The sequence below is a fragment of the Python bivittatus genome, unplaced genomic scaffold (assembly GCF_059951505.1).
Source record: "Python bivittatus isolate LINGU-HERP-01145 unplaced genomic scaffold, Pbiv_v1 ctg000610_np1212, whole genome shotgun sequence".
Taxonomy (NCBI): domain Eukaryota; kingdom Metazoa; phylum Chordata; class Lepidosauria; order Squamata; family Pythonidae; genus Python; species Python bivittatus.
The window spans coordinates 40,888,148-41,007,127 of record NW_028277088.1 but is presented as its reverse complement, the minus strand read 5'-3'; the positions used below and the strand labels follow the sequence as shown (position 1 = coordinate 41,007,127).

Sequence of the window (118,980 nt, the reverse complement as noted above, 5' to 3'; positions counted from 1 at the left end):
TTCATAAAAAATAGGTAACAATTCCCAAATACCAGGGATTTTCTTTAAAAGCAGGTAAACCGAAATTTAATTGAAAGTGATTAATGCATTCATGAATTGGTTATTGATGTTAAATCTATTCCTGAGTCAGAAGTGGTAAGTACTAGGAAAAGACATTTTGAAACCTTTCAGAGTAATTCAGATTCTCTGGTACAGATTAGGGTTTAATACCTTATCTTCATACATATCCTTGCATAGCATATCAAGGAAAAAAGAGCTCATTCTTTTTTCTCACTTTGCTTTATAGAAGAATTTCCCATCTGGCTTTTAAGTCTGGATGCAGTCTTTGTATAAATTCCTTTCAGACATGGTAAACAACCAAACCATTCTTTTCTCGGTTTTCAACATTTTATTTCCTAAATATCCTACATATTACTTGCACATTCCTTTTCAGACTGAGCCCAATATTGCAACTGTAACTATCAGAAAACTATTACCCTTTTTTCTTTCTCATACAGTTCTATACCTCATGTTATAGCCAAATACAGGGGGGCAAAAAAGTGTTTAGTCAACCACCAATTGTGCAAGTTCTCCCACTTAAAAAGATGAGAGAGGCCTGTAATTTTCATCATAGGTATACCTCAACTATGAGAGACAAAATGGGGGAAAAAATCCAGAAAATCACATTGTCTGATTTTTAAAGAATTTATTTGCAAATCATGGTGAAAAATAAGTATTTGGTCACCTACAAACAAGCAAGATGTCTGGCTCTCACAGACCTGTAACTACTTCTTTAAGAGGCTCCTCTGTCCTCCACTCGTTACCTGTAGTAATGGCACCTGTTTGACCTTGTTATCAGTATAAAAGATACCTGTCCACAACCTCAAACAGTCACACTCCAAACTCCACTATGGCCAAGACCAAAGAGCTGTCGAAGGACATCAGAAACAAAATTGTAGACCTGCACCAGGCTGGGAAGACTGAATCTGCAATAGGCAAGCAGCTTGGTGTGAAGAAATCAACTGTGGGAGCAATAATTAGAAAATGGAAGACATACAAGACCACTGATAATCTCCCCCGATCTGGGGCTCCATGCAAGATCTCACCCCGTGGGGTCAAAATGATCACAAGAATGGTGAGCAAAAATCCCAGAACCACACGGGGGGACCTAGTGAATGAGCTGCAGAGAGCTGGGACCAAAGTAACAAAGGCTACCATCAGTAACACTACGCCGCCAGGGACTCAAATCCTGCAGTGCCAGACGTGTCCCCCTGCTTAAGCCAGTACATGTCCGGGCCCGTCTGAAGTTTGCTAGAGAGCATTTGGATGATCCAGAAGAGGATTGGGAGAATGTCATATGGTCAGATGAAACCAAAGTAGAACGTTTTGGTCTAAACTCAACTCGTTGTGTTTGGAGGAGAGAGTATGCTGAGTTGCATCCAAAGAACACCATACCTACTGTGAAGCATGGGGGTGGAAACATCATGTTTTGGGGCTGTTTTTCTGCAAAGGGACCAGGACGACTGATCCGTGTAAAGGAAAGAATGAATGGGGCCATGTATCGTGAGATTTTGAGTGAACACCTCCTTCCATCAGCAAGGGCATTGAAGATGAAACGTGGCTGGGTCTTTCAGCATGACAATGACCCCAAACACACCGCCCAGGCAACGAAGGAGTGGCTTCGTAAGAAGCATTTCAAGGTCCTGGAGTGGCCTAGCCAGTCTCCAGATCTCAACCCCATGGAAAACCTTTGGAGGGAGTTGAAAGTCCATGTTGCCCAGCGACAGCCCCAAAACATCACTGCTCTAGAGGAGATCTGCATGGAGGAATGGGCCAAAATACCAGCAACAGTGTGTGAAAACCTTGTGAAGACTTACAGAAAACGTTTGACCTCTGTCATTGCCAACAAAGGATATATAACAAAGTATTGAGATGAATTTTTGATATTGACCAAATACTTATTTTCCACCATGATTTGCAAATAAATTCTTTAAAAATCAGACAATGTGATTTTCTGGATTTTTTCCCCCATTTTGTCTCTCATAGTTGAGGTATACCTATGATGAAAATTACAGGCCTCTCTCATCTTTTTAAGTGGGAGAACTTGCACAATTGGTGGCTGACTAAATACTTTTTTGCCCCACTGTATAACTCAGATTGCCTTCTGGCATATACTGAAGCATGAAACAAAATCATACTAATTGTTCAGATTCACACATTGTACAAAGTGGATTATTTTTGGCTTAGTATAATGTGTGAACAGAGCCACTGTAACCTGACAATGTGTGAACTGAAATGTTACAGCTAATTCAATAAACCATGATTTTAAAATCCCAACTTTGCACAATGTGTATTCAGACAATGTTTAAAGAGTTAGGAAGGTTTTTCCCATCACTTCTAGGGAGCGGTTATGGGGTATTAATAATAAAGCCTCTTTGTAGCATACCTTTCTTTAGCTTCAGATATGCAGATATGAAATAATCCTATGCTCTACTTAGATAAATATATTTGCCTGATAGTGAGTCACAGTAGTTCAGTGCTTTGAATGAAACCATGGAGGATAAGTCACTGGAGTACTTTCTGAAAGGCCAACAAATAAAACTCTCTGCTCAACTCGTTCCCAGTACTGTGGGGAATTTGTTCATGGAAAGTACCATTTAAAATATTAATATGACAAATTAAACATAAATTAAAGCTGTAATTTATCAAAGTGATGGGTAGTCATTTGCCAGATGCTAATGTGTGTGCAAGAGATGTTTGCCATCTGTATAGTTTTGCTAATTAGGAGATTGTTGCTACACTTCTATTCGTACTTTTAACAAAAGTAAAGCAGCAGGGATGTAATAATTACACACATGTAGAAAAGATAGTTTAGAAATAAAACTAAAATGGAAACATGAAGTTTCATATTTTAAATAAAGCACAATGGAACTATAATACTGCATGAATAATACAAATATGTTCTTGATTGCAAAAATTCCACATTGGTTAATTGAATCTGATATCCAATTTTCTCCAGCGTTAAGTACAACCACTGATTCCTCTTAAAGCAAATGCACCTTGATAATATATATTTCCTAGTCATATTCATAGTGGATATTAGACTCTTGTCTACTTTGGACTTACAACTGAGCTGCTTCTCAAAGGCTGTTTAGAACAGAGGTTTTTTGCATTTTTCCAAGGCTGTAATTCAAATCTAAACCTGTCAGTCACGTATGGATATGCAGATGTTTAAAGGGGGATGGAAAATGGAAAGCCATTTTAAGGTGCAATGTTGTATGAGCACAATAAAGAATTACTGCTTTTGTTGGCCTTTTAATGTTTGTGGATTGGTTCAGCTAGAGATTAATTTCTAACATGAGAGTGCTCACGCCCCTTTAGTTTTGCACAACGCTCCTTCACAATTGTGCAAGTTTCAAGGGCTATTCAAGAAGGAAGTTCATTAAAAAGCCAGAAAACTGCAAAATAGAGCGGGGAGAGAGAGGACAAATAAGGCTGGCGTTATTACAGGATGGACTGCTGGAACTCGTCTCGGCAGCCAGTTCCTCCTCCTCCTCCGGGCATAACCACCTTCCCAAACTCTTGCTTCAGCGCTGGGAGGGTCGTGGGAAGCATTAACCGCGAGCCGAACTGGCTGGGGCAGCCCTGCTGCTTTGATTGGCGGGAAGTTTCGTCGGCGCTCTTCGATGAGCCACTTCACCCCCTGGGAAGTTCAGGGCAATTCGCTCCGTCTGGGGACAGAGCTGCGCTGGGGACCGCGCTGTCGGACAAGCCTCCCCTCCGCTTCCTCCTCCTCCTCCTCCTCGAGGCTCGGCGCAGCGCCGCCAGGGGGCACTTGGGCTCCGCGGGGCTGAGACGGCGCCTTCTTTTCCTTTCGCTTTCGCGCGGAACTCGCTTTTGTGCGCCTGGTCCGGTCTTTCGCGGCCATGGAGAACGGAGGGCAGGTCTACGAAGAAACCACCGTCCCCGCCGAAGAGGGCAAGGCGCCCTGCTGGGGTCACCTGACCACCAGACACTTAGGCAAGTGGCGACTGTGCCTCAAGATTTCGCAGCTGGTGAGTTGGGGTTTGCGAGCGGGCGGGGGAGGGAGGGAGGAAGGAAACGAACGAGCAGGTGGCGCCGCTGGGCCCTCGTTTGGTGCCGCCTTCTCTCCCCTGTGTTTACCTTTCCTTCGCTCTCAGTGGCGCGCAGACGAGGAGGACTTCGGCAGAGAGTGAGGGATGTTGTGCCTTTTGAGCTCCATTAATCTGGACTCACTCTCTCACTACCGGGGTGTACATGGAGGACCCGGGAGGGAAGGGGGCTACTTACCCTTTCGGTATCTCAGCGAGTATCTAAAATGTGGACAGTAAACCTGTAAATTTGCGAACTCTTGTCCGCCCGCTTCCGGGTGGCTTTCTCCTGAGGAAGTGCCTTGCATTCTGGACTGGTTTTGCTGTCGCTGTCCTTGCACGTCTGAAGCCGCCCTTCGTGTGGCTTATCTGGGGCTGTTTCACATCATTCTGGGAAGCTGCGCTAACCTGTTGGTTCGTCCTAATCGCTGTCCATTGTAGGAGCGGTCGCAGCTTGGTAGAGTTTTAGAGAGGGTTGCTCCTCGGCTCGGGCAGTTTCTGCATGGAAGGCAGGAGCTCGACTACTGAGATGCAGCCTTTCCCCTGGAGGCCAGAAGAGCTGGTAACCTTCCCGCCGGAGCGGCGATGAGGTTGGGGGTGATGGATATTGTGATCCAATATAGCTGGGGCCCTTTAGTTGGTATTAGATATTAGCCTTGAAGGTTGGTGTGTGTGAGTTTAGTAGAAACCCCAAATCCACCAAAGTGAGGTACAAAAGGGCATATATTTAAGACTGAAGAATGTTGAGCCCAGAATATATGTTGAATAAGTGAGATAAGCAGAGGTTCCAGATCTGGCACTTACAATCTGATTCCTGATTACCTCCCCCTTGCATTATACATTTCAACAACCTAAATTAAGCACAGGAAGAATCATTTTGTTTCAGCTTTCATTGATCAATTGGATATTTAAAATCCCTGCAAATCACTCATAGTTCTACCAGTAGATCCAGCTTTATTCTCTCATCCTTCCTGCTTTACTGCGTGGCTAAGCCTTTTGCAACAAGACCTGCGCTCAAGAATGTTGCTAGGAAGGTGTTTTCTTCATAATCCCAAAAGGCCTTCATTGTTTAGTCAAGTGTTGGTTATATCTGTGTATTTCTTTTGATGTATTCAGTTTAAAGGAGATATGTTTGTACCTATTTCTTAAATTAAAAAATAGCAATTACCAGGCACACTAAAGTTTGGAAAACTGAAAGGCAAGTCAGACACACACACACGCAATTACTTAAGTAATTAAGTAATATTACTTAAATGTTGGAGTCCACGTTAGCAAAGAGTTTTTGGGTTTTTGGACAAGTTGTAATAGGATGCTGGGTGTTGGACGCAGCTTAGCATAGTCTAAATGTAGCCAATATGATATAGATGATCTCTCTGTTAATTCAGTCCAGTGTCACAAGGGTAGAACAATACGAGCAGACCCTTTATGTTTGAATTTGTTTTCACTGTCAAGACTTTTATAAGTTATTAGCAATTACTAACACTGTACAGTAATATTTTCAGAGAAAATTTTTAAGGCTCAAATGCAGTGTACTAGCACTATAAGCCCAAATAGTTGTTTCATAAAAGTAAGTGTCCTTCACATTGAGTTCAACTTCTGGTAACATCATGGATACAGCTGTGTAGTGTTCTTGACAATCACATGGAAGTGGTTTTCCATTGCCTTTTCTTGGTTTTTTTTTTTTAACTTTTGATACCAGTTGAGTAATAGATTACAATAAAGTTAAATAAACCAGCATAGTATTATGCAATATAATTGCTATTTTGAGGAAGTAGGAGGATGGATATAATTTCTGAAGTGTTTAAACACACAATAGATGGAAGCGGTTAGTCATAGAGTAGTGGTTATATATTGGAAATGAAGCAGGGAGATCTAGATTCAAGTTCCCACTTGATTCCAAGCTCCCTGATGGACTTTGGACCAATCAATTTATTGGCTGCAGGGATAACCTGAGTGCAGTGGCTGCCCTGTGTGCTGCCTTGAACTTTCAAAAGAAAAAGCATGATCATAGTGCAGTAATAAATTGTTGAAAGAAAAGTAATGTATTCAGTAATGTAAAAGTAATGTATCCAGGTGGATATTCTTAGTGCAAGCCCTGGCAATTTAATCATAAATACAAAGTATATATCTTTGAACACAAGGTATAAGGATAAACCTCCTTTGTTTCTTTTTTCATTATATAAATGTATCAGGTAATGTGGCCATAGTTTCTGTATATTATTTAACATACTGTTCCTGTATTTGCTTTTTGTAGTTCATGGCTCCATAATTAATTCTTTAACTTTGATATAAGGTGTTTCAAAGTCTGGTGGGAAGGTCACTTGTTAAAAAGCATTTCAATATCAAAACAGTGCTAGCAAGTGAACAAGCATATTGGCAGGATGTCACTCAAATGCCTCAAATTTTCCAGCCAGGAAATAGATTATGGAAATAATAACCCCTTGTTGGGAAGGAAGGGAATTCTTAATAGGAAAATAATTTAAGCCTGACTTGCAGTTCTCTGATTAAGCACATATAGGAAACTAAGCCTAAGCAAATAATCTTTTCACATAATGTATCTGGCTCAACACATTGCATGAGTTTTATCTGACTGGCTTAACATCTAAAATTTGTTTAGATAAAAAATGCAAGAGAGGAGCAATACTGTTTTGACCTTAAACTAGATATGCCCATGTGTGGCCCCCAGCCAGTATGGAATTCCCCTGTAATGCTGGCTTGTGATACAGTGACAGTGCAATTCTGGCTGTTATATACAGTGGCTCCTTGTAGAAAGGGGAACAACAAGATTGCTTTCTCTTTAAATAAATGCTCTCCATTATACCTTTTCTCTTGCATGATGTGTTCAACTCCTAAAAGAAGCATTAAAGGGGGAATATGTTTATGTATCATACAAACAAACAAAAACTTTATGCCTTAATATGGCCTGTGAAATTGGTAAATGTCAATTCATAGTTTGGTGTAAGGTTGCCTGCAATGCAGTTTTTTGTTCTCAATAATAGCTAGCATAATTGGCTGGCAACTCTCTTGTTCTTTGCAATTTGAGATTGTTCCTAGTTTGCCTCTCTAGGTGCAACAGAAATAAATATGTAGCAGTTTCCCAATAAGGTAATAGGTATGTATTTCAGTCTATTTTTAGCTAAGCAGTCTTTATTTAAATCTCATAGCAACCTTAAAATGTACATCTTATCTGCTTTGCTGCATAAATTTCATAGTGAAAATAACATGTACAATGAAGTAACCAAGCATGAGTAATAAACAGCAAGTCCAGTAAAATGTATCTTGAATAAGAGCATTAAATAAAGCCTTAATTCAAGTGTGGGAGAATGTTTCTTTCAGAAAGTTATGGTCAATAAATAGTTGCCAAACTTTTTTGAACCAATCCAAACTTTGGTATCTCAATTTCAGCTGCCAGTCTCCTGTGGAAGATATTGTTGGAAATTTCCAATATTTGGCATAGTCCGTTCTTGCCACAGAAATCGTATATAATGTTAATTCAGTAAATTTTATTGGCATAAGCTTTTGTGATATTTAACAAGAAAACAATTGGCTGGTAAGGAAAATGCAAGACTAAAATTCATTGTAACTTTAGATATATCACTTTCCAAAAGTTTTTAGAGCTTTTTCACATTGACACCTGAAATTATAATCAGGATAATTTAACAAAAAAACATTTTGTATCAATGCCCTGTAAACCTGCATTTTCAGGAAACTTGATATTGGTTTTCCATTGAAATCCCCCCTGCAGCATATCAGTATTTAAATCCACATTGTGCAACTTTTTTACTTGTTCAGTTTCAGAATCAAATTTTATCAGTAATTTATAAAGAAGTCCTAATGAATATCTAGACTGCTGCATCATAACATTTTTTAATTCTGTTAAAGCTCTGATATACTCCATGTTTCTGAATATTTTTACACACTACAGTACTAAACTATAAATACTGAAATCAGTAAGGAGCTTTGATCCACTCCTGAGTCATCTTTTAATAAGATTTTATATTGGTTTTATTTACCATCAAATTTTAAGATTGTAAGAGTTATGAAAGTTCCACTGATCAAACATTATCACGATCATCTTCAGAGAAATAAATATTTGATATCACAGCCAGTGGTGACTGTCCAGGACTAAATCTCCTCTTGAACTTTCCCCATATTTTTATTAAACTCTTTATAATTGCATATTCTGTTATTTTATCCCTTCTTTGCTTCAATCCTTAATAATTTATGTAGTCCAACTAGTAAATCTTCTCCTTCCATAGAGGCTATTCAGCCATAGGGAACCATTATCTGAAATCTATTAAGACATGTATGGTCTGAGTCCATACAAACATTTTCATAGCTGAGTGGAGATTTCAAATCTGGTTTTCTCACTCCTACTTTTTGGATTTTTAATCAGATTTTGACAACCTCTTCAGAACTCATCTCACAATTGCACATAATAACCCAACCCACCAATCCAATTTTTTGCTAAAATTCTCATGAAGTAATCAAATCTTGTGAGACTTTTATTATTTCATCCCCTAGTTCCCATAGGAGAATGCTACAATATTATATAATCTTTAAAGATTTGGGCCATTTTAATTTGTTTTTCATTTAAATTTGGGGATCTGTAAATGATATCTAGGGAAGTAAAAGATGCCTTGGCATCTGTATTGCCCATTCTGCTATAAACAATAGAGCTCTGCAGCACTTAGTGAATCAGGAAAAGTGCACAAGGGTGTGAATATAGCGACTGGCTGCTACTTCTTAAACCAGCCCTGCAGTCTTTGTAAAAGACACAGCTGCTTTAAAGAGTAGTCGGTAAGTGCTATGTTCAGACTCAAGCATACTCCAAAGCACCATTCCTGAAATAAACCTGAAGCATTGCAGAGTCCTGATAAGTACTGCACCATGCTGACTCTGTCATCCACTCACTTGGTGAATGTTAGGTTGTATCGCTTGTTCTCTGATACAGAGTTTTATATTTCCAGTTATTGTTGCAGAAGCTTTTCTTCAGTTTTAATTGTTTACTTCTCTTATGCCACCTAGAGTTGCTTCAGTTGCTGAGGTGGGTAATAAATTGACAAATAAAGAAACCTTTTGTTGCACTGACCTATTTTGCTGAACATTGTTTATTCCCATTTTGCATATCACCTTCAAATAATTTGTGTGTGTGCATGAAAGAGATAAGCAAACATAGTTAAGAAGTTTGCATTCTTTCTTTGCCCTTTATTCCAATAATGCCTACTGAAAGGAGAAGGTAATGGCTGTAGTTTGATAGTAATTGAAGGAATATGTGTAATTTAATAGATATATTTATAACTCAGTCATTCAAGCCTTGAGTTCAAATTTTGATGTAGTCTTGAACTGTCAATAAATATGTGCAAATTCCTCTGTTGAAGCCCAAGATCTAAAACAAAGTACTTCTTTAAAAGAGTATGTCTTCTAAGATAAGAAAGAAGGATTTGTTACTTATAGAATTGAATCATCCAATAAATGATCGAGTGGTTGATCATCTTTATTCTTTACCAACAGGTGCTATCCTTCATAACCTTTGTCCTTGAAGAAATTGTGACAAAGTGCAGCTCCTGTGTTGGACTTTACATCTTTGAGTTTGTCAGCTGCAGTGCCTTTCTTTTAAGCATCTTAATCCTGGTTGTATTCTGTACTTCTTTCTATGAAAAGGCTGGAGAAAAGAAGGTAGCACAGCTGGTAAAGAAAAGCATCTTTTCACTTTTGTAAAAAACTGGAGGCGTGAAATGTAGTCAACAGGAAAGAGTAAAGATTTCCCCCACCAAACAACCATCTTTCCTTCCATTCTTTTTATAACTTTATGACATCAAAGCTAGACTTACAGAATGATAGCATGTCTGTTTCATTTTTTTTTTTTATACAGTGCTGGTGGGTGGGGGATTTGTTGTTTGTCTCTCTGCTCACCTTATTTCACTTGCCAGTAGAAATGATACTCAGTGGAAAGTGGTCAAGAGGTAGGGAAGAGTAAGAAATTCTGGTCATTTAAATGAATGTTTTACTTTCAAAGCTACTGTGAGAAAGGGCCTACAATAATGACTTTGAGCTGGGGCAAATAATTGCATCTTATTTTGACTTTCCTATCTGTAACGTGTATGTTGGTGATTAATTTAAATTATAAAAATGTTATTTGAGTAATTAATACAGTGGGAATGAAGGATTAAAAAATGACATGTTTGATATTTTTTTTATTCATTTGTAGGATTTCATGGTTGTTATATCAGTAGGGTCAGTCTTTCTACTAGCTTCAATTATATTTTCTGCAACCAGTGACAAGACACCAATTGAAAATGCTGCAGTTGTGAGTACATGTCCATTTTATGCTCTTTACTTGCATTTTCTAACTTGTGTATTTTTTAATTAGAATCTTTATGGAGAGTTACTTTAAATTTTGAACCATGATCACCCAGGCCTGTGAAAAGTTGTGGAAAAGTCTCAGTATTACTACTGAAACCTTAAGATCCACTGAAAAATCTTGTGTGGCCTAACTTAAGAATTCATTAAAGGCAGTTGTTTTCCTTCAATACAGCTTCTACCCAAGGATGTTTTGTAATATTGGCCTACTTTTTGTGTCTTGTCCCTTTTTGTAGTCCTTTTATCTTCATTTGATGGTCATTGTTCTTTGTTCTTGCTCTCTGTACCTTTTCTGTTTCATAAAAAAAAAAATAAGGTTCAAAATATTTTTGTGCAAATTTGTTTTGGACTGGCTATTTTAAAGCTGAACCCAAATTACTTTAGAAAATCCTAAAGTCCATACTATAGAGCCAGTCTGGTATAGTGCTTAAGGCATCAGGCTAGAAACTGGGAGACCGTGATTTCTAGCCCGCCTTAGGCACAAAGCCAGCTGGGTGACCTTGGGCCAGTCACTCACTCTCAGCCCTAGGAAGTAGGCAATGGCAAACCATTTCTGAAATCTTACCAAGAAAACTGCAGAGACTAGTCCAGGCAGTTGCCAGGAGTCAAAAGCTGACATGAAGGCACCATAAAAAATAAAAAAATCCATATTGGAGCTTTTTGACACCATGGTCATTTCACAAGCTACTTGGAACCTGCATTGGCCCTTTGTATGGTCAGCTATGTGCAGCAAAGGCACTGCAGCATTTCTTCCATGCTGCAACTCTTGTAAGAAAGATGTTGAATGAGGTCAGTCACCTCAGCAAACCATCTTCCCGGCACAATTGCAGATTTTTTACCTATCTACCAGCTGTTTGATAGATTGCCAGGATTCTAATTTAAACAGGGAAGAAGGACAGGTGCTTCCATGTGGAGCAATTACCTTTTATAATTGCATGTCTTTCCCTTGCTTCAATTCATTGGTGTTGAGGTGGAAGGGCATAAAATAACTTCTGTGTTGTGAAATAGAGATTGGGGAGAGTGGCGCTTGTGTTGTTATGAGAGGAGAATATTTCTTCAGAACCTAATTCTCATCGCAGCATTCAGAATCACCACCACTTGGTATATATTCACAATACATATGCTTACGCCATCTGATTTTAGCACTTTAGCTACCTGTTTGTTTACAGTATGCACCAAACTAATGGAGGTGATCTATTATCTGTCTGTCTGTCACTAGGAGTTGAAAATGACTTCATGGCACATAATCAATGAATGCAGATGATGGTACTAAAAACTCAAAGAACAGGCATAAACTAGCCATGAAGTAACCTCAAATTATGATTTGAGCTATGATTATGCTACTCCTTTCCTCTTGATCATTTTTAAAATCTGTATTAATATTTATATTTGTTGTACTTTTAAAAGTTTTCCTTTTTTTCTTAACACTATTGTGCTCACTGATAGAGAATACAGCATCTAAACTAGTGTGAACATACCTTACTTTGTATAAAATTGGAACTATTAAAAAAAATCCCCACCTCATTTAAAACATAAATTTGCCCCCATATAATACAAAACAACTTGGTATGTACGGTAAGAAAATGGGAAATTCATTGGCCCTGCAGCAAGCAAAACTCTCTATAGGCCCTTTGCGGTGAAAACCAGTAAAGAAACCCAAACGAAAGAATGAAGCATGTTGATGCATCATAAAATGCATGTAAGGAAATGAAAAATAATTAGAGATTTTCCAGGAAAAAAGCTTCCTGAGTAACTCAAGGGGTATAAGAATTGCCTTGCAGCCAGAAGAGAAGAACAAGTCCGTATCTCAATGAATGGCATACATTTTTGTAAATGTACAGTATGTCATTAATATGGAGAGGAGACTTATCTATTCTCCAGAATTTCTGCTGTAACAGTCAGTGCTATATATGGCCTTGAAAGAAAGTTCTGGCCATAAGTCTTAAAGAGGAATAGAGGAGGATGATAGCAGTATAAAAACGAAACAAAAGGAAACCACTGGATGAACAATACTGTAATTTGATAAAACTTATTTATTGTCATTCATGTAGAATCGAGGTAGGCAGCTTCCCAGGACCAATGGCAGTGAAAAAACAAACCTGGAAAATCTCAGCCTATCTATTTTGACTCTCAGCACTGGGTAAAAAAAATAGAAAAAGGTTGGGCTTCAGCCAGGAAAATCTTGTTCACTCCCAACCTGGTGCTTTCCTCCCCTCTTGTTCCTGTAAGCTTTAATGAAGTTCTGATTTATCTCTCTCTTTTTCTAATTCCTTAAGTTGCCTGTTATCCATGGTCCAAAATTATTTTATTAGTCACAAATCATGAAATATACTTACGTTGTGTATAAGTATAATATATACTTCAGGGTTTTGCTGTTTCAAGTATGTATGTGTCTGCAAGCCAACATAAGGATATACATAGATAACTTTTTTTTAATTTAACAGGCATTTGGATACTTTGCAAGTATAGCATTCCTTGTGGATGCTGTCCTAATGATTAAGAAGCGGAGAGTCAAAAAAGAGAGACAGCCAGAAAGTACAACCAACCCATCAAATCCACCAGAAAATCAGCCATTAAATAATCAGCAGACCTAAGCTGTAAACCACAATGGCTTTTTACTACGTGCTGATCATAGTTGAAGAGATTCTGTCTTTTAAGGTGTGTCTAGATTATTAAATTTTATTTCAGTTTTGTACTTGCTCAGTCTCTGCACAATTCTTGTTCATCTACTGCATCATTTCTGAATGTGATCTTACCCCTTATTCCATGTTTTCAAATAGCACTGGATTCATACACTTGCACTCATTTTGCTTTTCATACATATACCAATAAATAAATGTGAAGCGGTCTGTTGAAGATAGAAATTTTGACTAGGCATTGTTAAATCCTCAAGTGTTGCTTCTCTCAGAACAGATGTACAGGTAATCCTCGACTTATGACCACAATTCTGATTGGAACTTCCATCGCTAAGCAATCCAGTCATTAAGTGAGTCGCACCCAATTTTACTACCTTTTTGCTGCAATAGTTAAGCACATCATGTGGGCATTAAGCAAGCCTGGCTTCCCCCATTGACTTTGCTTGTCGGAAGCCCCCTGGGAAGGTCACAGATGGTGATCATATGACCCCAGGACACTGCAAATGTCATAAATACATGCCAGTTGCCAAACGCTTGCATTTTGATCATGTGACCATGGGGGACACTGTGAAGGTCATAAGTATGAGGACTGGTTGTAAATCACTTTTTCAGTGCCTTCATAACTTCAAACGGTCGTTAAACGAATGGTCATAAGTTGAGGACTACCTGTAGAGGGTAGTGGATAACTGAAACAGTGGTTTGGCTTAGTAATTCAAATTCAAATTTAGATTTTTATTTTTTAGTAAGTCTAGCTGTGTGTACCTGTGGATGTTCCCACATTCTTTTTCCACTGAAGATTTTGTTATACCTTCTTAAATCACATCAGTCATCTTCAAATTTGAATAAATGCATGGGGTTTTATTGTCAATATTTTTAAAAATAAGGTTTTTATAATACAAATGGAACCTGCATCAAAACATTGTGGGGTATATCCTGTTCAGCATTGCAGAAACTCTATTCCATTCTACCTTCCCAACAGTTAGCATCCCATGTGTTCTGTACATGTTGTGTTGTTGCTGGGCTCTTGTCAGGGGAAGCATATTTTTGAAAAAAAATCCTTGTATACATTTGCAAATCTTGTGGCTCCCCCCAGTTCAGCAGAATGTGGGTGGATTAGGTGTTTTTGTCTACAGTAACCACCAACATTTGAAGAGGTGAGGTCAGTAATAGTACATTTAAAATAGCAAGTTAGATACTCTTCTCAGTGTGCATATTTAGAGGGTAGAATATTTTAGGACTCTGAAAAAGCCATTGAAAGATTTCAGATGTAAGAAAAATCAGCCTGCTAGAAAAAAAAGATTGAGAGACAAAAAATTAACTACAAAAAGAATTTAAATCTTTCAAGACTATCTAAAACTATAAAAGAAATTGCTATTGGTATATAAAAAATGCCAGTTGATTTTATAAAAAAGGAAATTTTTATTCCATTCAGTTTTTCATCATCTTTCTTTTATGTCATTTATATATACATTCTCTTTCTTCGGGTGAATGAAATCAGGACATTGCAGAATTTTGTCATGGAGCTTCTGATCAGAATTTCTTGTGAGTGGTTCTGAAAGCAATAAGTGGCCATGTTTCTTGGCATAACAACCTAGATTATTGTAAGGAATGCTGTTCCTGGGCCAAAAGAAACATGATTAAACTTGGTCATTGATGCTCAGAACCAAAAACTACAGTTGTATGTGGTATTGGAGAGAAATAGTATGGATAGCAGTAGTCTGCAGTAAAATATTCTTAAATATATTAGAATTGTTATTTTTTGCGAGTGGAAAAATCGGCGTGCATGAAGTGGATATTTAGGCAAAGCAAAATAGCTGTTACCTGATTTCCATGACAACCATTGAAGTAGTCAAAGCTGGAAAAGTGAAGCATCAAAGATGAAGAAGGGAAGCAGTTTCTATCCATACCTGTTCTAAAATGCAATAAATAAACTGTGATATATTTTGAGAATTTTGGATAGAAAGGGGTGGGATTTTTACAGATTATTTAACATATATAGTTGGGTATTAATATATTGGCATTGTTTTTATGTAAACCATTTCAGGGAAACAGCTTTATCTTTTATTTGCCAAATGTGTCCCAGGTGCGACTTTTTAATTTTTTTTCTGAAGTTTGTATTGCCAGAGTTACCTTAGAGGCTGAAATGCAAGAATGTGGTTACCCGGTATATTTTCAGATATGTTAGCTTTTAAACACTTAAGTCTGTTCATTACAGGTCTACAGATAATTTGGGAATGTTGGTAGGAAATTTCTTCTGTTGAGCATGTAGTAGGAAGCAGCTGCAATGCTGTACTCCTATTCTAGGCTTCAAAGTACAGGTAGTCCTCATTTAGTGACCACAGTTGGGACTGGCAATTTGGTTGTTAAGTGAAGCAGTTGCTAAGTGAAACCGCAACTCTGCTTATGATCTTACTTCAGCTTTCCTTTGCTTTACAGACCTCCGAAGGTCATAAATGTAGGTATTGGTCACAAAGTTACTTTTTCATCACTGTGTAACTGCAAACAGTTGCTAAACAAAGCAGTCGCTAAACAAGGACTACCTGTAAATTTTATTCTGCTGTTAGGATAAGCTTCAGTTAAAATATAAAATATGATACTAGGCCGAATCCATAGTCATAGTTTTTATATTTGGTTGAGTGATGTCACCTAATATTTCAATATAGAGTGCCTTGTTTATTAATTTCTCAGACAAGGAAACGTATTTGCTTATCTATTTAAATTTGTAAATATCCACTGGGCTGATTATGCATGGGGAGTAAGGACAACTTCTGAGTGACTCTTAGGGAAACTACAATAAAGTGAGAGCAAGTTGGCCATTTTCACTTTCAAGTGTTTTAGCATTTTCACATACTGTATAGACAGATGAATTTGTAAAATAAAATATAATTGCTGCAGACTATTTACATAAAGCTTAAATAATAATATGTAATGTTTATAAATTATTTAGTCATGCTGTTTTACTCCAAATTTAGAATTTTTATTCAATGTTGAGTTTGTTAACTTAACTACCTTGCAATTTACCTCGTTAAATAATCTTCTCAAATACAATGTCCTCTGGGTATCCTGGGATTACAGTTCCCAAAACTCTCAGCCATGATGGCTATTAATGGCTGGGAATTCTGAAAGTTGCATGCACAGTAATTTGGATTTCAACAACTTGAAGAAAGTTGTTCCAAAGAACTAAGATGCATTGGATCTACAGGAGTCTAGTAGGTCTTATTCCTGAGTTAACATGTTCAACTTTGCACTACCAGATGATTTACTGTATTGCTCTAAAAGTACTGTATATCAGACTTATTTCCAGAATAGTTAAAAAAACTGTTTTGAAATAAATTTGGAACTGTTGACATAGGAAATTGTCTAAAAATTCCTGGGGCACACAGAATTTGCTATGCTTTAGATTTTATTCACAGTTATAATTTTCTTAATTTCATCCATAATGTAAGGAACATTGAAGAATAAGCAAAAGAGATGATGAAAGATGCTATTTTATTTTATCTATCTGTGTCATACATATTTTAAAGTAGGGTACACGTGAATGTGTCTAGATTAATTTCTGGTAATTTATGATTGCTGTGTAGTTTTAAATATTTTTGAACTTAGGTATGTTTAACACTGTCTTCTCTTTAGAAATGTATAATGGAAAAACTAGTTCTTCCATAATTATATACTTTATAAAGCTACTTACAATTGGTATCCCTCATTCTATAGCATAACTAATCTTTTTTAGTATCTATTTTTATGCTCTTTTGGTTTCATTTGACCATTTTATAATTATACTTTGTTAAACATTGTAGAAATCATGTTGTTTTGAGTTATTTATTTCTGCTGTCACTAATTTGGTAGCTAAAACTCATTTATGCCTTTCCATAAAATTATGGAAAGAAACAATCTTATCCATCATTCTGAGGGAAGGCTGAACTTTTGACATAAGTGGTCTGCATCTGGAAGGACTTTTATCTTTTGGAGGCAGTTCAGTCTAAAATTGCAAACTGTTGACCTACCTGTAACAACCCTGCATTTTGGGGTTTTACCAAAGCTAAAGAAGTTGTCAGAAGTAAATAATTGTTATTGATTTCAAAGAGATAATTCTAGCAGCTTCTCTTGTTTTTGAGAAGAGGAGCCTAGGTAAACATTTTGTCCTGGTTATCTCTGTATATAATTTTCCTGTTGTAAAATATTGTGAGACCTTTACCTTAGCACAGAGTTCCTCAACCTTGGCAACTTGAAGATGTGTGGACTACAACTCCCAGAATTCCCCAGCCACACATCTTCAAGTCACCAAGGTTGAGGAACCCTGCCTTAGCATGTTGTAATACACTGCCTTAGTCCTCTTGGAAGATACCAAATACCCAGAGCAGCTTTGTCCCTGTCATTTGGGAGCATCGCAGTTATGGGTCATTTGTTGTTGTACTGCCATCCAATTCTAAATTTTATTTCTTCACACAGACCGTAACAATGATGTCATTTTTAAAGTTGCCAAATTCTGTTTCAGGGCTTGTATTGGTAGGAAACAGATAGGGAAATGAGACTATTATTCAACCTGGCTAGAAACAAAGGATATAATTTGACAACTTAATTTTATGTCATTTTATACCATCTTATTTTATACTATGTTTTCTTTTACACTTTTGCAAAGTAGTTTTATAATGTTGTGATAGGTTTTAGCATTGTAGTACTTGTATTTTATTGCTCCATTTTATTTTTATTTTTTTCTTCCTAATTAGAATTTTTTATGTATTTCTATTCAAGTTCTGTAAATTGCATTACCTATCTGTGCTTTTCTGGTCAGTGACTTTAATAAAGATATTTTGTTTTAATATAAGTTGGGGGAAAGCTAACTACATTTTACACTATGGAACCTGGAACAGAGGCCGTGTCTTACTGAATGGATGAAACAGTTCTTGACACAGTGAAAATAACATGGCAATAATTGTTTTTATATATTAAACTATTCCTTCAAAGTTGTTACTGTAAGGTTAAAAATGTTTGGGTTTTTTTCTAATGAAATTAAGTAAAAGGCAGAGAGCTTTGCAGAAGCAGCTTGTCATTCAGACTTCCGTGGATGATATACAACTGCTTGTGCTTTTAGCTGCCTTTCAATGTATTATTTCTTTATAATTTTTAACCCAATTTTTGCTATATCAATAATCCATTGCAGGGTACAATTCAAGATTCTAAAAATATGCAACAATAACAATAATTGCAAAATCGTAACATTACAACAGCATATTAAAATACTAAAGTTCAATACACTTACTTCTTTTCACCTAAAACATATACGATGCATTCCTATTATTTGGTGGAATATTTTTAACTTATTTGGTTTAGTTATACCACATGTGAGATTCATTTCCTTCCTCCTTTTATCATCCAGAAACCTATGGGATAAAGTACTGTAGAAAGAGCAGTGGTTACTGACTCAGAGTTCATGACTGAGCTGGAAGTGGAACTTGGGTCTGTCTGGGTCTATGCTGGATGCTTGGTGCACCAACTGTCAATAATGATTTTATTCTGTGGTTCATGGTGTCTGTTTTATCAGCTATGCATTTTGATTGCATTTATGTTGATATCCTAATAAACTATCCTGTATACAGTGGTACCTCGGGTCACGAACGCTTCTGTTCACGACCAATTTGGGTCACGAACAGCTCCATTCGCAAAATTTTGCTTCCGTTTGCGAACGCCGGATCGGGTGACGAACAGGATCCACGGCCATTTTCCCGCCCGTGACACGTGGTCGTGGCTTCCTGTAGGGAGGGGGCCTCTCCCTCCAAGCAATAACCGCCTCCCCACCCGCCTTCCTGTCCTCCACGCCAGAAGTCGCGTCAAGCAAGGTTAGCGTTCGCTCTCTTCATGCTGTACTTTGTGTCATATTTTTGTGGTTTTAAAAAAAAATACATATGGTTCAGAACGGATTAACCGTAATTACATTGAACCTTATGGGAAAATTTGATTTGGGTCGCAACCAAAATTGGTTGGCGACCAAATTCGGAGGGGTCAGAATGGATTAACCGTATTTACATTGAACCTTATGGGAAAATTTGATTCGGGTCGCGACCAGAGTCGCGGAACGAATTAAGTTCATGAACCGAGGTACCACTGTACTTTGGTGGAACAGACAGGTTAAAATTCAAATTATTTTTTTAGTAACACTAGAGTCATAGCAGCAGCTATGGAAGCCATCCCTTCTGTAGTGAGCTACTGATACAACAGATGTAAATCTGCCTCTGATAATACTGTGATAATAATACTGAATTAAATCCCAACTCAACTACTTTATCTACAACAATCCTCCCCCACCTGGTGCTATCCAGATGTGTTTAATTCAGCACCCATAATACCTTAGTTGCCATGCTGGCTAGGATATGCAAGTTGAAATTTAAGCAATCTGAATAACATTAAGATGTGGAAAACCACTACACAACATTGTACAAGTAATACATGACATATGGAGACCCGCTGATAGCTTTTTTATGTATATATTTTGTAGACAAGAACCATGGATCCTGAGTGACTGAAAGTGTGAAGCACCGGATTATTTGTGAATTCTGTCAGTATCAGTGTAACCCACTTTGTATTATAACCATAATCCATTACAGGGTACAAATCAAGATTCTAAAAATATACTACAACGATTGCAGAATCATAACATTATAACAGCATACTAAAATATTAAATTCAAGAGAACAAGAATAATGGATTTTTGCTTTATCATTGTTCAGTATACTTATTTCTTTTCACCTAAAACATATACAATGCATTCCTACTGATCAGTTTGGAATCAGATCATATCTGTGCCACAAATTAATCCAATATTGTATTTTGTTGGTTTTTTCATTCTTATGATTAAACATTTTTTGTACAGATTTTCTTATTTTGCAGCAACTTTTATTTGTGCAGTTAAGTATTAATGGTTTTAATATTATTCATTTAAACCAGGGTTTCCCAAACTGTGAGGTGTACCTCCATTGGGGAGGTGCAGACAGAGTCCAGGGGAGTTGTGAAGAACCTTTTAGTTGTACATAGTTATAATAAATTCACCTTTCCCAAAGTTCCATTGTTTTGTTTTCATTGTTCATTTGCGTTCATTTTGGTGTTTGGATTTTTAGGGGAGGTGTGTACATGAAGATTACACTAAAGGGAGGTCTGATGGCAAAACGTTTAGGAACCCCTGATTTAAACTCTGTGGAGGAGAAAGACACATTGCAGAATTTGGCTTATGAATCAGTGATCACTCAATATTCTTCGCTGTTATTCCATTTTCACCTTTAAAAATATCTCTGCAGTGGGAAAATTGGAGTATCATAGGGAATACAAAAAATACATCCTTGTGTGCATATTCTTCATTAGTTGTTTAATTAATTCATCCTTTGTATTCTGCCAGTTGGGGCTGGGGCAGTTTCTGTTTTTCTCATCACTTGCAGAATTGGAAAAGTATAGAATTTAACCTAGGATTTTTTTTTTAATTAAAATTCTTCAATTGTAGTTTTAAAGTGCCCAGTAATAGCTATTCCCTGGACAGTTTCAACCTATTGTTTTTGTTAGCTTCTTTCATGGTAGTTTTGTGGAAGACGATAACGAAAATAGAAAATATGTAAATTGAGCATGAGTTAATTCCAGCTTCCACCACAGTTTTGCCTTAGATAACTGCTACCCCAGAGCAAGAAAAGTTGGATTCCTTAAAACACTTCTTTCTACACTGTTTCGCTACCATCATTCCAGTCTACAGGGAGAACTGCTTTAAAACACTATTGAGTGTAAGCAACTAGCCACAATAGTGATGTTAATACGAACTGGAATTGACAGAATTAATTAAAAACTACTTGTTCTCAGAGTTGTTTGCAAGGCAATATCCTATTGCCATAGACAGACAATTGCACTGCAGTACGGTACCTGTCAGGGTTGTGTGTGTTTTTCCCCCATAATGACCACGTGTAAATCTTGGCCTTTAAAAAGCTAGTAACATTTATAGTCTTCCATTTAATGTGTATTGATCTATGCAGCTCTTGGATGATATTTTAAAAATTTAAACAAAATGATTTTTTCCTGTCATTCTAGATTGAATTTTCAAACCAAAGGTGCTTGTGAGAGTTGCTGGAAGGGTCTTAGGAATCTTGGGAAATGCAACTCTAGAAAAGTATGGGAGCTTCTATAATAAACAACAAAGCATGCATTCTCCCTAAATGTATGCAAGAACAAGCAAAGGTGTAGATGTGTAACTGTTCTGCACAAATTCTGCAAGTTACTCAAGGGGTGGCAATAAAATGGGAGGATTACATGCCCAGCTGCTCAGTAGAATTTTAGCCATCATGTAATCAGTTTTATGGGTTATGTAGTAGTAACTAATAACTAAGTAGTGTACCTCTTCTCTGAGAGTTTTTGGCTAGAGACTTTGTTAAGTTTGTGTAGTGGATAAGTCTTGGATGCCACATATATATGAGAAGAAGTGATTTTTTCTATGTTTTTGCATGAAACTTGTATTTTATGTAGTATTTATTTTTCTCAATAAACAACCAGATGTTTTATATTTTCTGGCTGGATTTCTTTGGAGAACAAGATAAGGACATTGCATTCTTTCAATCTCTCTAACGCTGGTGTGTATTTTTGACATGAAGTGTGTTTATAGCTGCACTCTGCATAACAGTTTAATCTTTGTACTTCATTGCTTTTAATGATGAACATACTATAGAATGTCGTGAATCAAATGACCTCTAAGACAGAGATGGGCCAGCTATAGGGAGCAGAAATTGCTGCGGCACCAACTTCCAGGATTCCTCACTGTAGGCCATGCTGATTGAGGCTGCTGGAAATTTATTATTTTGTAAAAATTGGATTTCACCTTCAACCTCTCCAGGACTACAGGTTGTCTGCTCCTGTACTCAGATATGTTTGGCAGAACATATTCAAAATTCCCCCCACTTTTGGATATCTTAAAGTATCCAGTTGTTTAGGATCATATATATTCTGCTGTAGGCAATTTGCACAGGAATTAACATAACTGAAATTCAATATGGGGTTGAAAACTTGCTAATTACACATCAGAAAGGATATACCTTGTCGACATTGCTATGAATTCCTGCCTGATTCAATTATTTTGCAATACTCTGAATTTCGATGGCCTCATCCAGTAGGCCACATTTTACATATTTGTTTACAATTTTGATAGGTTGGTAGCACTATGTAATCTTTATAGTTTCCATTAAATTTCCCATTAAATACTTTAATCCTAGGACATACTGTATACCTACTGTTATGCTATGTGGTTTTGGACTCCAGAGCAATCTGTTTACAATAATAAAAGTACTATATTCTCTTCTTTCATGGATCTCAGTTAGCTGTATGCTGGACCTTTATATCAAGGAAGGAAACGCTGTATGAGTGTGACAAGGTTTCTCCATCACTGTGAGTAGTGATTGCATCTGTGATCAGTTTCTTCCATGTCTTCTGCTTTGCTTTTCATTCTACAGATAGCATTTTTCTACCTTTCACTAGATAAGTCTGTCTGTTCTGGAAGCTTATCAGCCTTTTGAATCTTAGCTGTTGGAGGAGATGGGAAGCCACTATTTCTTGAAGGAATGTTTAATAATATGTAATAAAATGCATTATTTAAAAATGAAGAAAAATGAGATAAATGAAACCCCTTTTTGGGGGTGTTGGAGGGTCAGTACAGATAGGAACAAAGCCAGGTACACACACTCATAGCTAACAAGTGAATATAGTGCTGTTTATTACTATACAAGCTTAGTGCAAAATGTATTTACAATAATTCTCGTGTTTATGCATATCTGTCTATATCTATATATAAAATGACCAAGCACGTATATAAGTAAGTACACTAATGAAATCTAGTTATATTAACAGAATTTTTAACTAAACTGTTCTCTGCTCCTTTACCTTGTACAGGTAGTCCTCGGATAACGACCATTGGTTTAACAATGGTTCAAAATTACGATGGTCTCAGAAAGGGTGCTTTACAGCCCATAAAGCACTTATGGCCATCATAAAATGTCGCACCGCTCCCCTCATCATGTGGCCTCATTTCGGGCACTTGGCAACTGCCTCGCATTTATGACCAGTTGCCAAGCGCCTCACGATCATGTGACCGCCATTTGCAATCTTCTCTGCCAGCTTCCCCATTGGAAGCTGGCAGGGAAGGTTGCAAGTGGAGGGGCTGCAGCAGTGGGCTGTACTTTCACACTGCTAAAGGGGGAGTGGAAAACTCTCAGCGGTGTGAAGGCACGGAGCTTAAATCTTCAGGACTTGAGGTCCCTGCCTTCACACCACTGCATGGTTTCCCCTCCCCCTTCAGCGGTGTGAAGGCATGGAGCTCAAATCTTCAGGATTTTAGGTCCCTGCCTTCACATCACTACGAGATTTCAGTGGTGTTGAAGGCATGGTCCTCAAATCTTCAGGTGCTCTGTTCACCACTGAGAGAGGGGAGGGGAAAGAGGACAGAGCAAAAGAGCTCTTTTGCTCTGTCTGTCTAATGACCCAGGAGATTGCTTAGCAACCACAACTGGGAGTGCTTGGATTGTAGTCGTTGAGTGAAGCAGTCATGTGGGCATCTCGCTTAATGACTGCTTCATTCAATGACCAACATTCTGATCCCAACTGTGTTCGTTAGGTGAGGACTACCTGTATCGCAAAATACTTAGCTGCTGATTTCTTCCTCCTCTCACAAATACTTACAACTTTGCCTACCTGTAGGTGTATCAAAGTTTGCTATTCTCTCTCCTTTTGCACTCACTTTGGCCCAGTTCTCCAGGACCTAAACCACCTGGTATTTCACCACTGTCTACAGTCCAGGGCTGCGTTCTCCTTTCTGGGGACTCTTTGCAGATTCCTTCTCTGGCTCCTTCCCGGGCTCTTCTCCCTGGGCGTGGATCAGCTGATTCCTGCCTTCTCTGCTCCATGTTGCGACTGGTCACCTCCCATTCTAGCAGCATCCCCTGCCAAGCCTGGAAGAACTACCCCTTTTTCCTACCTACCTGCTCTGGCTTCTTTTATACTTCTTTCAAAACCTGTCTGTCACTTTGTAGGTGATTCCAAGTAGTTTAAACTTTTTTTATTTTCTCTGTCACTGCCAATGAGCCTCAACTGTGCATTTGACAGTCAGATCACCAAAGAGAAAAAAATGTTGACGTCTAACATTTTTCTGTTTCAGGACAATTCATCCTTCCACAGGGGGAAGGAACACTGTAGCCTTTTTTTTTTTTTTAGTGTTGTTTGTCTGCTGCTTGTATAGTCCGAATCTCCCATGAACATAATTACTTTGCTGTTCTGCTTGATATAACTGCTATATGTTCAATACTGAGCAAGTTTCCCCCCAAGGGTGTAACATTAATAATCTATATTCCTGAGCCCTGGCCTCTCATAATATCATTAACAAATTGCCTATAGTTTTGGAGCTTAGATACCTTAGAGATGATTTGAAAGGGGTACCTATCCTTTTCTTTATAAAGCTTTAAGTTTGCCTGTGAATGGTGCTTACATGACTCTTGCTTGGCAGGTACGAAGCTTAAATGGCTAGATGGTCCATAACTAAAAAATTGGAGTTAATTTTCCTAATATCTGAACTATCCCACCATCATCTTTGTAATGTTCAAAAATGTTTGTACTTAGCAGAGTAGCAATGAGAATACTTAGCAATCCAAGGTAGCATGGCCAATGGTGAAACACTTGGGGAATTGTAGTTAGTACTTTGGAATACACCTCTTCTGTATCCTTTTAATAGAGGATATTCTGGGCTAAAATGATGTTTATCCTGGACATGCTATTAGGCTGCAATTTGCATCATCCTCCATCACGATGGATTTCAGCTTCTGGAAGGTGTATCTTTCCCAGGCATAGGCATGTTGATTTTCCCTTCACACCTGTAGTTTTGTTTATGTATATAAATACATAAATACAAACCTTTGTATTTATATAAATACAAACCTTTGGCTCTACTATCAGTTTTTGGAATGCTGATCACCAGGCATCCAGTTCTTGGTAACCTTCAACTTCCATCAATCTTGGCTTAAATAATAGCAAGGAATAGTGTGACAAACTTTGCAAGCCCTTTAAAATTATTCTGAATCATGCATTACTATGATCTATAGCATGATCTGAGCTTCAGCTAAGTCACCCTAGCTTGTAAGCCATCAGGGAGGACCTGTGTAACCTGCTTTGTATAGCATCTGACTTACTGACAATATGTAACAGCACTTGGCCAGTTAGCTATGCCAATAAAGTTAGCAGCATAAAACTGGATAACCAGGTTTGGATTGTGTATTACTTATGCAGCCTCAAAAGAAAGAGATCCAATATCCAGTTAAGGCACCTGGTGCTTAGAATGGTAGAAATGTTTCTGACCCACATAAAAAATCATAATTAGGATTTTGGCTATGCAAAAATCAAGCCATTCAAAATCAAAATGATAAGTATATTGAGCAGAAGCATGGCAACGAGTCAGATATGCTGGCGCAGGCTTAAATGGATCCCCTTCCTCACCCTGAGACTCTCTAGGCAAGGTATAACTTTGGATGCAGTGCAGTTCCTTGTGTTTGGGCTAGTCCACGAGAGCCATTTTGTGCTGTACTTAGCCTTTGAAACAGCATCCCCTGGATATTCATATCCCCCCTCCCTTGCCTGCCCTTAAGCATTCTTTGAAAGCTTGGCTCTTCCCCCAAGCCTTGGAGATTGGGCAGGCCCCTTTAGGAGGGAGATGTGGAAGGATGGTTCTGTTCTCTCAGATGGGAGTCATTTTATGTATGGCTGTTGTTTTTATGTAATGTTCTCTTAATTTTGTGGAGCTAATGTCTACTGAAAAATTGCTCCCAGCATATTATGGACTGTCATTTATCCAGTTTTCCCTATATATTGCGCTGTTTTGGTCTAATGCTAAAGCATTTCATCATCATCAACATGCTGTTCTTAGAAAAAGAAAATATATACATTTATCTATCTATTCAGGAAACACCATATAGTCATTCATGCATTCATATAATACACCAGCATCCCTACTATAACTGCATTTTGCAGAAGTTACTTCCTTTAGAACAGGTGCCATAGGATTTTCCCTAAGCATTATGTGCTCATTTATAAATGCATAATAATATTGAAAACTGAGTCCATATAGCTGTTTTTCATTATCCCCACCAACATATATTGAATTCTTATTTTCACCCTTTCTAGATAATTTGATATATGCTTCTGTGGATAATAATAATTGTATTTTCCATGTATGATATTAATAAAATAAGTTTAAAATTGCTGTACTGTATCACAAAATGAAACAGGAACACTAGAATATAATGGATTTTTTTTATAAACATTCTTCATTCTCAATGGATCTTATGGCAATTTGCATATAGTTATAAAAATATAATAAAAATACATGGTAAGAGAAATAAAAACTAACCAAACAAATCAAAAATATGTAAAGTTTAAAATGTCTGGTTGAACATTTAAAATTTGGCACCAAGGAAGAAATTCATACTAACTATGGGCAGCACAATCCAAAAGTTGGGGTGTAACCATCATAAACAGTATTATTTAGCATAAAAAGCACAGTCATATTCATAGTAGACAAAACAAGATGCCTATTTTAAGAGCTAGGACCAAGAGCCAGGAAATGCAGAGGGTAAGAAAAAGATTTCTCAGATGCAACAACGGTTGTGGTTCATGGTGAATTTTTGCAACGTTTGCTAGTCATAGCTGGATTGATGCAGAATAGATTTTCCATTTTGAATCTTAATTTGGATTCTCTTAAGTGCTTTGAGTCATGAGGAACTGGTGTATAGTCCAAGAAATGTAGTCTTAGATATTGGCACTTAGAATTACAAGAAGATAGCTTCTCCTTGTTTAAAGGAATGACCCTTTTCCTCCCGCAGGATATCTTACTGCAGCCGTTCTTGTCTCGTGGGACCCAAGAAATATGAGCAGATGAAACAGGCTGCAGCAGCACGAGTCACACAAAGAAGTAGGTGAGAAGTGCCAGAAGATGGCACTCTCGTGCCCAATAAAAAAAGTTTTTCAGAGCTGCTGAGGTCAGGCTATTCTATTTCACCAGTATACAGTTCCATCTTGCGTGTTTTGGCTAGCTCTCTTCTCAATAGGTGTGCACATCTTGAAGTAGCAGAAGACTCACATGGCAGCATCTAAAAAAAGGAGAGAAGAGGAAAAACTAGGATCAACTTGCTGCAACGTTAATGTTAAATGTCTCATTAAAATGAAAGCTTTCAAAATATTTGGAATAGGAAAACTTTATAGTAGCTGAGGTGCCTTCCATCACATCCTTGGGGGGGGGGGCAAGATGATCAACCAAATATGAATTCTGTCTGCATTAAAATCTGGAGTGTGATGAGCCCCCTCCCCCATAAATATGTGATAGAAATGTTATGTGCTGCACCTGAGATGTTTATTTAAATAGCAAGGCAGATTGGGGCTTTTTGTCCAATGTTATGTAAAGACACAAGTGATGTGTCTGAAAGTTTTTAATCATTTGAGAAGTCAGTAGAAATCAAGCTTACCCACAAAGTTGTTAATCAATTTTTTGAATGAGTGTTTAGACCACCTGTCTTATGCTCAAAGCAACTGATGAGTAAACTTGCTTTCTCTAATTCATTCTTTTATATGATTTTTGTAAGGGCAAATAAATAATCATTTACTGAAGTACTGCAAATATGAAAATCAGCTATCTACATATGAGATGGGAAATGAGTTTATGCTAGTGGGCCAAGAACCTTATCCTGAAGGAGATCAGTGAAGAAACTGCAAAGGATTTGGACAACCAGCAAATGTAATATAAATTGCTTGGACAATAAAGCTAATCCTTGAATTTTGCAGCCATCAAACACAGCGTGCCTACTTCACTCTTGTTCTGTAAATTTTGTATATACCTGTAGGCTGTACAATACTGTACAGAACAGAAGGAAATACAACAGAAGGAAATAAAAACAAATTTCGTAGGGCCAAAACAGGTTACAATGTCACTGCCAGATTACAAATATAAATTGGGTAGAAAAGCCCCATCTTTCTGGCTATCCCCTACACAAGCCAAATCAGTAATGATATGTGTAAATTACTCAAAGTACTTCTTCCTCCATTGAATTTTATTTTAAGAGCAATGCTCAAATAATGGTTAGGATTCTAAGCCAGAATCTAAAAAGCCCAGATTCAAATTGCACACAGTGATGGTGGAAGCGATTGAGTGACTTTAAATCTGTCATTGTCTTTCACCCAACCTCCTCCATCAGGTTGTTGTAGGGATAAAATTGAAAGTGTTAATATTGTGTATGCCACCCTGAGCTACCTGAGTGAAAAACAGGTCACTTTCATCTGTTCTATAAATCTAACAAATATAGAAGCAACAGGTCACTTTCACTTACCCATTGTTCTCCAGGTTTAATAATATACATTAATAGGTTATAGAGTCTGAAAAAATAGCATAATGGATCTGTGGACTACAGGTTAACATAATGCAAGGAAAAAGTGCAACACAGACCAAACTAGTCGATTGGGTGCTTACCTGCTGACTGAGTGTTACAAGAGACTTTGTAAGAGAGCCATATGCTTAGGAGGCACATAAATGTAGCTAAGAAACCAAAGACCTGTTTAAAAAAAAAGCAACAGCAAAGGAGTCATACATAAAAATATCTTACATTAAGAATCCTACAGATTCTAAACAATATTGAGCAGCCTTTGAAATTCCAAAGGACATATCAATTGTGATCAGAGGTTAGGAACAGATACCCAAATAGACATTCACTGCGGGCATTGCAAACACATACCTCTTTGTCCTCCCACTCTCTAATGCTCCAACCAGCAGAAATCTGCTTGCAAATCACTGTTTTCCTACTGGGAGTAATAAATGATTTTAAGTATGGTGGTCGTCACTGGAGAGAGAGAGCTTAGCCCACTACCACCTCTCCAAGACAGATTTTCTTTTTTCTTCCATCTAGAGCATGGCAAAATGCATTTTCAGTATAATTGTAATGAAAACACAGTGATCTACTGCCTTTCAAGAGGGATGGGGGAAGAGAAGAGAGAAATTTCTTTCCATGAATCCACGCCTCTGAAAGCTAATGATTAGTAAGAAATCGAGGGCATGGGAACCTGTAACAGACTGCTCAGCAGCTAGAGCAAAACTAATCCCTGTTGTAAACTTGTTTTTAAAGCATATCCAGCACCAATAATTATTTAGCATGCATGCAGCAAGCTGATTCATTAAACATTAAGTTTAGAGTTCTAACTTATATATTTTATTAATATTGAATGTACCGTACTACTAAACAATATTTGGAGAGATAAAAGAGCAAGCCGCAAATAGTTGTTACCCTGAAATCTTCATGACCTCAGAAGCCCCATGCATTATTGCAGAATCTGGTAACAGAGTGGAATTTTTAAGAATGCCATTATTTAAATTGGCCCAAAATTATAGCCCTTGATGTATAGAATAAGGGCAGCAGTGTGAAAACAATCTATTTGGAATGCTTGTGCAGATTCCATGGAAGTTAATAAAGCTTTCCTCCCCCATAGCACATAATTGGAATAATTGCTTGCTCAGTTATTTAGTTATTAGATATACTGTAAAATAAAATAATAAAAAAGAGAGAGACATGGGTTTTGCTAGTGGAGGATTAGAGCAGTAATGGAAAAAAGCAGTGTTAAAGGCTTGTCTTTGCCAGTGTTTTTTAAGATCCAAAACACTCAAGCCTCAACCAATGCATAGACTTGAATGTGTGGACTGCTCCTCCTTTTAGCATGGTTATGGAAAAAACTTGAAATCTACCTTAAGACCTGACTGCACCAGTTACAATAAAGTTGCTTATATGTAACAAAGAAATGGCAAACATCCTCACCGCTCCAGCTACCAATCCTGCTGAATTGAAGCTTTTTGCAGCTGCCACAATGGATGCAATGAGAAGCAGAATAGTACCTATTAGGTAATGGAGAAACTCCTAAAATGAAATGAAGACCATGTAGTTTAGAAGAAAGGCTACAAAGACCCTGTAGTTTAGAACAGAAACTTATCAAAGGAATGTTTCAGTGTGACTCATCCAAAGCAACCCCAGTGCCAGCTAATGAGTTCATGTATTTTAAACCAAATATTAAAAAGGAAACTTGAAACTATTCACTCATTCTCTAGATAACATTTCCTGGATGAAAGATAAAAAAGACACGGCAGTTACTCCACTGCCCAGTTAAAAAAAATCCTTTATAGAAGCATGTGCCATGGTTCTATCTTTGGATAGTTCTTATTGATCCTCTGCCAATGGCAACTTCAAGAGATCCTTAAAAGTTATGCATTCAGCATGGCTGACTTTTCTGACTATGAAGTTGCCTTATAACTGGTCCACCTAGCTTAGCTTTGCCTATTGACCAGTGATGGTGTGTAACAGTATTTTTATAAGCAGAGAGACATTTGCATCTAAACCAGCAGGACATCCCTCCCTTATCAGTTAAGACAAGCCTCCTCACCAGTTCACACAGGAACCATGAGTAAGAGACTTTCAGCTCTTTATGCCTTAGGAACCTGGGAGATAAATGGAACTGGGGGGAGAGGCAGCAAGAAGTGAAACAATCCAGTTTTCAGATTTCTCTCCTACCCTCTTTCAACAAATCTTGCTTAAAACACGCTGGAAGAATCTTGCTTTCTATAGTGGGGGGTGGGGTGGGGGGCTGAGAACTTGACATCATTCTTTGACCGTCACGGGCAGATGCCTTTCAGGTCTTTCAACCTAGAGATGTCTGGGTCTGAAGCTGAGATATTCTGCATGCTGCACAGTAAGACATAGTGCCCCTTTTATATAGTGACCTTTCACAGCAGTGAGAGATTGTTGTCTCTTGGCTCTTGTCACTGAAGAGACATGGGGTGGGTTTGTTTGCGCAATGGATGCTGCAGAGTGGTAACAGTGGGAAAAAAATTAACTAAAATCAGGAAATACAGGCACCATTACGCATCTATGCAATTGTGTTCAGCAATCTGCGCAAATGATAACCATATCAGAGCAGATTTTGAGCAGCACAGCCAAAGCACATACATCCATTCCCACTACCTTTCTACAAATGCAGGTTGCAGAGATCTTCAACCAGATTCTCCCAAACAGCAGAGATTGATAAAAATTAATTTTAACTTTATAAGCAAAAGAAGCCATTCAGTGGTTCCTTCTTGTATGTTAACGCTTTCTTTAGTTCAGTTATAGTATTTATCATCAGGAGCTGCAACTGCTGAACAGTAACTTCTATTGGAAATGTGGAATGGAAATGTAATCCTTCTGGAAATTGGCAAAGATGATTTTAATTATGGATAGGAACTTACTGCAAGTGGCCAGCTGATGCAAGTCAGCATTCGATAAGCTCTAAAGATGTAGATAATGTAAAAGATGAAAATCATAATTAAGTCACATATGCAGACAATTTCAAAGTAGCTGTATGCACTGTACTCTGTCCACTGTGAAGATCTTATGCAAATGAATCCAATCAGCAACAATAACTGTAAGACAATAGCAAAACAAAACAAAAAAAAAGGTTGTGTGAAGAATGCATGAGAAACCACATTCCAAGAACAATAAAATGTTCAGAATCAACAATTTTGAAAAGCAAAAGAAGAAAGAACAATTCCAGCTGAAAGAAGATTAAAAACATTCAGAATTGGAGGAGAAAAACCATTCAGATATTGCCAAATCAGAATGGATTTTAAAAAGTTTAGAGAATTTATTCTATCTAATGTCTCACTCCGGACTAAAAGAGTGTGCTACAAAAGTAATTTACCAATAGGTTGTACTTATGGGACAACTGGTAGGGTAGAAGTAGTAAGCTAGAAGTAGAGAGATACATAATTAAGCATTCACCATACTGTAATGTAGATCATTGGTGAAAGGAAGGAATGGAAACCGCTTAGGGCAGAACTAAATTTCTGAGAAAAATATTCAATATAGTTTTAAACTCCTGAACAGGCATGAAAATAAGTGGGAAAAAATTCAATAGCACATCAGATAACCTCCAGTGTCTATATAGTTTGATCTCAGGTCTAATCCAGTTTGATCTCATGAAAGAATGGGGGGAAAAGTACACTAACAGGCAACTGAGACAAAAGGGAATAACTGTTCAGTGAACAAAAGGGGAAAAGTTCAAAAACATACAAGTTGCATATCTTAAGGGAAAAAATAAGCCTCTTAGAGAGATTAAAAAGCATACATAGCATAGAAGAGTAGCAAATCATTCCATTTATAGGACCTAACTAAAACCTCAGTGTAGTAAGCAGTTTTCTGAGTTTCCCAGAATGAAAATAACTGAAAATATTTTTGTGAATAAATAATAAAATAAAATAAAAATAAAAAAGCAGAACAGAGTAAAGAGGAATGAAAGGTTGCTGAAGATGGCAAAAACTCAAGTTTGCTGTTTATAAATTTCTTAAAAGAGTAGAGGTGATATTATGTACACTTTAAAATGCATCTCTTTAGCCAAGTTTTTAATTGTTTATTATTTTAGTGACTGATTTTAATTTTGGTTTTGATTTTAATTGTATGTAGAATTGTGTGTATGTCTGTTGTATGCCACCCAGAGTGTTTGTATAAAAGAAAGGCAGGGTCTACTTTTAAAAATAAATAAAAATTAATAAATCTTACCATTCTTTACCTGGGAGAAAGTCTCATTAAACTCAACGAAGTTTACTTCTAAGTAGACCAATAGCGAATTTGTCTACTTAGGTTGTGTAGCGCTTTGGATCTAAAGACAAAAAGGTGCTTCTGAGCTAATGGGGGCCGGCATGTACACGTGCAACTTTTAAATCAAATGAGTCTTATTCCATAATTGCAGGGCAGCTGCTGTTCCTACTGCAGACGGTTGCCACAAATCCTTGAAAAATATTTTCCTTAAGGAGCTGCAGACAAGTATTATGTTAGCACCCCTCTGCCCTCTGAACCCCATGTCTGCCTTTGAACTTGAGGCAATGAAGTAAACTGAAATATGTTAGATCATGCAAGGTATAGAGAGATCAGGACTACTGGAACAAAGCAGCAGTACTTGCTCCTCCTTAAAAAGAGAAAAACAGTGATTATTCAGACCTTTATTACTAGTGCAAACACTGAAATCTGAGAGGAACAACTGCATGTTTTAATGGAACATGCAACACATGAGATAAAATAAATTGGTTAAGAAATTACTTGTTTAACATGGGAAATAATTGTGTTGTTTTAAATATGAAAATGTATTCATGCATTAAAGCTTTCCCCAACCTAACACAATTTAGACATTTTGGGGGCTATAATTTCCAGTATTTCCAGTCTGGGTACTCTTGGAGTTGTGGCCCCAAACACCTCTGAAGTCCCACTTAAGAAGTCTGGTTGGGGGTAACATGAAACATAGCAAATTCAAGGTATTTCTAAATTAGATTAGAGAAATATTTGAAAGCATGATTTTAAAAAGTACTATATAACAAAAACAGAACAACATTTGTAAAAACAGGGCAAGTAACCACAGAGAAAATTTGCAATCTGGCTGCAGAGTAATTAATGCAGGTCTTTCACTGCTCAAAATAAATAATTTTGAGCTAGGGAACATGATCTTCAGGGTGCATGGTGTTGTTCTACCCTAAGGAAATTTAGATGACCAAGATGCAGGAAAGAAAAATTAAAAGATAGAAAAATGTCAACTTTAATTAAGGTGTCTAATGAGGTAGCATGGGAAGTATTTTAAAAACCCTAAGGTCAGTGTAAAATAGATAACATTAAACCAATGTAAGTTCATAAGCAGAGATAAATAATGCCAAAAAATTATTAACAGAGTGGAATACACAATAACCTGAAAGTCAAACTCATCATATATGTCTATATACACAATTTGGTATGTGATCCCATTAAAAGATGGTGTGTTCTATTTTTATATATTGTGTCACAATGGAAATATTTTTGTCCCATTGCTAGAATGTCCAAGGTTACAAAATCTATGAACATTCAGCATTTTATTTTAGTTTTTCATAGATGATACTCCCAATATGTATATGTGTGTGTGTGTTCTGTGTGAGCCCATTAAAAAAACGAAACACAGAAATATACATTGTTTAGGGATGCAGAGCATAGTTATACAATGTACATACAAGCAATATTTAAAAATAAAAGGATACTGCATTTATCTTTAAAAATTGTTGGAAACAAGTACAGAAACAACAGAACCTTGACACCTTTCCACTTAAAATAATGCGTACAGGATCAATGACCTACTAGAGTTACAAGAGACCAGTATCTCTATATTCTATAGAGAAATCTCTTATTTTTAAACATTTTTTTCAGATCCATAGTAATTTAAAAAAAAAAGGTAGAAGTAGCATATAGCTTAGAAATTTACAACACAATCTTACATACATTTGCTCAGAAGTAAGCCTCATTATGAGAGCCAGTTTGGTGTAGTGGTTAAGGTATCAGGCTAGAAACCAGGAGACTGTGAGTTCTAGTCCTGCCTTGGGCACAAAGCCTGCTGGGTGACTTTGGGCCAGTCACTCTCTCTCAGCCCTAGGAAGGAGGCAATGGCAAAGCACTTCTGAAAAACCTTGCCAAGAAAACTGCAGGGACTTGTCCAGGCAGTCGCCAGGAGTCAAAAACTGACTCAAAGGCGTGCGTGTGCGCGCGCACACACACACACACACACACACACAAAGTGTCTCATTGAGCACAACAGAATTTGTTTCCAAGTACAAGTGTTCAGAATTTCATCTTTAAGGTATTTCTTGAGAGTTAAAGATAAGAATCTTGTGGTTGAAAAAGAACAATTAAGAATAATAGAGCTATCTAATAAATACAGGCTCTGAGCAATAGCTTTTGAATAACAATATATAATTATTTTAAGTTCACCGTCCAATTTCTTATTTAGAACTTCTTTCTCTATTCTGGTGTCATTCTGACTAGGTGTGATAGAAACCAAACACATTTGGAGACTATTAAGAGTGGAGAAAAAGTTCCACTGAGCCAGCTCTAGGTCTGATCAAGCCAAGCTCAGAATAGCAGCAGTAAATGCAGAAATCTTGATCTGAGTATTTCAGACTCCAAAGATTTGCATATCTAGCCAATTTTGCCCAGCACATGACATGGTAAAGAACAATTTATCTGCATTCTGTCTGATAGAAGAACTTTGTATAATTCAAAGATGCTCATTGATATTATACAGTACAATATAATTCATGGAAATTCCTAACTTCACTGTTAAGAGCTTTATACAGGTAGTCCTTGACTTACAACCATTCGTTTAACAACTGTTTGAAGTTACAATGGTGCTGAAAAAAGTGACTTATGACTGGTCCTTGCATTTACGACTCTCACAGGGTCCCTGCGGTCACGTGATCAAATTTTGGGTGCTCGTTCACTGGCATGCATTTATGATGGTTGCAACATCCCAGGGTCACACTATCTCCATTTGTGACCTTCCGAGGGGGCTTCTGACAAGCAAAATCAATGGGGGAAGCCTGATTCACTTAACAACCACAGTGATTTGCTTAATGACTGTGGCAAAAAAGGTGGTGAAATCAGGTCCGACTCACTTAATGACCGGATCACTTAGCGATGGAAGTTCCGATCCCAATTGTGGTCGTTAGTTGAGGACTACCTGTATAAGATTTTAAGATTCATTGATCCTTCAAATTTAGCAAAATTCAACTTAGTGAAGATTGATGCTTGCACTTTCCTAGAACACAACACATGCTCCACTAATTCTCAGTTAACATATAAAATAGAGATGTAAAATATTTTTTTCCTTTTTGAACAAAGATATTCAGAAATGGTGGGGAAGTCTATTATACAAATGTAAAGATTCCCTCAAGCGTAGCTCAGATCCACATGACTCGCTGGACGTTTTCATGTATTGTGATATTGTCCTCTTCCAAGATTTTTTTCTGAATTTCTCCATCTAACTCACAACTTTAAGATTTTCTGGTGCTCTCATCCAAGGGCCACTACTGCCAATCCTGCTTAACTTTTTCAAAATCAGTCAAGGTTGGTTAGATGCAGCCACTTGCTATGCACATTTTATTAGAGGAATTATTTTTAAAAAAGTGAAGGAGATGGGAGCCTGGAGAAATTCATTTATTCATTCATTCATTCTAGGAGAAAGTGAACTTAGTTCAAGATACATAGCAATATGGATTTTCAAGAGCAAGTAATAATGTGATAACTATATATTTCAGCAGCACGTAATTTTTAGGTCTTCAAATACCAAGTATGGTGTTTCTTTAGGTTTTCCACTGATTTTTTTAAAAATTTTGTTTAGTTTAGAGGAAATAGTTGACTGTAAATTTTCTTCCTTTCCAGTCTTCTTCGGAACAGGAAATATATTTATACTTCTTCTTTTAACAACAAGATGAACTTGATAACTACCTGAGATTACCAGTAATTTTACTCTACTGGCAAGATCTTATCTTTTGGGGTAGGGATGATCTGTTAATGCAGAAACTTTCAAATGTTGTTAAACTAAGCAAGTTTTAATGCAAATTGTTTTAAGACTGATGTGTAGAACCAAACAAGGGTTCATTCCAAAGACACTCTTCATCTAGTGAGAAATTTCCCATTCACAGAAAAGATGCTGAGATTTAACCATATGAGAAAGGTAAAGATTCCCACAAGTCAATCTCAACTCCTGGTAACCACATGGACAAGTTTTCTTGGCAGCAATACAGAAGTAGCTTGCCACTGCCACCTTCCAGGATTTTTGTTTGTTTTTTGACTTCTCTGTCTAGCCTACAGCTCTGGGATTTCCAAGGTGTTTCTCATCCAAATCACTAACCAAATCCAACACTGCTAAGCTTTTTTGGGCCAAGGTATTGGCACTTGTTATGCTTTCACTTTGTCAAGTCCTTTAAATGATCCAATAGAGTAATCTTCAACCTGATGTTCTCCAAACATAGTTAAGACTATATATTCACTTATTGCCAGCAATAACTAAGGATAATTTCACCTATTTGGAGGGTGCTAGGCTCAGGAAGAATGCATTACAATGCATCCTTTTGTTCTTTTCTACTGTAATGCCACTCAAATAGATCTGGCCTGGGTGGGGAGGGAAGACATCAGGTGTGGGGTTGGCTAGCCCCTTACAGCCCTGGCGTTTGCTGTTCTGAACCATCGGCCTCCTGGACTTTTTTAGGAATTGCTTTACATAGCTTTAGATTGTATATAATTGTATTTTATTTATTGCTTTAATCAGTTGTAAGCTGCCCAGAGTCCCCCATTAGGGGGAGATGGGCGGGGATAAATTTAAAAATAAATACATAAATAAATAAATAAATAAATAAAAAATATAAGAGAGGCACATTGAAACAAAAGTTCACGAACTCTTGCAGTAGTTCACTTTACAGCAGCAACAGAACTAGTTTGTAAGACACACTGAGTTAAATTGTTGTTCACTTGTTTCATAAAAGCAGAGTATGACATACAAAGCCAGAGGTAATAAAAATCAAATCAATATGTGAAAATAAGATCAATTATAGGGCTTTGTGTTGGGACCCAGAAATTTACTATAAATAAAATTTGCTATAAATAAAATGGTGCAAAAAGCAAATATGCTTGCCCCAACACCTTTGGTCCTCAAAAGTAATGTGCTTACAGTTAGAAAGTTTTTCTGACATTCAGTGAGAATCTGCCCAGCTGCAACTTAAGTCTGTTACTCATGTCTTGCATTCTGGGACAACAGAAGTCTTGACTGTTTTCTGTGGTGATACCCCTTCAAGTATTTAAAGAATGAACTATTGGTACCTCCCTTTTATCTTCTTTTCTCATGACTACATGGGAAGTTCCCTCGATCTAGATTCTCTTGAACTAGTTCAAGTTTTCTGGAATCTTAAATTATGATATCCACAACTGGACGTAGTACTTTAAGTTGGATCTGACCAATGCAGAGTTTAGTGGAACTATTATCACAGTTTGGAAAGTAGTTTCCTGTCGATGCAGCCTATCCAACGTATCCCATTTGCTGAGCAGGGTTCAGACTAAACAGACAGTAGAGCAACTGGGTGTTGGGTGACCAGCTGAGTCCCTGCCACTGGAGGATGAGGAGGGGTTGAAGTGCCTTTTCACCCAGGCGAGAGGTGGCAGCTGTTGGAGAAACCAGTACCTGGAACAGGGCCTTTTTCTCCACAGAGTATCCAGCCCATTTCCCACCACTGAGTCATGGTGGCTGCCTTGGATGTGTAAAACAGGGGATGTGGAGGTCCCATTTAAGGTAAGAGGCAAAAGGAGGTGAGACTCAAGCTGTCCCAATGTTGTGACAGGGTGCCTGGGGTATTGCAGCCTTGCATATTTAATTGGGTGAGTTCTTTAACATCTCTAAGCATCTCTGGTGTAAGCATGGTTGGGTGATCACATGGTGCCTAGCTGAGGGAGCCTTCTGATAGCTCACCCAGGGTGTTTGTGTCTTAATTGGAACATAGAAGCTCTTTCTGTTTTTTTTTTTTAATGCAGAGAAGGCCAGTTCTTCTCATCAGGATAGGAATTTTGGTAGTTACATCCCTATAACGTTGGCCCAAGGGAGATATGGTGGGGTGTATTCGGTGGGCCAGTTAAGGGGAAGGGAGACTCCTAGTCTGATGGCAATCTCCATTTCCAACCCAGTTATCTGATCCTAGGGATCATGTGGCTGATGGCTGGTGCTACCGGCCTCAAGTTGTTGATAGTTAATGCCAGAACTGTTTGAAATAAGAGCATCTTCATTCACAATATGGTACTGGATGAAGTAGCAGATCTGGCATGTATTACCAAGACCCCGCTGTGCAAGAGCAACAATGTTGCCTCATTGGATGTCTGCCCAGGCAATTACTGGGTCTTCCAGCATCCTTAAAACCAAGATTTTGGGGGGAAGGAGGGGATGGTCTTTGGTTGTGAGAAATATCTTACCTATGACCAGGGACTCTGCTGTTGAAATATCAGGAGGTCAGTGCCCATTTGTTAGGTTGAGCTGCAGAGACAAGCCTGGGATTCTCCTGGTATACTAATTGCCTTGCCGCCCAGCAAGATCCCTCCCTAATCTCCTGCAGCTGAACTCTGGGCAGGTTAGGGAGAACCTCTGCTGTTTGGGTTGGGGGACTTCAATGGGCTGCTCTGGCATCTGGCTCCAGTAAAGCTCAGGAGTTCATGGCCTTCACAGCAACCATAGGCTTGTCTCAAGTAAGCATGGTTTGCTTCCCTTATAACCATGGTGTAGGCTCAACTCATGTAGGCAGTCACACTTTAGATCTCCTTTTTGTCTCTGAGGAGATGTGGGAGATGAAGGAATTTCCATCACCTCGTTGTCATGGTCAGATCATGCCCTGATTCAATTGCAATTAGTAGCCACGTGTCCCCTGCGGGGCTGAGGCATCCATTCAGTTGGACCACTCTAGGCACCTCATGGAACCCACTAGCTTTCAAAGGACACTTTAGGAATTTCCCAGCTCTCTGTCAGGCAGTTCTGTTCAATACTTGAACAACTGGTAATAGGAGGTGAACTGAGCTCTGGACATTGTTGCTCCTGAGCAGCTTCTTTCCAAGGGTCAAACTTGGTCATCACGTTGGTTTACTGAGGCCCTCCAGGAGAATGCCAGAAACAATGCCTGGAGGACTGGTGTAAAAACTTAAGAAAAGGCCCTCTAAAATAATTCAGATTTAAACCTTTTCCAGAACACCAGCAAGAAGGGACCCATCCTGATCTCCATTGGGAGGCTGTTCCAAAGCACCAATACTGCCACAGAAAAGCATCACCTTCTAGCCTCAGCCCCCCTGAACCTCTAGAAAATGTGGAATTATAAGTAGTTTCCATCTAAATGTTCTAGTAGGTTAAGCTGATACTAGTTGGAGTAGATGACCCTGTAGGTACCCAGGTGCCAAGCCATAAAGAATTTTATAGGTCAAAACCAGCACTTTAAATTGTACCTGGAAACCAATCTGCAGACAGCGCAGGGCCCACAGGATTGGTGTTATATGCTGTCAGTGACAGGACCCAGTGAGCATACATGCTGCTGCATTCTGGATCAGTTGCAGTTTCTGAGTAGTCTGTAATGGCAGCCCCATGGAAGGTGCATTGCAATAGTCTGCCTGGATGGTAATGAGGGCATGAGTTATTATATACACTCTAGCCAGATCCTCCTGATCCAGTTATGGCTGTAGTTGGTGCACCAGCTGAAGCTGGGCATAGGCCCCTCTGGCTGTGGCTTCTATCTGTTGTTCAAGCAGGAGCTATGGGTTCAGAAGGTCCCATACATTTTGACCTGCTCCTTCAAGGATAGGGTCTGTCCATCAAGCAACAAGCCTGGTGCCAACAGAGAACCCTGATGTACAAGCAGCAACTCCATTTTACCAGGGTTCAGCTTCAGCTTGTTCTCTCTCATCCAGTCTTCAGGCACCAGGATACAACATTGATAGCATCCGCTTTGCAGCCCAGCTATGTAGAATTATAGCAGCCTTTATATAGTGTTGACTTCAGTTTGTGATTGATTCTCTAACCCATCAAGATCATTTTGAATTTTGTCTTCTAGGGTGTTAACTCTAGAAGTAGAGTTTTACGAAATCTGCAAATTTGTTAAACATTGCTTTTACTTTTTCATCCAAATGTTTTAGAAAAACTTTGAACAGCAAAAGGCATGAAAGTGACACCTCCCATTATATCTACCCTCCAGTTTGATGCAGAACCCTAACTAGCTTTCTCTGGTGTGGTCTTCAAGCCAGCTGTAGAGCCATGACTGGGCATATAGCTTATATATAACCAACTTCCTAAGCAGATAGATCCTAGAACACTTTTTTCAGAAGCTTACCTGGGGTCAAGAGAGCTACCAGGTGACCTCACCATGCTACAGCAAACATATTGTTTGCAAACATATTAGTGGAAGCTGCACTAAAATGTTTGGGGAAATATGAAGACCACAGTGGATGGTGCAGTAATGCAAAGTAAGTGGGACTTTAATACTTGGGGGAGTTTTGAAAGGATTCTTTACATACAGTATATATGTACCCATCACAAACTGTCTTTTGGAGTAAGCAACGTTATTCAGTGTGCAGAAAAGAAAATCTTTTTCTTCCTGAACACATTATGCAATGTATTTGTCTCACCCTCATTTTTGCAGCAATCCTTCTCTTATATCCATCTTTTCTCTCAGGCAGAGCCTACTTCACTTCATCATTCTACTAAGCAATCTTTTTCATACTTCCCAATAGCATAACTCTACACATTTCTGTGGCATTCTGTAACATAATTCTTCTTGTGCTTGTCCAAGCAGCTTTCACATCCTTTTTCCAGATCCAAATGCAGAGGAAATCAGTAAATGAGAAGAATAATCAAGAAGGGGTAGCTGAATATTTTTTTAAATAGTTCCTACTCTGCATCTGAGGTTACATATCTTTGTAAAATTGTTTGCATTTCCAATTCAAACCTAGAGGTTGTATTTTCAGCTCCTAAAGGACAGTCTTTAAAGCTCAGTATAGTTCTCAAGTTGAACTTGAGAACGATATAAATTTGCTAAATGGATAAATAGAATAATAAACCTAGTCAGGTAAAAGCAGATAATATCTAAGGTTAATGAATTTATATTAGGCTACTTATTCAGAGGACTGGAGTCATAAAAAAAGTATTAATACACTGAGGTACACTGCCGCGCATTGCTGCGACGGGGTGTTTGCATCCCGTGATTTCTTTCTAGTTATTTATTCATTGTCTTTTGGTACCTTTCTTTAAAAATCTTACGCAGCCGTCTCCTCAGCTCTGTGAACTAAGTCAGGCACAGTTACCAGCAGCCTAGCGAGACTCAAGATAGAGTTGACATAGAACTTGAGTCAGTCCAAAATCTGCACGAACGGGCTGCGCTGCCTCCCTCTAAGGAGACGGAAAGCGCGCTCGCGGCGAGGGGGCGTCCCCAGATCGCCCAGCCACGCGAGGACAGCGCTGTCTTCTCTCGGAGCCGTTCTTCGCCTCTGTCTCTTCACGGGAACTTTGTCGCCGCTCAACGCCTGGCGGGAACTGGGCTAACACGTGCAGCTAGTTGCCCGCTTTGTGGGACGCCGCCAGCAGTGCCAGCTGTAGTCGGCTGGACGACGCTGGGAAAGGCGCAACAGGCAAACAAATCCTAGCAAAACTTGAACGGAGGGAAGACTTGCGGTTGCTCCCGCAGCTTGGGCAAAGCTTCCACCCGCCTCCCCGGGATCTCCTGCCCCGTCTCGTCCTTACCATTTGGGCCACTTTCAGCATGGCTGAGCAAGAGCCCGCGTAGCCTCTGTCGAGTAAACCGGCGTCCGACCCGTAGAGAACAGGCGGCGGAGCAGAACTGGGAGCGCCCCCACTGCTGGCGTCGGTGCGGACGACCCGCGTTCCGTGAAACATCCTGCGCCTTCCTGAGCAAACGGGGGAGATTTGCTTTTCCCTCAGTTCCTCCTCCTTGGGAGAGCTGCTGCGACCGCTTTGCAACTCCAGGGGCGGGGCGGGGCGGGGCGGGGCGGGGCCCGGCAGCACCCTGGCTGCGGTGCCTCTTGCACAGTTAAAGCCGGGCGAAGAGGAGACAGGGCCGGGCCAGCGCCCCACTAAAACCACCGGAGTAAGGTGGAAGGGCGGCGATGCTGCTCTGGGGAAGGGGACATGTCGGGGAGGAGGCGCCTGGAGCCTTAACAGAGCGCTGCCCCGGTGCTCGACTCGCCAAGAGGGAGAGAAGGTAAAACAGGAAGGAGGAGGTGGCAGATGGAAGAAAGATTTCCCCCTCCCCTCTCTCACACACATAGACGATAAACAGGAAGTCCATTAAATTGGTGGTGGGGGAGGAGATGGCGAAATGGTTCGGGGCCTGCTGCCGTGAAAGGTTTTCGAAAGAGGGTGGGTAACTATTCTACAAAAAGCGAGAACGTTCGTCTTAGATTATAATGGGGAAAAATAAAAACCTACATTAGGACAGTATCCTATTAGGCCAACAAGATGTTAAAACGTATTCTTTAGAACTCTTCATGCTGAGTGGAAAGCAAAACAACGGAAGAGCGGAAGAAAAAGCTGGTTGGAGTTGGGAGGGTTTATCTAGTGATCATCTGAAGCCAGACTTTCAAATTGGATTTCCTGTTAGATATTCTGCAAGTTTAAGATTGTCCCTAGAGTATCTTTGAGCCTGTGGGACAAAGAAATGACCCGTGGCTAATAGCTAGTTTAAAAGTAGATTACAGTGCAGCTGTTAAGATGATCCTTATGCTTTTGTAGAGGTTTTCTCAAGAAGTGTAAAACAGAAATCAAAAGCAAGTAGCTTTGAACACCAAAAAATCTAGAGGCGATTTCAAGTGATGCACTTCTTTAAAAAAATAAATATAAGTTAAATGAGTAGATTTATATAATTGGGAGTTGATGTTGAAGTAGATCCTTGGCCTGATCCAACAGGATGATTCTTGTGGAAGCCCTGCCCTTAACAAGTACCACTTTCTCCAGCTTTGGCTCTTCCAGTTCTGAAGAACATATTGGCTACAAATTCTGGGAATTGCAGTTCATACTTTTGGAAGAGGCTGGTATGCAGAAAGGTATGACACTGAATGTGTAGGACAAGCCGCAGGGATTCCATATCCAATGGCAATGTATCTCTTACTGAGATTCACTGCATTGTATTGGCACCTGAAACAAGCTCCAGGACTCAGTAACACAGCTCAAACTGAAGTTGAGAATTCAGGGAATGAATTTCTCAAGGTGTGCCAAAATTGCTAGATGGCAATTAATTGTGGGTTGACAGTTCTTTGTCCTGTCTCTGCATAACGTTTAAAAAAAGGCTTTCTTATAATCAAGCTTGATTACTGGTGACTTCATGGACACACCAATGCAATTTTTTTGGAAATAGCATGCCAACAGTTTGCCAGTCACCTTCCAAGGTATTTTTCAACTTCCCAGTCCAGCCAGCAGCCTTGGTGCTCTCTGGTAGTCTCCTATCCAACTGCCTACTAGCCAGGTTTGACCATGGTTAGCTTCTCTAGCCATACATGGTTAGCCAGATACTACCACCTGCTGAGCTGTATAACCTAAAGACTTCCCTTAGCCCAGATGATTTTGCTACCTAGATATAGCCAGTTTAATGTAATTAATTTCACATATATTTTAATCCTATTGTCCCTTCAAGTTGCTCAGAGATGGCATATGTGGTGCATCCTGCTTTTTTACACATAAAAATGTCATTGGGTAGGTCAAGTTGAAGATTCTGACTAATCCAAGTTCAGGCTGAATTGTGAAGTCTGTAATTCTCTACTGCCATGACTGCAACACTGGCTCTGAAAATTCTTAGGAAAAAAAAGTAGGGAAGAAATTCCAAACTCATAAGGTTCTGGATCTGTTTGGACTTGCAAACAAAATTGGTTAAATTTCTTTTTCTGCCACACTTTCAGATGGCATTGCATTAGTCCTGCACCTTAAGAATTACAGTGCTTCAGTGGGGTATCCAGGTATTATTCTACTTCTTTAAAGCTCATAAGATTAAAGGACATTTCCATTATAAAAAACAATATTTCATGTGCATGGTGAAGTTTATAGAGACTATCAATCCAGTATTCAATATATCCAATAAAGTTCCTGGCACCAAGTTTAATTTGGAAAAAAAAATGCCCTGCTGATCTTAACGTGAAAATTAAAAAAATTCTCTAATGTATATTCTGCTATTACCCTTATATAAAACAATCGGGATGAACTGGCCTGCTAACTATTTGACAAATGAAGTGAGGTGAATCAAAGAGGTCTGTGCAGTACTGGGATACATCAGGCATCAGTTTGCCAAAATCAAATCTGTCCATCCAGTCCAGACATCTAGGGAGGACTAGTTAAAGATTCCCGCATGAGAGGTACACGGGACATCAACAATGAAGCAGCCCTTCTTCGTGGTGCTCCCCCACCTTTTGGAACACTCTTCGTGCATTTTCAGAAGCAGGTAAAATCTATCCAATCCAGCAAGTGTTTGTTCCAGTCCGATAATTGGGGCATATATTGTAGGAATTTGTTTTTTGTAGTCTGCAATTACAGGTTGATTGGCTATTTTATTACATAATTTTATTGTAATATTTGTATTATTTTGCTAATATTATTGTTCATCAGCCAGAGGCTGACAGGATTGAGGCAAGTTATAAGCATTATACATTAAATAAACATGCCAAAATTATGCATTTTGTAAGAATAGTGTTTTCCCCCCATATTGCCACTTAATGTGGACCAGGACTTCAGTAATATTTTTTAAAACGTTCCTGCTGTTTCTAAAGCAAACTGTCCTATGTTCATGTTAAATCTCAAGAAAATTTTCTCTGCTTAAGATTATAATTTTTTGTTGTTCTCCCCCCCCCCCCCAGGCTTCTATTGCAGTAACTTTGGGATATTAGTACCGGCTTTTGACAGTGTTAGGTGGTCAAATTATGTTCCATAGATACAGAATTGTGTTTGTTCAGATCCCCAGAGGGTGACTATTTTGTTTCTCTAGTTTGGTTGAATAAAAAAGCTCCAAGGAGAATGACCCCTAACTCTGTAAACCTTAAAAGGTGGTTTTAAAAGAAGGTAGTTCTGCCATAGACCATGTTTATGCAACATGGTGAGGAATCTTAGGAAGTGAGAGGATGCATGATGCCCTTTTAAAACTTTCCATGCACTTTCAGATCCACATTATGTTTTTGTTTATATCATAAACTTCCTCCACAAGCTCAGTTGGCAAGTTTTTCTATAAAAGTAACCCTGAGAGATCATGTCTGAAAAAGTCAGCCTGTGAGCTTCCATGGCTGATAGTGGGCTTGATTCTGGATGTTCCAGGTGCTAGTCAAACGCTTTAAAGCCATTGCACCACATCGGTTGATCTCAGAATGGAGCCACCTTTATCCTAATGTTGTAACAGACAGCAAATCTAAGGTATAGAATCCAGACTAAAGAAACCTCAGATTATAGCAGTTTATAAACTCTTTCACTGTTGCTTCTCAGCAACTAGTTCTCAGAGGAATGCTGCCAGGAATGCAGGAAGCAGCATATGATCTCATAATGGGCAGCTCTATCCGTTCTGAATTTGTTTAATCCCCTATTCAATGGTTTAAGATGGCCATCATCACATCCAACAGGAGTAAATTCGAGAGTTATGCTCTGTGTTGTTTGGAAAAGTCCCTTCTATTTGCCCCAAATCTTCCACCATTCAGATCCATAAGATAATCCTCAGTTTTGGCAGTATGAGAAATGGAGAAGTTTCTACCCACTTTTTCAACACTTCTTATCATTTACAAAAATAATTAAAAAAGTAACACCCTAAAACATTGCAGTCTTTCCCTATATGAAGCTGTTCATGGCCCTCGTCATTTTAATTCTCTTTTCTGCAACTTTTCCAGCTCTAAAGTGAGGTGCAGTTACTAAAATGGAACACAGTATTTTAAATGTGATACTACTACAGATCTGTGCAAGGATATTACAGTAATGCATTTCTTATATTCAGTTACTTTCCTAAATATATGTACCCTAATGAATTATAAACTATTCCCATCTATATCTCACTGGTAATAAGCCTGCAGCCTTGAAAGCTTATACACATTTGCTTGGAAGAGCAAGTTCTAAGAAAAAGTGGATTTTGCTAATGAATAAATGAATGATTGGACAAGAGTATTTATGAAGAAAACAACTGAGAAGTCCACTCATTTTGTTACAGTACTGTACACTACCTAAGGAAATATGAATTGATACAAAGAGTAACATGTTCTATTTGCAGTATTTTATCTGAGAGAAGATACATTTTTTTTTCCTGTTACAATAGTTTTCACAGATTTTAAATCAGTCCATATTAATCATACAGTGGCCCTGTTAGTACAATGCTTGAATGGAAACATTTTAAGTGGGTCATGACTAAGGGCGAGGAACAGGTAAACTAAGAGGCCTGGTCTTTTTTTGGACAAAACTGATTCCCTCGAGATTAGATGAACTACTTACTTGAAGGTAAGGCTGGAAGGGAGAAGGGAACTGCTGCAAGTCTAAAGACAGGGCTGTTAGCTATAGTGATTCTGGGCCATGTGTGGTTGGCACCCAGAAGAGTGAACCTACAGAGGAGGATATGACTGGGTCATCCATGTCACATAGGCACAGCTGTTAATGCCATCAAATGTAATTAAGAATTCAGTCCTACATACACACACCAGAAAGAATTAAGTGAATTCTGTATTCAATATGAAGGAATTCAGTTGGGCTTACTTCAGCCCAAGGTCTATAGATTTACAATGCAAGGCTTCCATGTTTACTTAGATGTACACTCTATATAATCTATAGACGATCAATTATACTATAGTTTTGTCATTGAGAACATACCAGTGCTGAATTCACATAAGCATGCTTACCAATGGATGACTTAGTCATGGTTATCCCAAGCTATTGGGGGGGGGGGGGAGAAGGTTACATGGCCTAAGATTGTATAACATGCTTTACATGCATATGGTTTGTTCATTGTGGTTCAGGGCTCTTTCATGCTGTTGATTTCATTCCCCAAACCTTCAGAACCAGTTTGAAGGTGATCTGTGACCATTTCTGTCAAGTAGAAATGCTGAGAAACTCGAGTGAAAAATCACTGCTTCACCCAAGCTACTGCCATTGCTGTAACAACAAAAATCACCTCACCATTTAACACAAAAAAGGAAAGTAAAGCTCTAGTAGTCTTGGACTTCTCATGCCTTGTCCCATGTTGAAAGGAGAAATCGACAAACCCTCTGTCATTCCATCAAGATGACACTTCTCTTGCAAAGCCTGAAGATCAGGAGGAGTGAGGCAATGGTTCCCTCCAATGGAAAAAGAATCACAGTATACAAACACAAGAAAACAAAAATAAAACCCACTGCCACTGCACATCAAAGCTGAGCTGCAGATAGCACAGCTCTCTAACACTGTTGACAGGAACCCCGAGGTTTACAGCAGCTTTCAAAATGGCACAATATTGTATGGAAGTGCCCTCAGTGGAAATAACATTGAGTGGCTTCCATGCTTTCTTCTCTTCTCTCCTACGCCATCAATTTTTCCTTCTGCTTCTTGTTTGTGGTAACAGCTTTGTCACAAAAAGCAATGATTATTCCCAGTGAAGAAGTTAATGAGAGAACAGGGTGCAGAACCATTCCTGTCAGGTGAATGATCCTTTCCATAATTCGCAAATGGAACCATTTGTTTTTACTTCTGAGTAAAAACCACATTACCTACACATTTTAATCAAAATTATGTAACATTTACATACAGAGTTGCTATTTTATTAAAATATAATACTTATTGCAAGGTCCGTGATCTCCAAGATACAAAACTAAAATACGTATTTCCACCATAGCAGGAAGTGACAACGAAGGCAAAGAACTGTATGGATGGAGAAAAAGAGGGGGACATGATTAGAAAATAGTAAAAGTTATTAGGCAGATTTTTATTTGTATTCAAATGTAATAAAAGGGATAATACAAAAATAAATTTAAAATCCTCGCTCTCATTGTTTCCATTGCCAGCAGGACACTAAATTTTGTGGAAGAAATATTATTGGGCCTTAGTGTATGCATAGTATTAAGATGATCCTTATAGTGGCAATTCCACATTGACACTAGTGAAAATAAGTGACATTTTTGGTGGTTTTTAACTGGAGGTTAATGAGTAGTTAAATATTGCTTCTTAGCTGTTTGGTATTTGACAAGTTTGTTTCCATGGTGCTTTATTACACCAAGCCAGCTAAGAAATTTTACTCAGCAGGTCCATGAAATAAATATACTTTAGTTTTAGTTATGCTTTCAGAACTGGCTATTCTCCAGTGAATTCAGTCTTTCCTTTCTCTAAGAATCCAGATACTAATTTAAGCAGGAAAACATGAATATTATAGATCGGAATAATAAACACACACATTATTTGGTGCATATACTTCTACAGTTTTTGAATTTATGTCTGTGCGTGTGTGTGTGTGTGTAGTTTAGTGTCATTAAACAATGAGTTAGTTCACACATAAGATCATCATTTAATTTCCCAGAGATTCATATTGTGGTTCTTAAGCAGAGAGTTTTTAATTTTTTTCCCCCCAGAATGACACAAAAGTGTGGCTCAATAAGCTTTGCAAATGTTGACTTAATTCATAAGGGAAAGGGAAATAAACATTTATTAGAGGCTCTTGTATCTAACAGGTCCAACAAGTTGGAGAACTGATATTTTTAGCAAACAAAAACTAAACTGAAACCTAGATGTTCATGAAAAACAACACTCTTCTACAGTCCTTTTCACTGCTGCTGTATACAAACATTCTGAAATTTTACCAAGAATTTTCCACACACCCTCAGCCATAGATTTATATCATGAAAGGCTAGAACAATACTCTTTTTCCTCAAGAAGAAAGCAAAGAATTTATGTATTTATTTGTTTGATTTCCAAGGCTGCCTAATTGCCAAGTGACTTTTTCCAAATGCTGAACTTTATGCACAAAAACAGTGTACATAAGAATTTGGCCTTTGCAGGCAGTTGTATTTTTTGAAGTTACTTTTGGAGAAATAACCATACTTTAGATGAGAAGATTTTTCTGCCTCAGAATAAAAGCAACAGATGAAAGGAGTTGGAAAATGAAATTCATTTATTGTACCTAAGCATGACCCACTGAGAACAGTAATGACTTGTGCAAACATATCTGCCACAGGGATATGAGATATAATTACGTGAATTTAACCATTACAGTGTTTCTTCCATACACAGACAAGGGGAAGAGAGTAGGACTATACTTGCTTGCCCCTATCATGCTACGTCACAATTCGTTGCACAAGTCATTGTGGCCTAGTTCACATAACACGTTACCATAAATCACAATGTCTACTAAGCCAAGATCAAATCAGCTATTTTATGCTTTAGCACATACCTGACCTTGGCTGATAGTGATAAAATTAAGAAAGGTCAGGCATGATCAGTACTTGAATGGGAAGCTATCTAAAAATCCCAGGGCTGTAGGCTGTTAGCTCAACTCAAAGGAGGTGGGGCGTTTTTGTTTTTTTGGTGCTTTCAAGTCAGTTTTTGACTCCTGGTGACTGCCTGGACTAGTCCCTGCAGTTTTCTTGGCAAAGTTTTTCAGAAGTGGTCTGCCATTGCTTCCTTCTCCCTAGGGCTGAGAGAGAGTTGCTGGCCCAAGGTCACCCAACTGGCTTTGTGCATAAGGCAGGACTAGAACTCACCGTTTCCTGGTTTCTAGCCTGATGCCTTAACCACTACACCAAACTGGCTCTCTAAGGAGAGTTTAGTTTTAATCCACAGAGTTTAATTTTACAGTAAACCCAGCTATACAAAACATTTAACAGTAGGCAGTTGCATATAAGGCAGACAAGTAGATCAGTCCTACATCAAGAACTCCAGGTACACAGAATTTGCATGGAACCCTTACACCAGAACTGCTCCATTTTTGTGGCCAACGCCCATATTTAGTATTTGGGGGGAGGCTGAAGGTTGCAATGTGGTTCAGACCATTTCAGGACAGAGTGAACAAAGCTCTTTTTTTCTTGGATTTTGATTTTTAACTGCAATTTGCCTCTTTTACAACTCATACTACAGTTTTCATTTGTTTCTCATCTCAAAAGGGCAGGATAATGTGTCAACAGTCATGGCCAGGGGAGTTACTCTGCAAGAAGGGAAGCAGATGTTATCCCGAGGTTGCCAGCCCCTGAGCTAACCCACAGATACTTTTTCCAGACTTTGGTTCTACATCCCAAGGTCCAAATAGCAGAGCAATTAAATAAAGAGAACTATTTTCCTTATTTAATGAATGGAGAAATTATTTATTTCATATGTGATATAATCCAAACATCTCACATGATGCTGCCATTAGCACATTTCTAGGTGAAAAAAGCAGGATTTAAAAGGTACTTAATAAATAAAATGCAGGTAATACACTTGCTGCATCTGACACAATGTACCATTTTAACAGTGTCTTGACTATTGTCTTTCAACTTGAATCTTCTTACATCTGACTCTGGAGGTAAATGAACCACAGCTAACACACACCTTTCCCCTCTCTCCTGATACTAAGGTTGAAGGTTATCTTACCGAAGATGCTGCCCAACTATTGTAACTGTGGTTGTCAAGTTCTTTGGTGACTGCACATGCTTCTGAAATAGCAGCAATTAAGTACAAGAGAAGGGCACTGCCATTAAAACACAGACCCTACAGGATGGGAAAGAAAAACAGGAGATAAGGATTTCCCCCCCCCATGCACATTATTCCATGCACAATTATATCATACCCTGGTTTAAAGACAGGCTGGCTGAGATGAGGGAGATGTACTCCTTATTCTGGAAAGACCACATTGGGGAGAAAGCTACAGCAACTGAATGGATGCTTGAACTAATACCACAAGGAGCACGGTTCATTTCCTCAACCGCAAGCTTGCTGGTGGGAAAGGGCTCCAACTTACTGATTAAAAAGAAAGAGAACCTTTTCCGTAAGCAAGATCTACAAACTGCACTCTTCCCATTAGACAGCTTCACATGGAACCAGATGGCCCAAGACACTGGTGACTGCAGGAGAACAGTCAAATGGTAACCCTCATATAGCTGAGTCAGAGGATGGCTAAGAATAACACTTAAAAGGGTTCTGGGCAGGGCTCAGGATCACAATGGCCGGGATAAGGCAGAAGGGTATATGCGGTCAGACTGGCAATCTCAATTTCTCTGTGTATATCCTGGCCATTAGGTAGTATGGAGTGTTTCATAAAATGTTGCTATGCCAGCAGAACTGTTTGATACAGATTGTTCTAGCCAATAAAGGTATGCTTTGGGATTCTCCCCGCAAAATGGGAAATACAGCTCCACTTAGGATGTGTTGCATATTTTCTTAAGGGTTAAAACTGGTCTATAAGCTTCTGCATCCACCTCCTCAAACAAACAAACAAATGCCAAGCCAAATATTGTGGCCTCACCCACTCCAGAAATGTTCTGGGAGGCATCAAGGGCTGCTGTGGATCTGCATGAAGGTCACTGGTTCCTGTTCTCTGTGGTATATGTTTGAACTGCCTGTAAGAAACTACTACCATCACAACAATTTTCTTTAAAAATCTTGTAATGTGGGTGAAAATACATATACTCACGACTGTGGTCCATGGCACTTGAGGAATCCTAGTATATGCCATTGTCATGTAGATGATTAAAAAGAAGAGTGTAAGAATCCAGTAAAACACAGCCACAAACATTATCCAGCCAAATACAGGGTACAGGAAATATTCTGTTCCAGCAATCAATATCCATACCAGAAATCCTAATACCTACAAATACATAAAGAAGTAAGATATTGTTACTGAATGCAAAGTGGAACATGTGCAAGCAAAAATTGTTTTAAACACTTTTTAAAAATCTGATTCCAGAATATGAATTTTCAGGTTTGATTCCTCTTTCCCTCTCTCTGTCCTGTTTAAGAAAGTAATCTCATCCTATCAAAGAAAATACACATATAATGACCTTAGTTGATCTTGAAAAAGCTAAGCAGAGTTGGACCTGGGTAGAATTTGGATGGGAGATCACCAGGAACTCCCAGGGCTATAGATTAGATTGAAGAGTTGAAAAAATATTCCAGAAAGCAGCAATGGCAAATTTTTGCATTGTTACCAAGAAAGCACAAATATGTCCATGTTGGCACAGGAGTCAACTCAAAAGAGACTTTAATTTCATTCTACAAATCTTTGCTATACTTATTTTGCTTCCAACATCAGAGTTAGAGCTGAAGTAAGAATTAGGGCCAGGATAAGTTGCTCAAAAAGATAATCAGTATTGGAAAAATTTCAGAAGGTGGAAAGTAATATAGAAAGTATTTGTGAATGTTCTGGCTTGGATGGACTGGACATGGGGTTACTTTCATTAATGTCACCACTGATCGCAGGCATCTGCTATTCAGTGTGACAATGCTGCATACAGTTTACACAGCAGAACCCTAACGTGTAAAACCCATTAACATACAAGTGATTTATTAGTTTCTATTATCTCATATAATGAAAGAAAATGTTTTTCCAGCAGGACAAACAGAAGACTAGAACTTGAAAAAGTGTATTTTTTGCTAGATCTAGAATCCAAATAAATACAGTTCCTCCAGCTCAGCTTCTTCCTTTAATAGTAATAGGTGAGCTCTTACACCTTTCCCATATAGAAGTATGAACTGTTCTAATCGCTTCTGAACAAATATGATTGTATATATCCATATATATCAGGAATTCAACAAGAAAAAGTATAAACGAATGAGGGAGAACTCAAATATTGTACTGTGGATTTATTAAGGCCCTATAATAATATCACCTTAGTGAAGGGCTGAAAGTTCATGGATTATACGTGTTCTTTCAGGTTTATATAAAGGCAATACCAATATTTACAGAAAAATATCTAGCATTTAAGGAATGTTCTAAATCATCCTACACATAGTGTTTTTTTTTTAAGTTCTAAAAAATACTTCAGAAGCTTGCCATAACTACCATCAGCCCTGACAGCATGAGTGACTTAAACAGTCAGTGGTGATTTGAGGCCCAGTCCAGTAACACAAATAATGTAAGCAATTTTAGACCGTAAATATCTAAAAAGAAGGGAAAGTTGGTCATGAGTATTATTTGGAAATGCATACTGTTTTGCCACAGAAAAGGCAATCTATTTTAAAAGTAAAAACAACAGAGAAATAGTTCTAAGTTTTTAAAAGACATTAAATAAAAGAATACTGCAGCACAAACCTGGTTCTGTTGGTCCGCCAGCCTTTAAGCCTCCCTGGATCTCTTTTCTGCTGCCCTGTCCTTGCTTAGGGTAGCGTGGCTTAGCAATCATTTAGGGCCCTTGGGCTAGGAATCTCTGACCCTTAATCCCTGAGCTCTAGATCTAGTTGCACCCAAGCTCAAAGGCTGGAAAGCCTGATTTAGAGAAATAAACAAATTCACTCACTTCACTCCCATTCAACTTCATCTTCCATTTATTCTCTGAATCTGCATTATACAGTTTAAAGCAGGTTACTATTCTCTTACATTTAATAAGAGTCAGCTTGATTACAAATTCATACAGAACAGCATTTGCTACCACTGGAGGTCACCACTGGTCCATAGAAATATTTATTTTGCAACATTAAAGTAGTTTCTAAAATAACCTTTGATGAAATCCAGTTAATGTTTTAACTTCTGGGCTATATATAACAGCAATTCAGTTATTCAATATTTTATGTAATACTACATGATTTTATGTCTACAATTATAAATAATATTGGGCATAAAATAATTTTTACACTTTTCTACTTAATCTGTAAGAGTGGATAGCTGGAAGTGCACTCACAAGTACACTGAGGTACAGTTGTCTTTCTCCATTTAACCCTTGTGAGTTCAGTCAATTTAGTGCTTGATCATGTAGGTTTATCTTCATATTTTTCCTTGAATTGCTAGGTTTGTTTTCATTAATCCAATCATGGTTATAATGCTGGTTTTCTGCAAAATCATCATTTGGAAGCTGGAAGTTAAAGTCATGAAAGCAGACTCATTCTTGCTAATAGTGAAATTGTCCTCTTCTGGGACTTAACCATAATGTAACAGAGCATATCCACACAAGCTAATTATTTATAATTCTCATCTTCAAATAAAGGCTATAGATATAAAAAGTTAGACTACTGGCAGAATCACATAATTTTTCTTTGTGATTAGTATTCTATACCACTTTTTTCATTAATATCAACTAATTGATATATTCTGTGCATTGAATGAAACTGATTATAGTCCACAAATGGAATAATAAATGCATTAATCTGTTAAAATATCACAGTACTTTTTGTTATGCTGAAGAATAGGCGGGACTAATCTGTTAGGCTTGGATTATAGTTCTGCTGTCTGGTTCTCATCAGGGGCAAAAATGTGCTTTTTTCCACTAAGAAAAATGCTCAGTTCATGCCACTCCAGGCACTGTGTGAGTTCTGAGGCACAGTTGATTTATTTTGGTCACAGCCTTGAGATATAATGGATTAAGAGATATTTGACATTTTCAGCTTGTTCAGGAAAATGGAGGACCATATTTTATTGAGCCTGACAAACTTCAAAATAATATTACACATTTCTTGATTAGAATTTAAAAGGTCAGGCTGGCTCTTCCCAGATAACTTATGCTCGGTCCATAGCTGTGAATAGGTATGTAATACAGTGAACAGATTTCCACACTGTTTAAATGTCTCTTGAAAATTGATTTAACATTCACAGACCCAGCCAACTTAGAAAATATACCAGGCCCTAATACCACAGGTATGTAGGGCACACAATAGAACAATCCTTTCATTCTTAGTCACAGCTTGGTAGGTATGTTGAAGAGCTACCTTGCCACAATTATGTAAGCTTGTCTCATAATAACCTGATTGTTCTTTATGTTGCAAGCACATGGTTCCTTTGATAGTTTGTGGAATCTGTTTAGTTTCTTATTATAATCTTGTCTGACTTAGTCGTAAGAAAAAAAAGGGGGCATGTACAGGGGTTCTTGCCTGGAATTCACAAAGAGGCAGCTATAAACCACACTCAAGTGGTTTTGAATAATTATGTAGAAGAAATAATTTTGGTAGACGCAGCTTAACATATCCTACTAGCAATATTCACTTTAAAAAACAGAAGCAAAACACAGGGATTGGCAAATCTCAGTACAGCCATTCACAAGAGATTTTTTTTTTACACTTTTAATAAGAACGATCTCATAAACCACAATATATATCTACTGAACTGGGTCTATTTGTTTTCTGCATGTGCCAAAGTCAGTCAGCCTTGGCAGACAATCAAGTGCTTCCAAGCTGGATGGCTCTGGCAAATGCTGCAGAAAATCCTATAAAATTTGCCAAAAGTGACCAACCTGGAGCCTCTCGGTGTGCTATGCAGGCATTCTGGTAGCGTGCACCAAAGATGCCCAGCCTGGAGACCATACTTGCCCAAAGTTTAACTTACCTAAAATTTCCCAGACCAGGTGGATCTGGTACATAACTCAAGCAATCCCACAATGCATGCTGGAGTCAGCAACCTTGGAGCCCCCATGGTACATGCTGAAGGTCTTTCAGGCTGGGTAACTCCAACATGTGTTGAGGGACAGTCAGACAGTCCCAAGTTCAAAGCATTGGGCTACCACAAATGAAATAAGCAAAAGTGTAAGCCAAGTCTTGCCAAAGAGCTGTAGCCAGCACTACATTACCCAATTAGAAGCAGTCACTAGACTGTCAGAGATTTAAGAGTCCAGCTAGCTCACATACGTTTCCAAGCATAGGGCAGTATTGTGGGAGATTGCCCATTTTGTCTCCAACTGTTAGCTCAGTGAGCCATGTACCTAGTTATGTCCCAGATAGCTGAGCACCCCCTAAGCTTAACTGTTATATAATTAACTTACTGCTGGCAAAAAATTACTCCCAAGGAACCTGGCACTTCTGCAGCATTCAGACCCCTGGATTTCATCATTCTCTCCCCTTTAGAGCTTTGAACCTCTGGTTAGATTCCAGCTTCCAGGATGAAAAAGGTTCTGAAAAGTGTTTGAAATATGGGCTTTGGATAAACCCAGGTGGATCATTTTGAAAGAGCTGAGAGCTGCAGTAGGCAGGTTATAATGCACAATGGGCAGGACCTCCACACGCATACATTTCTTTTTCTGAGTTTTGGGGAGAGTTGAAAGTTTCATTTTCAAAATCTGTGCTAACCCTGTTTAACAGCTTACAGGATAGTTTTTATATTTCCAACCTTAAAAAGGCAGAAAATTGAGTTGCCAATTTTTAGCAATTGTACCATGACATTAATCTGCAAAGATGGAAGGAGCTCCTCTCCAATAAAGCAGTCTCATAAATATTTCCCTTGAAACAGAAAGTTCAGTGCAATTTTCAGGTGGAAAATTAGTCCCTGATCATGAAAATGTTTTAAACTAAGAGTAAATATTGCAGTATCTCCAATTATATTTCTGAAGGCAGTGTCATCTACTTAGTCAGTGCAATGCCTGAATAATACATCCTTCTTGTTGCTGTAATTGTTAAAGAATATCAAACAGTGGCTATGACTCCTTGACCAAAACTTTATTTACATAAGCCAATTTGTTTAAAGAGTTTGTTTAAAAAGTTTCTAACTGCTTCAAAAGAACAATGCTGTATATAGCTGCTTTCCTAATAATGACAAGCTTTGCTGTTTTAAAATCTCCATCTTCCTGTTATGGCTTTACTCCCTCTATTTATAGTAAGCAACAGCATTGTTCTGTGAATCTTTTTTTAAAATATAGGAAACCATCTTCCTAATGCACATAACAAATGAAAATTGCAATGGCTCCTATTGCAATAAAATTTTAGCTTCTCAAAGATTGAGACTGGACAACAGAAAGATATATAAAGTTCTCCTATGGGAAATAGCAATTTAAAAAGAATTTTGAATTTTATTTCCTATGTCCTGTGTTCTTTGTAATACCATGATTTTGACCAGAGGAATGGACTCTTCATTAATGCTTACGAAGTAGAGAACTTTCAGATACTATAAGCAAAACATAAAACATGGAAATTCTTCCTTGACAATTAGCAGCATATAAGCACCCAATGTTTTCAAATATTGCAAAATCATGTCTCAGTCCATATATTCATGAACTGAAATGAAAAAATGGTTGAGTTACCGGGCCCAGTTAGTAAATGTCAAATGACAAGTATTTTTGAAGATAACAACTTACATTTAGACAGTGCTTTGTAAACAAAACCCAACTCTGTGTTTTTCTCATATATTCAGACATTTCCAATCAAACTGATTTGGTTCACACTAAGTTATAATTTAGCATGATGAATAAACAATTACTGTGGCTTATTCCACAATCCTTGGTTAAAACAAAACGTGGCTTGACATGTGAACCAGCCAATGGATAAGATTGGTGTTGAAAAGATCCATAAAATGTTCAGTATCATCCTCTGTCAGCCTACTTGTGCCACTAACTCAGTCATCCCTAACTTGGATGGATAGAAACTTTATTTCAGTCATTGACCAATAAAAATACATTCTGTAAAACAAAACAAAATTATCCCCTAACCTCAATAGCTGTTAGCAACCATTTGTGAGTGAAGCTCACACATAATGTAGCAGAATTTTGCTACTGTTAGAGAACTAAATTTATCTTGGTTGTTTAACAGATAACGCAAATAAAAATTATCAGAGCGCCCTGGAAATTTAAATAAAAAGTGGATAATCAACTGGTGGCAAATGTCCCTGTAGAACTGACAATACAAAAGAACACAGGCTATGGTTTCTATGGCACCTGTGTCACAGAGGAATATCAGGTTTCATATGGGGTTTTTCTATATTTCCCTTCCAAAACAGCTGCGGGAAGGACACTAAATCAAGCTAGAGATAAGGCTCTTTTGAATTTGGGGACTGTAATATGATATAAATACAAAGTTGGTTTAGGTGCTAAGATTTGGTTATTAACAATTATATGATGAGAAACTTCAGAAGTTTTTGTTTGGCCTTCTATATCTAAGATCCTTTGCCTTAACATTGATCTAGCTTGATCTGACTCTAAGGTTAAGATGGCATCACTGGAGAAACCATAGAGACTCAGTTTCTTTTGAATAGCTATTTCCCAAGAGGATCTGAAGTTATCTGCCAATATTAGATGGGTCAGTCCAGTGGGGTTGTGATGTAATTTTAACCAGTAGGTAAAGATATTTACCCAGAGATTAGTTTCAAGTTTACTGACTCCTGCTTCCCATCGAAGTACAGCATTTGGAACACAGTGGGTAACCTGGAAGATGTTTCTTAGAAATTTTGTTTGTATTCTTTCTAAGATAACCATGCTGTTATATGGTCCCAATTGAGCCCCATATAGTAGTTGTGCTCGGGCTTAATTGCAGCAGGGATAAACTGTGCTCCTCTGGAAAAATAGTAAGTTTGGATAGCTGATGGAGATCTCTGTGCACTACGAGATACATAGTCCAGGTGGGCATTTCTGCTTCCTGAAGCTTGAAAAACTATTCCTAGATATCTAAATATCTTAACCTGCTCAATGGACCACCCACCTAAGTTCCAGCTTCTCTGTTTTGGGTGTTTGGAAAAAGTAAGTATCTTAGTCTTGGTGTAATTTATTATTAGTTCCTCCTCAGTACAATAATGCATAAGTGATCTCAAAGCTCTTTTGAGGCCAATAGAAGTTAATGACAGAATTACTGCATCATCTGCATACAGTAATAAATTGACATGTCTTTGGGCTAATTTAGGAGGATGAAAACTAGAGCCATAAAGATGAAGAACCAATGAGTTTATATAGTAGTTGAATAAAACTGGGGCCAATACACATCCCTGACTGACTCCTCTCTTTGTGGGTATTTCCTTTGTGCCATGTCCTTGATTATTGCACCTGACCTTCAATCTTGTATTCTCATGTATTTTAATGAGCAGCAGGAGTAGATGTTTGTCAATTGTGGTATTTTAAAATTTATGCCGCAGTTTAGTTTTAGATACTATGTTGGAAGCTGACCTAAAGTTAATAAATGCTGTGTAAAGGGACTGTCCTGATTTGTGGGTATATTTTTCTACTAAATGTTGCAGCACCAAAGCATGGTCTAATGTTCTTCATCCTGCTCTAAATCCAGCCTGTTCATCCATCAGAATGTCTTTGGATTCAAGCCAATCAATTAGTTTCTCCTGTAGATGTTTAGCATACATTTTGCCAATCTGTTAACAAACTGATTGGGTGGTAGTTAGCTGGATCACCTCTCTTGCCCTTCTTATATATTGGTATTTTAATAGTCAACCCCAGTCCTTTGGTATCATGGCCAAATGTCAGGTTCAGCCCAAAGAACTCCAAGAGACAATGCAAATACAGTTGTTGCGTTTATTAGCTTCTACCTCAAGACAGAATCTCACCAGACTGAACCCAAGTTCCCAAGCCAGCCAGCCACAATATCGTGAATTCCTTAGGGAGGTGCCAGCCTCATCTTCTTGAACTTCCCACGCTCCTGTTGGGGGCTAAGAACACGCTTATCTCCCTGAGCATGGCCTTCATAAGTCCATTCCATCACACCAAACAATCTATTGCTGTGAAAAGTGAAGCTAGCACTGGGATCCACCATTCCAAATTATTTTTTATTACTTCATACATAAGAAAGTCTCAACCAGGGGCTTTCCCTGGTTTGAACTGTTTAATTATATTTCTGATCTCTGAGCATGAGACTGGGAGCCAATGGGGAAGAGAGGCCACATCCAACTCCAGATCTGCCAGGAAATTCTCCGCTTGATCATATAAGGTAATAAAATGGTGTTCCCATATATTGGCTGGTATATGCAGCGAAGAGCTATAAATATTGTTAGAAAAAGATGGGGCTATCAACCTCCAGAAGATGGCAGGGTTTGGAATGCCAGGATACCCCCATAGCATTCCTTTTTTTTTTTTTTGACAGATTAACTGTTTATACTGTTTTTTCAACATCACTAACTCAGAAATTGAACAAGAACCAGGATTTACTTTATATAATTTAAAATGGCGATTTAGAGAATTCCAAGCTTCATGGCATTCGTGGGTGAACCAAGCATAACGTGTTCTTGGATCATGCTTAATTGTAACAGACTGGGGAGCTGTTAACAGTGATTGAAATAACCAGATCCTGGAAAGAAATCTTCAGATTGTAATAATTAACCAAGTGCTCCTCACTCTTACACATTTCTACTATTTCAAAATAAAGGAGTATAATAAACTTTAACACACTGTTGATATAATCAGGTAATTTATCATTTAAAAGTATATGATTAAAAGCTGACTTTTAGTAAACTGAGGTAAAGGATCTGTTCTTATTTTATATAAAGTTCTAAGAGACTATGTGAGTAGTCTATTAACATTCAGTTATTTTTTAATAGTAAAATGTCTTTTGAGGGATGAAACTTAAAATATGGTCACAATGAATGACATATTTGTAAAAATTGTACATAAATATACCTTGGACTACCATAAAATCGTAAAATAAAGATAATATTTTATATGTATATCTGATTACTAGGAACAGTTCCCTTTATAAAACTGGAAATTTTTGAATATTCTTTCGTTATGACTATGGAAAGATACAGTTTTTTAAAAAGCATGAACTTTATGGAGATAATATCTTGAAAAGAGTACAGATCTTGAGTTAAACAAAAGCAAAAAACAAGAACAAAAATTGCATACATATGAATTATTATTTTGGACTACCTTATTTCTCAGAAACATTTTTCCTTGGTAATAACTTTTCAATTTAACAGTTATTTTGATAGAAGTATGCCTTTTCCAAAAACAGTGTTATGCAATGTTATCTTTTACTACAGTGTGAAATTCAATATGGGATTTGCCCAGTGAAGTTCGAAATAGCAATTCACATAACGAATCATTTCAAATAAGAGGACTTGGGACATGCAAACCCTCAACATGAAATGAAAATGGAAAGGGATTTCCATTCTTCTTCCATTAAAATTTTACTTTAAAGCAGGCTTTTCCACTAGCTCAATAGCCATGACAAGGTATCACATAGGTGTTAAACAGGAGTGGGGAGAGAACTGAACTCTTGCAGCAGAAACATTTCAGTACAAATGTACATGCCCTCTGACTACTGTTCTACACAGATACCTTGGATTAATTTGTAACAAAAGCATTTAGGACTAGGACTTTGTTCTGAGACTGTTTTCAATAAACCACTGCCTCTTCCTCAACTGTGATAGGGATTGTAATATATTACCATGACCTACTGCTACCATTAAGTTGAAGTTGTCAGGGAATGGATGAATAATAAATATATACCAGCAATCCACCAGTTTAAAATGTATTAATATGGATAGCAGGCAAAGATGGGAAGAGTACAACTGAGTCATTTAATTCTTGCAATAGTGCAGGGTTGCAATTCGATTGCATAGTGGGTGTTGTTGTTGGACCATGGATGTTGTTGAAGGTTGGAGATTGTTCAGTTTGTGCAAGAATGGAGGATCCTCCAGTGCTAAGGATACTGGTTTCGGCATCCAAGAGTAACAGTGACTGCTATGGTGGCTGGTGCTTTGTGGCCAGAAGTTGAAAGTTGTGCAGGTGGCTACTTCCTGGCTGAGACCATTGGAGAAGCAGACAGCAGCAGGAAGTTACAGAGATGCCAGAGACAAGGTTGCTTGAGTGCTCCGCATAATCAGATGTGTCAATCTGCAGATCAGTTGAAGAGTGGTCTGCACTTGTTTCTGGATGTCAGCAATCAGCTGGGAGGAATAGAACTGGAGACAGCTGGTTTGCTGGCTGGTAACTGGGGCAACAAAAGTGTGAACTTGCTTAGTGGAGGTGACAAGTGACACCTTGGTGTTAGTTCCTCTTGCATGCTGTTTGGTGGCAATCACCCAGAATCTTCTGTGCTCAGCGTGCTGGAGGCTGGGGACATCTGGATGGCATGAAGAAGCAGTGGCAGGAGTGGGATCAGTCCAGTGGCTAATATGACAGCTAGTCAGAGTCCTGTGGCTTCTGTGGAGTTTATGATCTTGGGTAGCTGTGATCTTGTCTTGTTCACTGGCAATTAGGACTGCAGGGTGGTGGAACATCTGTGCCCTGGTTGACCTATTGGTGTTTTTGCCTACCTTTGATGCTTGTTACTGCTGCACTTACCAGGGAACTGGATTTTGGGAAGTCAAGAACTTTTGACTGTGGATTAGATGGATGAAGGTGGAGCAGGGTGGGCTAAAGGAAAAGGTTTTATTACTCCTCTGTGTGAGAAGCAGAGAAGGACAGGAATGCCCTCTCCTGGTTACTCCACTCTGTAGGAATTTTGGCTGGTTGTTTCAGACTCTGTTCAAGCTGGATTTCAAGGACAGTATGGATGTTGTGATTGCAGTGAGTTGGTGGCTGACCTGATTAGTCCTGCTGGACCATTTAGCATCTATGTAGAAATGGGCCAGGGTCTTGTTAAACAGCCTGACCTCAGTGGTTTGTATTATCTGGGCAAGAGATAGGATCCTATGTCCTGGGTGAGAGTCGTCAGGGTACACAGGAGGGTGGTTTCTTGGATGGGGGTGGCAGCAGAGGAAGGGTGGATGGTAGCATTCCAGTTGTGATGGGCAGATGAAGATATGATGGGAGATTGGGGGCAGACTGCTTTTGGGAAAGGTATTCTTGGTGTCTTTCATTCATTCGGCCTTCTAGCCTCCTTGTTTTCAGGCTAGTCATCAGATCCTTGGTCTCAGGCTGCTGCTGCTGCTGCTGCTTAATACCAGGTGGGCTTGTAATAAGGCTCTCCTTATGCAAGAGCATAGTTTGTAGGTGAGGGCCGATCTGGCTTGTATTACTGAAATCTGTACAGGCATAGAAAGGGAGCTCAGTCTTTCAGGAATGTGCTCTCCTGGGCTTTGAGTGTCGCACCAGCTATGATCAAAGGGGTGGGGGGAGAGAAGTGGCTACTATTATCCCAGAGACTCTTCCAGCTTTCAAAGGTTGGGTTGAAAGGTGGTGACAACCTTGATTGTGCGTGCATGGCCTCTTTCTGTGGATCTTGGAGGACCCTAGGTTTTCAGAGCGGATCCTAGAAATGAAACAGCAGAAGAGACACCTAAAACTATGCTACAGGAAAACAAAGAGTGAATCCAACCAGACACAGGTAAGAGACTTTGTTAGGGAGCAAACTGTAGTAATAAGAGCAGCAAAATTATTTTGCTGGTGTTATTGTATCAGCGGACTGCCATCCAGTGACCCTTTTTGAGGAGACTTGATCCTTGCTGAGGAGGACTGGGTTGGAAGACCCCCTGCAAGTGATGAGAATCTTTTAATGAATCTGTTGGTTTAAATCACTTTGAGTAGGCACTCTGGTTGTGCAGATCCTGTGGAGGTTGAGACATGGTCTGATGTGGTTATCTAAGAAGAGTTTGATGTTGTCGGCTCTGAGGAAGTAAACTGGGTCCCTGGAGCTGTGAGTGGATATACCTGCATTTTAGACCCATGCCTCTCTTGGTTGGCTAACACCACCCAGGAGCATGTAGTTGGGACCAAATGGTGGCAAACTCTTCCTAGAGACAGGGGGTGGTCCCATCTGCTCTTAAGGAAGCAGTAACACACTCCCTTCTCAAGAAGTCATTGTTGGACCTGACTGTGCTGGATAATTTCTGGCTTGTCACCAGTTGTCAGCCCTCCCAGATAAACCAGACAGGAAACACAACCAGATGAGTTACGTCTACTTTATTGTCAGGCTACATTAACAGAATCTTACAAGTCTGAAAGTACAAATCTCCTGCCATCTCTTTTACTGCCTGATAAGTTAGCGTGGATCTTTTCTAAGTTTCTTTCTCTGCCCCGTTACTCAGCTGCAAGCTCCTTCCCCTTTTATCTGATCATTCCCTAGGCAGCATCTTCCCCTGCCCCCAGGTCTTCCAAGGTCATTCTCACAGTTTGTTGTTCTTCAGTCATTAAGTCGTGTCCGACTCTTCGGGACCCCATGAACCATACCGCGCCAGGCCTTCCTGTCCTTCACTGCCTCCCTGAGTTTGCTCAGTTTCATGCTCATTGCTTCAGTGATGCTATCTAACTATCTCATCCTCTGCCGTCCTCTTCTCCTTTTGCTTTCAATCTTTCCCAGCATCAGGGTCTTTTCCAAAGAGTCCTCTCTTCGCATTAGGTGACCAAAGTATCTGAGCTTGAGCTTCATTATCAATCCTTCCAATGAGCAATCAGGGTTGATTTCCTTTAAGATTGACTGGTTTGACCTCCTAGCAGTCCAGGGGACTCTCAAGAGTCTTCTCCAGCACCACAGTTCAAAAGCATCAATTCTTCCGCGCTCAGCCTTCTTTATGATCCAGCTCTCACAGCCATACATTACTACTGGAAAAACCATAGCTTTGACTATGCAGATCTTTGTCAGCAAGGTGATGTCTCTGTTTTTAATATGCTATCTAGGTTTGCCATACCTTTCCTCCCAAGGAGCAAGCGTCTTTTAATGTCATGGCTGCAGTCTCCGTCTGCGGTGATCTTGGAGCCCAAATAAATGAAGTCTGTTACTGCTTCCATTTCTACCTCTTCTATTTGCCAGGAATTGATGGGTCCAGATGCCATGATCTTAGTTTTTTTAATGTTGAGTTTCAAGCCAGCTTTCGCACTCTCCTCTTTCACCCTCATCAAGAGGCTCTTTAGTTCTTCTTCACTTTCTGGCATTAGGGTGGTATCGTCTGCATATCTGAGGTTGTTGATGTTTCTCCCTGCAATCTTAATTCCGGCTTGTGATTCTTCCAGCCTGGCATTTCTCATGATGTACTCTGCATATAGGTTAAATAAGCAGGGTGACAGTATACAGCCTTGTCATACTCCTTTCCCTATTTTGAACTAATTGGTTGTTCCATGACCGGTTCTAACTGTTGCTTCTTGGCCCGCATACAGATTTCTCAGGAGACAGGTAAGATGGTCTGGAACCCCCATATCTTTAAGGATTTGCCACAGTTTGTTGTGATCCACACAATCAAAGGCTTTTGCATAGTCAATGAAGCAGAAGTAGATGTTTTTCTGGAACTCTCGTGCTTTCTCCATGATCCAGCGAATGTTGGCGATTTGATCTCTAGTTCCTCTGCCTCTTCGAAACCCAGCTTGTACATCTGGTAGTTCTCAGTTCACATACTGCTGAAGCCTAGCTTGTAGGATTTTGAACATAACCTTGCTAGCATGTGAAATGAGCACAATTGTGCGATAGTTTGAGCATTGTTTGGCATTGCCCTTCTTTGGAATTGGAACGTAAACTGACCTTTTCCAATCCCGTGGCCACTGCTGCATTTTCCAAACTTGCTGGCATATTGAGTGGAGCACTTTAACAGCACCATCTTTTAGTATTTTAAATAACTCAGCTGGAATACTGTCATCTCCACTAGCTTTGTTGTTAGTAATGCTTCCTAAGGCCCACTTGACTTCACTCTCTAGGATGTCCGGCTCAAGGTCAGTTACCACACCAGCATGGACATCAGGGACATTAAGATCTTTCTTGTAGAGTTCTTCTGTGTATTCTTGCCACCTCTTCTTAATCTCTTCTGCTTCTGTTAGGTCCCTACCTTTTTTGTCCTTTATCATGCCCATCTTTGCACTAAACGTTCCTTTGATATCTCCAATTTTCTTGAAGAGATCTCTAGTCTTCCCCATTCTATTGTTTTCCTTGATTTCTTTGCATTGTTCATTTAAGAAGGCCTTCTTATCTCTCTTTGCTGTTCTCTGGAAATCTGCATTTAGTTGCTTATATCTTTCCCTTTCACCCTTGCTTTTCGCATTCCTTCTTTCCGCAGCTATTTGTAAAGCCTCATCAGACAGCCATTTTGCTTTCTTGCATTTCTTTTTCTTTTGGATGGTTTTAGTTGCTGCCTCCTGTACAATGTTACGGACCTCCGTCCATAGTTCTTCAGGCACTCTGTCTACCAAATCTAATCCTCTAAATCTATTCATCACCTTCACTGTGTACTCACAAGGAATATGATCTAAGTCATACCTGAGTGGTCTAGTGGTTTTCCTACGTTCAATTTAAGCCTAAATTTTGCAGTAAGATGTTCATGATCTGAGCCACTGTCAGCTCCTGGTCTTGTTTTTGCTGTCTGTATAGAGCTTCTCCATCTTTGGCTGCAAAGTATGTAATTAATCTGGTTTCGGTATTGACCATCTGGTGCATGTGTAGAGTCGTCTCTTGTGTTGTTGGAAAAGAGTATTTGCTATGACTAGCTTGTTCTCTTGACAGAATTCTATTAGCCTTTGCCCTGCTTCATTTTGTACTCCAAGGCCAAACCTGCCTGTTATTCCGATTACTCCTTGACTTCCTACTTTAGCATTCCAATCCCCTATGATGAAAAGGACATCTTTTTTTGGTGCTAGTTCTAGAAGGTGTTGTAGGTCTTCATAGAAGCGGTCAACTTCAGCTTCTTTGGCATCAGTGGTTGGGGCATAGACTTGGATTACTGTGATGTTGAATGGTTTGCCTTGGATTCACACTGAGATCATTCTGTTGTTTTTGAGGTTGTACCCCATTACTGCCTTTCCCACTCTCTTTTTGACTATGAGTGCTACTCCATTTCTTCTGAGGGTTTCTTGCCCACAGTAGTAGATATAATGGTCACCTGAATTAAATTCACCCATTCCCGTCCATTTCAGTTCGCTGATTCCCAAGATGTCAATGTTCAATCTTGTCATCTCATCTCTGACCACATCCAGCTTGCCTTGGTTCATAGATCTTACATTCCAGGTACCTAGACAATATTGTTCTTTACAGCATCGGACCTTCTTTTCACTTCCAGATACATCCACAGCTGAATGTCCTTTCGGCTTTGGCCCAGCTGGTTCACTCTTTCTGGAGCTACTTGGGATTGCCCTCCGCTCTTCCCCAGTAGCATATTGGACACCTTCCAACCTGAGGGGCTCATCTTCCGGCGTCATATCTTTTAGCCTTTTGACATTGTCCATGGGGTTTTCTTGGCAAGGATACTGGAGTGGGTTGCCATTTCCTTCTCCAGTGGACCACATTTTGTCAGAACTCTCTGTCATGACCTGTCCGTCTTGGGTGGCCCTGCATGGCATAGCTCATGGCTTCACTGAGTTACGCAAGCCCCTTTGCCACGACAAGGCAGTGATCCATGAAGGGGCATTCTCACATTCCATTACAGCAATATCCCCTTTCCAAGGAAGGTTATTGAGAAAGTTGTGCTGAAGCTTCAAAGGGCCCTAGATAAAGAATTTGCTTAATTTGGATTCCTTTCTATAAGGTTTCAGACCTGGATGCAGTACAGAGACAGCATTGGTCATGCTTGTTGATGGCCTGTGGTAGAACTGGGATGAAGGTGGTACACCCAACCCGGTCCTCATTGATCTCTCAACAGCCTGATATCATTGATCATGGCATATAACTCCAATCAGCCCTAGGGGTGCCAATTGTGAAGGATGATAGGATTGGGAGCCCAACAATAAATGGAGGACGATAAGAAGCATGCTCCTGCTGTCTGAAGGAGGCCTCAGCATTAAAAAAAATCTCTTGGGTGTGAATGAAGAGTATGTGGAAACTGCAGGAGATGCGGGGAACACTGTTCTAATTGCTTCATTGCCTAATATTTGCCAAATCCTTGGCTGCAGATGAATTACAAGTTTACTATTATCTCTACACAAACTGGCTCTGTTTAATGCAGTTTGTTTGGATTTTTGTCTTACTGTAATATATAAATCTAATCCAGGAAAGGAAACCTGGGTTGGCAAATCACAGGGTGTTTGTTCACACTTTGTGTTAATCTAAAGGTGAATTAATCACACTATAGCTTAGCATTATATAGGAACTTTAATCAAAATGTTCACACACACAGATGAAAAGAAGCATTTTGGTCAGAAATCTATATTAAGAACAAGTTTGCAAGATTCTTAAAAGTGACACAATTGCTATAACAGAACAATAAAATATACATGGCAATAATTTTTGTGGATGCTTGGTCACTGATAATTACTTCGTGATGTGATACTGTTTGTTCCACAGAATGCTTAAAGGAAACACAGAAATAAATTCAAATACTGGTTTAAAACGTACTATGAACAATTGCTTATTTGCTTCTGTTTTTTGTCTCTATGGTATCAGTCATGGGTGTCTAAGTATGAATTCTTAGAAGTATGAATTCTTCCTTAGTTTACCTGACACTTCCTGAATCCTTAGATATAGTAGCATTTACCAGATTGATGATTTGGTAAATGCTACTAACAATTCTAAATTTTAAATTTTAAAAATCTTAACACAGACTAATTTGGATACAATTTTACATGCACGTATTTAGAGAATTGCATGACAAGTCACATTAATTGAATTGAACTGAGTACATGGTTTGCTCCATTTTCTACTGAAATCTCCAGTTATGGAAGAAACAGAGTTGGAATGATAGGAATCCTAAAATATTAATCATGACTTAAACATCAGGCCTCTGAAGCCCCCAATTCCATTTTCACTGTCTTCTCTGCAAATTCCTTGGAATCTGTCTGGATTATTTGCAAGGCTTTCCCCCAGCAATGTGGGAAGATGTGTCCCAGAAACTGGTTCCATTCCAGTGTCTGTGGTATCCCTGGTTAGGGCTCAATTTGCAGGCTTTACTGTGGGAAGTTTATTATGACATTCAAGAGAAACTAAAATTGTCTGTAATGTAACTTGTGACACCCCTCCCATAAACTTGCTACTTGAAGTGTCCAAATCACTGATCATTAAAGTAACAAGCTGTTTTACCTACTCATAAATGAGAGTTAAACCAAATATTACTAGAATTCACTTCCCAGTGTATAGTTCTACTATATACAATAAACCATGATCAGAGTTTTCACACATCCTGCAAGGTGAATTAGAGCAGAGCAGGGAATGCTGATGTGATGGAAAAATAATAAAATAAAGCTGGAAACTCTTTCCCCCCCTTGCCTCTCCTGCAGCAAACTCTCTACTTGCTCCCTTCCCCCTGCCTCTCTTTCTGTCCCCTTCCCCTTGCCTCTCCTGAAAACTCTTTCCCCCATTTCCCTCTGCCGTTTCTTGCCCTCCCCCCACTTGCATGTGTAAAACAGAATCAGTCCCAAGCTATGGCATGACCCAAGGATGACCATGCTTCTGCTGCTGAAATAGCCCTCTTAACGCTATCACACTGAAACAATGGGAGAGCCATCACCTGTCTGCTTAAGGATTTGCCGAAGGGGCAACCCCCATAAGGAAATCCTTCCTTAACAAGTGAGAAACTGCAGGAATTCCATTCTTATGAAGAACACGCGGCTGCTCTTCCAACATTCCATTCTCTTTTGCAAGAGATTCCTTAACTCATAGAAAAAAACCACTTGGCCCCTGTTTAACACCTATCCAAAACTTGCCCACCAATCAGATCCTAAGGATTTCTCCCTTCTCAAACCCAAAGTGTATAAGAATCTCTGCCTTTCTATTGTTCAGAGTCCTCTTTCTTGGAAAGCAGGCACCCAGTGATCATTGCAATAAACATGGTTCTTCTCCTCAGGTTGTGCTCCTATCTTTGGCAAAAATTCCACCACACTGACTTAGCATGTGCTGACTCACACATTATATTTTGTCAGACATGAATAATTTGAGGCCCAAGACACAAGTATCCCCTCCCCACTATTTCCCATTGCATAGTTTCCTGCCATTTTTAAATACTCAATACTTAAAGACATTTTAAAAAATGAAGTTAAACCCCAAATTCTCCACTAAAACTGAAGGAAATTCAGCTCTACCTACACATCATCATTGCTGTACCCAGTGGGGCCCCTGGTTCTTCCCCTCCCCAAAATGTCTCCCTGCCATAAAAAACTGCCCATTCCTGCATTAAGCTATATCTTATCTAATAATGATTTAGCGAATATAATGCAATTAGCTGGGTTCATACTTTGCCCTAATTTTAGAGTCTAGTGAACTAGAAACATCAAAATTGCTGTAATAAGTATTTGCATTAAAATAAAATCCTTGGGAGGGGGCAGTGTGCAGGATTATTACTCTTCAAAAGTCAGTGTATAGGAAAAATAAACATAGAGCACAAAGCAAACATCACTCCCAAAATGCCAGGAAGCACTGTATAAAACAAATGTTAACAGAAACCAATTCATAATGGAACAGAATTAAAAATGTTAGTAAGCTTTTCCAAGCACACAGAGCTTAAGCGATGCTTTTATGGGGAGGAGGAAATATTTTAATTCTTGTAAAAGACAGAGAATTCTTTAAAGCACTGAGTTTACATTCTTTTTTGTTCTGCAAGTCTTCATTCAGTCTGAGGGCATCACCACACATCGCATTTGAGCTTCAGGATCAGTAGCACTTAATTTCATGCTGTTGTCTCTGTTTTACCTACAGCTCAGCTGCAATGTCAGAGGAATCACTGTGACTGCAACTTTGGATCAGGAAAGTGAGAACTCTTCACTGTTAGAAGCAGCCTCATTTCCCATTGGTGGGTAGTCTCCAGCTCTTCTCCCTCCCTGTGGGAGTGGAGCCTCCTCAGTGCTAAGCTACCATTTCAGTGGTCCTTCTAATTGAACAGCAATGGCCATGTATCTTCTCACCAAAGCAATCACTCTGCCCCCACCCCCATTCAATTAACAAGATGGCTAGGGAGATGGGATGGGACACTGGGTGGAGGTTGATTTTTGGAGTCTCTCTTGATCGTAGGAAGGACTACTGCTTTCCTCAGGTGTTCTTGGAATTTCAAAGTCAGCAATGGGGAGGACAATTAGGGCCAGTCCAAAAACTGTAGCAGTGTGGAAGTTCTCCCTGTGAGAACAGTTATGGTCAGCTTGTCAATTCTCTTCTAAGTTCTTTGTACGTGGAGCACCTTCCGTGCCACACCTCTCTTGGGTTTTCTTTTATCACCTCCAATTTTGATCTTTATGGACAAAAAAGACTAATCAATAAATTGGAATATATTATGAAGAGGAGGCTGGAACAATGACATCTTATGAGAACAGGTTGAAAGAGCTGGCTGTGTTCAGAAAACGCAGTTAAATAGTTATATGGTAATCATCTTCCAGTAACTGAAGGGCTCCACATAGATGACAGAATAAATGTACTTCCTGTTGTCCCAGGGAATAGGACCCTGGGCTTGAATGAAAAGGACATTTTAATTAAACTTTAGAAACAATTGCCTGGGTGGACAGTGGAACAGATGACTATCGATGAAACAGGACTCTCCTTAATTAAAAAGCTTCTAAGTAAAGCTTGGAAGGCTCACAGGATACTATGCATGTAGTGCATTTATTGCACTAGCAGTAGGCTGGACCCAGCTACCTTGAGATCTTTCCCAACTCTATGATAACAGAATAAATCAGTAAAATGTTTCCAAAGAAAACACATTCTTATTGTCTAGGAAATTAGCTCAAAAGGATTATACTTTTTCAAAGCAACTTCTCAAATGTTTAGTATTTGTACTTCATTCCTTCTAAAGTATTAATTTGCTATTTATATTCCAAGGGGACCTTTAACATTTCTAGATAGACGTAACACTGATAACTGATTTCAAAGATTCAGGTTTGTTGAGGTCTATTACTTCAAGAGCCCTAAAAGAACCTAATTTGAATATCTGCAGCCTGTTCCCACATTCCATCTTAAAAATACCTAACTGCTTCCAGATAAGCCAATTGTTTCTTCCTCTGCCCCCCCCCCCCCCTGCTTTATTGTTTTAGAGAAGTTGACAACCTGCACACTATTTTGTGATCTGGAGTCACTCTAATAAATATATTACCTTAATATATTTATTAATATATTTTAGATTATATTGATATCATAGCAAGTACGTGTGTGTGTGTGCACGTATACATATGTATTCCAACATACAGACATTATCTAGAATATTTGCAATTAGCACATAATCAATTTTGAGAAGGCTCAACTGCATACTAACAGCCTAACAGTTCCCTTTCCCCAAAAGGACAAATTTTATAAAATCGGTGCTATAAGGGCCTGCACTATGTAAATATTAATTACTGAGCTGAGATAAAGATTATTTACAATATAATTAGCTCTAAGAGTAAAGCTTTTTTGTCCTTCAGGGACCCCACCAATTCTTAGTTATTGTACTGTTACTGTTCTTTTTTAAAGAGGAACATACAATGAAATCTCATTTTATTGGGCCTTGATATAACTGAGTTTGTATGGAGTATACCACATTTCCTCTGCATTTATGCAAATTACACAAAGTTGCATTAATGCATGTTGTTCTGTTCATGTCCTACATTTCCTGTATGTCCTACTCTCCAATGGAAAGGACATTCTTGAATAAAGGGCACCCCTTCTCTCCAGCTGGCCTCTTAAAATGAGCTTTCACTGAACAGTAAGTAAAATGGACAATAGCAAACCCCCTATGACTTAAAAGCCAGCAGTGGAAGTTAACCAGGAAGGTTCATGGCTGAGTGGGCATTTGAACCTAGATTGTCCCAACCATAACTCTTAGTGTATTGTCGAAGGCTTTCACGGCCGGCATACGATGGCTGGTGTGGGTCTTCCGGGCTGTGTGGCCGTGGTCTTGAAGTTTTGTTTCCTAACGTTTCGCCAGCACCTGTGACCGGCATCTTCAGAGGGCAGGAGCACAGACAGGAGCAGTTCTCTCTGTGCCCAGTCTGTGCTCCTGCACTCTGAAGATGCCGGTCACAGGTGCTGGCGAAACGTTAGGAAACAAAACCTCCAGAACACGGCCACACAGCCCGGAAGACCCACACCAGCCATCATAACTCTTAGCCTTCTCTAATCAGGAACCTTATAGATCGACTGAATTCCCAGAAACGTCAGCATGGGTTATTCTTAATAAGCCACATTTATTATTTCATTTGCAACAAGGTAATATGGAAACCATTTTAATAAAATATTTGACCTCAGTGATTTCAGAACATTTTGATATTTGAAATACTGTATAGTCTCATTTATATCACAAACATGTAAAGCATGCAATCCTTTACAGGTTTACTGAGAAGTTCCATGGTGTTGAGTGAGATTTATTCCCGAACAATAGAAAAATGGATTATATCTGAAAACTTTCATCCTTAATGGAGTCTCCAATCTGTACACAAAAGATGATAACTTTAAATTGTCATTACCAGTTTTTACCAACATTCTTTGTCACAAGGAGGTAACATTTGATAAGAATGCTGCCCCTCCAATATGAAGCTATTTCCCCTTTATTTGCTTAGTTGTTCTTGGAAACAATAGCAAAGGGAGCTATTGTTTATCTGCAAAAGCAGATATATTCTATTTTTATTCTCAAAACATCAAGGTATATGTAACCAAAGAAATAGTTTTTGCATCAACCAGAGTAATTTATAAAGGTAGAGCAAAGCGCTCACAAAAAACAAATGGTACGTGTTTTAGATTCTTGTAATCATTAACCACTTAAAATTAAATTGTACTGGGGAGGGACATGCACATACTCACCCACCCAAAAAAATCACAGTGGCACTCTGTATAATCATTTGAAACAGAATTTATGATCATAAAGGCAAAGGACATTTCTGATTTTATATGTAAACAGCTAGATCACTATTTGCCAATACAAGTATATTCTGCTATTAAAAATGTTAAGACTATATTGGCAGCACAAGAATAATCTGCCAGTTTCTAATCACTTTGGCAGAGCACCACACTAAGGGTGTGGCGGCTAATGAATGTTGCGGCCGAGAGTAAAACCACTCACTGACTATTCTTTAAACCAGAGCTGTGCCTGTAGCAACCTCTTCGACCAAGGCAACTGAAGGAGAGAAATAGTACAGTTACAGCTTGATTGTATGATTACATTCACACAGAACTCCTGTGAAAGAACAGTTTTCACTATCTAAGCACTCTGTACTCATTGCAAATTAATGTAAATTTATTTGTTTATTCTAAATAAATGAATACAGTGTTGGACTTTAAAACTGTCTTTGTTCCGTTAAAGAAGAGTCAAATGTTTTATTTTCAGTCGTGTTATCCAAAAAGCACCACCATTCAGTTTTTAATATGAAACAAAATTGCAGAACTGCTTCACACAATTCAATCAGCAAATGGCTGAGTTTACAATCACATTAACTCATGGTGCCTTAGTTATGTTTTGCTGAATAATCCTCAACTGGTTGGGTAGATACATTGGACTAACTATAAATTATAGTTAACAAACTATGTGATGGCCAAGTCCACATTAAAAAACAAAAACAAAATTAGGGCATGGTGCAGTGTATGATCTGGTCTGCATGTCTTTAGTAAGTTCAAACTGGGTTGCAGTTACAGTGTGATTTCACCTCAGTACCTAGCTTCAGATCTCCAGAACAGCAAGATTCTGTATATTTTGTTTACTGGAATGCATATCCAGATGTATAATGTCATGGGGGTGGGTGGGATGGATTAGTATATTATGGGATCTAACTATTCATAAACAATCGTTTATGGCTTAATGTGCTATGTGAACCCAGCCAGTTGTGATTTATTTATCAAATCATGGTTACTTTATCATGGTTCATCTTGTCTGGACCTGATTAAAATAAATTGGGTTAGACCTGATTAGTACTTGGATGGAAAGTATCAGGTACTCCCAGGACTGTAGGCTAGACTATGAACTCAAAAAAATATCCTGGAAGAGCACAATGACAAACCACTGCCACATTATAGCTTAAAAAAGCCCTGCTTGGCCATATCCATGAAGCCACCAGGAATAGACCACAACTCAAAGAATGGACTTGATTTTTATGTGAAGCAAGGCATAGTGCGATGTGGCATATTCAACCAACTATGGTTGAAACAAAGTTCAATGTGATGTCTGAGTTTATCCTGTACGTATTTTCTCTATGGAAAGCACTTGTATATCGGGGGGGGGGGGGGAGAAATCTTGGATTCTTATTTAAAATATCATCTGCTTCTGCATGATTTTCCCATCTGTTCAGATCATTGGTGGAGATCCTACTTCATTCTACCCTCATCAGAAATTCAGATGGAGAGGCTTTTCTTTTGGGACTAATGGACAGACAGCTGGAAAAAAGTCATGGAACTTTGTTTTTATATATGATAACTGCAGCGAGATTATTATATGCTCAAAAGTGGAAAGGTCTGGCACGACCCACAATGGAGGAATGGTTGGTGAAGATGATGGAACTTGCTGAGATGGCTAAATTGACTTCAGAGAAAAGACAATATCTACATTTATTGCTGACTGGAAACCCCTTATGGACTTTTTGCATGAAACAGAAAAAAATGAATTTATGATTTGTGGTTTTGATGATTAGAAAAAAATAGTTAATAGAAAAGAGAGCTTTTCTTTTTGTAACCATAGAGTAAGAGATAATCTTGTAATAACCATACTTGTATTTGCAAAGAAAATCAGAAGCTTCTTCTTTCTATTTCATTATCTTTTCTTTTTGCACTTTTTGTACTTCCCCCCCTTTTCCTTTCTTCTTTACTTATATTAGTTTTTGTTAGTTTTTATCTTCTTTTTAAAACTTTTAATAAAATTTATATATAAATAAAATTCAGATGGAAAGAATGAATGTGGGGGTCCTCAAGAGTTCACTGCCTTCCATTTAGACCTGACAAAACTTTACCTCAGTTTCTGAGGCCTCTTAATGTCCCTGTAAACTCTGAATGTCCCTGTTGGAACTCTCCAAAGAAGTTCACTTGCTGAAGGTAGGATATCTTTTTGGCCTTTTGTTTTTTTAAAAAAAGGTTTGTATATTTTAGATCAGTATTTCTCAACCTCAGCAACTTTAAGATGTGTGGACTTCAACTCCCAGAATTCTCCAGCCAGCATGCTGGCTGGAGAATTCTGGAAGTTGAACTTCATATATCTTAAAGTTGCTGAGGTTGAGAAACACTGTTCTAGATCCATGCCCTCCTACTGTTAGTTTTCATTCTTTTTCTTCCAATTGTTGAATTCCTTTCATGTTTTATGTTGTATTTATTATTTTATGCTTTTATGAGGTTTTTGAGTTCTATTTTGAAAGGATCCAGAGAGAAGGACTGTTAGGTAATACAGAAAATGTAGTAAGAAAGCATACAATAATAAATATTTAAATATCAGACAAAAACACAGGTAAGGTTAAGGTTCTATTTTCAAAGCTTCGGCATTTCTCTTGGCAAGCCATTTTACTGCTGCTAATTTTAGTCACCAGTATATATTGTACAGTGTTTTAATACTGGTGATGCATTTTTTTAAAAAAATGTTTTCACTGGGATAAGTTAAATACATTTGTTAATTATAAACACATAAATATAGCACATTAATTTCTGAGCTCTGTTCTGTTTTGTAATGGTTGTATCTGCTGATATCTTTTTCTTTTAAATGCTGCAACTATTTTAAATTATGTTGCTCATTAGTTGTCTTAGCTGCCTATTGCAAATACTAGAACTGTAGGGTAAAAATATTTTAAATCGGGGTGAGTAACCTGAACCCCAGGGCCACATATGATTCTTTGCACCTCCCAAGTATCTTTCTTTAACCCCCAACCCCCCTCTGAACACACTACAACATTTCAGAGGTGCTGTTGTAAAAAAACTGTTACTTTCCCACCATTTTAAGGCAGAGAACACAAAGTTAAAACCTTAAATTGACTTTCACAGGTGGGAGGGGATTAAAAAAAATCCTCAGCCCAACACAAAATGCCATAAAATCCTGGACCCACCTTCATGCTGATGCAGTGGCCCCATTTTGCATCACTCTCCCTAACAGTGAGGTCCTTATAGTCTTCCAAAAATTTATAGCTGTGGCTAAGAATGCCCACTGTTATTTTTAATACACGAAACTAGTAAGTAGATAACATTTGTCAAGGTACAAAATATGCCCAACTTTCTATGTTATATTCTATGCACTCTGATAATGAATTACTGAAAGCACCTCCACATTCCCCTCTCTTCCCAGCTGTTCTCCTACAGTGCACATTCCTGGAGTGGATTTCTGAGTTGATAGCTTCATTCCTCAGCAGCTTTTTTGCCAGTAGTTAACAGAATAAGATATGACCAGAGGTACTAAAGTGTTTACAGTGGCAAAGTCTGCCCTGAGTGCACAGTGTCATTCTGCTTCAGGAAGAAGAACAGGATTCACCTGATGCTGGGTTTCAGAAAAAGTCCTCAGTAATCCATTGTCCACGGCAATTACTGGATCATCCTATATTCCCACTTGAATAAAACTACAGAAGTCAAACCCAAGGAGTTTCCCAGCCTTTTCATTCCAGCCAGCTGAACATGTTCTTTGTCCAAGTTTTCAGCTGTCCTGAGTCTGAATTTTTTTCCACAAATGGAGAAAAGCAACTAGGAAGGGTGTCAACTGGGGACACAGAATGGAGGTAAACTCCAGAGTAAGAAAACAGAAAGCGATGTAGCACTTCAGAAAAGGAGCCAATTTAATAGTGGCCACCTAAAGATCGTATCTTATAGGAAGACAGTAAAACTTTTCTAGCTTTTCAACAGTTGTTCATAGAGCAATAAACTGTATCTTTCTTTCTTTTCTTCAGGGCAGGGGATACATGTAACTGAAGAAATATATAGGAAACCTATTTATTACAAGGTTTCAGGGAAACAAATTATGAGTGGGCTTGAATAAATTCATTAATCTTTAAGTTGCAACTTGCAGCTATATTCTTTGTTGTCTTTGCTGCAATTGGCAAATAGAGCTGTTCTTCTGAGGAAAAAATGTTCTATTTCCTTATAACATTTGCAAAGAAATGTACATGTTGCTTGGTTATCTAAAAATCAAAAGTATAATTTGCACAAGGCTTACACCCATAAAATGGCTTCATTGACAACAGTCCTGGCATTTCTAAAGCAATCTGAAAGTTCTGCACATGTTCAGGGTGCCCACAATGTGAATTGACTACAAACCATTTTTTTTTTTTGCCTCCAAGTCAGTCTTGGTGACTACATGGACACGTTCCTGCAGTTTTCTTGGCAACATTTTTGCAAGGGGTTGATTATTGCCTTCATCCGAGGCTCAAAGTCACCCAGCTAGTTCCCTAGTTATTAAGATGCTCCCAGTCCAGCACCTTAATCAGTAGACCAAATTGCCTCTTACACAAGCCACAAGCCAAAATGAATAAAACAGATCTTTCTTGGTTTTTAACCACTCCCAGGTTTTCAGAATACATTATATAATTATTTATGTTAATTCATTATGTTGCTCAGACATTTAAAATATGCTTCTGGATTTTGAGGCCTTCACCCTTAGTAAAACTTAAAACAATGATTTGTGAAAAGAAACGAAGACACGGAAAACAGTGAGACATAATTTGAATGGTTTTAAAGAGAAGATGCAGAAGATTGCCTAAATTTAAAGGTTCCTTGTGGCTTGAGGCCAAATGCCCCTTCTGCCCCTCTTACTAGAGATCTGGGTCCTAGAACCTACTTGTGGACTGCTTTGAGCGAAGAGTGGCGACGGCGGGGTGGAAATCCCAGGTAAATAAATATATTGTAACAAGAGGAAAAATCCTTGCTGAAAAATCCTAGTAACTGTTTTGACAAGGTTAAAATTAAACCAAATAACCCGATTTCCTGGACTTGCAAGCCACACTGACCGGTAAGCTAACCACGTGGGCTGCGTCCACAAAGCCCGCTAAAGCCAAAATGCAGCTTGAGGCAACGTGCGAATACAGGCTTTTAGTGGCACGTGTACTGACGCGTCTATTTAAGCCAAGTCCGTGGGACTTACTCCCACGTTCGCTTTGCCTGCGACCGCCCCCTGGGAGTGGTAGACTTACGATTTCAGTCACCATGAGCGCTCCGGGAATCGTCTTCAGAAATTCCCTGTCGTAGGCGAGCGTGCTGGAACTGGACGAGAAGGTGGCCGCGAAGGAGCTGCTGGTCGTGGTCACCGTGTGCGAACGAGCGCGCTCCTGGTGCGGGTGGCTCTCGTGAGGCGGCTGCTCCATCTTCAGCTGCAGCGGGGACACCGCCGAGAGCCCGGCCGCCCGGCTCCCGCAGCCACAGCCAGGGCTCCTCAGCCCAGCTGGCTCTGGACTTGCGGTCGGAGGTTGCCGCCTGGAGAAGCAAATTGCGCGCAGGGTTGTTCGGGAAGGGCTGACTTTGGCTCAGCATCCGCGAGCGACGCCTGTGAAAAGCCCCGCCGGCGGGACTCCTGGGGGCAGAGCTAAGGGGACGCAGGCAGGCGGGCGGGGAGGGAAGAGGCCTCCGTCACCTGGGGCCGTACAGTCTAGGGAGGGGTCGGGGAAGGGAAAAACAAGGCTCGCGCTACCTCCAAGCCCTGGAGCTGCCTGTTCCATGTTGACTCTTCTTGGTCTCGGTTTGGAATTTTGCTGAGTGACAAGAAACGTTGTCTTGACCGACCTCATTACTGATGTGACACACTTATCTGGGTGCAAAAGCCCCTCTGGAATCAGTTCAAATTCCGAAAGAGGCAACAGAGATACGATTGGATCGAACAGAGACTTTGAAGGATTACATCAGAAAATGCACGATTGTCGTTACCAGTATCTCCCCCTTCTCCTCTTCCTCATTATGATGGTTAGCGACGAGAATCACAAATTCAAAACCAGCTGTAGATATACATACAGGCTTGCTTCCTCTTTCTTGACTTTCAGTACTATTGAAGTTTTGCTTTATTAACAGAACAATCCTCTCTCTCTCTCTCTTCCTCCCTCCCTCCCTCCGTCCCTCCCTCCCTCCCTCCCTCCTTAGAAGTAAGCTTCACTGAATACAGTTGGATGCATGTGTAGAGTTTTCAACATACTTTTGAATTTTTTGTGAGCCGTTTTGAGTTTAAAATACTTTGTAAGGCAGGCTGCACGTTTTCATAGCAGTTAATATAGCATGTTAATTGTCTTTTGAATGCAGAAGTATGCTTGGCAAACCAAGGAGTCAATACAAGGACTATAGACTTCATCAATCTCAGTGTAAAAAATGGACACCAATGGTACCCCTGATGTAATGTCAATGTCAGTTTATCATCTGGCATTCCTAGTGCATGGATAGTAAAATAATACACCACAAAAGCTGATACTCAACAGAATTGTAGACACAAGATTGCTTTAACAAAGTTACATGACCAATGTACTGTTCTCTTATTTGGACAGTCTACAATTCCATAGCTATAGGCTACATTGTGAAGTAAAAAATAAAATCCTGAATGAATACAAGAGCAAATTACCTTCTTAATTTTTCCCAAGGAAACTACATGATCCTGCCCATGCAGTTGCCAGGAATTGGGTTTAAATAAAAACAGACTTGCAATATGTAGCAATTTTCACATTGGGGTGCTTTCAAGCAAATACCTTCCCATGTGAAACTTGTGACATATATGACATTCCCACAACATGCTAAGCTGAAATTTTCCCAACAATAGTTTATTGAATGCATAACAGTTGGTTCAGACAGGCAAACACACTGTTTGGCTTGAATCCAGCCTATAGTCTTTGCATCAGAACAATTCCAGTTCATTGTTGCTTATCTCATGACTAATGTTTAAAAAGCATATATTATAATCCTCCAGGGATTTGCAGTTTCCTGCTTGATGCCCTCCCCCACTGCTGGCTAGGAGTTATTAGTTTGTAGGCCAAACACACTTGGGGCACACTGAGGTTGGAAAAAGCTGGTTCTATGATATCTCTTCCTGTATGGAAAGCAGGAACATAAAGGGAAGCAGTTATAACCTAAGTACCTGTTCCTTGCTTATAATAGGCTTTTGTGCATATGGGATGTTTAATGGAGGAATGAACATGTCATTCTCATATTGATATTCTCTAAATCTACAGGTATTTTTTAAATCAGCCCTCCAATCTCTCTGCCAATCTTAGTTTGTATCCATGAAGAGAACCATACTTGTACTCCAAATGCCACCTCTGTAGTGTACCAGACAAATACGTGTTAGGATCCCTGATTGTATATGGGTTTAAGTGCTTGAATCAAACATGCATAAGCTTGATTCATTTTTATATAAGCAATATTGGGGGGATGGAGGTGCATTTTGCACCTCTGAGCATTGGAATCTATGCAGGGAAGCCCTGTACACATTTGGCATTCAGTTTGTGAACACTGGTCATGTCGAGAGGCTGGAGCTAGTGGGCACAATCCTGTTTTATATATGTGTCATACATGTATATACTATGTATAGACTCTTAAGAGTCCCCTGGACTGCTAGGAGGTCAAACCAGTCAATCTTAAAGGAAATCAACCCTGATTGCTCATTGGAAGGATTGATAATGAAGCTCAAGCTCAGATACTTTGGTCACCTAATGCGAAGAGAGGAGTCTTTGGAAAAGACCCTGATGCTGGGAAAGATTGAAGGCAAAAGGAGAAGAGGACGGCAGAGGATGAGATGGTTAGATAGTATCACTGAAGCAATGAGCATGAAACTGAGTAAACTCAGGGAGACAGTGAAGGACAGGAAGGCCTGGCGCAATATGGTTCATGGGGTCACGAAGAGTCGGACACGACTTAACAACTGAACAACAACAACATGTATATATATATATATGATATATGACTCAGCAAAGATCTATGAACTCTTTTTTGCTCTTGTGACTGTTTGCAGAAATGTACTTAGCACAGATGATGAAGAAGCTAAAATTCATTTATGGGGCTGAATCTGTTATGCAGCTTATCCCAAATTAATGCTTATTACATGTGTTGGAAAATGTAAGAGTTAAAGTGTTGGATTGGATACCCAAGTCCAAGGATACCCAAATCCAAGGATATTCAAGTACTAGTTTACCTTCCACCATGAACCTCACTGGGGACCAGTCACTCTCAGGTTACCTCCCAGGGTTATAATTTTGGAGGAAAACAGGAGGTAGGAACACTCTTCCTCAAGAGTTTAATTGCAGAAATAATTTATTTCCTATTGGAGGGCACTTCATTTTTAGATTACAAAAATAAATTGCTTTTAGAACAAAACAGCTATAATTTGTTTGCTTTCTCCCAGAAGGAAACTTCACACCTGTTTTACATTACTGTTCATTTCTACCAGTTGCCAGGTTAATGTAGCTTTCTTAAACATATCAAAGCAGTTATTCCACAAAGAAAGCATTTCATGCCCAAAGGCCATGTTGCATTATAGTGGCTGAAATTCAGTAAGTATAAATTCCTTACATCCCTTTTGCCATTCTTCTTAAACTGCACCCATAGGTAGCATTCTTTAACTTGTGGAGTTTCTTTTGTCCCACAATGGGCAATTTTTTCCAGAATCAGTTCTGCCAAGTACAATTGTAACACTTCACTTTGCGATCACACAATTAAGAAATAATTTTACCACTTGGCTGAATCATCTTAGCTTTGTTAGAACTCAAGACCTTAACCCTCCAAGAACGTATTTTTTGTTCTGCATCTTTATTCTGACAAAAAAAATTTAAAGTTGCTGAGGGATCCACAAAAGCTATATTTTCTTACATGTAGATAACATCAGAGACAAAATAATTGAATGCTGCCACTTGAACAATCACCCTTTTATTGCCATATAGTCAGTAAGAAAGGAGACCATTTACCTTACTTTTATAATGAACCTTTCAAGTAAAAGTGCAGCATGGTTGCTATAGTAATTCAGCCAACACTTCACCTATATTTGTTTCAGTAAGACCTCCGTCATAGGAAGGTGAGTGCTACATGTACAGATTCATCTATGTATAAGCCTGCATAACATAATTGTCATAATTCTGAAATCCACTATTTATCCAGCAGAGAATTTTCATCATAGTGCACAGCACTGATTTTATGTACATTGATACGATGAAAAGGAATATGAAAAATTCCTGGGTTGAAAAATACAACTTGCATAGCCTTTCATAGAAATTAGTTTTGTTCCTTGCTGGATGCAAGCAGAACGTATTTTAAATAAATTTTAATGCAAGTACATTATATTGAATCATAAATAATAATCCTATGCAAAAACACTAAGGAATTCCTGGAAGCTTGGCATTCAGACAAATCAGCCATCAATAGACACATAGAAATAAACCACATTTATGCACCATTCAAAAGAGACAATAAAAAAAGCTAAGAAGGAAACAAGACCAGAACACATCCTCCCCAGCAACCAATACCCAGATAAGCAGGGATTAACACCAGGCAGAAAACAATGCCCTAATCAAGCAGAAAACAACACCCTAATCCACACCCCCACCAAAACTGGCAGGGCAATCTACTGTATATAAACAGGGAGCAAACCCCACACTCACTAGCACTGATGATGTTACCTAGTTGGGTAATGAAACATCTGCAAGCAACCAACCAAGTTCAGACAGCACCAAGGATTCCACATTATTAAATATTCTAGCATTACCTATGTTGCCCTTTCTCAACCTGATGCCCTCCATATGTATAGAATCACAAGTTATTGTCATGCTGGATAGCAATTGATGGGAGTTGTATTCCATCATGTCTCAACATCAAGTTGGAAAGGATGCCCCCAAGCTGTTATTAAAAAAACAAACTGTGTCTGTAGACTAGGGTACTAAGAAATTACTGTAAAATTTACTAGATGATAATAGTTAAGGGAAAGAACACCAAAACAACAGATACAATTATATATTATTAGTTTGCAATGCAAATGAGTCTCTCAATGGAAAGGGACAGATTTGACTCAAAATCTGGCCTAGAAAAAATAAGAGGATCATTCTGTCTCTTACTGCAGTGTTCCTCAACCGTCGCAACTTTAAGATACGTGGACTTCAACTCCCAGAATTCCCCAGCCAGCCATGTTGTTGAAGTCTACATATCTTAAAGTTGTGAAGGTTGAGGAACACTGTCTTACTGGCAGCAATTTTATTCTTTCGAGATGATTACCAAGCTATACATGACCCTGAAAAGGAGGGAGGGAAGGAAGAAGCCAGGCCAGCCAACTATTTCCTGCAATCAGCAAAATCCCACAAGAAAAGTTCATTACTAGAATGGATAAGAAGAAATAAAATGGATATAATTTGCCCAACATTACACCTGGCTAGGAAAGAAGAAAAATTGCAAATCCTGTAGATTAGACACCATAAAGGTTCCTATAACTTGTGTCTACATGCTTTGTAATAGTATGAGCAAGCACTGAAAGAGTTTTAAAGACAAACTGTAGATGGCAATGCTAACAGTACTGTATGAACAAACACAACAACACTTTTTTTTTCACCAGATAACTGGTACTGAGGTACAAAAAGCTACTCATTTCTGGAATCTACTTAATTGTACTTGCAACTGGCTAAGATTTGTTCCAGCTTCATTCTGCTCTGCCAGATTCCATCTTAATTCCACCTCTACCCTGTTCTATCCTTTTCTGTCTTGGCTCTTTTGGCACAAACTTCAACCCAGGCTCTGCTCCAGGAAGGGAGTGTACCTAGATTTGTACCTTACTGGGGAGAGAGGAAAAAAAGAGGCACTGACCGTATCTTAGTCCACCATACGTGCAAAGTATAAAAAACTTTTGTGCGGGAGTTTTGATCACAATATTAATGTATTCTTATGATCTTCTACTATGTAAATAATTGTATCTGCCTATGTGGCAAACATGAAACAGACTTACAGCAAGGAAGGTAATTTAATACACTGCGCCGTTTTTAGCAGAGGTTAAAAACTGGCTGGTACGATACATAGCAAAAACAAAACAAAACAAAACAAAAACTCTTGGCTAATACGATCATGATCTAAGCTCTGATAGCATTCTAAAAACAAGCAAATGATGCTATCTTTTGATAAAACTGGAGCCAGCAAGTGAGAACAGTGGTTATGTAAAGAAAGAGTAATTTAAACTGAAGGAATAGAAAAACCGAGAATACCTGTACCTCTAATCTGAACTAAAACAGAGTCCTCCATTGTGAAGAGTATCTAACAGTATCTAACAACCTCACTTAAAATGCTGATGAGTACTGAAAGGACATGTCAAAATGTAAAATATATTGTATGCCCCACCCGATTATTTTTATTTTCCAAGTTTTAATTTTCTGATTGCTGTTTTGGGATTTTTTTCCTCCCTTTTATTGTCCCTACTATATAGAGCTAGTAAAGATGCCATTTCCAAATTGTGTGAGTCTGTGTATGCACCCACATACACTTGTCACCTTTTTCCACTGTTGAGTGTTGGCTTTAACTCAAGTAAATGGGGCTAATGTACTTTGATTCTAGTGCTCCAAGACATACATGGGCATATGTGAACACTAAAGCCCAGTGTTCTGCACCGCTTTGGCTGGCAAGATTCATTTTGAACAGTTACTTTACAATCTTGCTATGGTCTAAGATCGTAGCCTTCGATTCTTTCTTGAGGATCCAAACATGAAATGCCAGGTGTTGCCCTTTTCACTCCCATCATATCTTCTTGATCAGTGAAGGCTGCTAAATATGCTTGAGATTTAGCTTTCCTACAATAAATTTAACTGCATCTATTACAAAATCAATTTAAAATTTTGGAGTTTTTTTTAAAATATTATAACCAGCTTGCTAATATAGCTGCTTCAGTGATTTGTAAAATAAGTGTTATTATGCAATATTCAAGGAAATCTATACCACAATCAAACTGGGTTAGATTGGTAATGAGAAATATGCTGATGCTGCATGGTCAAAAAAACCACTATTGCCTTCTACTCACTCTGTCAGTGGAGGAAGGGAAAGTACATATTACTTGAAACATCCCTCAACACTTTCCATTATCTACATTTGATCAACCTCGTAAGTGGAAATTGTAGTCTTGTACAAAGATATTAGGCTATTGAGTTGTCAGAAGAATACAGTAGAAATCACAGATCACTATTTAAGGTTTCTTAAGGATTATGGGTCAAAATACAGTGGAAAAGGAAAAAAATAGTAAAGAAAAAGAAAAATGCACAATGACTTAGTTGCCTATTACATAATGTGTAACACTCCCTTCTAACTTGTGCTCATGATGTACATTGAAAAAGAAAGCAACAGCCTTGGGGCAAGACGTGATGAAAGTTCTAGTCCTACATATTTGAAAGGTGCCAACTCTGGGAAAGTCTGACATGTAAACAGTTTTGGTAGACCCTGTACCAATGAAGATTTCCAGCCCAAGTCCCAGCAGCTAATAACTGAAGCAAAAGTCTGACTCAGCCAGGTTTCATTACCGATAGGCATCAGGACAATTCGTAATATTTATTATGCACTGGTTATGTGCTTGACAAACATCTGCAAGGGGAAGTTTCAGTTTCTGCAAATAGCTTTGTTTATAGGTAAATATACCCTGAGATCAGAGGAGCAGCAGTGATCCCATCAAGTAGGCTGCTAATGATCTCATCTCATCAAAGTTGTTGCTATTTTCACAACATTTTGCAGCTGATTTAAGACCATCTCACTGATAATCCAAGGGTATTCTCCACAGGGGAAGTGCATTAGTCTGTTGCAACAGAAAGAAAGAGCCTGGAAGTAAGGCATGGCAAAAACAACACAACACATATTACAAAACAATGTATTCTGACCTTGCACCCCCTTCCTGTGCTACCTTTAGACTATTTCAAGTGATGTTCCAGATGACTGTTTTGGGAATTCCTTGAACCTGAAAAAACTGGATTTGCAGTAAAGACATGCTTTTTCTCACAAATCTTTGCTGGAATGTCATGGTACAGTGGTATAGAAATAGCTATTTATTTCTATTTGGTTGTATTCCTGCTGTTTTAAATTTATTTATGTATCACTTTATTTAAATCCACCTTGAGTTTTCTTGGAATTTCTGAGAATATAAATGTAAGCTTTATGCAGACTCCCTGCACTATCTTTGCAGCCTCCAGAGCATGTCATACATTGTGCTACTGAAATTCTAAGCCATCATTTTCATCAGCATGAATAAATAGCAACATATCTCCTACAGAGTGCTAACTCTGTTCCCTAACTATTCATTTAAGAATCACTTATTACAGATAAATAAAGAAGTGGATGGTACAACTGTATGCACAGCAGTAAGTGCAGAATTTTCTTATTTCAAATTCTCAGCGCCACCCCTTTTTAAAATAAATTATGCATCTCAGAAGACTTGCAGTCCACAGATTTTTTTAATTGCAGCAATTGTTTCAATTTACTGAAGATAAGGTAAAATATAGTGGGAGCACTCACATCAGTAGGGGATATTTGAAAATAGCTGCTTTCATGAGAACTGTGTTCTTTTTGCCACTTAAGGCAATTAAAAAAAGCACTGATATCTTGAAAGGAAGCTTCCCAAATCTCAATTTTTAACACAATAGAAAAATGTTGTGATATTCCCAGGGAGTCCTCTAGGTGATCCTGGATACAGAGTTCTGTATAATGCATAGCATTATCAGTCTTAACTTGTACCCTCCAGTTGTGTTGGAATACAATTCCCAGAATTTCCTAAGAACAGGACTGTTAGACTTACCGTTGGGAATTCTGAGAGTTGTAATTCTGAAGCATTTAAAAGACTCTGTTTAGGGAAGGCTGCTTTCCCCACAGAGGTTTTCAGATTCAGTCTCCAAGTAAAGGATTAGGCACCAGATAATGGGGAGGACCTCTTTCTGATATTATGGTGAGTCTTTGCCAGACAGACAGACACCACTGGGCTGAATGGCAAATAATCTAAACTGACATTAAAGTATTTTCCTGGAAATTAATTATCTTGAATCAAGAATGAATCTTAGATACACCTTTATATCTTAAATTACTATTTACAAAGCCATTCCCTCATTTTGACATATATAGTTTTATTTAAAATAGAGAATACTCATATGATTAATTTGCCAGTAGATGGAAATGAAGAATGGATACAATTTTATATATACAGTTGAATGCAAAAGCCCACTGATCACTGCATGCTTGAAATATCTCCAAAGGTTGTCAATAATATTGATTGGGATTGGGATTGGGAGGCCATTCCAAAACTTTTATCTTTTCTCTAAGTACTTCATGGTTGATTTGGAAATGTGTTTCAGAATGTTGTCTTGCTAAAATATCCTACCACTTTTCAGCTTCCATTTCTTAGCTGCTTGTGGGACATTAGCTTCTAGGATATGTTGATCATTAATTGAATCCATGCATTAATTGAATCCATGCGTCTTTTCACCCACAAAATTTCCTGTGTCACTGATTGCCACACCCCCCAAAGCATAATAGAACCACCCCATGCTTAACAGCAGAATAGGTGACAAGGTGCTCTTTCCCTCAAATGCTTCAGCCTTTTTTCTCCAAATATATCTTGTGTCCTTGTGGCTGTGCAGTTCAAAAGCACTTTGCTCCAAAGTATTTTAGGCATATTAAAGTTTTTTTTTGCTTATTTCAGGCAATGACTTTTGTGATAAAGCCAGAGAAAAGGTTTCCTTCTGACAACTCTCCCACAGAGATTATTGTTATATAAGCCTGGTGTACGTGGACCTGTAGATCGCTCCTCTATTGTCAGCTAAACTTTTCAGCAGGTCCTTTGCAGTGATCCGTGCATTGTTTTGCAGATCTGACTGGTCTTTAAGGGCAATTCTAGCAGAGATTTTTCTTTGTTTTCCAGATCTTGCCTTGACTCCAACAGTTCCATGTAAGTTTTGTTCCTTAACAATGCTTCTCACAGTTGAAATTGTTAGCTGGACACATTTAGAGATTTATTTTAATAGCTGTAACAAGCCAAAGAAAGGAAAACCTCTAAATAGCATAGCAGTCAATAGACAAGAATTGTTAATTGAATAGAATGTGCCCTAAATGTCTCTGCACACTTAACAAAGAGGAGAGTTTAGAATGCATTGTGTTGCAAAAGAAGATCCCTACCCAGTTTGGGAGATTCCAAGAATAAAGATGCACTTATATAAGAAGAAAAGAAGTAGATTTTATTTTAAAACTGTTACCCTTCAAGGTGCAAGGAAAGATCTGGGTTATCTTGTGAAGGACCCTGCCTTGGGTCTGACACTCATTGGAGTCCACAGATAAGTCTCAACACCCCATACATTTGAGTGGGATTTTATAGGATAAACATACAACTACATGACCCAACTCCATGGTCCCTGCCTACAATTGCTATTTATGAGACATAGTTGCCCATCTTACATGTGCATATTTTTGCTGTTCCCATACATTATTGAGACTAGCAATGTGCCAATAGCCCATTTCCAGTCACTCCAGAATTTAGTAGCCATTTATCTCTTCCATTAATGTGATTTAGGTTGACTTCCAGATGAATTTTTAATCCTAAACAATAACAATCGCTACCTGATTCAGCATGCCACAATAGCCTTCCTCTACTTTGTAAGCATGAATTATCTTCATTTTCAAATGCTCAGACAGCTGCTAAGAGGAGCCCTTAATTGTTGAAAGTTACAGAACAACCACCACAATCTGACAGGTGAGAAGACTCAGAGTATTCACTGGTGGAATTCTTTTTGCCTGGCTAAATAATCAACCACATTATTTGGGCCTTATTAACAACTTAGAGGTTTTTGTTTTTTTTAAAAAAAGTAGCACTGAATCAACTGGAAGAATGTCCAAACTTCCACACCTGCTACATTCACTTTTTTCTTATTCTGAATCTATAAACTGCAATGAAATAACAAGTATGCATTCAACTTTGCAAAAAGATGTTATGTTTAACTTTGTCCCAAGTAGAGTTGTGTCAGCAAAAATTTCTGTCATGAAGAGAACCATCGAAACATACAATTTGACCCGGGTATTCAAACGTTTGCATGCAGCTGTATATATATGTCAGAGTAATTACAAATAGCAATCCATGTTATATTATCCCTGGGAAAAATAGTTTCAATGGCATAATGGAAACTTTCTAAACAAAGCTAATATTGCCCCAAAGCACTTAGCAACAGCATTAGTATGAAAAGTTAAGAGCCAGGTGGCAGCTGACTAAATCACCATGTCAAGAGCACATGTGACTTCTGATGGTGCACTGGAGGCCCGAGCTATAGCAACCAGAAAGCTACCGTTTGAGGAATGATTCATTACAGCTTATTCCAGTTTCCTCATTATTTTCTGTCAATCAACATAGGAAGAGAATTACTTCTGATGTGTAAAGAATGAGGAATGGTGAAAAGACTTTTAATACCATGGGGATATACCTCCTTTGTGGAATCCAAAATAGGTCATCTTGATTTGGGGCAAATCTCCATAAAATCCAAACAAGGAAATCTTTCTTCTCTGGATTCATATTAGTCATGGAGAGCAATAGTATGCCCTGAGGCCTTAGTGTGCCTGAAGACAGCTTGTTGCTTTCTGCTCCACCTAAGTTTTAATTTAAAAAATATATTTAATGAATACTTAATATTTAATTAATGGAAAACAAAGCACAAGCTTCTAGTATCACCTTTATTTACAAAGATGTTTTAAGCTTCACCCTTCAGGCATTCTTGGGAAATAGCAGTAATGGGAGGCTGCAATCCAGTGCTTTGTTTGAAATGTGCCCCAAATCCTCCCCCAAACCTAAGTTGGGTGGCAACAGGGGTCAAACAAGTCAATATGGAGTCTGTGACTGCACAACTAAACCACTGCCCCTTTTTTATATGCACTGCAGGTGCCATGTTGACTTCTTTGATCACCTTGTGGACACCATTGGATGGGAAAGAGCATCTTGGAAGACTAAAAGACATGGAGGAGAGTAATTCCACCAGTTACCCTTCTAGTAGATGAATCTTTGTGATTTGTTTAGCCCTTTTATGGTCTCAGAATTCCAGATATAATTCCACTCTTGTTTTAAACTGAGGAATATTGTTAGGAATTTATTGAGAACTGGCTTGAATTCCATTACTGTCTAAAGGAAATTAATGCCTTTGAGGAGGAAAAGCCCTCACATTAAATAATTTAAATTGATATCATAGTTAAAGAAATGGTAACTGTAATTTCATTCTCCAGAAATTAGACATGCATTATATAATAAATGAAAAGAAAAAAAACCACGCAGTGAATGTAATTATTATCCTGACATGTTTATTTCCAAAACTAGCTGCTGCCTGTGTGATTTACTAATTTATGCATCTATTATATCAGTTCAACGCCAAAACTTCTCAAAGCAGATATCCTTTGAATTTCAAAGTTAAAATCCAAAATGTCATATTTCTGATAAAACAAAGATATAAGAACTTTACTTTTCTCTGTTTTTAAAGCTGTAGTGAAAGGCCTAAGCTGTCTGAACTTGGAGCTTTAAAAAAAAATATATATATATATATTCAGGATGACAATATCTTTCTGATCAATACAGTGTAGATTATTTAGGGGGTTCTTGTAACTACAGTATCCTGAATTATTGTGTATTAAACTTGGAACTTAGTACATTTTAATTAATTTTGAATAGTTTCAGGGCTGTCCTACAAAATTAAATTTTATTAGTGCTGATATGATGGGGTTCCTCCCTAACTCAAGTAGTCTGAGTACCTACAGATAAAACAGCATATGGTCTACTATGGTTCAAGCTTGCCTTTCATGGCCATAGTATTTTATCTCATAGCCTTGTATTTTTCTATGCACAAACCTTTGATAAGAACTGTTTTCATGGGGCTTGTGTATGGCAGCTGTTGACTGTTCATTCTTAATTCTTAGACTGACTTCTAAGAGTTTGGTACATATAAATAGTTTTGCAAAAAACTAGTGTTACCTTTTAAGAAACATGTTTAGACTATCAGCATTCTCTTGGCATTATAACGATTGATAAGTCTGCAGAAAGAATAATTGTGACCCACCTGCCTTCTATAGAAGAACTATATACTGTGAGGGTTAAAAGGAGGGCAGAGAGGATATCTGCAGACTCTTCCCATCCTGGATATAATCTGTTCCAACTTCTTCCTTCAGGACAGCGCTACAGAGCACCATATGTTAAAACATCTAGACATCGGAATAGTTTTTTCCCCTGTGCCATTGCTCTGTTAAATACTATATGACTTGATATGTACTGGACAGTGGCTTCTTCCCTTTGAAAAAGTTATTTTACTGGGCAGTGTTATTGTTACTGTTTATTATTTTTCTGTTGCTATCCAAACGCACCATTGATCTTGCTGTTCGTCACCGAAGACAAATTCCTTGTATATATTTTATACTTGGTCATTAAAGTATTTTGTATCTTTTTGTATTTGCCATTCACAATTCTGAGACTAGGAAAGCAATAATCTGACTTCAACGTCTTTTAAATGCCTGTACCAACTCTCCCCATCAGATATCCTCCAAATGTATTGAATTATGACCCTTATCATTCCCAGCCAACATATCTTGAGGGCACAAGACTGGGGAAGCCTATTTTACTCAGATCTCACAATACTTTAAACTAGAAGCCATCACTGGATATATAGTGGCGGGAAAATGCTACCATCACCACTCCGATATGGGGAAATGATGATTTGTGCAGCAATGGCCTCTAATGGAATATTACACTGCAACAGAATGTGGGCATGAAGAAGCATGTGTGGATTGCTGGTAACCAGGATCAAATTTTGCTCAATATGCCACTGGGCGAAAGCCTGGCATAAAGCAATTCATATATGCTTGTTCATATGAACTGTTATAAATTCCCTTTATGAAGAGTGGCCTTTTCCATTACTCTGACTGACTTACAGTTTGCTTCCAACATGAGGTTTTACTTCTTGTATGGAGCTATTTATTACTTTATGGTACTTGTAGCAGGCATATATACAGCTAGTTGCTTAATTGCAAGTAAATAATATCAAGTACCTATGGGAATCTCATACGCACTTAAAAGCAGACATGCAATTTAAAAGGTGACATATATCTTAGATTTCTCTTTCAAAATGAACTGAAAATAACTGCATCTGAAATGTGTAGACTTAATTATTTTGCTATTATCTTAGCTAGAAGCCACTGCATATAAAAGTATTTATTACTAATTGGCAAATTTTTATTGATTTCTATGCCTGTACATGATAAAAGGTAAATAAACTCTACTAGCTGAAAAATGCCTCTTTGTTATACAGTACTTAGAGCTACACTACGTATGTTTACCCAGAAATATGACCCATTAAAAAAAGTAAGTGTACTTCACACTGTAGCCTTGGAGATATTCTTTGATATGCTACATTTGAGCACAAACGTGCAGATGTCCTTATTTTCCTTCCCCACCTTATTCTATTTTTTCACATTTTATCTGGTATGAATAAAAGCTGTATTGATACGAGTTGTTGTTGTTGTAGGGAAAAATAGGTTTTGTACTTATTAGATATGTCCATACCAAAGAAAAATACTACTATTAAATACTATTAGGCCAACTCCTGTGTTACCTGAATTTCTGTTTGTAAGTTGCTATGTTACTTTAACCAACCAGGCATGAAGACAAAGACAGTAGCACTCTCTAACCTTCTGTTTTCCTGTTCTCTTACTGAAAAAAATTAAAGTGGAAAATACAATTGACAGAATAACAAATAATCCTACAGCATTGAATGTACAAATAAGAAACACAGAATGTTATGTTTTATTGAAAAAAATAACAATGAGTGACACATGGATAAATCTTTTACCAACACTTGCATCTGATTTTAAAAATCACATGGGAAGAAGGCTTCATCCATTAAATGGAGTAAATAGTTTTAAATGATTTGACAGTATGCATAACTCATCGCATTCAGTTTACAGAGCCCTTTACCATATTACAAACACACTCATATACAAAACGGTTATGCATATTGAGTGTTAGGAATGATGGCAGAAATATTATTAATCTAGATTCAATATTAAAAGAAAAACAGTCACTTCATATTAGGCCTAGTAGGCTTTGACACTATAAAGAGAAATATGTGCTTTCTATTCCTGATATTAGCTTTTTCTCAACTGTGCCCTTCTAAATGTGTAAACATTTTTCATTACATTCTTGTATTCAAGCCATTCTAAGTTCTGAACATCTTCATTCTTTTCATTACTAGAAAATTAAGTGCTTAAACAAAACGAAAAAATGTATCAAGTTTTCATTGGTGTAGAACAGCCCAACTTAGGGCTTTCCGGATGTGCTGGGACTACATCTAGTTTCAACACATGTGGAGGGCTCTAAGCTGAGAAAGATTTGGGTCAAGTTCTGAGCATTATTTGAACTATTTGAAGTAATTGGGGAGCTGTTTCTCTTCTACATTAAGAGTGGGAATTCAGTGTCCCTGCAGACATTGTTGGACTACAGCTCCTACTTGTCCAGATCAGTGACCACCCTGATTGGGGCTAATGGGAACTGGAGTCCTGCAATATTTGCAGGGTCCCAGGTTCTCCACTCTTACACCATGTTACCTAGATTCTAGATTCTGCTTCATGTGTCACACTTTCCTTATACAGAAAAGTTTTAGAAGGGAAAAAAGGGGGCAAAAATAATGCTTAACATATATAGTCAACTGTGACTGCCATCCACTGAAAACTCAGAGGCCTGTATCTATCAGTAATTTCCAAACATTTTCTGAACAGGAAGAAAAAAACAATGGTATAGAAAATTGTTAAAAATCTTGATTTCCAATTTTTCACTGTGAACCCAGCTGTGAAATTATTGTGCTTGGGTCAGCCTCTTTAATCTTTATAGCTTCAAAAATCATACAATAACCTTATTCAGGGCACTTAAAACAGGCTATTGATAATAAAAGTGGTTTGGGGGATGCATGAGCTCAATAGGAGAATATACTATCCTAAATGGATGCCTCTGAAGCTAGGGAGTGTATGTAAAATAAATGTAGTCAGTATAATATTACAATGACCATGTCAAGCTACAACTGGAGATTCTGATTTAAAGCCTGCCAATCAGCCATTAAGCAAACTGAATAACCTTCAGCTGGTCATTCTCAGCCTAACCTACCTCATAGGGCTGTTCTAAGAACAAAGTAGAGGGAAGAATCATGTGGAGTGCCACTCTGAGCTCTTTGGAGAAAAAATGAGGTATTAATTTAACCTTAATAATAATCAAGAATACTAGTATTCACACAAGATTAATTTAATATACGTTAGATCAGCTTTCCCCTAACCAAGTGCCTTCCAGAAGAGTTGGACTACCCATGTTGGTCACAAATGACAGATGTTGTAGTTCTACAGATCTGAAGGCAGCAATTGGGAAGATGGCTTTACATAGTTTATTAATCCCAGACTGCTATTTATTTAACCAACGTAATTTTTATTGCTAGTTTTCTTCCCAAAAACATCTTACTCCCATTCTAAATAGCCATCCCTAACAAGGAGACAGAGAAATCTATTACATTCTTTGACTCGTTCCATTTTAAATCTAAGTAACTTCAGTTCAAAGTCTCAATGACAGCAAGGCAACTGAAGAGACCAAGATCTTGGAGAAAGGTTCCCATTTAAAAACAAGTGAGCTCCTGTTAAATGGATTTCTAAAGGCAACTCAAACAACAATTGAAACAGGAGCAAAAAAAAGGCACTGAAATAAAAATAGCTATAACAGTAGCACATTTCATAGTAAGGGACATTTGTGGGGTAATGGGAATTACCAATACATTCACTATTGGGTACAATCAGAACAAGTCCTTTTAAGTTGTCTGCACTAGCCTTCCCCAGCTGAGTAGAATTCAAATGTGTGGAGACCACAATTTTCAGATTTTTACTGGCCTGTCATACCCTGGGTTGGTGAAGGGCTGGTGTATATTAATATCTCAAGCACTGGACTGCTGGATACTGCAAAAACAAAGCACGTGTGCAGCTGCTAGTTAAATGTAAAAGCTATAGGCTCCCATATCAGAGCCTTGCTGGAGAAAAGAAGAACTGAAGTATCTCTTTCTGGCCCTTTCTAATTTAATCCCACAAATGGACAAACAATATGCTGAAGAAACAAAGATTTTACACCAACCTAACTCTCCCCCTCATTGACCCCTCATGGCCTAAGTACAGTTTTGACACATCAGAGCATGACAGCAGATTAGTTGTTAAAACGCATCCTGAAAGCACTGCTGGGCAGTGGGCCAACCCAAGTAATAATAGGCTGCAATCTTGTTACATATCATGTGAAAACTTTCACACAGCCACATCCCATCCTCACATATATGCCCATGTCATCACTTCAATCTTATTCAACTAGGATAAGGGCAGCTTTGGAGCTGCATATATAAATCCACAGGATTATGTTTTTTCTAAAAAATGTGTGATGTTACGCATCACAGCTAGATCAAAAAATGCTTTGACTTGGTACCTAAAATTCTTAGGCTTAGGTAGAGAAAAGGGAGAAAGCTAAGTGCCAAATTAGAGAAGGGATAAACATGGGGGAGCAGATTTTGCTTTAAACAGCAATCCTACTAGTATTTAGGACCACAATTCCCATCATACCCAGATAGAGCGGGAGACCTTAGGAACTGCACTCCCACACACTTACTAGGTTGGGAAGCCAGGTTTTTTGTTTTTTGTCTTAAAAAGAGACTACGATCACTTAAAAAGCACATTTAAAAATGTCCATTTTTCAAATTACTTTTAAGAATAAATTATTTTTAAAATCTAAGTTTTAAAAAACTTAATGCTACTCCCCCACCAATCAAATGTTACTAAAGTAATCCTCATTAAATTGTAATCTATGCCATACAAGATGTCCAAATCTGATTGAAAAGCTAAATGCGTGTTCTTGAAGCTTACTATACTTTAGCAAACAGCTTCTAGGTGATACTGCATGATGTGCTCGATTTACAGATTCCAGATGTTAACAACTAAAACTCTCCTTGTTGCTATTAACCTAGCTAGCACTGATGGGATCTGTAGTCCAATAACATTTGGAGTATTGCAGTGCCTTAGCCCTGCCCTAGATTGTATCTCCCCCTTAAATCACTGGGGAATCTAGATGAGTCTCCACTTATCTAAAAGGAAGCATTAGAATTACGCTTACAGAAACATCAAGCATTTTAAATAGGGCAAGGAGATTACAAAGTTTGAGGAGTGTGCAAGTCTTGCGCAGTATAGCTGAAAGCCACCTAAATTTTAGTCAGTAAAAATAACAGCTAGTATTCTAGGAGCTGTATAATAAACACCAAATAAAAACAATCTAGAGAAGTCCATAGATATACATACAATTTCTTCATGGAGTAGGGAAACCAATTACATTAATTTGAGCTCATGGATGAGTATGAAAAGGCAGGAAATGTGACAATGGTAAACATGCTTTATATATGCTCTGGATGACTCTGGAGACAGGAGATCATCTCTTGGACAGGCTTTCCTTCATAGCAGATTCGATAAACAGCAGTAAATAGTGGAAACCTAAAAAATAAGACAGGCAATCATCTTAGTGGATGGAGAGGATGAAAGCTATCAGTGTCCACCTTTCATGATGCTCTGATGACCAAAAAGAATTTGAGACACCATGTATTTATTTATTTGATGTTCATCTCTTTTTTTCTATTCAGGCAAGTATATCTAAATGCACTGGTCCCTAAATTACGAAAGTAGAGTACATTAAAAAAATACAGCAGCTAAATTGTGTAAAACTTTAGAGGGGGAAAATATCTAACTTCCTTTTCTTTTCACTATATTCTGTAGGCAAAGGTTACCAGATCATGTTACAATGTACTCATTATTTAAATCACATACATAATGCCCCATATACAGTGCCAATGTGGTGTAGTGGTTCAGGAACTGGATTAGGAATGGGTGGACCCAGGTTCTAGTCCTCCCTTAGGCATGGAAGCCAGCTGGGTGACTTTGGGCAAGTCATTCTCTCTCAGCACAGATCTGCTTCTGGCTCTGTGATTAACAAAACCCCTTGTTGCATCATGTAAAACAAGTGGGCCCTACAACCATGCTGGACAAATACTAAGAAAAACAACAACACATGTATATCTCTCCTGTCCCTCCCTGCCATGGATATGTTAAAAATGAGAACCAGATATCACGAATTTCAAGACTGATTTGTCCTTTGCAGGAAGACCAAAATGTTCCAGCTATTTTCCGTTTCAAAACACAAGAACTTCACAAATCACAAGAACTGAAAATCAAATTCTGCTGGAGTTTTCAAACCACTCTATGAACTATTATGTAGGTCTTGTTTCTCTGTTTTGTCTTCTATTAGTTGTTGTTGTTCAGTCGTTAAGTCATGTCCGACTCTTCATGACCCCATGAACCATATCACGCCAGGTCTTCCTGTCCTTCACTGCCTCCCTGAGTTTGCTCAGTTTCATGCTCATTGCTTCAGTGATGCTATCTAACCATCTCATCCTCTGCCATCCTCTTCTCCTTTTGCCCTCAATCTTTCCCAGCATCAGGGTCTTTTCCAAAGAGTCCTCTCTTTGCATTAGGTGACCAAAGTATCTGAGCTTGAGCTTCATTATCAATCCTTCCAATGAGCAGTCAGATATACTAATATCTGTACTAATAGATGTACTAAGATCTATTAGTAGATCTTATAATAAAACAGAGAAACAAGAGGGCCCAAGGGGATAGGGTGGGGAGGGGGAGAACATAGAATAAAGACAAGTCCTAAAAGTAACTGCCAGTTAAACAAATTGGTACATTGCTTCTGATTAAAGAAAATAAACCAGTGAGTGCAGGAAAAATACTATTGTAGGGACTTAGGATAAACACTTTTTGGAATTTCAAGTAATCAAGCATGCAAACATTCTCTTATTATTGGAATGTGATACCAATTTAAAAAAGCACCAAGATAAAATTATGGTTTGGTTTTCTATCAGAACAAGCAGAATGAGACAATTTATATTTTAATATTATTATTGGGAGATTATTTAAATATATAGCTTTGTAACCCATTAATATCCCATTCCTGGCAGACTCAGTAGAAGAGGAAGATCACTTCACTTCCCAACATGGTCCCAAACGATCCAAAAGGTTTTGAAGCAGATTTGGGAGGCATCTGAGGTTGAAAATAGGAGGAAGAAATTAGCAAATTAGTAGCTTACTTACTTGTCCACCAGACCTTTCTGCTGAAGGATACGATACACCTCTGCAGAAGTCTGTGGTCCTTGAAGTTTCTGCCCATTCAGCATTTCTTGCTCCAATTCTTCAATAGTCTGAATGTTAAAAAAAAAAGTATTTCTAAGGTTCATAGATACAGATAAGAACCTAAGATGACTAGTACTCCCCACATCACCTGTTTGTTAATAGTTTCAGATAGAAATCATACTTCCTAGTTCTTAGTTGGTTAGCCCTCAATCTACTTCAAAAGCAAGCAATTATCAAGTTCTACTCTTATTACAATTTGCAGCTAATCTGTTGTCTGCAATGTCTGTGAGGACACTGGCATTGTGGTTATGACTTTGCCTAGCTTTACCATTACTTTTAACACAGCTACTTCTTCTGTGGCAATTTCTGAAGTTCTGATTGAGAGTGGTCATTAACTATTAGGTGGGATTTGTTTTCTTTTTACTTTTTTTTTTTAAACAAAACTAATATAGAGTCCTCTAAAAATAATTGCTAAGGAAATCATCATTAAAAAAAAAAAAAAAACGGAAACAGCCCCCCTTGGCTATTCTGTAATTTCAGTCCTGCTTAGATATAAAAAAATAAGTTTGCAGTTGTATTACAGAACCATAAACCCAATAAGTTATAACTAGGCTCAAAAGATGCCCTTTCACCCTCTAATACAGCCACAAAGTGCTACACAATCACTCCAAATGAGTCAACTTCTTGGGTTGAGGGAAAGTATCCAAAACACCACAAGTACTATACCTTTCCTGTTCTAACAAATGCTTCGGCCACTCTTCGATTGCGGCCACCATAACACGTTGTGATCAAATCTGCAACCCCACAGCTCTCCAGGAAAGTGGCAATAGAGACCTGCCCCTTGCAGAAGATCTTGGCAAAAGCAATCATTTCCATTAATCCAAGTCTAATGACAGCTGCTTTGGTATTATCACCACAGCGAAGACCGTCACAGAAACCAGCTCCCACTGCCACTATGTTCTAAATAGATGACAGAGAAAAGACAAAGTGACACCAGGATGATTGAAGAAATCACTGAAGCTACAGTTACATACATGCCACACACATTTCAGGTTCTCAACAGCTACAAAATTCATCATCTTTCATTAAAAGAGAAAATCAGTAAGTTCAGCACTGAAGGAATTGTCTTCCAAATTTCCGTGTATAGTTTTGGATCAGTATAGCAACTCATGTCCCCCTATCCTCTAATTCCTAGAGATTCATACCTAATGGGAAATTACTGTTGCTGAGAACAGTGGCTTCATTCACATGGTTGGCTTTATCTTATTTATTGTTTTTTATGATGTTTTTATCTTGTTATTTTTCTTATTTGTTAGTCACCCAGAGTCATATGTTTGAAATGGATGGCCATATAAATTGAATAAATAACTAAATAGCTAAATAAAAAAACCCTGCCAAACACTAAACGTGCAGAAGAAAAGCTATACTAAAATCTCTGTTGGAAGCCAGTTACCACATAGCAGCAGGCTATTTGCTTCAAATCTGTTATCTTTCTTTGATGACAAGCCTAAGGCAGTGTAATGTAGCATCTGTGCAGGCATAAAGCTCCAGATTTAATCACTGATTTCTCAATAAAAAGAGGATTTTATATAGCTGGTTGGGGAAATCTTTGCTTGAGATTTTAGAGAGCCCCTCCAAGTCAAAATAAATAATGGCTCGTGCTTTACACACTAAACTGATATGTGATCCCAGCTAAATGAACAACCTAATAATGGTTTGTTTGGTTTGGGTTTAGCATGTTAGGTGAACTTATTCAAGTAATCATGTTAGATCATGTATTCAAGTAAGTGTGGTTAAATAAAGCCATGCAATTTGCAAATGTACTTTCTGCATATTAAGAAAGAAGACATTGTACTATAATTGTAGCTTTACAAGAACTGGAATATCTTTTCAGTTTATATGCAACAGAGGGAGACAGACAATGGATCATAACACTGAATTAAGATTCAGTGAACTGCAGAGAACTTCACCAGAATGGATAATTTAAAATAGATTTCCTTGATGCATGTTAAGCTTAGCTGAGGCCAATGTGAAAAATAGATAATTTCTTATACTTCCTGATCACCAGGCTGTGGAAAGTCAGAATAATGCTCCTCAGAATAACAGAAAATTCATTTATTTACAATTACATAATTCCAGAGGACTGTTAGTATTTGAGCTACACCATATTGCTATGAAGCAGCAAAGGTTCAAGAAGACATAGTAACTTAGAAGAAACTAGAAATGAAGCCAGTCAAGAAAACATAACAATATGCACACACAATGCTGGATCCTGGTTTCGCACAGGAGTCCCAATATTTGGGTGCCAGCAAGCCCATTTGGAATTTTGAAAACATGTTGCAAGCGCTCTCACAAAATGGTATCATTAATAATAGGGCTTTCACTAATAACCATAATGGGCACAGCCACTCCCAAGAAGCCACTCGCCCAGAAGCAACCTGGTATAGCAGCTTATGTCATCCATTCTAACCTGTAGGATGCCCCCACCCCTCCCAGATTCTTTTGTCTTTTTTCTGGGCAGGCACATTTCTAAATCAAACTGGTAAGCCACCCCTTTGTGAACCATGAGAATCAGCCTTGTGTATGGCAAAACCACAATGTTATCTGCTGGTACAAGCAACTCGAAGAAAGGAAACTCTTTGATTTCTGAAGGTAAGTTTGATTTGTATGGTAATTTTGAAGAGTCCCAAACAATTACAAATTTCCAGAACCAGTCTTACATTTTATCTGATCACTCGTGGCTGTGGTGCAAATACACTGAACAGCAGTTGGGCAACAACAGTTGAAAAGCAGTTACACTAGCCAACTTTGCTGGCTGTATATCATCTTTATATGATATGATATTATATCAAATTACTTCCCAGTGGCCATGCTGGCTGAAGTTCTGGGAATTACAAGCCTCACTGCCTGGAGACCCATCAGTGGATGAAAAGATGTGTTGCAATATGAGAACCCATCCAATGTCACTTAGAATTATAAACCAGGATACTAGCAATCTTAATAAACCATGGTTATACATCTTGGCTACAAATCTTGATTCTATGTGAATCAGACCCCAGCATTCAACTATCAGGCAGTTCCTTGCACGAACTGAGCCCAATTCCAACTTTCTCCTGTGGGATCTAATTGACTATAAAGGGGAAAGTGAACTCCTCTATCACCAAACAGGTTGTGACAAGAAGGGAAACTGGGGACTTAGTATGAGGAAAAGAAAGGAAAAAATACTTTGGGGCTCCTCCTTGCATCCACCTCTTGCAACTCCCTCCTTGCTTTTCCCAGTGTAGAGGATAGCTTCCTTCATTTGGGTCTGTGTATGACAGGTCAGAGGCCTATTTCTTGCATAGCTGCAAACACAGTGAGTTGCAACTGGCTTTGTGAAAAAACACCATTAGATAATTTCAGCATCTGAAACCTGACACTTCTTTGCTATCTTAAGGCAAGGGGATTCCTTCTGAAATTACTTACCTACTTTTCCTTAGACTAGCCCCTGACAACGAAGACTGGAGTTCTTGGTGCTCTCTGAGCTTGGTTGTTTGCTTGTGGGTGTTTTATTATCCAGCTAGGTAACATCATCAGGGCACTGATGATGACCAAGCTCAGAGAGCACCAAGAACTCCACAGTTCAACTGTGAGCTACATATATTTTCTTCTATCAATATCAAAAGGCAAAATACAATACAGGCAACCTCTTACTGATTAGCAAATGCCTCCAGACCTCTTGTCTCGATGACACCAAGGAAATTCAACAGTGATATTGCTGACAGCAATCCAACATGCCTGTTACTTGAAAGGAAAGATTTCTAATGTTTAGTTAAACTATATCCCAAAATCTGGAATCTTTCATTCTGTTAAGAACTTTGGCTACACTGAGCTTGGACTGTGGTGAAAAAGGTGATTATGTGCTCATGGAAGTGTGCTTATATTTCAGATTCTAAACATTAGCTTAAAGAGACCTGTCTGTTCACGTCCTTTCAATTAGCATTGCTCCGAAGAAGAGCCAAGGCTGGAGAATAAATATGATTCTGTGTGGTCTAGGTTTACTTCATTGTTCAAAATAGAGTAATAATGATGATTTTTTAATATAATTTAAGTAGTCAGGTTTTTTTCTTAATTTTTTTCTTTCAAATTCAGCATTAGATATATATATATTTTTTGTGATTTTAAAATTTTTGCTTAGTTGTTAAAAATCACTATTTGGTTTTTAAAAAGCCATGTCTTTTTTCTTTTATTGATTCTCTAGGGCGTATTAATCATTTTAGTCCTAGGTTCCTCCCCACCCCCAGTAGTTTAGTATAGATTTTTTCCCCATATAGCTTCCTGATATATAATAGCTTAGGTTTCTTTTTAAAATCTATAATTTTTATACAATAGAAATATATATATTTCTATAGCTAGTTTACATATAATACTACAAACTAATCTGCAATGTTTTACAAGAAATATTAATTGCAATGTTTTTAAAGTTTCATCAATGATTTTAAAAAGTTTAAAATGTGAAAGGAAAGATTTCACTAAGTATCTTTTTCAGCCTGTTGTCAAGAGACCATAAAAATACATTCAATGGAAGTGATTAGGCAAAATATATGCATCTGTGCAGCAGATGTTCTTTCAGCATCTCACAGCTGTAACTGTTATTCTAAAGGCAAATTTTGATGAGGAGGGTTAGGAATGCTGTTTGGCAGAAGAACAACACATAAGTCTTCTTTTAATATTTGTGTTTGCTTTAGTACTTTGGCAGCCTTAGTTACTGAAACCTTCTCTGTTCAAATGAGTTGGCAAAAAAAGGACCCCACAGCACCTACTGAAATACAGCATTTACCGAAGTATTTGGATTCTGCCCCATGTTTATTTCTCTGATGCTTGGTTATTGAAATCTGGTCTACAGAATCTACAGCAGGAGAGCAAATGCCAGACAGCAAACCCAAAGTGTCTCCACTTGCATATAAGAAAATGTCTCTACCACCAAGAAGGTTCCTCATCTTCTGCAGTTATACTAATATCACTGACCCAAGAAAAATTACAATTTGACCATTGCCACAATCATGTAACTGCTGTTATCAGCAATACTGCACCCTTGTGAACAGCAGGTGAGACTGGAGCCTCAATTGAGGCCCCATGGGACAGGTGAGATGATCTGGCAGACAGAATAACGTCTGCTCCCCATTTCTGCTCTAGCGGCTTCGAAAATTCATAGAAGGAATCTTGTTCATGCCCTGTTTCTTGTTGCCTATCATTAAACTAACCAACCATAAAAATCCTAGAACTCCTCCTTCAAAGTGCTTTCTAAGAGAGAAGAAGATGAAATTGCCTGCATACTGAGGGGAATTTGCAATAATCCAATAAGGTACTTTTGGCACCAACATGTTGAGATGACAGAGAAAGCAAACATGGAAATCAGGTCTGTAACAAACCACTCAGCAAACTTCTCTCTAGTTTTATGAGTAGGTGGGAGGCAATTTTGTTTTTTTAATGCCACCTGCCAAAACTTACCTTAAGAGCACCACAAATCTCAACTGTATCAGCATCATCCACAACAGTTATTCGGAAGTTTGGGGTCTGTAGAAGTTCTTTGAAAAGGAGTCCATTTTCCAAAATTTTACACCCTATAGGAGAAGAAAGGAGAAAAAAATGGCTAATGGCATTTGGTTATCATCTCAGCATTTCCAAGCAGGAAACAAAATAAAACCTTTGCACAACACAATTTAAAATGAATCCATTGGATCTTCAGCAAGCTGCATCTCCAAATCCTTCCTAATCACACAGTAACCATTAACCCACACAGGAATGGCTGAGATAGTGTCCTACTTTCTTTGAATGAAAGGTTCAATAAAGAGATGAGAAATAAAACAAGAAATCTCAAGAGAGTATCACCTGATGAGTCTTCTAAGTGTGTTCTGTTCTATGCTGCCTAGTCATGTCTTATTAGTGGTCACATCTGATGTAGGTTTTTACTGACAAAGGCCTCTTTATTTTGTAACAGTGTATCACAACCATTAAAATACAGAACAAACCAACTTACCTTTTGGCTAGTACTGAATCAGCCAAGGCAATACATCTTTCATACGTCTAGCATCCCGATTTACCCTATTAATCAAAGAATCATACTACTGACAAAACAGGCATATACAAAGGCAAGAACTAGGGTATGATTTCTTCCCATCTTTTCATATACATATTGGAATGAGCAGAAAACTGTCCCTACTTCTCTTCTCAAGGCTTGTACAAAACCCTCTCCATAACTACAATGCAGCAGATGATTGTAGGACTTTCAGCTGCAAGATAAAGAAGAATGCATGAAAAATTTGGAAGGCCTTGATACAGGTCAAGCTATTGTATTGTCATTGCTTGAATGATAGTAGGGCTCACTGAACTCTATAGAATTTATTTTTGAGTAGACCTATCTTGAATTGCACTATTCACCACATATTTCAATCTGATGATCTCTGGATATCTTGGCACAACAATTTCCAGGATTGCAATGCTGGCTGAAAATTCTTGAAATTATAGTCCTTGGATGGCTCCTGCTCGAGGAAAGCTGCTTTATAGTAGTATTGAAAGATAATGAAAAATAAAATGTAACTTTATTGGGAGCAAAAGGCCATCACTAAAGAGCAGTGGCAGAAGCATCTGCAGCAATAGTCTCTGGCTTCAAAATGGCAATCAAAACTTCAGCCTTTTTACACTTACGTAATGCATGCAATGCACAGTAAAAAGGGGCAGAGCTTTGATCACCCTTTTTACTGTGCATTGCATGCATTTGTGTATTTTACTGTGCAGTGCATGCAGAGCATTTGTCATTTTGAAGCCAGTGACTATTGCTGGGTATACTCCTGAACCTATAAAAATGTTATCAGCAGCAACCCTGTTGATATTTTTAAAAACACTGCTAGAAATTTAGGAAGTTTCCATTTCTTAAAAAAAAAAAAAGAAGAGAATAACTGGTAGGAATATCCTCCCTTTCCTCACAAAGTACAGTGGGGCAAAAAAGTATTTAGTCAGCCACCAATTGTGCAAGTTCTCCCACTTAAAAAGATGAGAGAGGCCTGTAATTTTCATCATAGGTATACCTCAATTATGAGAGACAAAATGGGAAAAAAAATCCAGAAAATCACATTGTCTGATTTTTAAAGAATTTATATGCAAATCATGGTGGAAAATAAGTATTTGGTCAATATCAAAAGTTCATCTCAATACTTTGTTATATATCCTTTGTTGGCAATGTCAGAGGTCAAACGTTTTCTGTAAGTCTTCACAAGGTTTTCACACACTGTTGCTGGTATTTTGGCCCATTCCTCCATGCAGATCTCCTCTAGAGCAGTGATGTTTTGGGGCTGTCGCTGGGCAACATGGACTTTCAACTCCCTCCAAAGGTTTTCCATGGGGTTGAGATCTGAAGACTGGCTAGGCCACTCCAGGACCTTGAAATGCTTCTTACAAAGCCACTCCTTCATTGCCCGGGTGGTGTGTTTGGGATCATTGTCATGCTGAAAGACCCAGCCACGTTTCATCTTCAATGCCCTTGCTGATGGAAGGAGGTGCTCACTCAAAATCTCACGATACATGGCCCCATTCATCCTTTCCTTTACACGGATCAGTCATCCTGGTCCCTTTGCAGAAAAACAGCCCCAAAGCATGATAACAGCCCCAAAGCATGATGTTTCCATCCCCATGCTTCACAGTAGGTATGGTGTTCTTTGGATGCAACTCAGCATTCTCTCTCCTCCAAACATGACGAGTTGAGTTTAGACCAAAACGTTCTACTTTGGTTTCATCTGACCATATGACATTCTCCCAATCCTCTTCTGGATCATCCAAATGCTCTCTAGCAAACTTCAGACAGGCCTGGACATGTACTGGCTTAAGCAGGGGGACACGTCTGGCACTGCAGGATTTGAGTCCCTGGCAGCGTAGTGTGTTACTGATGGTAGCCTTTGTTACTTTGGTCCCAGCTCTCTGCAGGTCATTCACTAGGTCCCCCCATGTGGTTCTGGGATTTTTGCTCACCGTTCTTGTGATCATTTTGACCCCACAGGGTGAGATCTTGCATAGAGCCCCAGATCAAGGGAGATTATCAGTGGTCTTGTATGTCTTCCATTTTCTAATTATTGCTCCCACAGTTGATTTCTTCACACCAAGCTGCTTGCCTATTGCAGATTCAGTCTTCCCAGCCTGGTGCAGGTCTACAATTTTGTTTCTGGTGTCCTTCAACAGCTTTTTGGTTTTGGCCACAGTGGAGTTTGGAATGTGACTGTTTGAGGTTGTGGACAGGTGTCTTTTATACTGATAACAAGGTCAAACAGGTGCCATTACTACAGGTAACGAGTGGAGGACAGAGGAGCCTCTTAAAGAAGTAGCTACAGGTCTGTGAGAGCCAGACATCTTGCTTGTTTGTAGGTGACCAAATACTTATTTTCCACCATGATTTGCAAATAAATTCTTTAAAAATCAGACAATGTGATTTTCTGGATTTTTTTTCTCATTTTGTCTCTCATAGTTGAGGTATACCTATGATGAAAATTACAGGCCTCTCTCATCTTTTTAAGTGGGAGAACTTGCACAATTGGTGGCTAACTAAATACTATATTGGCCCACTGTATGTTTGCTGCTTGCTTCTGTTAGAGAGGATTGTATGTAATGACATTCTGCAAATTTAAGCATCACTAAGTTCAATGAGACCTACGTATTACTACTCCAGATTAACTATGGATAGGCATGCAGACCAAACATGAGCAAATGCAGGTGTTCCTAAGGATCACACAATGCTGAAATGGAAGTATTTATTGAAAAACATCATGTTGCTTTTCAAAATTTACCTATTGTGGTTTCGCAGAACTTCTCTGCAGCCACCTCATTGGCAATGTTTGCTCCCATCAACACACTGATATCTATCCCAATTTTCTCTCGAATTACATCAGAGATGAGTTTGAGTCCCTCAGGGCCTTCATCTATTCCCTGCAGGAAACACAGAAAGGCAACAATTACAATCAATAATCGCTTTTGGAAAGAAAATGGAGACAATAGTTTTTGCGGACAGACTTTACAATGGCATATGTACAGCATACAGAATTGTCTAATCTTCACTGGTGCAGTGTATCTGCTCTGCTACAGTGTTATAATCAGACATGACACATTTTAAGCATACTTTTTTGGAATTTAGATCCTGATCCAAATACATTTCTGCCCTGTATTAAATCAACATTTAGCATTTCTTCATTTCAACATCTTCCACATGTAGAAAAATCACTATTTTTAAATATTTATTTATCAAATTTGTCACCGCCCATCTCATTCAATGACTATTCAAAAACAAGGTGGAATGTTCTGCATTACTCTACTAGAACACCATAGCTGACAAAAGTATAGCTGTTTCTGAACCTGCCCAATTTTTCAGTCAGGGCTTCCATTAAAATCTAGTTAAAAGGAGCAAAACATCAAAAAGGAAAATATTTTCCAAATTATTTGTATCAGCTAAAAAACAGAGGAGGGAACAACTACAACTCGTTTTTGAACCAATCTTCCCTCTCCCCAAGCCCATTTATATAGTTTCTGAAATCAATACAGTAGTCATCACCACCACATAATAAAAACCAGATCTAAAGAAGCCTGTAGAACAACTGAAATGTAGAGGTATACAATCTTTAGGACTTATAGGGGCATATAGGGCCTCTGAAAGCCATGGCTCCAGAAACTTCAAGAAGTTACTACCAAACTAATTTTTTAACATGATAAAAAGGAAATATTCTTAAATATATAATTGAGAATAGTCATACTGAATATATTTAGTTTTAATTAAATTTAAAATGTACACAACATTATATCTAATTTAGTTTTTGCTTTGCTGCACCAATTATTTATCAGAGTTTACACCACCCATTCCATTTAAGGCTGAGTGGAAGTCTCTGATCAGAGAAAAATTGTGCACTCCCCATGTACTAGGAGTGGGGTGGGAGCCAATTTTCTCTTTCTGTGGTAGCTTCTCATGTCTCAAGGGAGACTCAGAAACACAAAACTTCCAATTTGGGACATGAGCTGATTGTTTTCTTTAAAAGCTGTTTAGGATTCAGTGCTGATGATGAGGGTAAAACAAGTTCACATATACACTGAAGAAGTAGCTGATGATTTCTACATGTAGCTCCAAAACTGAAACCAAATTAAACTAGATATGTCTGTCTTGGGTCCCCCAGGCTGAAGTCAGTTAGCTAAGCAACATTAAAGTTGTAAATCCAGCAGGAGATGTATACAGCGCAAGCCCAAAGGCAATAAGGTTCATACCAGTAGCCCTAGTGCATTGGGCAAGGGAGCATTCATTGTCTAAGTCAAAGGAAAGCCAAACTTTCCAAGAAAATGTACAGTGAGAACTAAATACAGGACAGTTCACAGCAAAGCATGTGGCATTGAAGGTTTGGCTGTCAGAGACAGCTGTTCCAATAACAAACTGCATTCAGGTGGGAATGTTAGTTCAGGAATCTCTCAGCCTCCTCCTGAGCAGAGCTTGGATTGATATATCCTGATTTCCAGCACCATATATTCCTGTTCCTGAATATATTCTACCTTCTGTTCTCCATGCTTGGAGATGGCAGCCCTTCCATGCTTCTATGGGCTGGGTGAGTGAGACTGCAGTTCATGGTCTGAATCACAAGGGCCAAGAAGGTGTAATTCCTGATGCTATCATTGACACCTCATCACCAGGACTCCGAGATTTATATTTCTATAGAATTCTTTCTATGCACCCTATTGAACAGTTGTTTAATAATTATACAGAGTATTGTTTTATACATGAAAAGAAACATTTGTATCTTATTTGCTGTACCTTAATGAGAGTTATACCAACAGCTTTCTTGGCTACATGCTTAGTAATTGCATCACAGATTTTATAAATGAACTGGTGGGGAATAACAAAAACCAGCAAATCTGCATCTTTCACAGCTTCATTCAGATTTGAGACTGCGACCTGCAAAAAAATATTTGGGAAAGAAAAAGGGAAAACATGTGTAATCACGTTCAAAGATACTCAATGCACAATTCTTATTTTAAACTACATTTAATTAGTAGAAATACCAAATTCAATTATTAAGGCCAAAAGGAAACAATTTCAAAATAAAAAAAAATACACATACTCAATAAGACTTGTTGATACACTGTATTACAGCAGATGCATTCGGCTGGAACTGGAAAACTGTAGATTTCCAGGATAAATAATTTAATAGCCAAGATGTTAATATCCAATTGCAAATAGAAAGAAATAAGCAAATTGCAAATAGAGAGAAATAAGCAAATTTGGAACATATTTATAACCAAAGCATTCTGGGCTTTTTGCATTAAAAAATGATGTTGTAACTTATGGTTTTGATGATTAGAAAGGTTATAGAAAGAAGGGAATTATGATGTAATCTTAGAGAGAGAGTTTTGATTATAATTGTATGTATAACTGCCGAGAGGAAGATCGGAAGCCATTTCTTTATATTTCATGTTTTCTGTTCTCCTTTTTTCTATCTCCTTTTTTCTTTGTCTTTTTCCTTTTTTTCTCTTTCACATTTACATCTTTTTCTTTCAATGTATTTATTATATATATAAAATCTTTTAATAAAAACTATTCTAAAAAATATAACTAAAGCATTCTAATAAAATTAATGAAAAGACTCCTTCACAGGAATATTTGATTTTTTGTGGTGAATGGCAACTGTTCTTTTGAAATTTAACAAATATGTCAATGAAAACTGTTTTATTTTCTTTGATTTCTGGAAAGATACCTTATTTCTCCCCATATTGTAAAAATAACAAGCCAAGACTGAGATTAAGTGAGGTTATGGGTGGCCAATGTTCATGTAACAGTTTTGGTAGAAGATATTCATGAAAGACCAGACATTTCCAAAACAATTTTCTTACTTTCAGAAATTGTATGCCATGTGATATCAGAGAGAAGGTATTGAGAAATATCAGCCCAAAGCCCACATATATCTGTTCCAATATTTACCACATTTTCTGGTAGTTTATATCCAGGAAGATATTTCACATTCTCATGGTCATTATTTATGATATCTGTAAGTTTCCTTCCATTAATAGTTTCTTCAAAAACCCACATTTTCACTGTAGAAGCAAACTTCTGCAATGTTTTTACATTATTGCCTATTATTTTAGCCACAGCAGACCCCCTGCAAAAATAAAGAAAATAATTATATGCATTATAAAATATGCTAGCTTAAGAATGAGGAAGGAAGGAAGGAAGGAAATATAGTAATCAGATAATGTGTCCAATTACTTCGTATAATTTTCAAATGCGGGGCTATCATAGAAAGAGAAATGTCATGGTTGCAGCCCCTGCAAATTACTCTCTACTAAGCACATGCAGTTTTTTCTGTGGTTAGGAGTACATGGGACTGAATCTGTGTCATGCTTTATTCCCATTAGAATCAGTGTGACAGTTAGTCGTGACCAGCTTTGACCACTGAATTCAGTAGGACTGTTATTTAAAATTGAACATACATCTCTAATTGCATTTCAACCATTCTGAACATTTTTGTCAATTTAAGATTTTGTACATTTGTTTCATTTTAGACATTTTGGATTAATGTTGCAGTTCACAGAATCATAGAACTGTAGAGTTGGAAGAGACCACAAGGTTCATCGAGCCCAATTCTCTGCAAAGTGGAGGAACACCAGTTAGACAGTCCATGTGGCTGTCCAGCTCTTCTTAAAAGGAGGAGAATCTACTTGCTTGAGGTTATAGGAGATGTATGTTTCTTGTCAGTAGAAAGGTATTTCTCTGCAGCCATGAAGCAACATATAAATTTTAGAAAGTCACAAGATAAATGCCCCATCCTATCCTGAATGCATCAGTCTTTTCATACACATCTCCTTTTCATACTTTCTATGTGGAAATCATCACATGGTTTATAGTAGAATTAGAAATGGGAACAGCCTGATAGCCAAGGGAGACTTTTATAGATCACCTCACAATGAACTGAGAATGCAGATCCACCATAGTTTATCACAACTGCCAACAACAATAACAAACATTATCAATGGTAATAGGTAAGTCATTAACATTTTACATTGTAGACTCACCCCTACAAGCTTTTAGTATTTTTCTTTGAATGTTTACTCTTGGGTGTGGCTGACAAAACCCAGATGGCTCAATTATATACTGGGGAGAAATCAAATAGTAATTTCTCTTTCTTCTAGAGATTATTTATTTTGTTAATCCCTTCATAAAAATTTAAACATTATCCTCATTAGGTCTTAATGTTTCAAGCAAGGGCAAATTGCCTGGTGTTTTATAAATAACTTTGATTACAACTCCCATTGGCTCTAATCAGCATGGGTAGTAGCAAGACATTCTATTCCTCTTATTCCAAATTTTATTTATTTAATTACTTTATTATATTTTTATCCCGCCTTTATTATTTTTTATAAGTCACTCAAGGTGGTAAACATATATAATACTCCTTCCTCCTCCTTTTTCCCCCCACAACAACAAGAACCCTGTGAGGTATGTTGGGCTGAGAGAGACTGGCTAGCCCAAAGTCCCCCAGCCAGCTTTCGTGCCTAAGGTGGGACTAGAACTCAGTCTCCTGCTTTATAGCCTGGTGCCTTAACCACTAGACCAAACTGCAGATACCAAAATCCATCTAGACCTCTTCCAGATCAACCCAACAAAATTCTTACAGGCTAGTTTAAAAACGTGTATATTCATCAGAAGAAAGGTGATGAAGCTATTCATTCACTGAGATCATCAGCCTAAATATTCTGGCTGTGAAGGTCAAAACTAGGTCAACTGCTGTCTATTTTTGCATTAGGGAAAGTTACTAGAACAGTTATTAATATTAGTCAGAGGGATATGAAAGATTGGAAAAGAAGTGGAAGAAGATTGCTTTTACTATATTAATACGAATTATAGAAAAGAGAACATATGCCAGCATTTGCTAATAATACTTTATGCATACATTTTGGTCAAACACTTGATTGGATCAACCAATGTTCACAATGTACTATGAAATTACCCCCAGAACTAAACAGACTCTATCTTTAGAATGATATAGTTACACTATTCACCATCCCTGTAAAGTTCTCAGACAGAGAGATACAGTTATTATGTCATGTCATGCTCTTTTTCCACCAGGTTTTCCACAACTTTCATACTCGTGGACAACACTGCTGAGCCCCAGTGCCAGGAAAGCTCCTAAAGCTAATGCACTCTGTACAGACATCTCAAGTGCCATAGTCCATGAGTTTAATTCCTGGTAGAAGGCCTGAACCCACCATAGGATTTAAACCTAACAAATTCCAAATAGAATGAAAATAGGTGTATACTGCCTCCTGGTGGTCAGTAGAACTAAACAAAGTATACCTCTTTGAAAATAAACGATGAGGGGATAAATTTATTTATTAATTAAATTTATATGGCTGCCCATCTCATATACATGACTCTGGGCAGCTAACAATTAAAACAAAACAAAAGCAGAATAAAAGCATAACCAATAATTAAAGACATAAATGACATAATACAGCATAAAATAGCAGCTGAGAATAATCAAAACCCTCACAGTCAATATAACCAAAAACTGGGCTCAGCCGCACTATCAGGGCCCCAGGCTTGAAAGATTTGTCACTATTTCACCTTTCTCTTTGCAGAAAAAGCTCCCCTATTTTTGCTCTATATTCCTGTCCAGTGTTGACTCTTGGCGACTGTCTAGTCTAGGCCCTGCAGTTTTCTTGGCAAGACTTTCAGAAGTGGTTTGCTACTGCCGCCTTCTTCCTAGGGCTGAGAGAGCGACTGGCCCAGGGCCACCCAGCCGGCTTTCTGCCTAAGGCGGGATTAGAACTCCTGGTCTCCTGGTTTCTAGCCTGGTGCCTTAACCACTACACCAAACTGGCTCTTCTATTGCAAAGTAATTTATTGTAATCCATGATTCATTTAACAGCCAACAAAGGGAAACAGAATTGCAAAAGAGCAGATTGTTCCATTTCCTCAACCCCTGCTAATGTTCTGCTAGCCTTATTTCTAGGAACTTCTACAAATAGTAACACAATAGTACATTTTTCTGCAAATGTGCAACTGGACTCACGTAAGCTATGTCCTTTAAGCAGTGAAGTCAGCACTAACAAACCACTGATTATATTTAGCAGTCCGAAAGGTCTCTTGTCAGCTTTTGTTGCAGAAGATATGTCAACAAAGCTAAGACAAGAGTGAATGGAATGTGAAGTTTAAAATACTCCACGTTTAAAATACTCCATAATAGCATCTGCATAGAGATGTCAGAAAGAAAGACTAAAAAGCTTTTTAATTGCTCAATTTACTCAAGTGGAGTGCAGAACTTAATGAGTAAAAAAAGTTACTCTCCTCTTTTTAATAGTACATTAATTAATATGAGGAAATATATCCATTTTCCATGGAAGAAAAACCTAACAAATGCAAAAATGTAGTTTAAGCACATTTTGGAACCCTCTCCTCCAATGACTGGCATTGTGTCTGTGGGTTTCCTCAGCTTCTGGCAAGTCAACTCTGGTGACAAAATGTTTACTTGGGTAGATGGTTAGGAAGACCCAACCCACCTCTTCTTATGTTATCAAATATATAGAAAACCTTTGACAAATACAACCAGTGGAGGCTTAAATAGGTAGACCAAAATTCTGCCCCTTTTTACTATGCCCCTAAAGCACCAAAGGGAAGTCCTCCACTGTCTCTCATTTCCATCTTCACTGAACACAATACAATTTCCCAAACATTTGACTGAACGAAAGAGGCACTTTGTTTTCCAGTATATTAAAACAGTAATCAGGCCCTTAACAAAAAAATGTTTCGAGTTACAATGGTTTTTAATTTTTGAGAAATACAGAAACTAAACTGACAACAAAATCAACTTACAGTACAAAATGACTCAATTTTTCCAATTTCCTCATACATTAGATCAAAACAAACAACTAAATGGGCATTACAGAGATTATCATATTCACCAATCTGATTACAACTTCTCCGACACTGTCTAGAAATATTTGACTGCTATCCTTTTTTTTTTTTTTTTTTTAAGAGTATAGGGTTTTAGGGTTATTATTTCTATATTCAATTCTTGATGACTCACCAAGACAGATCGAAGGAATCAAAAACATATAGACATAAAGCAGCGTTTCTTAACCTTGGCAACTTTAAGTTGTATGGACTTCAACCCTCAGAATTCCCTAGCCAGCATGCTGGTTGGGGAATTCTGGGAGTTGAAGTCTACATATCTTAAAGTTGCTAAGGTTGAAAAGCATTCCAAGCTGATTCATTGTTCAGATCTTAAAAAAACTTACCATCCCTTTCAAGAATTTCAAGAGAACTATCATATTTGATATGAGCTTTCTGTATAACATTAAAGATATTTCTCCAATTTTGACTGATATGGCACATAGAGCATTGTTCAAATATTGTTAATGGTCTTAATTGGGGAGTTTTTCCAAACTTAAAATAAATGATTGAACTTGTCTCTTTTGAAATCAGGCTGGAATTTGTGATGAATTTGTCAGCAAAATATATTCAACAGAGATAAGTTCCCCATCAATAACAACATTTTTCAACCTATAAGCTCCTCTATTTATATTTTAGTGAAGTAACTCAATTTTCTTGATTTACATGGCTCAATGGACCATAAGTGAATCACAATTGTTACAGTAGGCTAAAGTGTAATTGGTTAATTTTTTATTCAGTGTCATATGAACCCAACTGTTTAGTCTACATATGGAAGCAACTGAAAAACAGGGATAGACTCATGGTCAAACATACATATTGTCCATATAGATGCCGGTATATGTTCAGGACCCATTCTCATTTTCAGCCAACTATGCAAGAGAGAGTGGAACGAACTGATAAGATACTTTTCTATCCCTTCAAAGAATGGGAAGGAAACAGAAAGTTTTACAGTTCCTAAAATAAGCATTCTTAGCACCACTTTGAATGTTGCTAACGTGAGAGAAAAGATAGAACGGAAGCATTTTGAAGGTTTCTGAAACAAATGTTTGATCCAGTCAATTTAAATATCGCAGATTCTAGACCTGGGAAATGTAGGGATTAATTTAGGTTATTACTCTTGGAAAAAAACGTAAGAGATAAGTGATCTTCCATAATGAACATGCCTCATTTCTAACAGGCATTTTGATGAACATAAGAACAGCCCAGCCGGATCAGGCAAAGGCTCATCTTAGTCCTAAGTCCTTTGTTTCTCACTGGGACCAACCAGAGCTCTCTGCAATGCTTGTGAGACAAAGACACACCTTTCTCCCACCAATGCTTCCTTGCACCTCGTATCTGAAGGGAAGCTGCCCCAACCTGGATCTACACCGAGTCCTCACAAGGGGAACTGTCCTCCACAAATTTATTCAATCCCTTTTTAAAGCTGTCCAAGTTTGTTGCCGTTTGTCTCTTATGTGGCAATGAATTTCACAGGTTCAGTATGTGTTGCGTGAAGAAGTGCTTCCTTTTGTCCAGTTTAACACTCCTTCCAGTCAGCTTCATTAGATGGCTTCTGGCCCCAATGTTTTGAGAAAGGATTTTCTTTCTCCTTGCCATCCATGATTTTTTGCACCTCAATTGCATTTCCCCACAATAACCGTTTTTCCAAACTAAAGAGCTGAAATATTCATGGGGAAAGTGTTCAAGACCCTTGATAACTTTGACTGCCCTCTTTTGTATTTTTTTCCCAAGATCTATTACACTTTCTTCCAAGATCTATTATATCTTTTTCCAAGGGTGGTGACCAGAAGTGTGCAAAGGGCTCCAGATGAAGACACACCATAGGGCATTACAAGCTTGCATTTTTATGTTCACTCTCTTTTCTAATGATTATCAGTGTGGAATTTGCCTCTTTTACAGCCAAATGTAATGGAAGATATTATTATTTGCATATGTGTTTGGTTTTATTCCATTTTTACCGTATTTTTATATTGTTTTTATTGTATTTTAATTAATATTTATTGTTGTTTTATTGTGAACCGCCCGGAGTCACTTTTTTGTGAGATGGGCGGTGTCGAAATTTGAAATATAAATAAATAAAAATAAATAAAATGGCCCCTTCCAATTCTGTGATTGGTTCTACCCTCTGGAGCCAATGGACTGTAACTGTTATAAATAAATATTTGTGCCACAGGGCATGGAATTATGTGGGCTGTTTTTTGCATTGCAGTCACTGCAAGAGCAATGCCTTTACACAAGCTTTTCCCCACGGGTGTGCTTTGGCCGTGTTGGACGACATCTTCAACCATTCTCTCACCCAGCATATCCAGGTGGAGAAGCCTGGCTGAGAGAATGCCATCGTAGGTACCTGGCTTAGGGTTAAACTCTTGGCAGGCGAAGTACCACCACCACCAATGGACATTCAAGCCCAGCGTCCCGGTTCCTAACGAAGGGACTCACCTGGAACCACCACATTTCCACACCAAGCGGGGAACGGGCAACCTTCAACCCCCAGCGCCCTCTGCAAAAAGGGGAGGCGCAAAAGCCGCACCTGGCCGGCGAAACAGCGCCCCGGCAGGGCTTAATCGGAAACCTCTCCGCGCCCCGTTTCGGGAGGCTGTCACCGTTCGCGGAGGGGGCGAAAGGCGCAGCAATGGCAGGGGGCTTCTCCCCACGAAAACCGGCCACAAGGCAGCGCAGGCTCCGCTGACGCCCCCGCCAGCGCCGGGCGAACGGCGCTTCCCACTCACCAGTTTCCTGAGCCCACGATGCAGACTTTCAAGGGGGCGGAAGGCAGAGCCATTGCAGGTCGCTGAGGGGACGCTCCTGCCGAAAACAAGCCCAGAGCAACGGAGCGCCGGAATCCCCCCAATGGCCGCGGCGAAGCAGCCTCCAGCCGCCATGAAGCGCCGACCCAGGCGAAGCAAGCCCGCCTCCAAGCCCGCCTCCACGAACAGCCGAAAAACTCCATCGTCCGGGGGTTGCTGGGAAGTGTAGTCTACTTCGATAAGTAACCGACGCGTGTTTCTGTTCAGTTTGCACGTTTGGATTTTACAGGCCGGTTAAGTTTGTAGCCCGGGCGTTTTGCCGCTTTTGCCTATGGACTAGATGTACAACCCGATGCATGGCTGAATCCAGAAGTCCACGCCAGTTAACTTCCGGTAATCATTCCAATTTTCCTGGGAATAAGCCGCACTGAATTCGGTACAACATCTGAGTGGGCGTGGATGCGGCTGCGTTTGCATCCTTTTTCGATTCCATCCCCAACTCTTCTCTGTTCGTACAATTTCGTTTAAGTGCGGTTAAACAAACTACTTTTTAGGTTTTACAAAGGCAACTGCAGGCGATAGAAGTACTTCTGCAATGATCTCCTTTAATATTTCTGTGAGTCGCAATAACTTTGAATAAAGAGTTATTACGGTCCAGTAAATACGGAAGCGGAATCGTCAGCAAGAGAAAGAAGCAGACTGATGTTAGCACATTTATGCGAAGTTAGATCTTTGTTTGACTCTAGTTGAGCAAGAGCAGAGTTATGGTTCAGGCGTATGAAAGCTTACTCGGTGCTAAGTCCTGTTGAACTGGTTTCGTTAAAACATTGTGGCAAGCATGGTTTATTTTAATCATGGTCTGTTGAAAAATGCATGGGGGCCTGGGTCACAGATAAAACTGAGTTTCTAAACTATAATTTACAAACTACAGTGGTTGGATTCACACACCAAATATGCCAAATCCAATAAACCACAGTATATCTTAGTGCAGCATGTTAGTCTAGCAAATTCAGTGACTCTCCCAAGAAAGAGGATAGAGAAGGGAGAGTCAGCAAAAGGCTAGTGTTTAGATTTTGTACTTTCTAATGTTGAGATGTGTATTTGATATGTAAGCTGAGTAAGCAGAAATCAGGAGGAAA

General features: G+C 38.5%; 4 protein-coding genes across 7 annotated transcripts; 1 reads left to right on the top strand and 3 right to left on the bottom strand.

Annotated features, from left to right (window-relative positions):
* The first annotated feature begins 3,704 nt into the window (after nucleotides 1-3,704).
* CMTM6 (CKLF like MARVEL transmembrane domain containing 6) lies at nucleotides 3,705-13,149 on the top strand. Of its 3 annotated transcripts, none has more exons than XM_015889299.3 (4): nucleotides 3,718-4,034; nucleotides 9,606-9,770; nucleotides 10,303-10,401; nucleotides 12,899-13,149. In XM_015889299.3, exons 1-4 carry the CDS (start codon nucleotides 3,906-3,908, stop codon nucleotides 13,046-13,048), a joined length of 543 nt encoding a protein of 180 aa, XP_015744785.1. In that variant the 5' UTR covers nucleotides 3,718-3,905; the 3' UTR covers nucleotides 13,049-13,149. The 3 variants fall into 3 exon arrangements, with proteins under 3 accessions (XP_088006991.1, XP_015744785.1, XP_007421422.1); XM_007421360.4 differs by having other exon boundaries at nucleotides 3,731-4,034; nucleotides 9,606-9,782; XM_088150865.1 differs by lacking the exon at nucleotides 9,606-9,770 and having other exon boundaries at nucleotides 3,705-4,034.
* A 12,895-nt stretch (nucleotides 13,150-26,044) lies between these two features.
* Nucleotides 26,045-42,716, bottom strand: CMTM7 (CKLF like MARVEL transmembrane domain containing 7). The gene is made up of 5 exons (XM_007421362.4): nucleotides 42,248-42,716; nucleotides 31,398-31,571; nucleotides 29,938-30,036; nucleotides 28,605-28,686; nucleotides 26,045-27,234 (listed from the first exon to the last, which is right to left on the bottom strand). The coding sequence occupies exons 1-5, from the start codon at nucleotides 42,398-42,400 to the stop codon at nucleotides 27,221-27,223; spliced, it is 522 nt and encodes a 173-aa protein (XP_007421424.1). The 5' UTR covers nucleotides 42,401-42,716; the 3' UTR covers nucleotides 26,045-27,220.
* A 3,354-nt stretch (nucleotides 42,717-46,070) lies between these two features.
* On the bottom strand, nucleotides 46,071-79,748 carry CMTM8 (CKLF like MARVEL transmembrane domain containing 8). The gene is made up of 4 exons (XM_088150866.1): nucleotides 79,126-79,748; nucleotides 52,098-52,271; nucleotides 51,059-51,175; nucleotides 46,071-48,361 (listed from the first exon to the last, which is right to left on the bottom strand). Exons 1-4 carry the CDS (start codon nucleotides 79,294-79,296, stop codon nucleotides 48,278-48,280), a joined length of 546 nt encoding a protein of 181 aa, XP_088006992.1. The 5' UTR covers nucleotides 79,297-79,748; the 3' UTR covers nucleotides 46,071-48,277.
* A 13,923-nt stretch (nucleotides 79,749-93,671) lies between these two features.
* On the bottom strand, nucleotides 93,672-118,013 carry GPD1L (glycerol-3-phosphate dehydrogenase 1 like). 2 transcript variants are annotated; one of them, XM_007438762.4, is made up of 8 exons: nucleotides 117,824-118,009; nucleotides 111,123-111,300; nucleotides 109,959-110,099; nucleotides 107,962-108,100; nucleotides 104,639-104,751; nucleotides 99,875-100,108; nucleotides 99,110-99,216; nucleotides 93,672-97,453 (listed from the first exon to the last, which is right to left on the bottom strand). In XM_007438762.4, exons 1-8 carry the CDS (start codon nucleotides 117,874-117,876, stop codon nucleotides 97,357-97,359), a joined length of 1,062 nt encoding a protein of 353 aa, XP_007438824.3. In that variant the 5' UTR covers nucleotides 117,877-118,009; the 3' UTR covers nucleotides 93,672-97,356. The 2 variants fall into 2 exon arrangements, with proteins under 2 accessions (XP_007438824.3, XP_088006987.1); XM_088150861.1 differs by lacking the exon at nucleotides 111,123-111,300 and having other exon boundaries at nucleotides 117,824-118,013.
* Between the last annotated feature and the right edge of the window lie 967 nt (nucleotides 118,014-118,980).

Coding starts and splice junctions, on each gene's coding strand:
- CMTM6 (XM_007421360.4), top strand. CDS start 3,906: ATGGAGAACGGAGGGCAGGTCTACGAAGAAACCACCGTCCCCGCCGAA. Junction 9,783..10,302: donor AAAAGAAGGTAGCACAGCTG/GTAAAGAAAAGC, acceptor ATTCATTTGTAG/GATTTCATGGTTGTTATATC. Junction 10,402..12,898: donor CAATTGAAAATGCTGCAGTT/GTGAGTACATGT, acceptor TTAATTTAACAG/GCATTTGGATACTTTGCAAG.
- CMTM7 (XM_007421362.4), bottom strand. CDS start 42,400: ATGTTTCACGGAACGCGGGTCGTCCGCACCGACGCCAGCAGTGGGGGC. Junction 31,572..42,247: donor TGCTGAAAGTGGCCCAAATG/GTAAGGACGAGA, acceptor ATTGTCTTACAG/TTATTGTTGCTGATTGGATT. Junction 28,687..29,937: donor CAGGATTGGTAGCTGGAGCG/GTGAGGATGTTT, acceptor TTTTTTAAACAG/GTCTTTGGTTTCTTAGCTAC.
- CMTM8 (XM_088150866.1), bottom strand. CDS start 79,296: ATGGAGCAGCCGCCTCACGAGAGCCACCCGCACCAGGAGCGCGCTCGT. Junction 52,272..79,125: donor CGCTCATGGTGACTGAAATC/GTAAGTCTACCA, acceptor ATGTATTTGTAG/GTATTAGGATTTCTGGTATG. Junction 48,362..51,058: donor ATAGTTGGGCAGCATCTTCG/GTAAGATAACCT, acceptor CCATCCATACAG/TTCTTTGCCTTCGTTGTCAC.
- GPD1L (XM_007438762.4), bottom strand. CDS start 117,876: ATGGCTCTGCCTTCCGCCCCCTTGAAAGTCTGCATCGTGGGCTCAGGA. Junction 110,100..111,122: donor ATAAACTACCAGAAAATGTG/GTAAATATTGGA, acceptor ATTTTTTTGCAG/GTCGCAGTCTCAAATCTGAA. Junction 99,217..99,874: donor CATTTGTTAGAACAGGAAAG/GTATAGTACTTG, acceptor TTTAACATTCAG/ACTATTGAAGAATTGGAGCA.